A 142,161-nucleotide genomic window follows, 5' to 3' on the forward strand; every position below is an offset into this window, starting at 1 on the left:
TATTTACGAAAATGGTTTCAGGGATGAGGGACTTCAGTTGTGTGGGTGGACTGGAGAAGATTGCTTTCAGGAGGAGAGAGGATGAGAAGAGTTGCTAAGGGTGTTCAGAATAATGAAGGATCTGGCAGAGTAGATCGGGAGAAACTGTTCAGACTGGTGAGAGGGAACCAGAGGTCACACATTTAGTGATTGGCAGCAGAACAAAAGAAAATGTGAGGAATATTTTTTTTTACACAGTAAGTAGTTACAACCTGTAATGCACTGCTTGAGAGTGTCGTGGAGGTAGATTCAATCACTTTCAAAGGGGAACGTGATAAGCACCCGAAAGGGGGAATATTGCAGGCTTATTGGAAAAGGGTGAAAAGGAGATTCGCTGCCAAGAGGACATTTGCCCTTCTGGAGGAATCTGGACTAGGTTCAGTTTCCAAATAAGGGGCCTCCCATTTAAGGGGGTGACACAATGGTCAGCACTCCTCAGCGCCAGAGATCCGGGTTCAATACCAACCTTGGGGGACTGTGAAATTTGCACTTTCTCACCTTATCTGTATGGGCTTCCTCTAGTCCAAAGATGTGCAGGTTAGGTGGATTGGCCATCATAAAATTGCCCCTTTGAACGGTGGGAGGAAACTGGAGCACGTAGAAGAAACCCATGCAGACACAGGGCGAATGTGCAAACTCCACGGTCACCCAAGGCTGGATATGAACCCAGGGCTGTGAGGCAGCAGTGCTAACCATTGTGGAACCTGGAGTTAAGGCCACCACCAGTTCAGCCATGGTCTTATTAAATGGCAGAGGCAGGCTCGAGGGAACTCTCCTACCCCCGAGTTTTTAATCTATTCCGTCGCTCAGCTGCTCTCACTGAGCGTGCAGGTGCTGGACGGGCCGAATGGACTTTCTCCTGTGCTGTATACGCGTTCTGTGATTCCCGCTTTCACAGGCAGTCAGTGAGGTGACACGTTAACTCTCTGCATCGGAGACCGATGACTTTTTTTTTGTTGCAGCATTTCTCACCCTTGTTTCAGCCTGGGCGAACTAAACACTTGCTGGATGTTTGTGTTGGAGGGAGCGCCGACCCGGATCGACGTCCCGCCTCCTCATTCCGATTGGCTGGCCGTTTTGGATTGACAGCGGCGCCACCCGGGCTGGCGATTCCAATTGGCTGAGGCAACAAAGTCGGCTGACGTCACAATGGTTGCGGAAGGAGGCCGGGGTTTGGGACATTCCGATAGCCACAAGACAGGGTCCCACAGGAGGTAGAGTTCAGATCCAAGGGAAGCTGGTGCAGAAAGTTAACATGCATCCTGGAGCAAAGTAACGGTTCCTGCAAATCGGTGAGTTGCTTCTACATTTGGAGAGATAGCATTGCAGTGACGTTAGATTGCGCACATTTAAATTGCAAGTGTTTATTTAGCACTGATTGTGAAAGTTGAGCTAAGGTTGGTTCGTGAGATTGTGTTCAACGAACAGGCTGTGGACAGTGTTTTAATGTTTTCCCTTCCTTCCACCCCCTTTCTCATCTGATCCAACCTAGCAACACCTACTGCCCCTCGACTCTCTGCAGCTCGCCAGTTTTCGTTTTGAGAGAGAGAGCTGCTGCTGCCAAATGTGTTGGAGATGGTGCGAGTGTACAACTGTCACCCGTTTGCTTCCCAGCTGATCGTCCCCGTTCAACAGGAACCCAGCACTTTCTGCTGCGGGCGGGACACGCTCTTCGTTGTCTCCGCTGGCTGCAAAATCGAAGCGTTTAACATTACAGAGAGCGGATGTCAGCCTATCTGCACTTTCGTTACCCTTGGGGAAGTCCAGAAAATAACCTTCAGTGAAATAGGTAAATGTTTCTGTCTGTAATCGGTTCGCATAAAATAAATGGCATTCCTTTTGCATGTTGGACAGAAAGTTGCCAATTCCCAGGCTTTTCCCCAGGGTAGAGGGGTCAATTACTTGGGGGCATAGGTTTAAGGTGCGAGGGGCAAGGTTTAGAGGGGATGTACGAGGCAAGTTTTTTTACACAGAGGGTAGTGGGTGCCTGGAACTCGCTACGGGAGGAGGACCAGCAGGGACGATAGTGACATTTAAGGGGCATCTCGACAAATACAGGAATAGGATGGGAATAGAGCGATACGGACCCAGGAAGTAGACGGGCAGCATTGCCGGCATGGGCTTGGATGGCCGAAGGGCATGTTCCTGTTCTGTACTTTTCTGTGTTATTTGTAAACACAGAACACTGATTCCATTTCAAGACCAGTTTGAATAAGTTTTACCTTAATTTCCAGGTTTCACTTTTCTTTCCTCTTGGGTAACCCCTGACTACCTCAGAAATGATCTAGTTGTATTAATTAAGTGATTTGCTTTGTCTTTCAGTTGCTTTATTCCCCATCTCTCTTGTTTGCAGGAGACTATCTTGCTACAGTTGAAGAGAAGGGCAAGGTTCTCTCCCTGCGTGTCTACTTGAACTGGAGGGGATGCCAGGCACGGGGGAAATCCCGAGTTGGCATCCGAATGGTGGGACATGTGTTGCAGGCTCCGTTTAAAGGGACACCCAAAGACCAGATGGAAATTGTGGAGGTGCCGCTCTCTGAGCCCCCGCTCTCCATTTCTTGTTGCCCCACGAAGGGAGACCTGGTGGTCGGGTGCCACAATAAGGTGGTGTTCTTCCGCTTGAAGGAGGAGAGGCTGGACGGCGGGAGTCTCGTGTTAGATTTTGAGCGTTTCCTGATCGTGCATGTCAGTCTGAACCTGCTGGAAGTCGCTTTTTGCAATGGCTGTTTAGCCTTGATAGCTGAACTGGAAGTACTGGTTCTAAAACTGGAGAGGACCCAACAAGTGGAGAGCAAGAACCAGCAACAGATCCTTCAGGAAGTGCCAGGCAACAAGGGCATTGAAAAAAAAGGCTCTGACCCGATGGAAGGTATGTGGCAAATTGATGATCGCTTATTGTCACAAGTAGGCTTCAATGAAATTACTGCTAAAAGCTCCTAGTCGCCACATTCGGCACCTGTTCGGGGAGACCGGCACGGGAATTGAACACGCGCTGCTGGCATTGTTCTGCATTGCAAGCCAGCTGTTTAGCCCACTGTGCTAAACCAGTATTATTCCTCCCCTGCCCCCATACAGGATAATATTCCATTCTGTGCAACTTAAATATTGGCACTGAGATCTACATAGATGGGTCATCTATGGTTCAGTGGGGCAGCACGGTGGCACAGTGGTTAGCATTGCTGCCTCACGGCGCCGAGGTCCCAGGTTCGATCCCGGCTCTGGGTCACTGTCCGTGTGGAGTTTGCACATTCTCCCCGTGTTAGTGTGGGTTTCACCCCCACAACCCAAAGATGTGCAGGGTAGGTGGATTGGCCATGCTAAATTGCCCCTTAATTGGAAAAAATGAATTGGGTACTCTAAATTTATAAAATAAAAAGAAAAAAAAAACTATGGTTCAGTGGGTAACACTCTACTTGCCTCCGAATCAGTAGGTTTCGACCATAAGGAACAGGCGTAGGCCACTCAACCCCTCAAGCCTGCTCCACCATTCATAGGATCGTGGCTGATCCGATATTTCCCCATAACCCTTGATTCCCTTTCTGATCAAGAATATATCTTGACCTTAAATATACACAAAGGCTCTGGCCCCAGCAGGTCTCCATGTCAAGGAGTTCCAAAGACTCTCAGCCCTCGGAGGAGAAATTCCCCCTCATCTTTAAATTTAAAGGTTGTGACTTCAAATTTCGCTCAAGGGATTTGAGCACACAATTCAGGCTGGCATGCCCAGTGCAGTAATAAGAGATTGCTTTGAGTTTTTCATCTTTTGGACGAGGTGTTAAATTGAGGTCCCGTCTTTCGAGTGGACAGTCCCCTGACAATATTTTTGAAGAAAAACAAGAGAGTCATCTACATTGTTGAACGAGATAACCTGGTCAGTGTCACATTGCTCCATGTGGGAGCTTGATGTGGACAATCTGACTGTGGTGATTCCTATATTAAAACATTTCATTGATTGCAAAGTGCTTCTAGACATGTTGCAGTTACCGAAGCTGCTATATAAATACAAGTATTTTCTCTCTTTCCCAAGTCTCTGGCTAGTTGGTGGAGCACCCTTGATTGGAGCAATGAGTTGGAAGTTGGCCATGTTGGCCACCAATTCTTGAGAAGTGTGCAGAGATAGATGTTGGGTGTGGCACAACTTTAATTTGGCCTAACCAGAATAAAGCCTGTGAATGCTCGAACTCTCAGATGACAAATAATAGGGTGGATAAGGGACAGGCTGGACAAGGCAACAATGTCTGTGGTAGTCTGTGCCAGTAAAAGGGTAGTCTGTATTTCAGGTGAGGGAAGAAACATTGTTGGGATGGATAGATCAACCCTGGCCTTCTATAACATTCTCATAGAATTGCTACAGTGCAGAGGGAGGCCGTTTGGTTCATCGAGTTGGCACTGACCCTCTGAAAGAACACCCTAACTAGGCCCACTTCCCCACCTTATTCCCATAACCCCACCTAACCTTTGGACACTAGGGGGCAATTTAGCATGGCCAATCACCTAACCTGCACATCTTTGCCCCGAACACCTGGAGGAGACCCACGCAGTCCCGAGGAGAATGTGCAAACTCCACGCAGTCACCTAAGGCCGGAACATAACCCAGGTCCCTGGCATTGTGAGGCAGTAGTGCTAACCACTGTGCCACAGTGCTGCCCTTCTGATTAGACAAGTCATATGGTGCACTGTAATAGTCCATCCCAAGTCTTGCAAATATCAAGAGGTACCTGATGCTGAGAACTCATAGTTTTGTATTAAGTTATATTTGAGACAATAACATGCTAGTTCATTAGCAATAGCAAATCATTTGCCAGAAGCAATATGCTTCACTTGAACAATATGGGGCTGAGATGGGTATCTTTCAATTTGTATGAAGTCTTGCCTCGCTGGTAGATGTAAAAGCTCCCATGACACTATAAAGAGCAAGGGTGTCCTCTCTGTTGTCCTGGTCTATATATTTATCTCAGCCAGCCAACACGTGAAACAGGTCACCTGGCCATTATCACATTGCTCCTTGTGGCTTTGTGGAAATTGTCTGTCTGACACATTTTCTATGTTTCATTGGCTGTGAAGCCCTGAGGTCATGAAAGGTGCTATATAAATTCAAGACTTCTGAATTGAAAGGAAAATTGGGTGGGGTGTATATTGTACTACTGAAAATCAGCCCCTGTTGAAGTTGAAAATTACGTCTCATAATGCCAGGAGTGTTGCGTGGACCCACACGCTACAGGATGTCTATTCACAGCCCGCCTCAATGTAACGGTTCTAAAGCATTTGTGCAATTCTTCAAGCAGCATCTCTGAGCCAAGGACAGGATGAATTTGTCCTCTTTCAAAGCCCTTTGGAATTGGTTGGAGAAGACACCTGGGGATCAGGAGTGTTGGTCAGTTTGGAGTGGACAGGCGTGGAGGGTTTGACAACTGAGCCGCAGAATAATCTACACCTACACCAGATTCTGTACAGGTGAGGCAGTGTCAATTTTTGCGATCTGTAGCCTACCACTCTGTGGGCTAGTGTATAAAATTCATTTTGTAAATACTCTGCAGGTGCTCTTAGGTTTGTCTATTGGATTTAAACTGCTAAATGGGGACATCATTTTGCAATAATGTGTACTTTCATATAACCAGTCACTCTTGGTTCTTCACACGTGTGAAATGCAATGTATTCTGGTGATCTGGTCAAACTGACAATGGGTGGGATTTTCCACAACCCGCCCGTGGCGTGTTTCACAGTGGTGGAGGTGGCCCACCATTGATTCATTCCACTGCCGTCAATGGGATTTCCCGTACTATGCACCCCCTCCCCTCCCCCTGCCACCAGGAAACCCATGGCGGTGTTTGCCGTCGGCGGGACTAGGAGATCCTGCTGGCAGAATGGCCAGAGTTTTCCAGCCCATGTTTCTCCCTGGGCCTGCTCCTGGGAATTTAACCAATTGTTCAATGCTCAACAGCATGCGTCGCCAACTTCAGGTTTTATTTTAATTCCTGTTACCTCTCCAACCCCTTTTGATGGTAAGACTGAAATAAGTAACTTGCTGAATGCAGAGCATTGAACCTCTAGTAAATTATGTCTTAAAGTGGTAGGACATGGGTTCTCACCTGTGGTATGCCACATGATGCAGTATATCTTTAAGAATGTGAGCATGCCTCTGTATACACCATTAGAAGGGAAATGATATGTGTATTGTGGCATCCCAGTGCAGTTTCACTCAACAGTTTACATTGCTGTAAAGCTTCTCATAAGCCTAATCTTAACAAATGAGCCCAAAATGTGTTTACCCAATCCCTTATGAGTGATTGGTGCCTTGTGCCTTATAAGCTCCACGATTGTATCGTTTATTTAGAACACTACGCCACATGAGTCCTGAACTTGGCCATGCTGCCATGTAGAAATGTTCAGGACAGAAGCTGCCTAGCTTCCTTGTACCAACCTCACTGTTGGTAAAGGCCTCCAGGCTGGTCTGGGGCTATTTTTTGTCTTTTAATAGTTCATAGCAGAGACAATCTCCCAGCTGAAAGAAGGCCCAAAGTTCATATGCTTTATGGGCAAGCGCACTTAATACTATGACATGACTCATCAATGACCAGGACTATAATTGATGCAGATGTGTCTATTATAACCTCTCATCATTTATTTGCACTGGCACAGATCATGAAGGCTGCATAAATTCTTCCAGGTAATGTGAGAATAGGATTTTAATTAAACAAAATGCTAGGTTTCTACATAAACCTTTTCCACAGACATGGGGCTCAGTAACCAGAGACGGGAGATTTAATATAGTTGGTAAAAGAACCAGAGGGAGGTGAGTTTTTTCTTCAGTGCCACCAGTTCTGATGATCTGGAATGTACTACCTGAAGCTGGTGGAAGCAGATTTAATAGCAGCTTTCGAAAGGAAGTTGGACGGTGACTCGAAGGGAACATTTGCAAGATTACGGGGATAGGATAGCTCTAACAAAGAGTTAGCACAGGCCGATGGGCAGAATGGCCTCCAACCATGCTGCATCATTTTGTACTTTTTCTCTTTTGAAAGAACGGTATTTGGCTATCTTCCTCCCACCACCCCCCCCCCCCCCCCAAAAAACATTTTCCTAAGTTCTCACCTCCCTAACTCATTAGTTTCATACATAACCTGTTCCTAGGGTTGCTGCAGCATAGCTCAACCCCTGAGCAAAGCAGCACTATCACTAGTGGCCCTTCCAATTGATTTCTGAAAGTATTTGTTAAATGATGAACCGGCGTAACTATGAATGATAAGTTGTAACTGTGTTGTTTTTCTATTCCAAGGCGTTTTGCTCCAGATCTATCCCACATTTACTCAGTTGAAGATACAGCTCTGCATTCCCTTCAGTTACTCCCAATGTACTCTGCAGGTACTGTGGCAGCAAAACAGCCTTGACTTGTGCGCATAAATATTTTAGAGCTTTACTTATTTTAGGGCAGCAGGGAGGTTTGATGTAGAACCTTTCCCCCTAGCCTAGCTTGTGTGCTCTAAGTCTGGGCATGCGTGGGCAGGGGTATGTGACTTTTATATGTTTGGGGGGGGGGTGTATTTTTTTGCATGCTGTAATGAATGGTATTTAACAGAACGAGCCACCCAGACTCTCTCGATCTCTCCCTCTCCCAGGAGATTACATAATCAATCACCTTTCTGCAATTTTACTTTCTGCCTATATTTCCTGTTATTTTCGCCTAATGTTCCTAGTTTCCTTCAGCTTTCTACTTCTCTTTCTTCCTTGTCGCAGTTGCCCTTCCCTCTCTTGTAGCCAGGAGCTTCCAAGTTAAGCCTCCTCTCACTCCCCAAACCTGGAATTAAACTCCATTCCTAGGCTCTAGCTTTTCCTAGCTCTCTCCTCTGAGGACAGCCCTTCCTTTCAAACGAGTCCAGACCTTTTCATTGCATCCAGTCTCCCAGAGCCAATCCATTACATGTTTCCCATCTAGCCACGGGGCCAGGACTGAGCAAACCATCTTCTTGAGTTCCCTGCCTGAAGGCAGGTCTTAGCCACAGCATCTTTGAAATCCTGCCTGTGAATTCAAAGGCATCTTGGATTTCATTCACTTCCGAATGTACCATGGAATCCAGACAATGCAGAAGAAGGCCATTCGGCCCATCAAGTCTGCACCAACCGTCTAAAAGAGCACCTTGGCCTACACCTGTAATCTATATCCGTAACCCAACCTAACCTGCACATCTCTGGACTGTGGGAGGAAACCGGAGCACCTGGGGGAAACCCACGCACACACGGGGAGAATATGCAAACTCCACACATTCACCCAAAGTCTGAATCGAACCCGGGACCTGGCGCTATTGAGCAACAGTGTTGAGCACTGTGCCACAATGCCGCCTCTACCCATTCCGAACAAATTGATTTGTGGTCTTCTTGTAAACCTAGTACTTCCATGTAAACCTTAGCAACAGAATACTTTTTAATCATTGATAAGATGTGGGCGTTGCTGGCTTGGCTGGCATTTATCACTCATCCCTATTTGCCCTTGAACTGAGTGGCTTGCTAGGCCATTTCTAGGTGCACAGCGGCTAGCACTGCTGCCTCACAGCACCAGGGACGGGAATTCAATTCCAGCCTCGGGTGACTGTGTGGAATTTGCACGTTGTCCCCTTGTCCGGGTGGGTTTCCTCCGGATGCACCGGTTTCCTCCCACAGTCCAAAGATGTGCAAATTTAGCCATGCTAAATTCCTCCTTTAGTATCCAAAAGATTAGGTGGGGTTACTGGGTTACGAGGATAGGATGGAGGGATGGGCCGAGGCAGGGTGCTCTTTCTATTCTGTGATTTCTTTTTAAAATTTAAAATTTTTTTTATAAATTTAGAGTACCCAATTCATTTTTCCAATTAAGGGGCAATTTAGCATGGCCAATCCACCTAGCTTGCACATCTTTGGGTTGTGGGGGCGAAACCCACGCAAACACGGGGAGAATGTGCAAACTCTATTCTGTGATTTCTGCAGGCATTTAAAAGTCAACCACATTGCTGGAGTCACATGCAGGTAAGGATGGCAAATTTCTTTCCCTAAAGGACAGTAGTGAACCAGATAGGTTTTCATGACAATCAAGAATGGTTTAATGGGCACCATTAGACTTTTCATTCCAGATATTTATAGAATTCAAATTTCACCATCTGCCATGGTGGGATTCAAACCCGGGTCCCTAGACCTTTACTCTGGGTCTCTGGATTACTAGTCCAGTAACAAGACCACCACACCATTGTCTCCCTGTGAGAGCTCCTGTCCTTGCAAATCTGTGCACCATCCAACTTGTCACAAGCACTGCAATGGGAGATTCACTAGCAATGTTTGAATTGTTATCTGTGCATTAACTGTAGACTGCTGCGTTAAAGGAGATGTTTGTCCTTCAAAGCAAAAGTGACCCATGATCATTATCTGAGGTGCCCAGTCGGGTGTCCATGGGCATATAGGTGACTGTCCGGAGGATCCTGCTGAAAATGAGGAGGAGATCGCAGATAGAATTCCTGCAGTGCAGAAGGAGGCCATTCAGCCCATTGAGTCTGCACTAACCCTCTGAAAGAGCACACTATCTCTCTATCTCTCTCTTTCCCTCCCTGCCCATCTAACCTAAGCATCTTTTGGACACTAAGGGGCAATTTAGCACGGCCAATTCACCTAACCTGCACATCTTTGGACTGTGGCAGCATCCAGAGGAAACCCATGCAGACAGGGGGAGAACGTCACCCAAGGTCAGACTTAAACACGGGTCCCTGGTGCCGTGAGGCAGCAGTGCCAACTGTGCCACCATGCCGCCCTAAGATGATTGAGTGATTTGTGTTTTGGATGAGTTGCTTGTTCAGGATTTCTTCAGAAATATGAGAATGACTAGAGCGAGGGTAGGTCCGATTAAGGACAGTAGCGGGAGATTGTGTATTGAGTCTGAAGAGATAGGAGAGGTCTTGAACAAGTATTTTTCTTCAGTATTTACAAACGAGAGGGGCCATATTGTTGGAGAGGACAGCGTGAAGCAGACTGATAAGCTTGAGGAGATACTTGTCAGGAAGGAAGATGTGTTGCGCGTTTTGAAAAACTTGAGGATAGACAAGTCCCCCGGGCCTGACGGGATATATCCAAGGATTCTATGGGAAGCAAGAAATGAAATTGCAGAGCCGTTGGCAATGATCTTTTCGTCTTCGCTGTCAACAGGGGTGGTACCAGAGGATTGGAGAGTGGCGAATGTTGTGCCCCTGTTCAAAAAAGGGAATAGGGATAACCCTGGGAATTACAGGCCAGTTAGTCTTACTTCGGTGGTAGGCAAAGTAATGGAAAGGGTACTGAGGGATAGGATTTCTGAGCATCTGGAAAGGCATTGCTTGATTAGGGATAGTCAGCACGGATTTGTGAGGGGTAGGTCTTGCCTTACAAGTCTTATTGACTTCTTTGAGGAGGTGACAAAGCATGTGGATGAAGGTAAAGCAGTGGATGTAGTGTACATGGATTTTAGTAAGGCATTTGATAAGGTTCCCCATGGTAGGCTTATGCAGAAAGTAAGGAGGCATGGGATAGTGGGAAATTTGGCCAGTTGGATAACAAACTGGCTAACTGATAGAAGACAGAGAGTGGTAGTGGATGGCAAATATTCAGCCTGGAGCCCAGTTATCAGTGGCGTACCGCAGGGATCAGTTCTGGGTCCTCTGCTGTTTGTGATTTTCATTAACGACTTGGGTGAGGGAGTTGAAGGGTGGGTCAGTAAATTTGCAGATGATACGAAGATTGGTGGAGTTGTGGATAGTGAGGAGGGCTGTTGTCGGCTTCAAAGAGACATAGATAGAATGCAGAGCTGGGCTGAGAAGTGGCAGATGGAGTTTAACCCTGACAAGTGTGAGGTTGTCCATTTTGGAAAGACAGATATGAATGCGGAATACAGGGTTAATGGTAGGGTTCTTGGCAATGTGGAGGAGCAGAGAGATCCTGGGGTCTATGTTCATAGATCTTTGAAAGTTGCCACTCAAGTGGAAAGAGCTGTGAAGAAGGCCTATGGTGTGCTAGCGTTCATTAGCAGAGGGATTGAATTTAAGAGCCGTGAGGTGATGATGCAGCTGTACAAAACCTTGGTGAGGCCACATTTGGAGTACTGTGTGTAGTTCTGGTCACCTCATTTTAGGAAGGATGTGGAAGCTGTGGAAAAGGTGCAAAGGAGATTTACCAGGATGTTGCCTGGAATGGAGAGTAGGTCATACGAGGAAAGGTTGAGGGTGCTAGGCCTTTTCTCATTAGAACGGAGAAGGATGAGGGGCGACTTGATAGAGGTTTATAAGATGATTAGGGGAATAGATAGAGTAGACAGTCAGAGACTTTTTCCCCGGGTGGAACACACCATTACAAGGGGACATAAATTTAAGATAAATGGTGGAAGATATAGAGGGGATGTCAGAGGTAGGTTCTTTACCCAGAGAGTAGTGGGGGCATGGAATGCACTGCCTGTGGAAGTAGTTGAGTCGGAAAAGTTAGGGACCTTCAAGCGGCTATTGGATAGGTACATGGATTAGGGTAGAATAATGGAGTGTAGGTTAACTTCTTAAGGGCAGCACGGTAGCATTGTGGATAGCACAATTGCTTCACAGCTCCAGGGTCCGAAGTTCGATTTCGACTTGGGTCGCTGTCTGTGTGGAGTCTGCACATCCTCCCCGTGACTGCGTGGGTTTCCTCCGGGTACTCCGGTTTCCTCCCACAGTCCAAAGATGTGCAGGATGAGTGGATTGGCCATGAACAATTGTCCAAAATTCTATGATTAACCTAGGACAAAAGTTCGGCGCAACATCGTGGGCCGAAGGGCCTGTTCTGTGCTGTATTTCTCTATCTATCTATCTATCAAACACTGGCATCTACACTGGGGCAGCACGGTGGCATGGTGGTTAGCATAAATGCTTCGCGGCTCAGGGGGTCCCAGGTTCGGTTCCCGGCTGGGTCGCTGTCTGTGTGGGGTCTGCGCGTCCTCCCCGTGTCTGCGTGGGTTTCCTCCGGGTGCTCCGGTTTCCTCCCGCATTCCAGGGATGTGCGGGTTAGGTGGATTGGCCATGCTAAATTGCCCATAGTGTCCTAAAAAGTAAGGTTAAGGTGGGGGGGGGGGGTTGTTGGGTTACGGGTATAGGGTGGATACGTGGGTTTGAGTAGGGTAATCATTGCTCGGCACAACATCGAGGGCCGAAGGGCCTGTTCTGTGCTGTACTGTTCTATGTTCTATGTTCAGTAATCAGTCGATCAAAACTCGTAAGCAAAGCCCGAATGTCCTGGTAGCGCATTCACTGACCACTGTTAAACTCAAAAAAGTAGACCAGGATCAGGCGTGATGAATTCTGTTGATGGGCTTTGTTCCGAGATCTCGAGGTGCTGGGAGATGAGACATGCCCTGTCTTCCATGTAAGAAGTTAGATCAAATCTATCTTGGCTTACAGACACCGGAGCACAGGTTATATACAATTTTTAAATGGTCTTATCACTTCACTTTGCTCCTCCTTATTCTGTAGCCTGGCCTTTCCCTAACAAGTAATGTTTCTTCCAGACCCTCAAGATCTCCATGGTGACACTATTATCCTTAATATCCGTGGAGTCTCCCGTGACCTTTAGAATCGATAATAGGTTACGCTTCTAGCTGTCTATTAGCCAGAGGCTCCTTCACCCTCTAGGGGAGGAATTTATGGCTGCCAATTCCTTCCCTCCGATAACGGCTGATGCCAGCAGTCGGGATTCTTATGAATACAAAAGGGCCAGTCTCTCTCTTATCACCTATCTGACCATGAGGCCCCACTAGCTTCATACTACGAACCTAGAAGCTGCCCAAGCCATTTTACTTTTAATATGAAGGATAATATGGCCACCATCTGTACTTCACAGAGCATTTTATCATGCTTTGTGTAAGATTATAATATGCATTCTACTTGAAGATGCGTTCTTAATATAAGTGTGTATTCATGATCACAGTCCTCTACCAATTACTGGTTCTGCTGACAGCAAAACCAGAATAGTCCTGATGCCTTGACAGATTAACACTCCTGTGATAATTGTCTGTCCTTCATTGGCCTGGTCTCAGGCCTTGAACCAATGGAAGTCAGAAACAGCCTTTTGGTTTAATGAAAGCCACATTCAGCTAAGCCACTCAGATAACACGTTTCCTGCAAAGCCTACAAGTTCTGTTATCTCAAGCGGAGGTCCCTGTCTATCTGTCTATAGTTATCTCGACTGGCCGACGGACAGATGTTGCTGAGGCAAAAGTTAATGAAGTTTCTGTCAGAAAGCCATAAAAGTTATTTCTGAAGGCAAATAGAACAACTGTTAATGAGCAGGAATGTCAACTGGCCATGAGCTACTCCCGGGAGTGAACATAACAGATAAGAAGGGCCAGCCTCCTTAGGTTATGTCTGGTTTGCATGACGTTCGGCTGAATGAACAGTGAATCTGTTCTGTTTTGACCAACACAAAATGGAGGAACAATCCAAAATGGAGGAAAACCCAAATTCCAAATCCTTCACCACCATGATAGTGCACCTCAGTCTCGAGCTGTCCATAGAAAATTCCAGTCAGCGAGTGTCAGGCATTCTGCCCACATGATCAGCACCCAATTCCTTTGTAAAAATCGCAATGTGGTGTGGACACTTGGCATGCCAGTTCGGGTATGCACGTCAGTGTTTGATTGATGTCCTGCCACCTGACCTTTAGACTGCTGCATAATACCCGGACAAAAGCTGGGCTTTCACATCTGCGCATTCTGTCCTTAGCTCTCAAGAGAAGTAAACTGTACCATATGGCTCTAACTGTGATTATACTTTTATATCAGAAATAAAATAGCTGACATCTCATCTTATTTTGTATTTTGCCTCAGGAGACCTGGAGTCAGGCGCTGGATCTAGGAGGAAGGAGAAGCAGCTGCTCAGTCTCTTCTGTTTCTTTTCGTTGCCACACGTGGGCTTCCTGTACGCTGTTGGCAACATGGTACAGCAGCTGTCCACCTATAATTACCCAGAAACGGCCAAGCAAGCAGTGCTTAGCCCTCAGTTCCTGCACGTCATTACCAGGTAGAAAGAAATTTGGAAGGGACCATTGTGCTCCTGCCATCAGAGCTCAAGTGTGCGGGAAACCCTTGTAGTATCCTCTACGAAACTCCACTCCACATTCCTCCCTACCCCTGATAACTCTTCTCTGTCTGAAAAATGTTAAGACTCTGCTTCCACTGCCTCATGAGGAGGAATCGAGTTCTAAAGATTCACTACCATCTGAGAGAAAATAATTCTCATCTGCCTTAAATGACCGACCCTATGGGTGCGATTCTCCGCTGCCCACGACGGGTCGGAGAATAGCGGGAGGGCCTTCCCGACAATTTTCAGGGCCTCCCGCTATTCTCCGCCCCCCCCCCCCCTCCGGCCGCCCCCCGACACGAATCGCTGCTCACCATTTCGTGAACAGCGATTCTCCGCAGGCCGATGGGCCGAATACCGCGGAGTTTACGGCCGTTTTCACGGCCGCGATCACACCTGCTTTCAGCGTTCGTGAAAACGGCCGCAAAGTGCCCGTCCTGGACAACCATGGCACCGATTGGCACGGCCGTGCCAAGGGTGGCATGGGCCTGCGATCGGTGGGCACCGATCGCGGGCAGCGGGTCCGATACCCGCGCACTATTTGTTCTTCCGCCGCCCCGCAGGATCAGTCCGCGGGGCGGCTGAGGGGCATGACGGCCCGCGCATGCGCGGGTTTGACGCGTCTGCGTGATGATGTCATCCACGCATGCGCGGGTTGGAGCCGTCCAACCCGCGCATGTGCGGCTGACGTCATCGTGCGCGTCAGCCGCCGTGACTCTTGGCGGGTGGAGTTAGCGACGTTCGCTAACTCCGCGTCGCCGTGATTCTCTGGGCCCCGATACTATCCCCGCCCGGAGGGGAGAATCGGGTCCCTGGACGGAGCTCCGAGACTGGCGTGAAACACGGCCAGTTTCACGCCAGCCTTCACGGCACGCCGGATTTGTGGAGAATCGGGCCCTATATTTTTACACTGTGAACCCCTAGTTCTAGATTCTCCCTCAAGAGCAAACATCCTCTCCACGTCCACCGTGACAACACCCCTCAGGATCTTGGGTTTCAATCAAGTCACTTTCTAAACTCCGGTGGATACAAACCTCGCCTGTCCAACCTTTCCTCACCAGATCCGTACGTGGTAAACGGGTCAATTCATACTAACTGCAACCTGATGAGAACCAGGAGAATGTGGATACATTTCACTGGATCACCTTAATGATCGTCATCTGATCAATGAGAGTCAACTTTCCCAACATCAAAATGTATCTAGCATTTTAAATTAGTGAATGGGAGTTCCACACAATCTTACAAACAGCTCTACTTGTCAGTGGGACATTACTTTGGGCTGTATTCAAATTTACAAGTCCAGCAGTGAACATGAGAGTGAACGTAGGCCGGAACTCAAGCCTCCTCGACTATTCAATAAAATCGACTGATCTTTGACCCAAACTCCCTTTTCCCGCTCTAACACCACATCCCTCGATTCCTTTAGTGCCCCAAAATCTTATCAATCCAGCTTTGAATATGCTTAAAGACTAAATATTCCCAGCTCTCTGGAGTAGTGAATTTAAAAGATTGACAATTCTGAGAGACGAAATTTCTCCTTTTTCTCCATCTTAAAAGGTAACTCCTAGTTCTAGACACGAAAGAAATGGGAAACGGGCTTTGAGCATCAACTCTGCCCAATGTTTCAATTAGATCATCTCTCATTCTTCTAAACTCCAGGCAATATTGGCCCATTCTATTTAATCTCTCCTCTTGTAAAACAATCAATCTCGTGAATTTTTCATTGCAGACATGCTACAATAACGCTTCATATGCCTTTCCACTGTGAGCAGAGAAGCACAATTCTGAATTCTGTGCACCGTTTTGGGTTCTTTACCTCTGGTTTGTAAGCCGGCTCATTTTAGTTTGATGCTGTACAGTTAGATTCTGCTTACAAAGTGCCAGCTCCACAGAAATGACATGACTTGACTTAATATGAACAAGTAGACACAGAGCGAGGGTGACTTGAAATGGCAATTAGGCAACAACGAGAAATGTAAACAAGCTCCCTGAAGAGAAACTGAGCAGCCATCAGACTATTTACCTCAACATATCATGTTAGCCTCGAGGTGATGCAAACTGTTCGATTGGGTTCTAGGCATTTCTCACCATTGCAATGGAATATTTTGAATTCAACACCCTGACAGGGCCCTTGCCTGAGTACACATCCTGGTGCTGTAAGAAAGAGAAAATGCTCAGCAGAGCGACGGGTCTCTGACTTTCCATCAGAACTGGGAGAAGTTTGAAATGTAATTGTTTTTGAGCAAGTGAAAGGTTGGTGGGGAGGGAGGAGAGAGTTGGTTGAAAAAGGGAAGTTCCACAATAGTGTAGAGAGCAGGAGAGACTAATGCTATGGGCCAGGGTTTAGAGAACCCCAAAGTGTACCATGGAGTTCACCTGACCCACAACTTTTACTAGTTTGTGGTATGGGGAGCACACGGCCCACTCAACAGGTGTGGTAGAGCAGAAATAGAAAACTATTTTTTAAAGCAAAACAATGTTTATTCTATGAACTCAAGTTAACCTTTTTAAAATATAGTGACCATCTTAGCAACCATTAATTCAAATACAACCCCCAAAGACTACAACATTGAGTAATGCTTACGCTGTCCTTTTAACATCCAGAAGACTTACAAAAGAAGCACCTTTTAACAGAAGCACATCAGGTTAAAGTCACTACTGAAAACATTTAAAAATCTGAATTCGCCAAATGATCAAGAGATAGTCTTTTCATGGCAGAGAGATCAACAGTACAGATGCTCTGTCTGACTTCAGCTCCCACACTGAAAATGAAACTAAAACACACCCTGCAGCAAACAGCCTAAAATGAAAGTAAAAAGCTGACAGACAGCCCAGCTCCACCCACTCTCTGACATCACTGCAGTAATAAACACCCATTTCTTAAAGGTACACTCACTACAGATATTTATATACACACCCATTCATAAACACCCATTTCTTAAAGGTACTCTCACATGACACTAAACACACCAAGGTTTCGTGATGCAGGACCAAAGGGCGTGATAATGGGGCAAGTAAAGAAACAAAAGGTGCGTCTGCAGAAGGTATGGATGGCTGAATAGCTGCCAACAGAATGGAAAGTGAAAGAAATTAGAAAGAAACGAGGGAGAGGAGGAAGAAAAACAAACCAGCGAAGAAATACAAACTGGGGGGAAAGGTTACAAGGTTATGATCTGAAATTGTGCTGTAACTCAAATTTGTGTTGAACTTATCTTGAACATTGTAGCAGACCGAGGGGTCAGAGTGGGAATCAAGGTAGAAAAGTAAAACGACAAGCGACAGGAAACTCTGGGTCAAGATGTGGACTGAACTGCGATGATCGCTTTGCGAACAATCGGTCTCTTCCCCCCCTGCCCCTCCCAGTTTGGAGGAGATTGCGTTGGGAGCAGAAAAGTAGACAAAATTTAAAAACTTACTGTAAGTGGCTGTTTCACTTGGAAGTAGTGTTTGCGACTTGGATTGTGAAAAAGGAAGAGCTAAAAGGGCAGGTGTTGCATCGCCTGCGATTGCATGGAAAGTTGCTCCAAAGGTATTGCATTTCTAACAATTTCAATAAAGGTCGCAGATTGGGGCGTGATTTAATGGAGCGCGTTTAGCCGCGTTCAGCTGGCAGAACCGAGAACTACCCCGGTGTTAAGCGGGACTTTGCTTCATTTCAGGGCCTCGGTGAGGAATGTCCTGCCGAGGCTACGCTTAGTCCCATTTCCTGCACAACGGACTCCGCTCGCCAGTGCAGGAAGCGATTAGGAATGGTGCCTGATCTCCAGACCCCCCTCCCCCCCCCCCAAAATCCCAATGCCCCAACTCACCAATAAGCGAGGCTATCAAGCCCCCATCTCCCCCCCCCCCCCCCCCCCCCGCCCCCCGCACACACCACCATGCACCCACCTCAGGACAGGGCACCCTGATCCCACAATGGGCATGATGCTATCTGGGCACCAGTAGCTGGGGACCCTGGCAGTACCCCTGCCAGCCTGCCAGTGCCCAGCTGGTAGTGATGCCAGGGTTGCATCACCAGGGTACCCACCCTGCCCAGAGACCGCCCCTCCCCGCAAGTGTCCATCGTTTGGTCCACATTTGTGGAAGCCAGTGCTAAAAACCAGTGCCCCCACCTTTGGTCTCCAAGGCTGTTGGGTCCCGGGCACTGGGTAGATCTGGCGTCGATATATTCAAGTGAGACTAACTGCTCACTTGCGTATACAAATCTGGGTCTCGACCTCAAATGGGCGGGATCCAGATTGAGACGCCTCATGAGATCTCATTAGATTTCGCGAGGTGTGACGAGGCTGTTGAATCTTGCAAGAGGCCTCTCGCGAGATTTACCAAACTTCATTGTGTCCTGAGTCGGCCGCAACGTTAGTTCCTGGTTATAATACTTGTTGTCTTGCTGTTCTCTGACAGGAATAATTTGCTATGTTACACAGTCAGGTGCAGTGCAGTAGCTGCTAGAGATAAGGACCCAGAGATGGACACAAACAACAAGGTACTGGTACTTTACTCATGAATGTGATCATTCACGTTACTCAGCGTTTTAAAAATTAGAATGTTTTAATTAGAACATTATCACCGTATAGTGACAATCATTTGCCTGTGCAAATGTAGCAATTATTCTGTTGCTGGTGAAACAAAGCGTTCAGTGATTAAGTTCTTCACTATTAAGGGAAGATTGTTGACCAAGAAATGTGAGAATTACAAATTCTCTCTGAATACAGCCGTAGAGATTTCAGCATCCTCGGAATCAGAGAATTGTTATGGCACAGGAGGAGGTCATTTGGCCCGTCGTCTGCCGCTGGCTTTTCATAGGAACAATTTATTGAGTGCCACTCCTCTGCCTTCTCCCATCGCCCTGCATGTTGTTCCCTTTGAGATAACAATCCAATTCGCTTTTCAAAGCCTCAATTGACCCTGCTGCTATCGCGCACTCATTGCATTGCAGCTCCACTCACTCCATGAAATAGTTTCCCCTCAAATTGTCGTTGCTTCTTTTGCCAATTACCTTAAATCTGTGTCCTCTTTGTTTTTGACCTTCCATAGGTAGGAACAGTTTTTCCCCATCTGCACTGTCCAGACCCCTCATAATTTTGTGATCAAATCTTCTCTCCTCCAAGGAAAATAGTCCCAACTTCTCCAGTCTATCTATGTAACAAGTCCCTCACCTCTGAGGCCATTCTTTCTGCAACCCGTCTCATGCGTTCACATCCTTCCTAAAGTTTGGTGCCCAGAACTCGATGCAATATTCCAATGGAGGCCAATCCAGTGTTCGATACAAGATTGACATAACCTCCTTGCTTTTATACCTACCCTGCCCCTATTAATAAAAGCCTTGGATGCTGTATGCTCTATTAACTGCTCTCAGCTCTCACTTTCCATGATTTAGCCACATGTACATCGTAAGAACTAGGAGGTAAGAGCTTGGCCATCTGGCCCCTGGAGACTGCTCCACCATTCAATAAGATCATGGCTCATCTTTTTGTGAATTCAGCTCCAGTTACCCGCCCTCTCACCGTAACCTTTTATTCCTTTAATATTTAAAAATCTATCTACCTTTGCCTTAAAAACATTTAACGAGGTAGCTCAACTGCTTCACTGGGCAGGGAATTCCACAGATTCGCAACCCTTTGAGTGAAGAAGTTCCTCCTCAACTCGGTCCTAAATCTGCTCCCCTTATTTTTGAGGCTATGCCCCATAGTTCTAGTTTCACCCGTCAGTGGAAACAACCTCCCTGCTTCTAACCTATCTATTCCCTCCATAATTTTATATGTTTCAATAAGATCCCCCCCCCTCTCATTCTTCTGAATTCAAATGAATATAGACCCAGTCTACTTAGTCTCTCCTCATAAGCCAATCTCTCAACTCCGGAATCAACCTAGAGAATCAGATTGAATCATCTCACTGTTCCTGCAACGCCTTTAGAATTGTACCCTTTATTTTGTCGTCTCACCTTCCCCGTACCAAATGACCACTTCACACTTTCCTGCATTAGATTTCATCTGCAACTTGTCTGCGCATTCCTCCAAACTACATATGTCCCTTTTGAAGTTGTACATTATCCTCCTCACTGTTCATACTTGTATATATATTCTGTATAATAATCTTTATTATCACAAGTAAGCTTACATTGCAATGAAGTTACTATGAAAAGTCCCTAGTCGCCACATTCCGGCGTCTGTTCGGGTACACGGAGGGAGAATTCAGACTGTCCAAATTACCTAACAGTACGTCTTTCGGGACTAGTGGGAGGAATCCGGAGCACCCGGAGGAAACCCGCGCAGTCACGGGGTGAACGTGCAGACTCCACACAGCCAGTGACGCAGCCGGGAAACGAACCTGGGACCCAGGAGCTATGACGCCACAGTGCTAACCACTGTGCTACCGTGCTGCCCTATCCCTATGTCTTGGAGAGGCAGATTAACAATGCATCTGAAATACGCTGTCTTGGAAAAGTAGCATTCCAATACTCCACTGAAATGTCAACTATCATCCCGAGAGTGCAGTGATGGTGGAGAGAATTGAACCATGGCCACCTCGCTCATAAGAGTCTTGCCAAATGAGCTTAGCTGACATAGCAGTATTCTATATGAATTATCAATCTAGATTGTGTCAAAAAACATGTGGTGGTGGGGAGAAAATACCTCGAGCATTAAATCTCATGTATGTGTCTGTTGAATCTCCACTTGTGTCATTGTTTTTCTTGTTGGTATTTCTCTTTGGGTAGGCCTGTCCACTGTTTTTCATGCCAGTAAGTGCCTTGCGTATGCAGCTCTTTATTGGACTAAGAGCAGTGTGCCTTTCCAGAAACCACTTAATTCTGCTGGCCAAGGCAGAGGGCCATGACGCACCCAGACAAAGCGAGTCAAAGAAAGGATTGTGAGTACTCCACTCTGCCATTTCACAACAATTTAATGTCAGATTACTCCTTGGAGGTTTTGTTCTGAAGGGCAACATGCAAACTGAATGCAAAACAAAATCTCAACATTCGCTGATGGTTGGGTCCATAATCAGACTGTTATTCATTTCCTTGTCTATCTTTAATGCTGCAGTCATAATATTTAAGATCAATGATTGAAGTTCCCACTATGGTTGAATCCACTTGTGATCATTAAAATATAAGGCTGTAATTTCTAATTGTCAAAATCAATTGGTGGGAAGGCATTGAGCAGTGAGTGATGGCCTGGGTGAGAGTCTCGGCAGAATATCTGCCTTGCTGGGCGTTGTGACACGGTATCAAGCTGGCCCTGGTGACCTGGGACAGTCCAGCTCTCAGATGGGAATGGCCGAGGAGCTGCGGAGCTTGTCCCAGTTGCAGGTGAGGAGCATTGCTGAGGGCATTAACATGATGATGCGGATCATGGGGAACCGCCAGGACTGGAAGAGCCAGGGTGAACCCCAGGCCCTATGGCACCGACTGGGAGGAGGGGGCGCTGAGTGCCAACCTGGACCTGTCCCATGGAATGGCGACAGTGGCCATCAGCTCCCCCAGGTTCCACCCCTCTAATGAGGACACGTCTCACAGCCAGCACACGGGACAGGGTGGCAAGGCTGTGCATGTGCCGCTGTTAAGTGAGCCGGGGCCTTCTTGCCCCCAGATGACGCCCACCAGGGGCATGGAAGGGCACAGGACGGGTTAAGCAGCTGGCTGCCTCCACCTGAGATGTGCATCCTCTGGACATACTTAGATGTAATGGTAGAGCTAGGAGGGCAAAGCACATCAAGGGTCACTGAGGGCACCGGGGTAGGGGCTGGAGGCTTAGGTAGGGGGTAAGGGGGGTGGGGAAGGGGTAGCACCATCGGGACGGTGGGAATTCTCAAACACCATAAACACCCTTGTGCACAGCCAGTGATAACGCCTCTGTTACCTTCTTCCGCAATCTGGACCAACCCCTGGACCCTTGCCCAGCTCTCTAGGCATCACCCACTCCCCATGGGCTCATCGACCCTCCAGCCATGGACATGTTCCTGGAGCTGTGTCCTATCCCCTGAGTGTTCGGCTGTTGGCTGCTGTGTGTGGGGTATTGCCTCCCGCTGTGCGCAGACACAGTGTCCAGGCATCAAGGTGTGATTGAGATGCTAGGCAATGACTCCCACATGCTACATGGCCCGCCTACCCACAGGAATCCACTTGGGTTGTGTGAAGTGCTCACTGTACCACGATTGACAATTCCCTATCAGCAATAACTGCGAAGCCAGAGGCCTCAGCAGTCGATGAGGGTTATGGGTGGTTGGTGGGGACGACAGGCAGGGACAAGGATTGTCCCAGGATCTAGTATCGCTTCTCAGCCTTTTGACTAAGATGAGCGTGAGGTCAGGTGTAATGCCTGGATCTGGTATGTCTCTCCTGTGGGGACCATGAATTGGATTCAATTTGAATTTGTTTTTGGAGCAGACAAAGGGCTGGATTAGGCGTTTGCCCCTGTCCACACTCTGAGCTCTGGCTTTGTAACTTGGATAAAGAAATTTTAAAAATATTTCAAAGAGCACGATATAGGGTTGGTATGGTGGTGCTGTGAGCAGTTGTCCCCCCCGTAGCCAAACCCCCACCCCCCCCCCCCTCCGAGCATTGGGGTGGCAAGCCCAGTGGCCCCGGTCTCTTTGCCTGTGAGCAAAGATGGCTACTCACCTCCTACACTCTCCACAGACCCGCTTCCACCAAGCGTGAGCACTTGCTGGGGAGGCCGATGAATAATGTGAGGCCATTGCATCAGGGGTCACTCTCGTTAAATGTATGGAAATGGGGCTTAAGTGGTGATAATTGGTTTCTCTCCACACTATGGCGAGATCCTGATATCACCTATCGGAGCGGGCCGGTTGCTTCACAAACTGTTTGACGCCTGGCGCGGTTCTCACTTTTGGCCTCTCCCACTATTCACTGGCCACGTTACGCTTGAGCAAGAGCATAACGAGGCTGGAGAATTGCGCCCTGAGATTTTTTTTTATGCAGTGGGGAGCTAAAGTCGCCGACAGAACCGGCTCTTCAGAAATTGAGCCGCCACCTTTAAAGGGTGCCAAAATCTCAAATTAAAGTTGAGGATCCCCCATAACCCTCATCCACGGACATCGAGACCTCCCTACAGACATGAGCAACGTCCCGACCCCTTGACCTGGGAAGGGTGGCCTCTTTCTCTTCTCCGTCCCGCCCCCACCCCACCCACCACCGCCTTTACCAAAACTCCTGATGCCGTCCACCACCCAGGCATAAAGGTGAGCAGACCCTGCTATGGGACACCTCTCCATCCTTCATAACTCCCCTTCATACCCCCTCTTTCATGGGAATGGTCCACTCAGGCTTTGCCCCTTGGCTATGTCAACCTGGCACCCTGGCAGTGCCAAGCTGGCACCAAGGGACTGCCTCTGGATCCTAACAGTGCAAACCTGGCACCCATGAAGTGCCAGGTTGGCACTGCCAAGGTGCCAGGTTGGCACTTCCCTTCCCTGTTTTAAACCACCCGGGGGCTCCACTGGCCTCCAAGCTCCCTGGCATGCCCATCACATCTCCGTTTTTTGAGACCAGTACTAATTCGCACTGGTGTGAGGCTTGGTCTATACGGCCGGCGACTACCAGGAGCTGGGGGAATGCGGCCTCAAACTGGCTGCCCATATTTAATTGAGCCTTATAGCTGATTATCTGGATCACACCCTCGCCAGGTGTATCTCACTCGGCTCGCCACCTGCTTTGGGCTTCTCCCGCTATGCACCGGGATTGGCGCCAGATGCAGCATGGTGGGAAATTTACACCCAATATGGTCCCATCCCAGACTACTGTCCTGAATAGAATACTGCTCAGCACTAACTGACAATTTAGCTCAGTTAATGTGCTGACCTCGGGGACTGCAATACAAATGGGAAATTACTATAATCGACATTTATAGTGAAGTACTGGCCAGATCCAATTTGATTCTGCAGTGTAAAGTTGGCCTTAAATTGATTTAAAGCTTTTCTCCAATTCCGAGCCACCAGGCTCATCTCGTTTAGTCTGGTATTAAATAATCAACAAATCTTTTGTATGTTTTTGTAGATCTCAAACGTTCAAGGCTAAAACTAAAATGCCATCGGTTGCTAATGAGCCCGGGTGGAATTTATACTGCCTTCAGATGATCTCGACTGTTCAGTTATGCAGGGAAATGGTGAGTAGTTTGCATTTGCCGTTGGCACTGATGTGATAATTGGATGCTGCACTGAGCTTCAACATTTGAACTGTGTCGCAGGTTGACTACAGCAAGAAGTACCAGGCCTTCAGTCCACAGAGTTACGTTCACCTGCTGAGTGAAGCGCACCTGATGTTAAAGGCAGCTCTCCTGGACCCTGATCTATGCAACCAAACGGGCAGCGAAGATTTAGTGTTTGCTTTCAAAGAGAACTGCGCCCAGCTGGGGGACTGTTACAGCCAGTAGGTGCTACTTGCTTTTCCCAGAAGATGTTATTTCCAATGTGGTGTATCGACTTAACTTCACCGGGCACCAATCGTTTCCAATTGCATTCTAGAAGTTGAGTCACATGGTGTCCAAACATGTAACGTCTCTAAATGTTTACCTTGTAGAGATTGGGTCCACATCTGGAGTACGGTTTATAATTCTGGGCTCTACATCTTGGGATAGGAGGGCAGAGCACGAAAATCCGAACCAGACCATTCGGATGAGAAGTCGGGAAACATGTTCATACAGAACATGGTGGAAGTGTGGAATTCTTCCCCAAAAAACACTAGATACAAGCTCAAATTATCATCTAAGTCTGAGATCAGTTGATCTTTGGTACTCCAAGGGTGTTGAGGGATATAGAGACAAGGATAGTGGAGTTAGGATACATTTCAGCTATTGTTTCATTGGGGCTGAATGGCCTTTTCCTGCTCCTATTTCCCCTGTAACTGAATATCTTTGTTCCTGGTTTTGCACCCCTTGTAGATGAGATGGGAAACCCAGGCCTGTAGGTGAGTCTGGGGAGAGGCCAGTTTCTAAGTGGGGGGGACTGATGAGCAGTCACAGACCTGAAACGATGGGTGGGATTTTCCGGCCGTTCCCGCCAGCGGGATTGTCCGGTCCCAGCGGCAGCCAACCCCCGCCGCAGGCTCCCCGGCAACAGAGGGTACGAACAGCGGGAAACCCCGTTGGCAGCGGCGAGACTGGAAGATCCCATCGCCAGCAATTAGAGGGCCATCTTTGCTACCGCACAATGCCGGGGTAGGGCGCGGGGAGATCAAAAACCCTGCCCCTTGGCTATGGTTGTCTCTTCACTGTTACTGCCAAATTTGCTGTGTAGTTGCAGAATTGTCACTTGCAATACAATACCTCACTGGTACTGTTCAAAACCAATATACTTACTGGCTGCACTGTCTGGGAGATGTGTGACCTGTTCCGAGGAACACCCAGACAATTCTGGCAGGTTGACAACTCTAGAGAAATCCCGAAAGTGATATGGTGGGGGTGGTTAAGATTTTAATATAGTAAGTTCACCTGTGCACTAGCTACTGGGAAAATCCTGGCCGTGCCAAGGTGCCAGCCGGGCAATGCCAAGGCACCTGCGTTCCAGGGGAGGGCAGGGAACCAGCCTGCACTGTCCCTGACCAGCCAGGGGTCTCCTGACCAGCCAGGGGTCTCCGAAGACCCCGGAGACATTCTGGGTGCCGTTCGGCCTGGTCCATGTTTGTGTGGTCCAGTGTTGAACGTTGCCCAGCGGCCTCGCTGGGGACGCCGGAGAATCGAGGAAGGCCGGTGGATGCTGGGTAAGTTTGCTTGAGTCGGTTTAAAACTGGCTTCCGCACGCCTTTTGGTCCCGCCCCTCGTAGGCTGGGTTCCTGACTCAGATGCCTTACGGGACTTGGGTAAACCCTGCGAGGTATGAAGACTTCCGGGAAGCCCGCGAGAGAGGGCTCTCCCGGCATTCACCGGCTGCACCGCACTCTAGCGAGAGCGCAACGCGGCCGGTAGATCGCGTCCGTAACTCTGCAGCTAAGGGGAGACAAAATCTACCCTGTCGGTACAAATGCCAGCGAGATTGCCTCTACGTCCCGAGAATATAGGGCCATTTGACTCAATCTCTTCATAGGACAGTCTTCTCACCCCAGGAATCAATCGAGTGAAATTTCTTGCCCAACATCTCTGACAAGTTCATCTTTTCTTGGGTAAATTGGCCAAAACTGGGCACAGCACTCTAGCTTTGTTCTCTCCAAAGCCCGATATAATTGCAGCAAGACTTCCTTATTCTCTTAATCTAACCATTTGCTATTGAGGCTAACACATCATTTACTTAATAATAATAATAATCTTTATTAATAGTCACAAGTAGGCTTACATTAACACTGCAATAAAGTTACTATGAAAATCCCCTAATCGTCACACTCCAGTGCCTGTTCGGGTACACAGAGGGAGAATTCAGAATGTCCCACGTCTTTCGGGACTTGTGGAGGAAACCAGAGCACCAGGAGTTGCTTCCTATTCCTACAGGAATATTCCTATATTCCTATGCCATCTTTCGATTTGACTTGTGTAAAAGGACACCCAGGTCTATTCTTCCTGCCAGAGGGAGTAATTTTTCAATTCGCCACATAAAATTCACATCTTTGGACTGTGGGAGGAAACTGGAGCACCCGGAGGAAACTCGCGCAGACACTGGGATGAACGTGCAGACTCTGCACAGACAGTGGCCCAAGCGGGAATTGAACCTGGGACTCTGGAGCTGTGACACAACAATGCTAACCACTGTGTTACCCTGCTGCCCCCCTATGCTACCGTGCCGCCTGTCATGACTTAACTTAAAGAAAACCTTTCTGTACTATTGGGGATGAGTAGGACAAACTCTTTCAAAAAGCCAACGCAGGGACGATGGGCCGACAAGCCAGCACAGCGATGATGGGCTGAATGGTCTCTCTATGTTGTATGATTCTTTGACATTTTTTTAAATTTAGAGTACCCAATTATTTTTTTCCAGTTAAGGGGCAATTTGGCATTACTAGTCCACCTACTGCACATCTTTGGGTTGTGGGGGTGAGACCCACGCAGACACAAGGAGAATGTGCAAACTCCACACGGACAGTGACCCGGGGCCGGGATCGAACCCGGGTCCTCAGTGCCATGTGATTCTATGACTATTGATTTGATGTTTCCCCAAGGACTCTCATGAAATTTCTCTCGAGCTGTGTAACTGCTCCCATTTCATGCAAGATTCCCTGGCACCTCCTGCTTATGGAGTCAGTAGATTAGTTGATCACCGCTCCTTGGCGTTCTACTAACCAGCTGTAACTCCAGGTGAGCACCAAGTTAAGGCATTGACCAATTGCAACTTTGTAATCTGTGCTGAAGGCTGTTTTGACTAATGGGTGCTTACTTTGGCAATAGATACGAGATGGATGATTTTCACCTCGCTCTCCCCTACTACAAGATGTCAGGCTTGTCACTGAGCGACCTAATCAGCAGAAGGTTTTCATGGGAAAATGAAGCTCAGAAATTTGGAAAAGGATTTATGTATTACTTGAAGCATTCTGTCTATGAGGAGATTGAAGAGCCACTGAGTGAAGTAAGCGGTTTAAAATATAGCCTTGGAATATCTAACCCAACACAATGCACAATGTTCCATAATGAACGCAGTCAATGGTCTGGAGAGAGAAACGGAGATAGTGTTAACTACAGTTCTGAAGAAAGGTCCTTTACCTGAAACAACTTTGCTTCTGGCTCCACAGATGCTTCCAGACCTGCTGAGTACTACATTCTGATATTTTCAGGTTTTTTTCCAGATCTACAGCATGCGCTATTGGTTTTTGTGCCAGAGCATTTAATGCTGTGCTGCCTAACTTTGTCTGGCAGGTGTTGTTTCAACTTAGTCCAGGATTTAACACTCAACTAATTAGTTCTGTAAATGAAATAATTCAGATGATGTCGCTCATGGGCGCAATTGTTGAATTCTAGACCAAGAAATGGAGAGTAGAGGCGCATGAGGAAACCAGTTGACCCATGCATCCAGAAAGGCAGAATGATTCCCCCTCTTCTTACAATCCCTTCCCTGCCCCACTTCCCAACCTTCACATCTAACGGTTTGGGTGTTCTTTCCATGTCACTTTGCTCGCAGGAGAATCGCCCGGGGCCGGCGTAAATCCCGCCCCCGCCGTGGCCAGAATTCTCCGCCACCCGGGAATTGGCGGGGGTGGGAATCGCGCCGTGCCGATCGGCGTGCCCCCCGTGGCGATTCTCCGACCCGCGATGGGCCGAAGTCCCGCTGCTGAGGGGCCAATCCCGCCGCCGTGGTTTCAACCGCCTCTGGTGGCGGCGGGATTGGCGGCGCGAGCAGGTCCCTGGGGGGGCGCCGGGCGATCGGACACCAGGGGGTGTCCCCACGGTGGCCAGGCCCGCGGTCGGGGCCCACCGATCGGCGGGCGGGCCAGTGTCGTGGGGGCACTTTTTTTCTTCCGCCATGGCCTCCACCATGGTGGAGGCGGAAGAGAACCCAACTACCGCGCATGCGCCGGTGGTGACGTCAGTGGCCGCTGACGCTCCGGCACATGCGCGAACCAGCGAAGGCCTTTCGGCCAGCCCCGACGCCGGGCGGCGGGCGTCAAAGGCCGTTGGCGGCGGTTTTGGCGCCAGTCGGCGTGGCACCTTTGGGGAGGCCCGACGCCGGAGTGGTTGGCGCCACTCCGCTACGCTGGGACCCCCCGCCCCGCCGGGTAGGGGAGAATCCCGGCCCTGATCTATCCAGAGGACTGGACAGTTTTTGTATAACCTTGTGCTTAATCGCACTCCAGACCTACTCCCCCATCACTCCTGTGCTCGCTGGCCAATGTTGGTTCTGGTAACTCCTCGATTTTAAAATTCTCATCCTTTAAAATTGAATTCCCTTCAAGTTCTTCACCCTTCCCTATCCCTGTGACTTCCTTCACCTCTTAGATATGTGTTTTTCCAATTATGGCCTCGTGCAGCCTAGATTTCTTTTCATGCCCGTGCCTTCAGCTGCCTCACTGTACGTTCTATAGTTCCCCAGCTAAACCTGTTCAGCTTCCTGCCCTCCTCGCCCCTCCCTCCCCCCCCCCCTCCGAGTTACTCCTCAACTCTCTGACCAAACTTTTGATCACCTGACCATTGGCCAAATAGTGGCTCAGTGTCACATTTGTCTGATGCTTCTGTGAAGTATCTTAGGACATTTTATTATGTTAAAAATATTATATGTTCAATATTCTGCTGACTCGATTTGAATTAAAGTAATGGTTGAATTTCAGTGATCCAATGAAATTTGGAGCTGACGGCTGTTGGATGGGATATTCTTTTAATCGAGTGCTTTTATTTGCTTTTTGAAAGTGCAGTATTATTTTTTATGTTCCATAGGAGGCAGCGAACCAGGTGCTGCATGTATTCAAGTTGGCCGAACCAACACAAATTCCTCATGCCTTGTGCAGCCCATGTATGAGAAACGTGTGCCTGAGGACTGCATGGGACCATTTGGAGAGGCTGTCGGCAATCAGCCCCTCCCCCCTGGTGATGCTGACCAAAGCAACAGTGGCGCTGAGACTCCAAGACCTGCAGAAGTACCAGATGGCCATGGAGCGATACACAGAGGTGAAGTTGAGGTTGATGGATTTGTGCCAATTAACACTCCTACTCTTAGCAAGCCTTTCGGGGTCCCAATACTGGCACCACCTAAATACTGGTCAACTGGTTTATTGATTAGCGCAGCGCAGTGTTGGTTCAAAGGGAGTTGACTTCGCAGCAAACACTAAATGAAAATTGTAGTGGGAATTCAAGTTGAAGATCTCAATACCCTGGCCTGACAGTCTGAAAACAAGTTTTGTGCATCTGTGATTAATTTTTGAATGCAAGACCAGGCCGAAAAAAGCCTCGAAATCTGCGTTGTGTGTGTGTCAGTATGTCACTTGTTCCCACTTGGCTCTAAGAATAATTGGTTCATGGTTTAAAAGTGTCACCCGGGTGGCTTTGCTGGTTTTCACTGGAGATTCGGAGCAAAATAGACAAAGTTGTGCCTGAGCTCAGTGTCTCCACTCTGAGGTAAAATTGGAAAACCTTTCCACTTTTAACACTGCTAATGTTTCCCCTTCGTACGTGCATAGAATTTATAGTACATGAACAGGCCATTCCGCCCAACTGGTGAGCTCTAGTGATTATTAATCACTATTGTAATCCAGGATCCATGCAGCCAATTTGCCCACAAGTTTTCACAACCAGCAATGTGATAGTTACGTTAGTGATGTTTGTGAAGGGATAAATATTTGATTTATTGTCACGCGTACCGAGTGAAAGGTATTGGGCGCGATTCTCCGCGCACCCCCCCCCCCCCCCCCCCCCAAAATGGCGTGTCCGGTTTTTCGATTCTTCGGCCTGGATGGGCCGAGCAGCCTGCCATTCCCGACCTGTTCACGACGGCGGCAACCACACCTGGTCGCTGCCGTCGTGAACATGGTGCGCCAGGTAAGTGTGGGGCCTGTGGGGGGCGGATCGGGAATCGAGCACCACGACCGTGCTCGGGAGGGGACGGGCCCGCGATCGGTGCCCACCGATCATCGGGCCGGCGTCTCAAGGGGACGCACTCTTTCCCCTCCGCCGCCCCGCATCTTGCGGGGCGGCTGAGGGGAAAGACGGCAACCGCGCATGCGCGGGTTTGAGCTGCCCAACCCGCGCATGCGCGGCTGACGTCATTCAACGCCGCTGCCGTGTCATTCTTGGCGCGCCGGGCCTTGAAGCCAGGGACAAGGCCCGGCGGCCGAGTTCCTGGCACGGCCCTGCTATCCCCCGGGGAGGGGAGAATAGGGGGCCGGGAGGGGCTTCCGACGCCGTCGTGAACCTCTCCGGGTTTCACGACGGCGTCGGGCTTTTCAGAGAATTCCGCCCATTGTTCTGCATAGTCTCGACAGATCATTCCATACATGAAAAAAACATAGGACGTACATAAACACACATACATAAATACACAATGTAAATACAAAGATATTGGACAAGACACTGGGCTAACTCCCCTGCTTTTCTTCAAAATAGCACCATGGAATCTTATATATCCACCTGAGAGAGCAGACAGATTCTCAGTTGAACGTCTTGTCAGTACCTCCAACAATTCGGTGCTGCACTAAAGATTTTTCTGCCCAAGTGTGGCTTGAATGCACAAATGTCAACACAAAGTCAAAACCGTAGACAAGTGAACCATGGCTGATGGTTGACGTGGTTTGTCTTCTAATCTTCTCGCCCTTCATGATTTCCTCCACCATGGACATCAGTCAACTGGAATTCTAAAGTTTAAACACCGAGGAGAGGAAATGTATCTGGGGTTTGAATAAAAGTGTTTTTTCTGGTGCAGTTCAATAAATGAGCCTTGGCTAAGTAAGAGCGAGTTACATTCACGAGCGCTTGCGAGATCAGTGATGGCCGCATTCCATTAAATTGCCTGCTTTGATATTTTTCTTTTCGCAGACGAGGTTGGTTTGTGGTTTGGTGCTGGAACCGAATCTCCTGCGACATCACGGCTTTGAGCCAACGGAGTTAGCTTGTGAGCTGAAGAGGACCCAGCCTGGCCTCCTGGTAGCTGCATTTGTAGCTTTACTGGATAGTAACAAAATTGAACTCGAAGAGGCTGAATTGTTCTTTAAGGTCGGTTTCCAATCCTCCTCCCTTGTTTTTTCATGGAAGTTACTTTGGAACCTTCTTGCACCAACGACATGTTTCCCGTTGGAAGAGAGCAAAGTGCTGTTTTTGGTGAAGCTAACCAATAAGTCTTTCACCAAGCCATGCAAATTTTCCTTTTTCAAGCAACCCAGTTCCCTGTTGAAAGTTACTCTAGTATCTGCTTCACTGCCCCTTTTTCAGGCAGTGCATACTCAATCATAACTCAAAGCTTTTTTTAAAAAAAATGCCAACTTCCACCATCCCCTGCTCCCCAATCTTTTAATTGAATTATTTTCATAGAATTTACAGTGCAGAAGGAGGCAATTCGGCCCATCAAATCTTCACCGGCCTTTGGGAAGAGCACCCTACTTAAGCCCACTCCTCCACCCTCTCCTAATCTTTTTTGGACACCTAAGGGTAATTTTATTATGACCAATCCACCTAACCTGCCCACATTTGGACTGTGGGGGGAAACCGGAGAACCCGGAAGAAACCCATGCAGACACGGGGAGAATGTACAGACTCCACACAGACAGGGACACAAGCCAGGAATCGAACCTGGGACCCTGGAGCTGTGAAGCAACAGTGCTAACCACTGTGCTATTGTGCAGCCAGTTCTTTAACCCATTATTTTATATCTGTGATCTCTTATCAACCCTGCTGCCAATGGAAGAAATTTCTACTTATATTTGCTTTCTAAACCCATCACTTTATACACAACTAATAAACCCAATCCCTGCTCTAAGGAAAGAATCCTCACTTCTCTAGTCTCCCCACTTGGAAGTCCCTCATCACTGGTACCTTTGCAGTCGTTCTCATCTGACACCGTACTCCATCTGAAGTCTAACCAGTGACTTGTGAAGATTCTGAGGAGCCATCCACAAACATTCACTTGGGGTTCAGGAAGGAAGCAGTTCTAGACATGAAACTAGTTGGGAAATATTTAAATTTGTACAGCGCTTCCAAAATTTGAGGAAAAGGATGTGGAAGCATTCTTTATTTCTTTTGAAAAGGTAGCTGAGCAGATGAAATGGCCCAAAGAAATTTGGGCATTACTTTTACAAGCTAGTACAAGTAGAGCTAATGTGATGTATTCATCATTGGTGGGAGAGGTATTTGTAGATTATGATGTAGTAAAGAAAGCTATTCTTGGTGCGTACAGTTGGTACTGGAGGCGTAGAAGAAAATAGCCTGGACAAACTCATAGTGAGTTCAAGAGGGTGAAGCTAAATAGTTTTGACCATTGTATACAGGTGTTAAAGGTAGGAAAAAATATGAGGCCCTTAGAGAGATGATTCTTTTAGAAGAATTTAAAGATGAACCTCCTTTAGGGAAGGAAATCTGTCATCCTTACCTGGTCTGGCCTACACATGACTCCAACCCCACATGGTTGACCCTTAAATGCCCTCAGGGATGGGGAACAAATGCTGACCCAGCCAGCGACGCCCAGATGCCGTGAACGCATGGAGAAAAAAAAATTGAAAAGTGGGGTTGAGAATAGAACAGTGCTTACAAGTGATGAAGAGGACAATTGCACTGTGGACTTCAATGAAAGGTTCTTTTCTGAGTTGAAAACTAGAAATCAGAAGGAAAAGAGTTATAATATTGTCATCTATAGATTCTGATGATACCGTTGATGTTATTGTCTTTGTTTTGGTTAAATCATGGCAATTAATTAATATGGTATGTAGTAATGAAGTAAGAACTGTACTTGTATGATGTAATTTATGTGGGTAGATATTTGATATGTTGAGTTTGTACAAGTGAACGTAACTAGTGTAAAGAAATCTTCATGATTATATCATTTCTTTCAAAGGGAGAGTTGTTAGGAAATCAAAAGTAGTTTTAAGAAATTTATATTTGCATTGGTAATTATAAATAAAGCATAGTTTTAAATGAGTTTAATTTAATTTTTCCATGCCCGGAAGGATAAAACCTGAGATTCATGCTGGACAAAGGTGTTTGCATGTGTGAGGGTTGGTTTCAATTCCAACTGTAATTCTGTTGTGCTTAGAGAGAGTTATGGCCTGAAGAATAAATAGATCTAGCATGGGGTTGCTCAGCAACTAGAAGCCCTTGTAAGTATAAAGAAAGCTTTTTAAGTTGTAGCTGAATTTATTGGCAGTTGGAGACTGGACCTCCTGGGAGTGAACATCACTCAACTCTGCCAGAAGAAAGAATGGACAGGACGGGAGCTGCAAAGAGGCAGGGCAGGCTTCCTAAAGTCCAAGTTACAGTCCAGGGGTGAAATTCTCCGACCCCAGCAGGATCAGAGAATCGGCTGGGGCCGCCAAAAATCCGGCCCCCGCCGTGGCAGAGATTCTCCGCCACCCGGGAAGTGGCGCCAGCAGGAATCACGCCACTCCAATCGGCGAGGCACCTGCGGCGATTCTCCGGCCCGCGATGGGCCGAATTCCCGCCGCTGGGAGGCCTCTCCCGCCGCCGAGGTTTGAACCACCTTTGGTGGCGGCGGCATAAGCGGGCCCCCAGGGTCCTGGGGGGGGCAGGGGGGCGATCGGACCCTGGGGGGTGCCCCCACGGTGGCCCGGCCCGCGATCGGGGCCCCCCCGCTCAGACTCCAGGCCAGTGCCCTGGATGCACTCTTTCTCCTCCGCCACGGCCTCCGCCATGGCGGAAGCGGAAGAGAAACCCACATCGCGCATGCGCCGGTGACGTCAGTGGCAGCTGGCCGCTGACGTCACTGCTGGCGCATGCGCCGACCGGCGAAAGCCTTTCGGCCAGCCCCGCTGCCGGGGGCGCCGGTTTTTTGTGCCAGTCTTCTGGTGCCAACCGCTCCGGTGCGGGGCTAGCCCCCAAAGGTGCGGAGAATTCCCCATCTTTGGGTAGGCCCGACCCCTGAGTGGTTGGCGCCACTCCCCTACGCCGGGACCCCTCGTCACGCCGGGTAGGGGAGAATCCCGCCCCAGATACCCAGGGATTTGGGACAGAGAGAATGTTTAAGATGGCTGACGTTAAGTGAATGGAGATCAAGGCATTGTTCTGAAGAATTCAAGGAAGAGTAGAGACAATTGCAGTAACTAGATTCAAAGTTGGCCAGCAATCTTCAAAAGTAAATCAAACATCTGATTCCATTTTAATAAAATCTGGGAATCATGAATTAAAGCAATTGCGAGCAGTTTGCACAGCAGTCAAGACAAAGAAATCCTAAAGGGGTTGGTGTAAAATCCTGGACTGAATTCTCTGTTAAAAGTCGAGCAAGAGCTGTTTAAAAGTGTCATTTGGAAAATCTGGTCAGGAACTCAGAATGCAAACCACGAAGGAACCACCTAATTATGAGAGATGTGTGTTTTTTGGGAGTGGAGTTTGGAAACCGGGGGGTGGGGCGGGGGGGAATTCTGGGCGACATCCACAAACATTCATTTGGGGTTCTAAGTGGAGAGTGTATTTACCCATGGTCATCTTGTGTGCTGAAAAGAGACTTTGTGTAAATGAAACCATTGTAGATTTAAGGTGGATTTTGTAATCCATGTTAATCCTAAAACCCGTGAGTAACTGTTATACCGGGGGGGGTGGGGGGGAAGTAAAGACGTATTGTACCCTGATCCAATTTTTTCACGTAAAAATGTTTTCCTTGTTCAAACTAATGAGTGATCCAGTGACTCTGTTCCTCTATATATAAAAAAAATAATAGATACAACCTTTTGAGCCAGCGTTCTATTCTGGGATCCTCCTGTCTAGTTATAACATTGACAGGGATCATAAGATGGAAAAATCTGCATTTACAGACAGACCATATTAAATGCTGTTCAACCGCATTGATTTGGATAGTTGCAGATATTTCACATTTGGCTGGTTGGAGATTCTTTTTGTGATTCCAACTGAAAAAATAAATGCGGCCACTGCTTCAACCTATTTCATCAAATCATTCCGAGCTTGATTTGATCCTACATTCCTAAAATGATTGGGACTATGTTGTAGCTCCACACCCCATTCCACAGCAGGCCAACTGCTTTATAGTCTAGCAATAGCAATCTCTTTGTCCAGCCTAGCAAGTGGAACTTTGCTACATCAGCAATGGCAGTTCAACATTTCCACTGTGAAAAATGATTGATTAGGCTTCTTTTTTTTTTTAAAGCCTGCCATAATCATAGCTATTCACTGTTACAGTGGCTCAGTTCTCCGAGTGAGTGTGTACCTGTTCACTTGCACTGTACGCTGGCTGGGAATGTTGAGAATGTTGTGTTTTAAAGGCTGCATGCTGTAAATATATGTGCAACCAGCAGAGAGAGGTAGTGCTCTTCATTTGATCAACACCTGGCTGGGGATGAAGGAAGAAGCTGAATAGAATTGTGCAGCACTAAAGGAGACCATTCAGTCCATCACGCCTTTGAAAGTGCCATCCGACAAGGCGGACTTCCCTCCACTCTCCGTATTCCCTGCAAATTTTGCCTCTGTGCATATTCATTCAGTTCAGTAGCAATTGAAAGCCGGGCCGGCCACTCGCTGCCCTACATTTAACAAGTAAATTTGAGTTCAACCCCTCCTTGTGAATTCGATCCTGTCATCGGTCCTAAATTTGACTTTACCAGGCCCCCTGTATTGTTGCGCTTTAGTTTGGGGCAGCACGGTAGCATTGTGGATAGCACAATCGCTTCACAGCTCCAGGGTCCCAGGTTTGATTCCGGCTTGGGTCACTGTCTGTGCGGAGTCTATACATCCTCCCCGTGTGTGCGTGGGTTCCCTCCGGGTGCTCCGGTTTCCTCCCACAGTCCAAAGATGTGCAGGTTAGGAGTATTGGCCAAGATAAATTGCCCTTAGTGTCCAAAATTTCCCTTAGTGTTGGGTGGGGTTAGTGGGTTATGGGGATAGGGTGGAGGTGTGGGCTTGGGTAGGGTGCTCTTTCCAAGAGCCGGTGCAGACTCGATGGGCTGAATGGCCTCCTTCTGCACTGTAAATTCTATGAAATCATTCTACAATTTACCTTTTTTCCATTCTGTTTTCTAACTCTAGCTGTTTAAATATTTCGCATTTTCAATTCATGCTTTTTGTGATGATTAATGTGAGAAGTAAAATTGGGAGTGGGAGTCTGGGGTAGGGAATGGAGAGGGAACTGTTGACACAATGACCTGTTGTTGTTGGCAGGCACTCTGTGCAAAAGGTGCTGAAGAAGAAAGTGAAGCGGCGACTCCACAGCTTCTGGTTGATTTCTGGGAAGCCATGTTGATAGCCTGCACTCAGGAGGCGATGGTCCAGGTACTGCTCATGAAGCTGGTGTCGGTATATATCTGGAGAACAGCCCGGAAACAGCAGCCTGATAGCAGACCACTCAAAACAGTCGAGGACCTGGTATGTCCCTGCTTCCATACTATTTCCGACATGACAACATTGACTCCACTTTGGAAGTGCTTAATTGGCTCTAAAATGCTTTGAGTAATTGTGAAAGGCACTATATAAATGCATGTCTTGTTAGTGCACCACCTGTGGCATTGCTCATGTTGCCAGAGAATACAGGGGTGGAACTTCCATACCACCTAATGGCTGTGGCCTGCAACTACACCACTGTGATCTGTTGACATAGAAAAATTCAATTATAATTGATTGTATAGCATTAAAAAAGTGTTCTTGAGAGTTCAAATTGAAATTCATATTTCACAAATGAGCAAAAAGCCACATTGCCACTGATGTCTTGCAACAATGAACATTGGGATTCAGGACCAAGGTTAGCCCTCAGGGCAGGAAATAATGGGGCCACAGTGCGTCGACACAACTCCGTCCTCATTTCCAATTAAATTCTTATTTCCACTCTTAACAGTAGATCTACTCATGTAAAATTATCTTAGTGATATTACCCTCCTACTACAGGTTAGGTGGATTGGCCATGCTAAATTGCCCATCGTGTTCAAAATTGCCCTTAGCGTTGGGTGGGGTTACTGGGTTATGGGGGTAGGGTGGAGGTGTGGGCTTGGGTGCTCTTTCAAAGAGCCAGTGCAGGCTCGATGGGCCTTCTGCACTGTAAATTCTATGGGCGCGATTCTCCCAAACAGGGAGAAATCGTAAGGCTGGCGTCAAAAACGGGCGGGTTTGACGCCAGCCTCCCCCCCCCCCCCCCCCCCCCCCCCCCCCCCTCCCCCCGACCGGGAACCGATTCTGGTCCCCGGTCGGGGCTAGCATGCCGCGGCCGTGAACTCCGGCATCGCGGGTTTAACGAATTTCGTTAAGCCCGCTTGCCAGAGTTTGCGACGGCTGACGCGTCACATGGCGTCAGCCGCGCATGCGCGGATTGGAAGACTCCAACCCGCGCATGCGCGGATGACGTCATCGCGCATTTGCGCAAAACCCGCGCATGCGCGGGCCGGGATGCCCCTCAGCCGCCCCGCGAATGGATACAGCGGGGCGGCGGAAGGACAAAGAGTGCGCAGGAATCGGACCCGCTGCCCGCAATCGGTGCCCACCGATCGCGGGCCCATGGCACCCTTGGCACGGCCGTGGTACTGCCGTGCCAGTCGGTGCCATGGTTGCCAAGATCCGAACTTTACGCCCGTTTTTACGAACGGTCAGACCAGGTGTGTTTGCCGTTTGTAAAAACGGCCGTAAAGGGCTTGGACTTCGGCCCATCGGCCAGCTGAGAATCGCTGCTCGCCGTAAAAAAACGGCGGCAGCGATTCGTGTCGGGAGTTGGGGGGGGGGGAGAATAGTGGGAGGGCGTCAGACTAGTGTGGCCGTAAAAATTTACGACCCCCGCTATTCTCCGCACCGTCGTGAGTGCGGAGAATTGCGCCCTATGTTTCTATGATACTAGTGCCTCCACTGATGAGAAGATGTAATAACAGTGAGTTATGTTTGCAACGGTAATTTCCTTTATAAATGTAAGTTAGAAGGTGGACAATCAGAACAATCAGACATGTTTCAAGTGAAGAGAGGAGTATTACCACAAAAATGATTTTTGTGGGGTTGCACAGTGATATTGTCACTGGACTAGTAGCCCAGAGACCTAGGGTAGAGTTGCACTGTGATATTGTCACTGGACTAGTAGCCCAGAGACCTAGGGTAATGTTCTGGGGAGTCAGGTTTGAATCCCATCGTGGCAGATGGTGAAATCTGAAATTTAAACAGTCTAATGATGACCACGAGTCCATTTGGTTCGCTAATGTCCTTTTGGGAAGGAAATCTGCCATGCTTACCCGGCCTAGTCTACAGGTAACAAATACCCTTTGAATTTGTCAAGCGAGCCAAGGGTTGGGCAATAAATGCTGTCCCAGCCAACGATGCCCATATCCCATGAGTTAATTTTTTAAAAACACACAGAACCAATATTCGGAGAATAGGATGCACTTCCAGGGGTAGAAATTGGCGGCAAGAACATAAATGTCCGATATGCTGCCGACATGCCCCTACTCGCCGAATCAGCAGAGGCCTTGCAAAATGCAAGTAAGCTCTAGAAATTTAGAATATGGATTGAATATACACTGCAAAAGCAATTGGAAGATGCAAATGAAGATTGTAGTGGACGGTGTCACACTGGAACAAGATTGTATCTTTCGGACAAATGATAACAAAAGATGGGAGATGTGATGCCACAATTAGAAGGGTCGAGATAACCAGAAGTAACAAGAAAACCCAGGCTTGTAACAAGGGAAAAAACACATGACATGCTACATTCTAGCCACTTTGCTGACTGTCTCAGAAACCTGGACAATAGGTCTGTGGAAGAAAATGGAGGCTTTTGAAAGGTGGATGCTAAGATGTATGTTTAAATAAAAATCCGTAAACAAACCATAAGATTGGATGAAGCCGGAATTGAAATTGTCAACAGTGAAAGGAACTCAGGAAAATGACTTCCGGAAAAGAAAATGCCAGTATTTTGGCCACTTGATCAGAGCTGAGAAGCTCTTCCAGAGGACAAGGCAGAGGGCAGCCGAAAGAGGGGTCGACCTCGGCGTAAATGGGTGGGGAAATCACAGAGTTGTTGCAGACGGGCTACGGTTCATGTGGGAGAATAGCACAAGACGGACAAGCAGAATATACCAGGGCAGCAGATATGGAAAGAACAACTACAAGCAGCAACAGGAGACTGTGTCAGAAGTGCATTCAGATCTACGTTTTTTTTAATGTATTAGAATATAATCTACGAGCACTTCCGGTAGCGGCAATGACCAGCTGAGCCGCACGTTCGGAGGCTCCCGAAAAAAACGGACTTCGGGGCTTTTTTAAAGGCCCCCAATGGAGCTTAAGAGGCAAATCCCGACGGGGGAAGAGGCCAGGAGTTTCCCCAGAGGTCCCATGGTGCAGACCAGGAGCGGAGCAGGGAGAGAATCGGGAGGAAAAACTTTTGAAAAAAATCGGGACCCGCAGGACAAAATGGCGGCCGGCGAAAGTTTTGAAGAACTGAAGAAGTGGGTCCAGACGACTCTGCTGAGCCTCTTCCAGGATCTGAAAGTGGAGCTGCTGGAGTCCATCAAGGTAACCAACAGGGAACTGATGGAGACCCAGACAGCCCAGGGGGCTGCGATCCGGGAGCTGCAGCAGCAAGCCGCCGAGAGGGAGGACGAGGTCGTGGCCGTGGTGGGGAAGGTGGAGGTGCATGAGGCGCTCCATAAAAGATGGCAGGAGCGGTTCGAGGAGTTGGACAACCGGTCGAGGAGGAAGAATTTACGGATCCTGGGCCTCACGGAGGGGCTGGAGGGGTCGGACCTAGCGGCCTATGTGGTGATGATGCTGAACACGCTGATGGGGGCTAGGTCCTTCCAGGGGCCCCTGGAGTTGGAGGAGGCCCACAGAATTCTGGCTAGGAGGCCCAAGCCGAACGAGCCGCCGCGGGCGGTGTTGGTAAGGTTCCACCGGTTTGTGGATCGTGAGTGTGTGCTCCGGTGGGCCAAGAAGGGGCGGAGCAGCAAATGGGAGAACACGGAGGTGCGGATCTTCCAGGACTGGAGTGCGGAGGTGGCGAGGCGGAGGGCCGGGTTTAACCGGACGAAGGCGGTGCTCCACAGATGGAAGGTGAAGTTTGGAATGCTGCAGCCGGCACGTCTGTGGGTCACCTACCAGGATCGGCACCACTATTTTGAGTCCCCGGAGGAGGCGTGGGCCTTCGTGCAAGCCGAGAAACTGGACACAAACTGAGGGTCCCCCGGATGGGGGATGCTGTAGAATACTGTATTTATTTATACTGTATGTGTATTTGTGGGGTTTAGGGTATGATGTGGGGTGGCCGTAGGGTGGGTGGGGTGATGCCGTACGGGTGTTTTCTTTATGGGTTTTCTAGCAGGAGTTGGGTGGACGGGTTTGGACTGAGGGGTAAACGGGGTGTTTGGGGAGCTGGTATGGGGGACTGACAATGGGAGTGGTCCTGGAGGAGGCGGGGCCCGGCAGGGCGAAAGCGCGGGCTTTCTGCGGGGTCCCCGTGCTGGGAGAGGGAGGGGGCGGGGTTTTCTTTTCCCACGCAGGAGCGGGGAAGGGTGGACTGGTTGATGGGCAGAGTAAAGGGGTGGCGATCCTGGTGGGGAAGAAGGTGTCGTTTGAGGCGTTGAAGGTGGTGGCTGACAGTGGCGGGAGGTACGTGATGGTGAGTGGCAAGCTGCAGGGGGAGCGGGTAGTGTTGGTGAATGTTTATGCCCCAAATTGGGACGATGCGGGGTTCATGCGGCGTATGTTGGGCCGCATTCCGGACCTGGAGGTGGGGGGCCTGATCATGGGGGGAGACTTTAACACTGTGCTGGATCCCCCATTGGATCGATCCAAGTCCCGGATGGGTAGGAGGTCGGCGGCGGCTAAGGTGCTGAGGGGATTTATGGACCAGATGGGGGGGGTGGACCCTTGGAGGTTTGAGAGGCCAAGGGCCAGGGAATACTCGTTTTTCTCCCATGTACATAAGGCCTACTCGAGGATTGACTTTTTTGTCCTGAGCAGGGGGCTGGTGCCGAGGGTGGAGGAAGTGGAATACTCCGCCATTGCCATTTCGGACCATGCCCCGCACTGGATGGACCTCGGGCTGAGGGAAGAGAGGGACCAACGTCCGCTCTGGCGCATGGAGGTGGGGCTGCTGGCAGAGGAGGAGGTGGCCGGGAGGGTCCGGGGGTGTATTGAGAGATACCTCGAGGCCAATGATAACGGGGAGGTTCGGGTGGGGACGGTCTGGGAGGCATTGAAGGCGGTGATGAGGGGGGAATTGATCTCCATTCGAGCCCATAGGGAGAGGGGGGAGCAGAGGGAAAGGGAAAGACTGATAGGGGAGATGGTGCAGGTGGATAGGAGATATGCGGAGGCCCCGGAGGAGGGATTGCTGGGGGAGAGGCGTAGCCTACAGGCCAGATTTGACCTACTGACGACCAGAAAGGCGGAAGCCCAGTGGAGGAAAGCACAGGTGTATGAACACGGGGAGAAGGCGAGCAGGATGCTGGCGCACCAGCTCCGGAAGCGAGACGCGGCCAGGGAGATTGGGGGAAGTGAGGGATAGTGCTGGGAAGGTGGTGCGGGGGGGGGGGGGGGAGAGGTCAATGGGGTCTTCAGGGACTTTTATGGGGAACTGTACCGCTCTAAGCCCCCGGTGGAGGAGGGTGGAATGGGGCGCTTCCTGGACAGGTTGCGTTTCCCGAGGGTGGAAGAGGAGCGGGTGGAGGGACTAGGGGCACCGATCGAGTTGGAGGAGGTTGTCAAAGGGATAGGGAGCATGCAGTCGGGGAAGGCGCCGGGGCCGGACGGGTTTCCGGCGGAATTTTATAAAAAGTATTTGGACCTGTTGGTTCGGACCTTTAACGAGGCATGGGAGGGGGGAGCTTTGCCCCCAACTATGTCGCGGGCGCTGATTTCCTTGATCCTGAAGCGGGACAAGGACCCTCTGCAGTGTGGATCCTATAGGCCGATTTCGTTGCTGAACGCCGATGCCAAGCTGCTGGCAAAGATCCTGGCCACTAGAATAGAGGATTGTGTGCCGGGGGTCATACATGAGGACCAGACGGGGTTTGTGAAGGGAAGGCAGCTGAACACAAATGTGCGAAGACTCCTCAATGTCATTATGATGCCGGCGGTGGAAGGGGAGGCGGAGATAGTGGTGGCGTTGGACGCGGAGAAGGCCTTCGATAGGGTGGAGTGGGAGTACTTGTGGGAGGTGTTGGAGAGGTTTGGGTTTGGGGAGGGGTTTATTCGGTGGGTGAGGCTGCTCTACGAGGCCCCGATGGCAAGTGTAGCCACGAATAGGAGGAGGTCGGAGTACTTTCGGCTGTACCGGGGGATGAGACAGGGGTGCCCCCTGTCCCCCTTGCTCTTCGCGTTGGCAATTGAGCCCCTGGCCATGGCATTGAGGGAGTCAGGGAACTGGAGGGGCCTGGTGCGGGGTGGGGAGGAGCATCGAGTGTCACTCTACGCGGACGACCTGCTGCTGTATGTGGCGGACCCGGTGGGGGGGATGCTGGAGGTGATGAGGATCCTTGGGGAATTCGGGGGTTTCTCGGGGTATAAGCTGAACCTGGGCAAGAGCGAGGTGTTTGTGGTGCATCCGGGGGATCAAGAGGAGGGGATTGGTAGGCTCCCACTGAAGCAGGCAGGGAAGAGCTTCAGGTACCTAGGGGTCCAGGTGGCTGGGAGTTGGGGGGCCCTGCACAAGCTCAACCTCACAAGGTTGGTGGAGCAGATGGAGAAGGAGTTTAAGAGGTGGGATATGTTACCGCTATCACTGGCGGGGAGGGTGCAGTCCGTTAAGATGACGGTGCTCCCGAGGTTTTTGTTCTTGTTCCAGTGCCTCCCCATCTTTATCCCAAAGGTCTTTTTCAGGAGGGTCAGCAGCAGTATCACGGGTTTTGTGTGGGCGCATGGGACTCCAAGGGTTCGAAGAGTGTTCCTGGAACGAGGCAGGAATAGGGGGGGGCTGGCGTTGCCCAGCCTCTATGGGTACTACTGGGCGGCCAACGCAGCGATGGTGCGTAAGTGGGTAATGGACGAGGAGTGGGCAGCGTGGAAGAGGATGGAGGCGGCGTCTTGTGTGGGCACGAGCCTGGAAGCGCTAGTATCGGCGCTGTTGCCGCTCCCTCCAACGAGGTATATCACGAGCCCGGTGGTGGCGGCTACCCTCAAAATTTGGGGGCAATGGAGACGGCACAGGGGAGAAATGGGGGGCTCGATGGAGGCCCCGATACGGGGGAACCATCGGTTTGCCCCAGGGAGCATTGATGGCGGATTTGTGGGCTGGCACAGGGCAGGGGTTAGGAGGTTGAGGGACCTGTTTGTGGAGGGGAGGTTCGCGAGCTTGGGGGAGTTAGAGGTGAAGTTTGGGCTCCCCCCGGGGAACATGCTTAGGTACATCCAGGTGAGGGCATTTGCCAGGCAGCAGGTGGAGGGGTTCCCCTTGCTGCCCCCACGAGGGGTGCGGGATAGGGTGCTCTCGGGGGTGTGGGTCGGAGGAGGGAGGATCTCTGACATATACCGGGTAATGCAGGAGGTAGACGAGGCCTCGGTGGAGGAACTGAAGGGGAAGTGGGAAGAGGAGCTGGGGGACGAGATTGAGGAGGGGACGTGGACGGATGCCCTGGAGAGAGTGAATTCCTCCTCTTCCTGTGCGAGGCTTAGCCTCATACAGTTCAAGGTGCTGCATAGGGCCCACATGACTGGGACAAGGATGAGTAGGTTTTTCGGGGGCAGGAACAGGTGTGCTCAGGGAGCCCAGCGAACCACGCCCATATGTTTTGGGCATGCCCAGCGTTGGGGGAGTTTTGGAAGGGGGTAGCAAAGACGGTGTCGAGGGTGGTGGGATCCCGGGTCGAGCCAGGCTGGGGACTCGCAATTTTTGGGGTTGCAGTGGAGCTGGGAGTGCAGGAGGCGATAGAGGCCAGGGTCCTGGCCTTTGCGTCCCTAGTAGCCCGGCGGAGGATCTTGCTCCAATGGAAGGATGCGAGGCCCCCAAGCATGGAGGCCAGGATCTCAGATATGGCGGGGTTCATTAAATTGGAGAGGGTGAAATTGGCCCTGAGGGGATCAGTACAAGGGTTTTTCAGGCGGTGGCAGCCCTTTCTGGACTTCCTGGCGGAACAGTAGGGAAACAGGCCGACAGCAGCAGCAACCCGGGGGGGGTGGGGTGGGGGGGGGGGAAGGATTGGGGGGAGGAAGAACTGTGCACAAGGGTTTGTGGAGGGTGCTATCTCTCTCCTTTGTTTGTTTTTTTTTCTTTTCTCTTTTTCTTTGTTTTTGTTTCTTCCTTTTGTTTGAAGTTGCTCTTGAAGCTGGGGGGGGCATTGTTTATGGGGTGTTACCGCGGTTGTACGTTAATAGAGTTAAGATGTTTATATTTTGTATTTTGTAAAAATTTCAATAAAAATTATTTATTAAAAAAAATAATATAATCTACATAGTCCTTAATCTCAATTTGACTCAGTGGTGGCACTTTCTCCTTGTGTAAACTCCACCAGAATTTGAGCATGTCTTCCAGCCTTCCATTGTGTTGTGATGCAGAGGGAGCAATGCAGCAGTGGGAGTAATGCAGTGTCAAAGTTGCCACATATTTGCTGTATTTGGATGTTAAATTAGATCCCCATCTGTCTGTTCAGCTGCATATAAAAGGCCCAAGGTCCATTAATGGAAGAACACAAGGAAATTATTTTTCCCTCCCCATTATCACCTCCCTCCACCCCACTGGGGCCATCAGCTCCCTCTCCCTAGTTGTCCTTTGACACATTTATTAAACATTAAGCTACAGCTTTCACCTCCATGTTTCATGGGTAGGATTATCATCAGCAGGACATACTTACTTCTATGAACCCTGTCTCCCTCTGATCCTGCAGCCCTGATGCTGTAACCTTCCAGAGTTCCTTTTGAACTGAGAACCAATAACATCCTGGTTCACAGTTTGGCCACTTCTGGGAAAACACTCAACTCTTTAGTGTCTCCAAGCTATTCACAAGGATATCCAGGTTTCAGACCTTATTTTATCCAGCTTGCACAGTACATCCAAGACCTCCTGCCTCCTTTTCTGTTAAATGAGAAAACTGACCTCTTCCTGAGAGTGATTTTCTTCTACTCCTCACAAGAATTATGCTTCTCTTCCTGTCTCTGTTTGCTCTGTGTCTCAGTCTGTGCCTTCGCCCTCCAGCTCCTCTGCTCATAGCTGTCCTTTGTGTCTGCAACTCTTCTTTATGTCTCGCCATAAGGCGGTGGCAGGAGGGCCTCGAGCAAGGTATGCATTGGGTTCAGGCCTTGGGAAAGGAATGGAGGGAATGTCTGTCTGTGTGTGTCTGCTCTGTACAATTGCAGCAGGACCTCTTTACGCCTATACTCAAATCTTCTTGCATAAAAGGGCAACTTGCCATTGCTTTTCTAATTGCTTTTTGCACCTTCACAGGTTTCAGTGACTTGTGAGCGAGGACACCAAGGCCCATTTGGACATCATCACTTCCTAATCGATCACCATTATAAATTTCTGTTTTTCTTACCAAATTGAATAACTTTTGCCACATTTTTAAACCATCTGCCATGTTGCTGCCCATTCACGTCCCCTATCTAAATCCCCTTGAAGCTGCCTTGTGTTCTCCTTGCAATTCACATTCCCACCCAGATTTGCGTCATCAGCAGATTTGGAAATATTACAATTGATCCCCACATCCAAATCATTGATACAGATTGTGAATAGCTTGGGCCCAAGCACTGATCCTTGTGGTACCCCACTAGTCACAGCCTACCAACCTGAGAATTGCCCATTTAAAATGAATTCCATAGTTCGTAATTGAACGGCGGTAGTGCCAATTTAATCTGTATTCACTTTTTTTCCCTCTTGAACAGATGAACTCGTGTGATCAATTTGGTAAAATTTTTTCATGGATCTACACCATCAATGCATCGTATTCGCATCCACAAGATACTTCGGAGGATCTTCCAAAGTTACAGGTTTGTGCTGACTTTTTTTGAGAGGTGTAACTTAAAGGCCAAAGTGCAGGACTATAACCCAAGTGTGGAATGATTTGGAGAGAAGACAAGATAATACATGCTGAAAACAGGAAGCAATCTCGAGCTTCCGTTTCAGAGCTGGAAAATCACCGGAGGTTAGGGAGACCTAAAGATAGTGAAGCGAGGGCAGCATGGTGGCCTAGTGGTTAGCACAGCTGCCACACGGTGCTGAGGTCCCAGGTTCGATCCCGGCTCTGGGTCACTGTCCATGTGGAGTTTTACACTACTCCCCGTGTCTGCGTGGGTTTCGCCCTCACAACCCAAAAATGTGCAGAGTAGGTGGATTGGCCACACTAAATTGCCCCTTAATTGGAAAATATAATTGGGTAATCTAAAAATTTTTTAAAAGACAAAAAAAGAGATAGTGAAGCAGTCCCTGTTTTGAGCTGCAGGGGGAAGAAGGGGCTCACCACCATCTTCTTCAGGGCAATTGGGGATGGGCAAGCTGTTGCTCTCTCCCCAGACCCACACAAGGAGGGAATGGCAATAAATGTTAACCTAGACAGCAGCACCCCCCATATACCACATGAAAGAACTTTTAAAAAATGAAAGCTCAGGGTGGCATGGTCGCGCAGTGGTTATCACTGCTGCCTTATGGCACTGCGAAACCGGGTTCGATCCCAGCCCCGGGTCACTGTCCATGTGCAGTCTCACCCCCACAACCCAAAGATGTGAAGGATAGGTGGATTGACCACGCTAAATTGCTCCTTGATGGAAAAAGTTTTAAAATGACAGCTCTCTTACAGTTGGAAGTCATGAGGTGAGGTTTATTGACTGTACCACAGCAGGCTAGTATTCATAGTGGGAATGAGGGACAGATGAATTTTTGCTCGATATATCTGTCAATAAGTGAATATTATGAATTACTTTTGTCTGTGGAAAAAGAAGTAGGGTTGGGTAACCTCCTGAGGCTAGATTCTGCATCATATGTGGCTGGATGGAATGAATAGCCTATTTTCATTTTGCAATGTCTTGCATTATTATGACATATCAGTAATGTGTGTTAATACCCCAGTTGATGTTGGAACAGGGCGGGAAGATCCCGGAGTAGAACCGTGGCTCAGAAGACAGTAACTTTTACTTTTCTTTTATAAAACATGGAGGAACAGAGTCACAGGACCTCTAATTATTTTTAACAAGGAAAAAACATTTATTAAACATTTAAAAATTTGATTATGATACAATATATTTTTACTCCCTCACTGGCTTAACAGTTCCACCCAGGTTTTAGGATTAACGCAGATTACAACGTATATCCTACTCTACAATGCTCTCATTAACACAAAGTCTCTTTGATGCGCACAAGATGACCATGGGTAAATAACACTGTCCACTTAGAACGACAAGTGAATGTTTGTGGTTGTCGCCTCAGTATCTCTTCCCCCCCCCCCCCGCCCCCCAATCCCCACCCAGATGATTGACATATGAGAGTTTTCAAACTCAACTCCCAAAAACGCGCTTTAAAATCTCCCTTAATTAGGCTTTCTTTGGCTGTTTGCATTCCAGAATCCAGATCAGGGTTTTCTTATGACACTTTTAACAGTGAATCCAGTACAGGATTTTACACCAACCCATTTTGGATTTATTGATCTTGACCACTATGCAAACTATTCACAATTGCTTTAACTCTCAATTCGCAGGCTGCATTTCAGTGCCGTCAGACGTTTGTTTTGCCTTTTGAAGGCTGCTATTCCGCTTTAAATCTGGTTACTGCAATTGTCTCTTTAACTTAGAACACTTTGTTTACTCTTCCTTGAATTCTTCCGAACCATATCTTGGCCTCTGTTCGCTTAACTCAGACTGCTTGGACATTTCTCTTTTCACTAGTTTTCTTAACTAGCTGTACTTTGGATTTACAGCATCTGTTTTCTTAACCATTACACCATTGTATGACTTTTCTTCTATCAAGGCTGAGGCAGATATTTCCCACTTTAACCTTCTAAAAGCACCTGCTTCTAGCAGAGCTGTTGAGGGTTTCCTTCTTTCTCACTACCTTTCTACAACTGCAATCAAATTAGCTAAACTATAACTGAATACTTCTCTACCCAAGGCCCCAGTTGCTAAGAAACCAATATAGCTCCCTTTAAGCACAATAGAAACACAATTGGCACTTAACCAACCCACACATACAAAACACCTTTGTGCAGCATGAATCTAACTATAGGTTATTCAGGTACAGAAACATTAAATTCAACGCACTTCAACTATACCCTATGTCCAATGTTTAGAAATACAAATATAAATTCCTTAAACTACCTTTGTTTTCCTAATATATGATGCTTCAATTAAGATGATTCTGAATTAAGTCATAAGAGATTTAGTCTGAATGGGTTACCGTCAACATCTGGTGGAAAGGTAATGAACTGGATTTGCTATCTTTGGCACGTCATAGAATCATAGAATTTACAGTGCAGAAGGCGGCCATTCGGCCCATCGAGTCTGCACTGGCCCTTGGAAAGAGCACCCTACCTAAGTCCACAACTCAACCCTATCCTCATAACCCAGCAACCTCACCCAATCTTTCTGGACACCGACACTAAGGGCAATTTAGCGTGGCCAATCCACCTAAGCTGCACATCTTTGGACTGTGGAGGAAACCGGAGCACCCGGAGGAAAACCCCACACACAGGGAGAACATGCAGACGCCGCACAGTCACCCAAGCCGGGAATCGAACCTGGGACCCTGGAGCTGTGCTACCGTGCTGCTCATTGTGCTACCGTGCTTGCCACTGGCCTATCCAGAAATGCCCACTTCCTGTAAAAGATTTTTTTTTCACCTCCCTCATCTCCACCTTTGACCCTAGTAAAACCTTTACTTCTTTACCCCTTCTGGGTTACAGAACAAACATTCTCATGCTTTAGAGCTCAAGAGGCACAGAGTTGACCGCACTTGTCTGTGCAACTGTTCCGCAGCAGATCTGGCAGAACCATGGTGAGCACCGTTGGGCCATGCTCCCCGCTGCCAAATCCATCCAGTACCCCAGGGACATCTGTTTCCTTCAAAGCTTTCTCGCCTTCTCCCACCTTCAGCAATAAATGTGCAAATCTCATAAAGACCACTCGAGTGTTCAGATAAACTAGAACTTTTCGTACAGACTGGAATCGTCCTAGCTTTTCTTTCATTTTATCCATAGTCCATTTTGTGTGGTTCGTCAATCGATGTGAAATCTGTTCTTCCTCTTCTACATCAACTCCCTGAAGATGATGCCCCTGGCCTGAGTATCCATGTGCTGTGTTCCACAAGGCTGGGTGAATGTGAGCGTGTAACTGACCAACTCCTTGACCGATGTCCTGAGGCTGTTGTACCATTTGCCAATTGTGAGATGCAGCAGGAAAGACAGGTTTGCCTCCAATAATTCCTTTTTGTGATGCATTTTATTTGATCATATTTCGGCGGGGGGGCGGGGGGTTGGGAGAAAATATATTGGATTGGAAACTGAAGATGCCTTGGAACGTGCCAACTTTGGTTCAGACAGTAGAAATCTCACCATCTTAAACTCCAATTGTTGGCAAGTTCCACGGTGGTATTTAAGCATGTTCCCAATGGCATTCAGCATTTGGGATCCATTGTGTCATCCTTCAGATGAGTTAGGGTCCCATCTTTCTATTGACGTGGACTCTCCAAATTCCCTGGCACACAGTGAAGAGAAAGAGGGAATTCTCCTGGGAGTTTGGCCAACATTCATCCCTGCAACAGGATCTCTAAAACCAAATGAATTCATTGTTGAGTATTGGTGGTACAGAATGGCCATTGCCAGGCACTAGGCTCCGTACCTCTTTCTGTGAGGAAAATGATTTTGTTTATTGGAATGCTATTGTAACAATTAGACTTAAAACAATTAGATTTAAGAAAATGGTCCATTTTTCTTCTTAAAAAAAATAATGGAAGATTGTAATCCAGCGGAACATCTTCTCCTTCTATTTGGCACTAGAATTGCGGGGCTTCATTTTTACGTCTCCTTCTCTCCTCCTCCTGTACACTGGAGACTTCCTCCCAAGGGTTCTAACAAAAGGTTTATCAGCAAATAACCTCAGTTGCTAAGCATTGCACGGTAGTGGGGCTGGTCTAAATGCATGTTCTTCCCCTGTTCGCCCCTCCCGGTGGAGCAATGGCTGACCGGCCCCATTCCTGAGAGACACCTGCTACAGACTGGATTCACCCCCAGTCCTGGGTGGCAGTAGTCCTCCTATAGACTACGGCCCTGTTGTTCACAATTCTCCTCCACTTCGGCATCAATCTTGGCCTCGGCAAGGTTTCCGCCATCGCAACTGTGCCCTCGCTTCACTGACGTGACACTGGTGTCTTGCTCCTTTCAGCCCCTGTGGTGGAAAAAACTGTTGCCTGAACTTTGTAGGAGGACAAAAGGAGCTGGCGGAGGAAACAGAATCTTGGTTTCTTCACTGAAAGGTATTTTATTGGTGTTTCTTATCCTTTTGCAATAGATATTGTACCTGCTGTGCTGCAGTTGTGATGACATTTGAGAAATGCTTTATTGGCTGCAAAGTGCTTGGGGTTGTGAAAAGGTTGTGAAAGCCAGCAAATAAATAAAAGTCCTTTCTTTAAATAAATAAAAGCTTCTTTGATGCACAAACATGGGCCAAATAGAGAATGTTTAGTTTTCTAAAGTACTGATAATTTGATTTTTCTTTTCCCCAAATACACTAAATTTAGTTTTCTTCTGTTTTGCTGCCCTTACCCCTTGAGAAAGTGCTTGGATAGGGTTCCAGACTGGAAGTGCGCCCCCCCCCCCCCTCCCCCCCTCCTCAGGCCACACACACCCCTATGAGTTTTGACAATCAATGTAAGTGGGATGCTTGACCATGGAAGCCCCTCACAGTTCAAGCTCCCTTATCGTCGATCAAACCCAACAACAACTTGTCTTTGTGTAGCACCCTTAATATAATAAAACATTTTGAGGCATTTCAAAGGGGCGTTACCAAACAAAATTTGGTATCAAGTCACATCAGGAGATATTAGAGTAGGTGGCCAAAGGTTTGGTCAACAAAACATTGTATCTTAGAAGGAGTGCCTCAAAAGAAGAGAGAGAGAGAGGTGAAGGGAGGGAATTGTAGAGCCTAAAGCTGTCAACAGGGGAGCAATAAAAATCGGGGCTGTAGATAGATCTCCGTGACCTCGGAAGATTGTAGGACTAAAGAGTTTACAGAAAGGATGAAGCAACAAAGGAATTTGCAAACCGGGGTTAAAGTATCAAGCACTCATCAATTCAAAGACGTTTACAGCTCAGGAGGAAGTCACTTGGCCCATTGTTTCCACACCTGTCAACAAAGATCTGACTACACTAATCCCATGTTCTAGCCCTTGGCCCATAGCCCTGGAGGTTATCACAGCGCAAGTTAATATCTAAATAATTTTTGAATATTACGAAGGCCTCTGGCTCCATTTTCAGGCAGTGAGTTCGAGACACTCCCATCACGATGGGTGAAAAGTTTTCCTCTTGGCATCCTGCCTCTTACCTTCAATCTATGCCCCTGGTTATTGACGACTCTGCTAATGGAAAAAGTGCCTTCCTATCCACCCTATCTCTGCCAATCACAATCTTATACACATCTATCGGGTCCCCTCTCAACCTTCGCTGCTCCAAGGGAAACAGCCCCAGCCTATCCAATCTCTTCTCATAGCTCAGACCCTCCATCCCAGGCAGCATATCCTGGTAAATCTCCTCTGCACCACCTCCGGTACAATCACATCCTTCCTATAATGTGGTGACCAGAACTGCACCCAGCACGGTAGCATTGTGGATAGTACAATCGCTTCACAGCTCCAGGGTCCCAGGTTCGATTCCGGCTTGGGTCACTGTCTGTGCGGAACCTGCACATCCTCCCCGTGTGTGCGTGGGTTTCCTCCGGGTGCTCCGGTTTCCTCCCACAGTCCAAAGATGTGCAAGTTAGGTGGATTGGACATGATAAATTGCCCTTAGTGTCCAAAATTGCCCTTAGTGTTGGGTGGGGTTACTGGGTTATGGGGATAGGGTGGAGGTGTTGACCTTGGGTAGGGTGCTCTTTCCAGGAGCCGGTGCAGACTCGATGGGCTGAATGGCCTCCTTCTGCACTGTAAATTCTATGAATTCTATGAATACTCCAGTTGTGGCCTAACCAGTGTTTTATACAGTTCGAGCAAGACCTCCCTGCTTTGTATTCCACACCTTAGCTGATAAAGGCATGTATCCCATGATAAGTTATTTTTTTAAGTAGTTCCATTGCTACAAATGGAAGGTTACTTGCAGCAATCAGTTGACCAGACGTGATCAGTTTAACTGCAAATGTAGTCACTGGGGAGTGGAGAAATGGCTGTTGCTGCATACATAAAAACAATAGCAGGAAAATGCCTGATGATATGACTTTGGAGTGTGCCTTTGCCTTGGTGCAGTTGGTATCGCTTTCTTTAATGTGAGAGGTTACTTCATGCAATTGAAGGGTTTGTAGTTGCTGATTCCAGTACTTCTCCCGCAGAAACCTTGGCAACGGTGGCCACCGCACTACAGCCTCTGGATTTTCTGAGTATCTTGCCAGACGATGGTGTTGCTTCATTTTTCCTACCCCATCTCCTGGAATGCAGCAGGAAGAATTCCATAACCTGACCTAGAGAGGTAAGGAGTTGTGCCGCACCGGGAGACGAGGTGTTCCGGGGTTTCCAGGAGCCCCAAACGGAAAATATAATTGAGCTTTTATTCTGATGCAGAATGGAACACTTTGCCGTGTGTCTGCCTCGATTCTGGTGCAGAGTAGAACTGCAAAGAGCAATCGAACTCTAACTGGAAAATAGAAATCCCACTGGAAAGCTGGCTGATTTAAACTGTTCAAGATCCTCTGCCTAAGAACACAGACGTGGAAATTCACGACGTGAAAAACTTTACTCCGAGATGATTACACATTCTTACCTCACTCCTGGCTATTAGTTCTATGCAAAGAGAAATAATTGCTCAAGACCTGCATCCCAGCGTCCAATACAGGCCGACTAAGGTTCATATACACTGGAATCTTTTACTTTTTTAATCCATTCACACATAGCGTCCGAATGATCAGCACATCTATTTCAACTTGGAAGTTATTCTTTTACTCTAATTTGCTGCTGTTGCACTTTCCTATCTTAAAAATGATATCCATACTAACGAACATACCCAATATCAGAGCATGACTCTGACCTAGACTACTGTGCTCGAGAGATGCAGCTGGGGAGCTGCTGCGGTACCATTCTGCTGTGTGATACCATTCTGCTGTGTGCTGTGTGATACCATTCTGCTGTGTGGTGTTTGATACCATTCTGCTGTGTGGTGTTTGATACCATTCTGCTGTGTGGTGTGTGATACCATTCTGCTGTGTGGTGTGTGATACCATTCTGCTGTACAGTGTGTGATGTGTGATACCATTCTGCTGTGTGATACCATTCTGCTGTGTGGTGTGTGGTGTGTGATACCATTCTGCTGTGTGGTGTGTGATACCATTCTGCTATGTGGTGCGTGATACCATTCTGCTGTGTGGTGTGTGATACCATTCTGCTGTGTGGTGTGTGATACCATTCTGCTGTGTGGTGTGTGATACCATTCTGCTGTGTGGTGTGTGATACCATTCTGCTGTGTGCTGTGTGATACCATTCTGCTGTATGGTGTGTGCTGTGTGATACCATTCTGCTGTACAGTGTGTGCTGTGTGATACCATTCTGCTGTACGGTGTGTGCTGTGTGATACCATTCTGCTGTACGGTGTGTGCTGTGTGATACCATTCTGCTGTACAGTGTGTGCTGTGTGATACCATTCTGCTGTGTGCTGTGTGATACCATTGTGCTGTACAGTGTGTGGTGTGTGATACCATTCTGCTGTACATTGTGCTGTGTGATACCATTCTGCTGTGTGCTGTGTGATACCATTGTGCTGTACAGTGTGTGGTGTGTGATACCATTCTACTGTACGGTGTGTGCTGTGTGATTCTTTGTGCTGTACAGTGTGTGCTGTGTGATACCATTGTGCTGTACAGTGTGTGGTGTGTGATACCATTCTGCTGTACGGTGTGTGCTGTGTGATACCATTCTGCTGTACGGTGTGTGGTGTGTGATACCATTGTGCTGTACAGTGTGTGCGGTGTGATACCATTCTGCTGTACAGTGTGTGCTGTGTGATACCATTCTGCTGTACGGTGTGTGCTGTGTGATACCATTGTGCCGTACAGTGTGCTGTGTGATTCATTGTGCTGTACAGTGTGTGCTGTGTGATACCATTCTGCTGTACGGTGTGTGGTGTGTGATACCATTCTGCTGTACAGTGTGTGCTGTGTGATACCATTCTGCTGTACAGTGTGTGCTGTGTGATACCATTGTGCTGTACAGTGTGTGGTGTGTGATACCATTGTGCTGTACAGTGTGTGCGGTGTGATACCATTCTGCTGTGTGGTGTGTGATACCATTCTGCTGTACGGTGTGTGCTGTGTGATACCATTCTGCTGTACAGTGTGTGGTGTGTGATACCATTGTGCTGTACAGTGTGTGGTGTGTGATACCATTGTGCTGTACAGTGTGTGCGGTGTGATACCATTCTGCTGTACGGTGTGTGCTGTGTGATTCATTGTGCCGTACAGTGTGTGCTGTGTGATACCATTCTGCTGTACGGTGTGTGCTGTGTGATTCATTGTGCTGTACGGTGTGTGCTGTGTGATTCATTCTGCTGTACGGTGTGTGCTGTGTGATTCATTGTGCTGTACGGTGTGTGCTGTGTGATACCATTGTGCTGTACAGTGTGTGCTGTGTGATTCATTGTGCTGTACAGTGTGTGCGGTGTGATACCATTGTGCGGTGTTGAATGCACCACGTTGTATTGCAATCTCTCTCCATCTACCACACCTCACAACATGTACAAAAAAATGTATTCTGTTGATTTTTGGATTAACTGTCCTGATTAATCCTCTGAATTATTTATGTTTTCACCAGTATGTTCTTTTAACCAATTATTTATTTAAGTTGTTGATATTTCACTTAACGTTTGCATGCCTCCCAAGGGGAAGTCTGGTCCACTCCCACTTAACCCGACATCTTGGACCTCCCTTAAGAGTCGGAAAATGCAAATTGCTGATTATTTTATTGAAGTTCCACTTTGCTGACTATGCAAATAGTGCTCATCCAATCGAGGTGGACAAATTAGTTCACAAACATATTGCGGGACAGAGGTGCCCTTTTTCCTTTGGAATGGTCTTGATGAGAGAAGTGTGAAATAAAATCCAATAACCTAACTCTGGTCATTCAAGTTTACTGACTTTTCATTACCATGGTATTCAATTAAGTTTGGGAACTGACACAGCCTGTAACCACAAGTGCAATGCGTGCCTTTTACGATCACTGAATAATATGATCACTAAATAATTCAGTTTTCTAAATGACAACTGGGGGAGGATGTGTTGTGTTGAGGGATGGATGTGTTGCCTGGGACAGTGTGTGGCCGGGTGTTTGAAATGAATGCGGAGTGTTCACAATGGAAGTACAAATAAACAGGGTGTGAAATCAGCCTTTGGCTGACGGTAAGGAATCAGCTGCCCGCCTTAAGTGCTGGTATTTTATATTGAAGCATTACTGGCGTGTTCAACTCTCTGCAGGAAGCTCTTAAAATGCAACTGCTAGAGGTAGCTATCATTAATCCAACTGTTGCATAAACCCTCAGCTGGTGGGTTATTTCTCTGTGACTAGCGCAATATGCCTTCCAGGCCACTTCTTTTTATCCCGAGCTAATTCCCTGAATAAAGGTAGAGGATTAGCAGCTCAATGTCCGACTGTAACTGGGAGCGGTTACACGGCAACCCGTTGACTCGCCCTCCTCCAACCCTTTACCTCACACACACGGAAACACCTCCCCAAGGCCTGGAAGGCCAACTTTGTATTTGCAATTGTTAAGCAATAAGGCCGCATCCTAAATGTTATCTAAACATTGTGACATTCCTCTACCCCTGTCTTGCGATCTCTTTTTTTGACCTGCAGTTGTTAGCACTCTAGCAGAACATTAGTGCCCGTGACCACATTTCAGAATTAGACTTCGTTTAGCTAAATGCAGTTTGGGATGCCTTGATGCGTGAAAGACACTGTGTAAATGTGAGTTTTGTTTGTTGTTTTTTTTTTCTCCTTCTTGTTAATGGCTGACTGCTTTTTGGATAAAATGTCATTTGTTGACTTTTTCTCCATTTGGTCAAGTACAGTAGAGGAGATTTGAAAAGAAATTGTGGGTTTTTTTGTCGCACAGCCGCACAATCATGGGAACTAACATCCATCTGAACAAGAGATGTCTATCTGTGTAACTCTATTACAAAACACAAGTTGATCCATACAACTAAATGACAAACTGAACTGTGTGCATGAGTGCTTTAACTGCGAACACCAGAATTTAAGATGTGCAGTCTATGCTCTCTTACTCACCAGGTCGGTTTAGCTCAGTTGACTGGACAGCTGGTTTGTGATGCAGAGCAAGGCTAACAGTATGGGTTCAATTTCCGTACCAGTCGAGGTTATTCACGAAGGCCTGACCTTCTCAACCTTGCCCCTCGCCTGAGGTGTGGTGATTCTCAGGTTAAATCAGCTTTCCCCCCCCCCCCCCCCCCCCCCCCTTCCCCCAAAAGACGAAAGCAGCCTATGGTCATCTGGGACTATGGTGACTTTTACCTGATGAGCGGTCTCCTGTTACCCCTCCCTGCAAAGTGGGATTTTGCAAACTCTTTCTCCATTGGATTATCTTCCTTCCTTACCTCCCCAGTCGAATGCAGTGACACGCTTTGGTATCATTCCAAGTTGGCTTTTGGTACCTCACACTGCTACTCAGTCTTCATACATGAGGCCCGGGCAGTGAATGTGCGATGCACATTTGTATTTTTTTGATCATGGCAATGAATGGAAAACATTTATTGCAAACAAGCTTTTATTAGCCACCGAGAAAAGGGCCATGTCAGAACTAATGCCATCTTTATTATTACAATTAAGCAAATCTTCGCAAGACTCCGCACCAGTTGAAGGCATCTTAAGCAGGAAGAGTTTGAGTCACCGTGCAAACGACATTTATATAATCTTCCTTCGGTTGGGTATAATCAGCTAATACCTCCACCAAACATTCTTCCAAAAATACTGGTTTCTTCTGCGTGGGAGGAGGGAAGAGAGAGAATAAGCTTCAGAGAATAAATTTCAGAGAAAGTTCCCACTCAGCAATAATGAAAAACCACGGTGTAAAAGAGTGCATGCTAACAGGCGCTGATAAATACACCGCCTGTAGATTTTATGAGTGATAGGCTGCAGCATGGTTTGATTTACAGGTGCTGTCACTTTTAAGGCTACAGCTTAGGTATTTCCCTAGGTAAGCCTAAGTAATCATAGCAATTGTCTCCAGAGAATTCAAGGTAGGTGAACTGTAACTTCAGCATCTCGCTCAAGTAGCTCTGACTTTTTAAATATAGTTTTGCATGTGGAATGAACGGAAGTAGCGGATGACACAAACACGAGCTGTAAATGCATGGCTTTAAAACTCAATGAAAAAATTAATATCCTCATAGCCTCTCACTGTTTTAGTCTATTGAAGTTTGGGAAAGGCTTTTCAACCCAAACCCAAATCACACAAAGATTCACCAATGCGTTGAAACAACAACTGAGTGTCTTGAGTCGGGGAGATGGGCAGAACATCGATGCACATGTTAGAATGTTTGAACTTGTTCACTGTTGTGGCGCCGTAAAGTCAAAACCGACATTGCAAATTCAAAATGGTGTCAATTTATAAACGTTGTAAGTGCCAGTGGCCTTAACTCGAGCATCTTAAAGTGGAGGACTGCCTGGACAGTCCCTTTTTATTTTCCAGACAAGACTGACATTTATTGCCCATAGCTTGGTGTTAGCTAGGCAGAGAAGCTAAATAGACTCCCAACTGTTTGCATTAGAACGACGGAGGCTGAGGGGTGGCCTGATGGAGGTCTACAAGATTATGAGGGGCATGGATAGAGTGGTTGGGCAGGTACGCTTTCCCAGGGTGGAGGGATCAGTCACCAGGGGGCATTGGTTTAAGGTCCATGGGGCAAAATTTAGAGGAGATGTGAGAGGCAGGTTTTTTTACACAGAGGGTGATGAGTGCCTGAAACTTGTTGCCAGGGGATGTTGTGGAAGCAGATACATTCTAAAGGCATCTCGACAAATACATAGATAGGATGGTTACAGAGGGATTCGGCACTAGGAAGTGCTGAGGGTTTTGGCCAAGGGTGGTATCATGACCGGTATAGGCTTGTAGATCCGGGGGGGGGGGGTTCTTCCTCTGCTGTATTGTTCTTTGTATGGTTAGTTGCCCTGAGAAAATGCTGGTGGACTCTTTCAGCAGAGACAGCAGTGGTTAGACACAACTGAATGGCATGGTAGACTACTTCAGAAGATAGTCCAGAATGCTGGTGTAGGACTGGAGTCATGTGGAGGCCAGAACAGGTAAGGATGGCAGGTTTCCTTCCCTAAAGAGAAAATTCAACAGCTCCGTGGTCATTTTTATGCTTTTACTGGTACCGTCATTTCCAGGGTTTTTTAAAAATTGGTTTCAAATTCTCAAATTGCCATGGTGAGATTTGAGTTTCTATTCTCTGGATTATTTGTCCAGGCCTCTGGATTACCATAACTACTACACTACCATACTCGATTCATGTCGTTCATGAACACCACGAAAATATGGAAAAAATAAACATACATTTTGGGGAATATCTTGCCTTCTCTCAGCACTTTGGCAACCCTACACTGTGATGGAGAGGAGAGAATTTCATTTTAGCTACGGAATATAACTCCGATTTAAATACAAATGATCTTGAGGTATCTGATAGTTCAGTGGGCATTGGTTGATATGGTCCAAATGGCATGTAGCAGTGGTGGGCAACCTGCAGTCCGCGGGCTACGTGCGGCCTGTCCAAGATCTGAATGCAGCCCCTTGATGGTGCAGGGGAACCACGTCGCTACCGTTCATTCTGGGCCTGGGATTACACTGCCGCAGGTTGATGCCAGGATCCCGATGCTGCAGTTCTTGCCATTTAAACAACACTCCCAGTGCATTCTGGGTGCTAAAGGAAACCGTCATGTTCAGTGCCAAGGAGCACACATGGGAAGTTGATCTTGATTTTTTTTTTTGGTGTTGTCCACTTTGCTGCTGCCTAAAGAATCGTTTCATGTTGAAGTGGCACGGTGAGGAAGGAAAATAAAGTTGCAAAATCCAGAAATTCAGAGGCAGAAGAAGCAGCACAAAAGATTTTAAAAATTGGCGAGGGCCGAACGGTAAAAGAGAGTTGGGAGCTGGATTAGTTTGTTACTCAACAGAAAGGGAGACCATTGTGCTTAATTTGCAATGAGGTGATGCCATTGGTTTTTTTTTTTGAAGTGCTAACTGACATGTCCATCTCCCTCTCGGGGCGAGATGTCCAGTAGGTTCTGCCCAATGTGCTGGACAACTTTCAAATCTGAAGAAAGCCTTGAAAATACGGAGCAGATATTTAGACAAGAACAAACAACAGTACAGCACAGGAACAGGCCCTTCGGCCCTCCAAGCCTGCGCCGACCATGATGCCCATCTAAACTAAAATCTTCTGCACAATCGGGATCCGTATCCCTCTTCCCATCCTATTCACGTACTCGTCAAAATGCCTCTTAAACGGCACTATTGTATCAGCTTCCACCTCCTGCCTCAGCAGCACGTTGCAGGCACTCGCCACCCACTGTGTGAAAAAAAACTTGTCTTGCACATCTCCTCTAATCTTTCCCTCTCGCGCCTTAAACCTATGCCCCCCAGTAATTGATTTTTCCACCTTGGGAAAAAGTGACTGACTATCCACTCTGTCTATGCACCTCATAATTTTGTAAACATCTATTGGGTCGCCCCTCAACTTCCTTTGTTCCAGTGAAAATAATCCGAGTTTATCTGATCTTTCCACATAGCTAATTCCGTCCAGACGAGGCAACATCCTGGTAAACCCTTCCGTACCCTCTCCAAAGCATCAACATCATTCTGGTAGTGTGGCGACCAGAATTGTAGACAATATTCAAAATGTGGCCTAGTTCTATACAGCTGCAGCATGATTTGCCAATTTTTAGACTCCGTGCCCTGACCAATGGAGGTGAGAATGCATATGCCTTCTTGACTAACTTATCCAACTATGTTGCCACTTTCAGTGATCTGTGGACCTGTACACCCAGATCTCTCTGCCTGTTAATACTCTTAAGGGTTTTGTCATATAATTCCCACCTGTATTAGACCTTCCAAAATGCATTACTTCACATTTGAGGGCAGCACGGTAGCACAAGTGGATAGCACTGTGGCTTCACAGTGTCAGGGTCCCAGGTTCGTTTCCCGGCTTGGGTCACTGTCTGTGCGGAGTCTGCACATCCTCCCCGTGTCTGCGTGGGTTTCCTCCGGGTGCTCCGGTTTCCTCCCACAGTCCAAAGACGTGCTTGTTAGGTGGATTGGCCATGCTAAATTGCCCTTAGTGACCAAAAAGGTTAGGAGGGGTTATTGGGTTACGGGGATAGGGTGGAAGTGAGGGCTTAAGTGGGTCGGTGCAGACTCAATCAGCAAAATGGCCTCCTTCTGCACTGTATGCAGTACGTATTTGTCCGGATTAAACTCCCAACTCCAACCGATCTATATCCTGCAGTAGCCTCTGACAACCTCTTCACTATCCACAACTGCACCAACCTTTGTGTCATCTGCAAACTTACTAATCAGACCAGCTACATTTTCCTCCTTATCATTTTTATATATTATATCGAGGAACACCACTCGTCACAGCATTAAGTGGCAATGATGCAGTGACTTTGGCTAGCTTTTGCATTGCTTGCTTACTTGCAAAAAATAGAAAGCCATTCTCAGATGGCGCATTCGTGAAAGAATGCATCATTGACTCTGCAGATGTTTCATTTGCTGTGTTTAAAACCAAGAGGAGATGATCAAACCTTCCGAATTGCAAAGCGCCTGCACATTGCTGAGTCCCAATCTGAGAGAAATTGGAGACGACAGATCCAACCAGAAGTCACATTAATAATGTAAGCGTAAATATTACATGTGCTTTTGCCATTTGAAGTTGGTGACAATTCGATTACTGCATGAATGTTTATTCCAGCATTTTCTGTAACTGGTTTTGAAATATTTGGTGTGTGTTAAATGTATTTCGTCTTATTCATGGGCTGTGATTAATGTCCAATTTCACTCATGCGTCCCACTCACTAGCCTAGATTGCCCATTGCTGGCTATTAATAAGGTGCCAATCATTCATAGCAAGCATGTTGCAAGCTTCACTATATATCATTAAACTGCCTCTGCTCCCACAAAATGGATGAGCACATGTCCAAAGAATCTCGATGACCAGGGGATAGCTTTAGAAAGCAACTAAGAAGTATTAATTTGGGATACAGCACCCTGATAAATACTTTGCTGTTAGAGCTATCCCATGATGCACACGTTTGCATGGTGTATTGCAAATGTTGTGTGCTATTGACTTTCGGAACAAGGGACAATGCTAGATTTGTATCAGAGCATTTGCAATGTCTCTAAAATCAATTGAGTTTCAGACAGGCTTTGCAGCCAAGTTTGTATGTTACCTGGTTTCTTGTGGACTGTGTAGGTTGTTTCCATACCAGCGTGGATGTGATCTGTTACATGGCAATGAAGAAGCCAGATACCAGGATGCAGTGCAGTCATTTCCACAGTTTGGAAGGTTCCTGGGAAGAGATCGTACACATCTCCACGGTAGCGTCCATTCATCTATTTAGAAACACCAACAAATATATTCAGGCATGCCTTTCAACACTTTGACACAGTAACTTCAGAGGATTATTAAAGTGAGAGCCACCGGTTTTGGAATGCGAATTCCAATCCCAAGACCATGCAGTTCAGCTCATTATACAATAGCCAAGAGGTTTGAATATAGACAACTCTCCTTATCTCGGTGTGCCAGCTAAGATGCCACATAACCATGTCGCTAAGATTCAGTTTGAAGCCTGAGATAGAAACATAGAAAATAGGAGCAGGCAGAGGCCTTTTGGCCCTTCCAACCTGCTCTGCCATTCATTATGATCATGGCTGATCACGCTTCCCCCCCCCCATATCCTTTGATCCCCTCCGCCCAAGTGCTACATCTAACTGCTTCTTGAAAACATACAGGGCGCGATTCTCCCGAGTCACGAAGACTCGGGAAGCTGGCGTCAAAAACGGGCGGGTTTGACGCCAGCCTCCGCCCCCCGACCGGGAACCGATTCAGCTCCCCGGTCGGGGCTAGCATCGCGCGGCCGTGAACTCCAGCATCGCGGGCTTAACGAATTTTGTTAAGCCCGCTAGCCAGAGTTAGCGACGGCTGACGCGTCAGATGACGTCAGCCGCGCATGCGCGGATTGGACGACTCCAACCCACGTACGCGCGGTTGACGTCATCACGCATATGCGTGAAACCCGCACATGCGCGGGCCGGTATGCCCCTCAGCCGCCCCGTGAATGGATACAGCGGGGTGACGGAGGGAGAAAGAGTGCGCGGGGTAAGTACCCGCTGCCCGCGATCGGTGGGCACCGATCGCGGGCCCATGGCACCCTTGGCACGGGCGTGGTACTGCCGTGCCAATCAGTGCCATGGTTCCCGAGAACGGGACTTTACGGCCGTTTTTACGAACGGTCAGAGCAGGTGTGTTTTACGTTCATAAAAACGGCCGTAAAGGCCTTGGAAATCGGCCTATCGGCCAGGGGTGAATCGCTGCTCGTCGTAAAAAAATGGCGGGCAGCGATTCGTGTCGGGAGGCGGGCGTGGGGGGGGGGGGAGAATAGCGGGAGGGCGTCAGACCAGCGTGGCCGTAAAAATTTACGCCGCCCGCTATTCTCCGCCCCGTCGTGAGTGCGGAGAATCGCACCCACAATGTTTTGGCTTCAACTACTTCATGTGGTAGCAAATTCTACAGGTCGACCACACTCTAGTTAAGAAATTTCTCCTCATCTGTCCCTGTATCCTCAGATTGTAACCTCTGATCCTGGACACCATCACCATCGGGAACGTCCTTCTTGCCTCTACCCTGTCTAATCCTGTTCGAATTTGATAGGTTTCTATGAGATTCCTCCCTCATTCTTCTGAACCCCAGCGAATACAATCCTAACCAACTCAATCTCCCCTCATACATCTGTCGAGCCAGCCCAGGAATCAGTCTGGTAAACCTTCGCTACACTCCACGAGAGCAACAACATCCTTCCTCAGATAAGGAGACAAAATCTGCACACAATATTCCAGGTGTGGCCTCACCAAGGCCCTTAATTGCAGCAAGCCATCCCTGATCCTTTATTCAAATCCTCTCGCAATGAAGGCCAACATGCCATTTGCCTTCTTTTCCCCCTGCTGTACCTGCCTGCTTACCTTCAGGTGTACGAGGGGACCCGGGTCTTGTTGCACGTTCCCCTCTCCTAATTTATGGCCAATCAGATAATAATCTGCCTTCCCATTTTTCCTACCAAAATGGATAACCTCGCATTTGTGCAAATGAATGCATCTGCCATTCATTTGCCTATTCACTCAACTTGTCCAGACCTCAGCCATACTGGTAATGGAAAGAGTAAACCGAAGACCACGGCCGGGATTCTCCAACCCTGCGCCTCGTCAGGCGTGTGCGGGGGCCGTCCTGGGGGGGGGGGGATCCGATCCAGGGGGGGCCCCCACGGTGGCCTGGCCCGCGATCGGGGCCTACCGATTTCCATGGGGGACTTCTTTCCTCCGCGCCGGGCCCCTGTAGGGCTCCGCCATATTGCCCAGGAGCCGGCGCAGAGAGGGAAACCCCGCACATGTGCGGAAATACGCCGGGTGTTCCGTGCAGGCTCGGGAATACGCCAGCCCTTCAGCGTAGGCTGAAGCTGCGGGAACCACTCCGGTGCCAACCTAGCCCCCGAGAAAATGGAGAATTCCTCACTTTCGGGGGCAGTTGACGCTGGTGTGGTTGGCGCCGGTTTTCACACCGTAGCCCCATTATTGGAGAATCCCACCCCACGTGTTTCAGAAGGGAACGCAGAGTAAATTGCACCTAATTGCCAAAAGTCAAATTAATTCCTAACGCCCAATTTTGGCATTGTATGAAGTACACATTCCTACCCTGAAACATATGCTTCTATTCCTTTTTCCCCCCCTCATGTGCTTTTCTAGTTCCCCTTTAAATGCATCCATCCAAATTATTGCCTCAACTACTCCATGGGGCTGAACTCAAGGGTGTTTGTCGTTTTGATCCGTCATTGAATTATTTTTCTCCTCTGTTTTGTCTAAGATTGGAATGAAAGAGTTTAAGAAGTAAAGCAATTGCAACAATGATGCAGACTGTGCTCATTTGTCCGGCATGATAATCTAAATGATTTGGAGAAACAGAGAGGGATCAGTAAAACCAGCACTGATCTCGCAGCAGAGGGGCACCTGAAGGAGGATGATTGTGGGGAAACTCCAGACAGATTTAGGATTTTAAAAATGTATTAATTTAAAAGGTGGGGTGTCACTGGAAAGGCCGACCTTTAATGTCCCTCCCTGAATGCCCTTGAAAATGTCTCGATGAACCACTTTATTGAACTGCCGGTACATATTTTTTGGAACAACTGGATGATTTGCTCGGCCATTTCAGAGGGCAGTCCACATTACAGTGAGTTTGGAGTTGGGTATCGGGCAAACCAGCAAGCTTTCTTCCCTGGAGAACATTAGTGCCCGGGATGGATTTTTATGACAAATAGTCGCTTTGTGGTCACCTTTGCTGCTGACTAGCTTTCTATTCCAGATTTATTGAACTAACTGAATTCAAAATCATAAACCCGCCATGATGGAATTTGAACTCTGGTCTCTGGGTTATTAATTCAGGCTTCAGATTTACTAGTCCAGTAACGTCATCAATGTGCCACTGTACGTCAATTCATATTTAGTACTAATATGTTGTTCTTAAACTCCCAATCAGTTTGCAGATCTCACTCGTGTGAACACCAGAGTTGGTGAAGGGGGATCTGGTAGTTCTGACGTAGGGACGGGGAGGGAAAAAGTGGATGGAGTTTCCTAGCTGGCCTCTCATTGTTCATTTCTAGATTTTTGCCGGAATTTTCCGTCCTTTCTCGCAGGCGGGGGATCCTCCTGTCTGCCGACGTGCACCCCCGCCGTGGGTTTCCTGGAGACGAGAGGTGTATTCAACGGGAAAGCCTGTTGACAACGGCAGGACCAGAAGATGCCACTGCTAGCCAATGGAGGGCCACCCCCAGCTGTTGATGGTGTGGAAAATCACACCCTTTTTCATTGTATCAAAATAATTCATTGCGTAGGAAATAGTTTGAAATCTCCTCAAAGAAGTGGTTGTATAAATTAAGTTTCTTTTACATGCCACACAAATCGCAAAGTGAATGCTTGTTTTTTTTTTGTTTAGGCCCACTTTCCTTCCAGGTGAAAACAAATTTTCTAGGTGAAACCAAATGAAATAATAAAATCCACCCTACCTTATAATTAAAGCTGTGTCCATGGAAATGAACTGAGTGCAAGTCGACTTCATTACCCATTCCAGTCAGATACCAAAACACCTTCTCACCAACTTGCATATCCAGTCCGTGCAAGTTTCCGAAGAGCTTCCCATTTATAGCTGGAAAAGGATAATGGATTTAAAAATAAGAGTCATACGTACTCAAAACGTCAATTCTCTTTTTCTCTCCCTACAGATGCTGCCAGACCTGCTGAGTTTTTCCAGCATTCTCTGTTTTTGTTAAAAATAGGACAGCTGGTAACGCTTGTGCGAGGCACGCTTTTCCAGTAGGTTGTTCATAAAATATAGGAGCAGGATTAGGCCATTCGGCCCATTAAGTCTGCTCTGCCATTCCTTTTTTTAAAAACATTTTATTAAGGCATTTGTAATTTTTTAACAATTTCAAAAACAAACATAGCACAGTAAATAACGCCCCCCCCCCCCCAACCAACATTGCTTACACACCCTCATCTCATCTTTCATTCTCTCACCTAGTATACCACATTATAAATATTTCCCACTTTCTAAGTCTTTTAGCTTTGACAAAGGGTCATATGGACTCCACGTTAGCTCTTTTCCCTCCCTACAGATGCTGCCAGACCTGCTGAGATTTTCCAACATTTTCTCTTTGACTTACACACCCAGTTCCCCTCCGCCCCCCCCCCCCTCCACTCACTGATCCCGCCTCAACTATCTCCCCCTAACCCCCATCCTCCCCTCATTGTATCTGCTGACAGCTTAATTTCCTCCAAAGAAGTCAATAAACGGCTGCCACCTCTGGGCGAACCCTAACATTGACCCCCTCAGATCGAACTTGATGTTCTCAAGCCTGAGAAACCCGGCCATCTCACTGACCTATACCCCCGATTTCGGGGTCTCCTAGTCCCTCCACGCCAATAAGATCCATCTCCGGGCTAACAAGGAGGCAACGGCCAAAGCAACAGCTTCTCTCGCCCCCTGGACTCCTGGCTGCTCTGCCATTCTATCATGGCTGATTATGTTCCTCATCTGTTACCTACGATGTTACAGGCCAAGAGCTGGATTGCAAAAACAGCCAGAGCATCTCCTCCCTGGAACACATGACCTAGGGGCTGGAGTTGGCAATTTAGCCTCCCGAGCCTAACACCCTCAATGTGATCATGGCTGATCCCTTCCTGGCCTCAATTCCACCATCCTGACCGTTCTCCATAACCCTTCAACCCATTACCAATTAAAAATCTGTCCAACTCCTCAAATTTACTCACTGTCCCTGCATCCACCGCACTCTGGGGGAGCGAATTCCACAGATTCGCAACCGTTTGGAAGAAGTATAATTTCCTCAAATCTGTTTTAAATTTGAGACTATGACCTCTCGTTTTAGAATGCCCCGCAAGAGAAAGCATCAGCTCCTTCTACTTCATCCATGCCTTTTAGATTGTGTAATAGTGTTACCTGGTCATATGGGTTGTAGGACGCAAACTAATACCCAAAACAAATCATTCTATGGCAGACATATTCCAGATCTTTTGTGTATAATTTTGCACTGATAAATTAGTGGGAAAATAGATCATTTAACATCTTTCTGTGAGCCTAGCAGATAGAAGTTCAAAAGTTTAAAAGCCCATGCACGCAATGATTTCATGAAACACTGTGAAATTATTGCAGGCTATGAATTTGGCTGTGGTCAGTGTTTGGTCAGAAAAGCCTGCAGAAGTTTTTTTAACATCCCTGATTTGTGCTGCTGGTTTGTAAAACCTCACTGCAAAAATGACCTCCCAAGTTTTTATTGAGTTCCCCCTTCAAATACTTGTATTTCCAAAGACTATTTCAGAATATATAAGCCTAAACTGAAATAATACCAATTACAGGTCAGGTTGTTATAGTCATGATTGGTGCATTCTCAGCACATTGGTACAACTGTGTAGTGTAGTATAAGGGTTCGGCAAACAGAGGGTTAATGTGGGACTGAGTACAGTACCACCCATACACTTGAGGGAAGAGAATACATGACCCAGACACAGGGGTGGCCCAGTGGTGGACAGAGCCATGTGTGCCTGCTTGAATGGAGACAGATCTCAGTTTTTACCCTTTACTGTATATTATTCAATGGTCCTAAAAAGTCAGTACAAAGGCTTCTTCAGACCTATCGAACTCCACCCAGCACCTTACAACATGGTGCCAGTTTGTGAAAAAAAAACAAATCTTGTAGAAAATGTAGAGAAAAGCTAAAACGTGTGTGACTGAGAAAAATGGAATGAAGCACGCTGAACTGAAAAGAAGTCCCAGAAGCAGGAGAAACGTTGTCTGGAAAAAGCATCAAAGAAAGGCTTGGAAGCTGAAGGAAGAGATTTAAAAATCTTTGCTACATCTGGGAGACTCCGTTGAATCTCCTTTGGAAGTCTAGCTTCAAATACCAGAGCAGAATCAGCAGACCTAGCAAGGATGAGCTAAATCTTCTAAAATTCTAGGCTGCAGTAAGTTCTGAGAAACCTTTATAAACTTGAGTCAGACGGCAGTTCAAAAAAACCTGGGGTATTCTCTGACCCCCCCCCCCCCTTTCGGCCAGCCGTTCGCGCCGGTCGGCGGGACGCCAACCACTCCGGCGCGGGCCTAGCTTCTAAAGGTGCGGAGAATTCCGCACCTTTGGGGAGGCCCGACGCGGGAGTGGTTCTCGCCACTCCTGTACGCCGGGACCTCCCGTCCCGCCGGGTAGGGGAGAATCCCGGCCCTAATCTCCGAGTCAGTGACTTAACACGTGGCATGTGAGTTTACTCAAAAAATAAATTCTAAATGACTAATTGAATATTCTGGGAGAATTGGGTTTTTTTTAAGCCCAGCTGCAGGCAGCTATTTGTGGCAGCCATTGTTGAGAGAATTTATTTTTCAAGCTGAGCATGAATACCAGAACCCACCAAAACTGGCAAGCATAGGCAATCCCTCTGTGTCCATGTGATCGTGACACCGCCCTGAAATTCAGAAATCTGCAGCATCAAATCCAGCATCATAAGATGGCTGAGCTCGACTGAAAGGGGGAAAAAAGTTTCAAAACTGAAGAGTTTAAAAATCACCTTTGGGTATATTTTCTTTGATTTAGATCAGGGGTGGGCAAACTACGGCCCACGGGCTGCATGCGGCCCGACAAAGGTTTTTATTGAATAAGCTCATTTACTTCAGCGGCTTTTCCCCGGCGGCTTTTCAAAAGTGCCGGTTATGATTCTAGGCACCTCATTGGCGGGCCGCATAAAAACGCGCGTAGTGGGGTGGATGAGTGGGGCTGTCTCATTGGTCGGTTTAGTTGGGTGTGCGACCAATAGGAGTCCAGGTTACAAACAATAAGCCTTATTATTGTTTGTAACCTGGACTCCTATTGGTCGCACACCCAACTAAACCGACCAATAAGGCAGCCCCACTCATCCACCCCACTACGCGCGTTTTTATCGTTGACTCGGCTAGGCTGTGCTTCTCTCAGTGTTAAGGATCAGCACAAGCAACTTGACACCTGATTTCAACAAACTGGTAAATGACTGCAGTCAGATGCATCATTCTCATTGACATTGTTCTGTTACTTACTGAGTTACTTTGTTTTTCAAATAAATGTGCTTTTTTTCTTTAAAGACCTTTTATTTTGGCTATTTAAAATATTAATTATTTTACTTAATATACTATACGGCCCTTTAAAATTGTGAATTTCTGAATGTGGCCCTTGCACGGAAAAGTTTGCCCACCCATGATTTAGATCATAGATCATAGAATTTACAGTGCAGAAGGAGGCCATTCGGCCCATCGAGTCTGCACCGGCTCTTGGAAAGAGCACCTGACCCAAGCCCACGCCTCCACCCTATCCCCATAACCCAGTAACCCTACCCAACACTAAGGGAAATTTTGGACACTAAGGGCAATGGCCAATCCACCTAACCTGCACATCTTTGGACTGTGGGAGGAAACCGGAGCACCCGGAGGAAACCCACGCACACACGGGGAGAACATGCAGGCTCCGCACAGACAGTGACCCAAGCCGGGAATCGAACCTGGGACCCCGGAGCTGTGAAGCAATTTTGTGCCAACCACTATGCTACCGTGCTGCCCAAAACATTTAATAATTTCGTGCAGGATGAATAAGTTTTTTGAAAATCACATCAGCGCAACAGGAGCTGGCTGAAACCTGACCAGTGCGAGAAGGAGAGGGTAAAGGTTACTGCAGAGCCACCTGTTATTTGGAGTATTGCGTACAGTTCTGGTCGCCTCATTATAGGAAGGACGTGGAAGCTTTGGAACGGGTGCAGAGGAGATTTACCAGAATGTTGCCTGGTATGGAGGGAAAATCTTATGAGGAAAGGCTGATGGACTTGAGGTTGTTTTCGTTAGAGAGAAGAAGGTTAAGAGGTGACTTAATAGAGGCATACAAAATGATCAGAGGGTTAGATAGGGTGGACAGCGAGAGCCTTCTCCCGCGGATGGAGGTGGCTAGCACGAGGGGACATAGCCTTAAATTGAGGGGTAATAGATATAGGACAGAGGTCAGAGGTGGGTTTTTTACGCAAAGAGTGGTGAGGCCGTGGAATGCCCTACCTGCAACAGTAGTGAACTCGCCAACATTGAGGGCATTTAAAAATTTATTGGATAAGCATATGGATGATAAGGGCATAGTGTAGTTAGATGGCCTTTAGTTTTTTTTTTCCATGTCGGTGCAACATCGAGGGCCGAAGGGCCTGTACTGCGCTGTATCGTTCTATGTTCTATGTTATGAAAAATGGCCATGCATCTTAAATACTGAATCCTGATGTATGCAGCAAAGGTGCAAAATGATATTTTAGATTGCCATTTGTCACCTGAATCCATCAGGTCCATAAGTAGTGAACATAACAACTCTGAACCTACCATGTTTTTTGTTGCTCTCAATAAAATCTTCATTTGTTTTATCGACTTGGTTCGGTTTGAGGCAATAGGTTTTGATATTTTCGTCCAGGTACCAGGACTCATTCTCATCAAAAACTAAGAACAGAAGGGCAAACTCGCGGAGCTCGTTTTTCTTCAAACCAATTGTCTCGAGAAAGTTTTTGCGACAGGTCACCAGAGTCCCTATCAGACCACTGTACAGATCCTGCAGCAGAGGGGAAAAGGAATTATAGAATCATAGACCGTTACTGCACCGGAGGCCATTTGGCCCATCAAGTCTATGCCAGCTCGTTGGCAGCACTTTTCAATTACTCTACTCCAGTAGCCTTGTAAATAACCCCCCTCTCGTACTGATCCAATTTCCTTTTGTAAGTTACCATTAATCTTCTTCCACCTAGCGCATTCCAGATCACAACAACTTGCTGCGTAATAAAAATGTTTCTTCATGTCGCCTCGGGTTCTTTTCCCAGTTGGGTTAAAGGAAGCGTGAGAACACTACATATTTCATTGAGTTTCGATATAAGAATTTATCAACGATAGATGCAAAGGCTGCAAAACACATTGTGTGTAGAATCATGGAATTTGCAGTACAGAAGGAGGCCATTTGGTCCTTTGAGTCTGCACCTCCCCTTGGAAAGAGCATCCCACCCAAGCCATGCCTCCACCCCGTAATCCAGTAACCCCACCTAACATTTTAGACACGAAGGGCAATTTATCATGGCCAATCTACCTAACCTGCACATCTTTTGACTGTGGGAGGAAACCAGAGCACCCGGAGGAAACCCAAGCAGACACAGGGAGAACATGCTGACACCGTACAGACCCTGGAGCTGTGAAGCAAATGTGTTAACCACTGTGCTACCATGTAGAATGAGCATTAATATATAAGTAGCAGTAATAAACCAAAAATTCAATTGACGTGTTTGGAAAGTGTCGTAGACTAGGAGTTTTGTTAGACAAAGATATGAAGGGATATGGGACAAAGACAGATATGTGGGCCGGGATTCTCCAGTATCCGGCGGGCGGGCCATGTGGTGCCGAGGAGTGCCGTGAACCACTCCGGCGTCAGGTCGCCCGGAATGTATGGAATCCTCCGCACCTGGTGCATGGGCAGAACCGCTGGCGTGATCCCAGCTCATACGCAGGGGGTTTCTTCTCCGCGCTGGTCATGGCAGAGCCTTATACAGGCCGGCGCAGAGGGAAAGAGTGCCCCTACGGCACAGGCCCGGCCACAGATCGGTGGGCCCCAATCGCGAACCAGGCCAACATGGGGGCCCCCCTCCCCAGGGCCAGATCCCTCCGCACCCCCCGAGGACTCCGCAGAGCCAGGTCCCGCCGGTAAGGACCTTGTGTAATTTACGCCGACGGGACTGGCTGAAACGGGCGGCCGCTCGGCCCATCGCGGAACGGAGAATCGCCGGGGGGGGGGGGGGGGGGGGGGGCGCTACCATCAGCCCCCGACCAGCGCGGTGCAATTCCCGCCCCCGCCAAAAAACCGCCGCCAGAGAATTCGGCAGCTGGCGTCGGGGTGGGATTCACCCCCCCCCGGGCGATTCTCCGGCCCGGCAGTGGGTTTTGGTCACAATTCAGCCATGATTTCACTGAATGTCAGAATAAGCTCTAAAGGCAAAATTCCTTTTCCAGTCTTGGTATATTCCTAATAAAGGGGCAGACATTCTGTATTTACGTGTTCATAGATTTTGTTTTAGACAATTGTGGTTTGACCCAAAAGCATGTTTAAGCGTCTCTAAAACTAGCTACTGAGAAAACTGGAACCTGGCACAATTTCTATTTGCCTGAAATTAATCTACACTCTTCCTTCCATCGGGATGAGCCCCACTTGCCAATCCTTTGTAGATCGTCGAGCCAAACCAAGCTTGCCCACAGAAAGTTAAGCCATAACTAAAGCCAGTGTACAGCATGGGGAAATTTCCCATTGTTTGTACAGGCAGGGCCACCCTACTATTAGGACATTGGCTTTCCTGTTGGCTGGAGTTAAGTGGGAAAGAGCTTAGCTCCTACTTACAGCTCAACCCCTCCAGGTACAATCAATGAGGCAGGCTTGTCACATCATTGACAATGTTCTGAAATACTACAGAACTGAATGACTCTGGGCTTAGCCAACTCAGTCCGTCACAACGGGTTGTCTCGGGTTAATTTCCCTCCACCAGTCAACTCAGAGAATCAGTATTAATTGGTCAATGGACATGTATCGGGAGGGAAGTCGGCATTAGGAACGTCTCATGGTAACAGCGTGAAAACCAACACAGCTCATCATAAAATATGTCTACTTCCGGCAGCAACCTGGCGTCACCATGGGCACACACCATATCATATCCAGTAGAGGCTTATTAGTTAACGGTGCAGCATTTCAAGTATTTGCCATTGAATCAAGATAGGTATTAATCCCCAGATATATGAATGAATGTTTTCATGGTTGGCCTCCACCAGCTGGTGTCCAAAGTCTCAGATTTCCTTCTCATCAATATGGCAGACTTCCTTTGGTGCAATGGGATGTTCTATTTCGGGTAGATTGCAAAGTCCCGGGAAGATTGCAAAGCCCTAGGCAGCTTACCTTAATGGTCTGGATATCCCTGCCCAGTTTCCTATACCAGGCACTGATTAGAGATAGACTTGATCTTATACTTTATGAAAGGATTATGAACCAGGTAATACCACATCACTTTAAGTACGATGTTACAGTACAGTTAGAGTAACAATCAAGACGTTAAGCTGTGGTTGCCTACACTATCCTTTGCAAATTCTCCCGACAACCAGATTCTCTGTCATTATAACTAGAAACATTTTAGTGCCCATATTTGACAAATTTTATATAACATTAATTGAAATTGCATGATTTTGCATTTGGGGAATTGAACCCAAATGCAGCAATCAAGTGAATTAGGGTTTGTGGAATGGGTAGGTGCAGCTGGGGTAATTAGACTCATGCAGGGGATAGGGAATGTGGAGAGGGAGAATGAAAGTAGAAGAGGCGGGGGGGGGGGGGGGGGACAAAGGATGGAGAGGGAACAGGAGGAGGGTAGGAGGATGTGGAGGTGGGGGAGTGAACGGATGAGAAAGCGGAGGGAGAAGGATTGAGGAGCCATCGTCCAAACATCACCACTGCTGAAAACAGTAAGAGAGGAGATGTGATGTGATCTGAACTGCTACGTTCAACAGTTGCTAACTCTGGGTTCTAAAAGCCTTTATCAATTATAGAAGGAAAGAAAATTTAAAAAGTAAGAAACCCCAGCATTTCAGGTCCTGAGAAAGATTGAATAGGAAATGCAGCCATAGGTTGTCCCCACAACACATATAATAATCTGTTTTTATCATATTTATTAGTGTCACAAGTAGGCTCACATTACCACTGCAATGAAGTTACTGTGAAAGTCCCCTCATTGCCACACTTCGGCGCCTGTTTGGGTACACAGAGGGAGAATTCAGAATGTTCAAATTACCTAACAGCACATCTTTAGGGACTTGTGGGAGGAAACCGGAGCATCCGGAGGAAACCCACGCAGACACGGGGAGAACATGCAGACTCCCCACAGACAATGACCCAAGCCAGGAATCGAACACAGATCCCTGGCGCTGTGAAGCAATAGTGCTAACCACTGTGCTACCCTGCCGCCCACGATTGAAGCAATAAGGACTAATGTGTAGAGCAATAGAGCAAAAGGAGAGCGGAAGGGGATAATCATAGAATTGGGAAGAGCACCCTACTTAAGTGACTGTAGACAAGTAGCGTTGGTCAGTTCAACTTAATAATGTACTTTTGCTATACCTTAATTGGATCTACAGTTGAGTAATATGTCCATGGAATGCAACGAGATTCCTCGTCCTCAGGACCGGACCTATTGGGGATCTTCCAGTAATATGTTTCTGTCTCACCTGCAGATAATGTAATGGTGTTTAATTATGCACCACTCATTGTATGGTACAGATCTGCTCATGCTCTTATTTTTAAAAGAATTGCATAGTTCCAGTAGTTTCTTTGTCAGTAAAACCCTCTGCCAATCCCTGCTTTTGCTGTGTAACTTTCCCCCCACCAGACCAGTGCCATAACTTCTCTTTTCTGCAATGTCCTTAGGGGAGTACAAGGTCACTAATGCTGACTCGCACTCCACAAGGATGTTTTTGTGAGGCACCAATCCTGATGGCGAGGTTGGGTTGCAGACCCAGCTCTGTGTTGTGATGTCCTGGTATACATTGTCACTGGTACACATTGTAACAGCTACTTGCAACAGGAAGCAAGAATCTGGAATGCAAACAGCTGGAGACCATGTTTACATTCTGGTCAGGAATCTATAGATTGGGGTGAACCCTGAATACTGATCCACCTTCAACTTTGGGGACATTACTCTCGAGTTCCAACCGCAAACAATCCCAGATCGCATATATTTGGTGAGTAAAAGGAAACTTTACCGTGCCAGAAATCAGGTTCACGCCACAGAAATTTAAATGATATTCAGGTTTTCTACATAAATCATGTCGCTGCCTTGTGCACTTCAGTATAATTGTGAATACATGAAATATTCACCGTATACATTCAATGTGAGTCATATAGCCTGAGGGGTTCTATACAATTCCCCTCCCATTGGTGCACCATAGCTGAAAGGTCTGCGACCAGATTTGTATTTATTGTATTTCTTTCCCAGAATTACAAAGCCAATGCGCAGAGCCCTTAATCCATCTCCTTGCTTTTTCTGAAAACCATTTCAAATTCAAATTGAATCCAATTCACGGACCCCACAAGAGAGACACACTAGATCCAAGCTGACAAGGACAGCATCACACCTGGGGCGGAATTCTCCAACCACCCACAGTGTCGGGGAATCGCCCGTGGCCGGCGTAAATCCCGCCTCCGCCATGGCCGGAATTCTCCACCACCCGGGAATCGATGGGAGCGGGAATCACGCCCCGCCGATCGGCGTGCCCACCGCGCCGATCGGCGTGCCCCCCGCGGCGATTCTCCGGCCCGCAATGGGCCGAAGTCCCGCCGCTGACAGGCCTCTCCCGCCGGCGGGAATTGGAGCACCTCTGGTGCCGGTGGGATTGGCGGCGCGAGCAGGCCCCCGGGGTCCTGGGGGGGGGCGTGGGGCGATCGGACCCTGGGGGGTGCCCCCACGTGGCCTGGCCCGTGATCGGGGCTTACCGATCGGTGGGCGGGCCAGTGCCAAGGGGGCACTCTTTTTCTTCCGCCGCCGCCACGGCCTCCACCATGACGGAGGCGGAAGAGACTCCACCTACCGCGCATGCGCCGGTGGTGACGTCAGCGGCCGCTGATGCACCGGCGCATGCATGGACCGGTGAAGGCCTTTTGGGCAGCCCCGACACCGGGCGGCGGGTGCTAAAGGCCGTTGCCGCCGGTTTTGGCACTGGCCGGCGGAGCCGAAACCACTCCGGCGCGGGCCTAGCCCCTAAAGGTGCAGAGAATTCCACACCTTTGGGGAGGCCCGACGCTGGAGTGGTTGGCGCCACTCCGCTACGCCGGGACCCCCCCCCCCCCCCCCCCCCCCCCGCCCCACCGGGTAGGGGAGAATCCCGGCCCTGATCTCAGTCTTGATCCTACCGTTGATCTGAGCCAAAAGGGATTCAGAGGGCACTATTGTAGAATAGGCTATTGCGGGAGGGCAGGGACATCAGCTTGCTTTACCTGGAAGAGTATATTTTATTGTTGGACTGTCTGTCTTCACTCCTTGTGCGTGAATAGAATAGGGCCTTGAAGCCAGATTTTTGAATACAATTTTGAGCATATCACCAACTTTTGCATGAAGCAGTGGGCCTGCGGGAGGAGGGAACAAAGAAAACAAATAAAGATTCTGCGAAAAATAACTAAATTAATGATGTTAAAAAGATTAATTAAGCAAATGATATGCTAACATGACGCTGAATTTTAGCATTTGAATAGATGGGAGCCATTAACGATGCAGAATGGTTGCAATGTTAACTCACATCATATCAATCATTTCACTTAGAGCACCACATTGAAATAAGCCATATAAAATGTAAGTATCATAATGATAAAGAAAATTGTAGATAATAATATATTAACAATGACACAACAACGTTTATTGATCAACCATGCAAAGTACCTTGAATTTCCAGATGTTTTTCATTTGTGGTTCGGTTCTTCTGTTTAGTAAATGTTTTATCAGTATATTCCCGATAGACAACTTTCTTGTATTTGGGACCAATGGTCAGGTTTCCTCGCACTACGAAAGGCTCTCCAGGACTACAGTTGAAAGCAGAGAAATTCCCAATTTAATCCAAGTAAATAATGCACTTCTAAGTGACGTAACTTTGGTAGAATTAGGTCTAATTCTGGGGTACGTAGGGGCATCCACTGTTGTCTGATGGACAAGAGATCACTGGAGGCCGTGACTAAAGGTTCATCATCAGTCAGTGGAATGGAGTGTGAGAGTAAATGAGAGGAGTTAAACTCATCCAGATCTGTATTGCATGCATCGTATGTTGTACCCAGACTCACTTGCATTGGTTCCAACATCCTGCAGCACCTTAAATTAAAAACTTTCATCCTTGTGCACAGACCCCCTTCATGACCTCATCCCTCCCTGTACCATAGAACTATAGAATTCCCCCAGTGCAGAAGGTGCCATTTGGCCCATCAAGTCTGCATCGACCTTCTGAAAGAGCACCCTACCTAGGCCCATTTGCCTGCCCTACCCCTGTAAACCCACCTAATCTACACATCCGTGGGCACTAAGTGGCAATTTAGCATGGCCAATCCACCTAACCTGCGCATCTTTGCACTATGGGAGGAAACTGGAGCACCCGGCGGGAATCCACACATATACGGGGAGAAAGTGCAAACTCCACACAGTTATCCAAGGCCAGAATTGAACCCGGGTTCCTGGTGCTGTGAGGCAGCAATGCTAACCACTGTGCCACCGTGCCACCCCTAAATTCAAGAACTCAATGTTCCTCTGGATGTGGCCTCCGTTCCTTCTCCACCCACTCCAACCCACCAATGGCAGCTAAGCCTTCAACCATCCAAAGTGTAGGCTCTTGAATCCCCTCCCGAAACATTTGTGTCCCTTTACCTCCCATTCTTACTTTAACCCCCTTGTTAAATGCCACGTCACTGACCAAGTTTTTAGACATGCCTCCTAAGATCAACTTCCTTGCCTCACCATGAGGTGTAATTTTCTACAATGAAGCAATAAAAATATGTTGGCCGGGAATTTGCACCCGCATTCGCAATGGGCCCGTCACTGCTTTACGTTGATCTCATGCCATACTCATCCAATGCTGCACCAATTGTGTTTTTGTGCGAAGATTCAAAAGATAAGTTATAATAATGTCATGATGCAACAGATGTTTCACATCAAACAGAAGGAGACCCTTTGGCTCATTTTACTGACTCTATGGAAGAGCTGTCCAGTTAGTCTCACTCCTCTGCTCTTTCCCCATAGCCCTGTAAATGTTTCCATCTCAAATATATATGTAATCCTATTTTGAAAGTTATTATTGAATCTGCTTCCACACTTTCAGCCTGCGCATTCCAGATCGCAACAACTTGCGGCATAAAAGAAATATCACCTCATCTGTCCCTTGTTCTTGTGACAATCCCACGTCCTCTCCTGCCCACAGCAGGCACCCCACTTAACCACTTCAGTGGCTTGTCCTGCATTTCCTTATTCAGTGATTAGGGAATACCTTTCTTCATGAATGTGGTGCCTTTCCAGTTCCCATTTTCTTGAAGGTGAATAATCCCATTCAATTTCGACAGCTGCAATGTAGTATGTCTTTTCATGGTAAAACAGATCAGGTAAATGAAACACGGAACATTTATTCACTTTGTAAAACTGCTTCATTCCTCCAGCGTAGTGATCTGTTGTCCTGCAGACCACTTCAAATACTCCTGCACAAAAAGGCAAATGGTCAAACGATTCCAAGGATGCTTTAAAAGGGAGTAACAAAACAGGACGCAGTATTGACAGCGTGATCTGACTGGAACACTTTCAGGAGTTCCTTTGACTTTCATTGATGAATAATCCCCCCCCCCCCCCCCCCCATTGCTCCCTAAGTTATTTACAGGTTTTGCCTCTGTCAGTCTATGTGGGAATCTAGTCAATATAGACAGCTACTTGACCTTAATTGCCGTTGGCTTTGAGTGATAATGTAAAACTATCAATAACATGAAGAAAGAAAATGATTAATGAAGACATGAAGGCTTAGTACGAAGAGAAGGATGTTGAGGATAAATAAGAACAGGAGGGGAGTTATCAAGAGGGGTTGGAAACCTAGAGGGATTGTGTTGTAAATAATTTAAAAATTAGTAGGGGTAAATGTTTGTATGGAAAAACTCTTTCAATAAAAATTATTTAAAAAAAAAAAAAGAGGGGTTGGAAAGATAGGAGGACAGTATGGAAGATAATAGGAGCAAAGAATTGTAGAAAAGGCAAAATGGACTTGGGAAAGTGAGAGGGAGTGTGAAGGCAGACCTTGCAGTCTACAACCAGACCTTGCCCTACATTTGCCACCAAAAACTACGACCTACAAGTGTTGGTATTCATCCTCCTACATCCTAAAGAAGGGGAGAGAATAAATAGATGCAGAAAACAATGTGTGAAGCAATTAGAAAGCAAATAATGAGAATGGCAGAGAAAAATCAAAAACACAATCACAGCTGAGAGGTAAGAGATAGATCATATCGTCCAATTTACCACGAGTAATACTATTGGGGAATCTGCAGGTTTATTACGATATATATATAGATCAATAGCTGACAAGGTGGCCACGGTAGTATTCCACCTTGGATATCATGACTCAATTGCACTGCGTTCTTGCGTGCAGTTGTTAGGAGTAGTAGGTTGAATTACAAACTTAGAAATTAGAAATATTATGCAGGGCATGACCAAGGTTAAATAGTCATGTGCAAGAAGGCCTAATGATTCAAGAGCAGTGACTAAATATCTAAAATTCAGGAGAGAAGTGAAGGCAAAACGAGAGAAGAATAGATATTAATTCAAAAAAGACGACAAATTGTCGGAAAAAAAGGGAGGAGTGTTGGGAAGTAATGTTATGGGAAGAGATGATGTTGTAGGGGTAATGCCTCTGAACTAGTAATCCAGAGGCCCAGGCTGATACATAAAACATAGAACATAGAACGATACAGCGCAGTACAGGCCCTTCGGCCCTCGATGTTGCACTGACATGGGAAGTCCAAAAACTAAATGCCATCTAACCTACACTATCCCATTATCATCCATATGCTTATCCAATAAACTTTTAAATGCCCTCAATGTTGGCGAGTTCACTACTGTTGCAAGTAGGGCATTCCACGGCCTCACCACTTTTTGCGTAAAAAACCCACCTCTGACCTCTGTCCTATATCTATTACCCCTCAATTTAAGGCTATGTCCCCTCGTGCTAGCCACCTCCATCCGCGGGAGAAGGTTCTCACTGTCCACCCGATCTAACCCTCTGATCATTTTGTATGCCTCTATTAAGTCACCTCTTAACCTTCTTCTCTCTAACAAAAACAACCTCACGTCCATCAGCCTTTCCTCATAAGATTTTCCCTCCATACCAGGCAACATCCTGGTAAATCTCCTCTGCACTCGCTCCAAAGCTTCCACGTCCTTCCTATAATGAGGCGACCAGAACTGTACGCAATACTCCAAATGCGGCCGTACAAGAGTTTTGTACAACTGCAACATGACCTCATGGCTCCGGAACTCAATCCCTCTACCAATAAAGGCCAACACACCATAGGCCTTCTTCACAACCCTATCAACCTGGGTGGCAACTTTCAGGGATCTATATACATGGACACCGAGATCCCTCTGCTCATCCACACTACCAAAAATTTTACCATTAGCCAAATATTCTGCATTCCTGTTATTCTTTCCAAAGTGAATCACCTCACACTTCTCCACATTAAACTCCATTTGCCACCTCTCAGCCCAGCTCTGCAGCTTATCTATGTCCCTCTGTAACCTGCAACATCCTTCCGCACTGTCTACAACTCCACCGACTTTAGTGTCGTCTGCAAATTTACTCACCCATCCTTCTGCGCCCTCCTCTAGGTCATTTATAAAAATAACAAACAGCAACGGCCCCAGAACAGATCCTTGTGGTACGCCACTCGTAACTTAACTCCATTCTGAACATTTCCCATCAACCACCACTCTCTGTCTTCTTTCAACTAGCCAATTTCTGATCCACATCTCTAAATCACCCTCAATCCCCAGCCTCCGTATTTTCTGCAATAGCCGACCATGGGGAACCTTATCAAACGCTTTACTGAAATCCATATACACCACATCAACTGCTCTACCCTCGTCTACCTGTTGAGTCACCTTCTCAAAGAACTGGATAAGGTTTGTGAGGCATGACCTACCCTTCACAAAACCATGCTGACTATCCCAAATCATATTATTCCTATCTAGATGATTATAAATCGTATATTTTATAATCCTCTCCAAGACTTTACCCACAACAGACGTTAGGCTCACCGACCTATAGTTACCGGGGTTATCTCTACTCCCCTTCTTGAACAAAGGGACCACATTTTCTATCCTTGGGGTCATGGGTTCAAATCCACCCCAACAGACGGAATTTAGGTTTAATTAATAAAACAAAGTCTGGAATGGAAATCTAATCTCGGTAACAATAGCCGATTGTTGTAAAAACCCATCAGGTTGACTAATGCCCATTAAGGAAGGAAATCTCCCATCCTTACCTAGTTTGGCCTATGTATGACTCCAAACCCACAGCAATGTGGTCAACTCCTAGCTGCCCTCTGAAATGGCTGTGTAAGCCACTCAGTCCAAAGGTAATTAGGGATAGGCAGCAAATGGGATATTCACATCCCATGAAAGAATAAAGGGGGAAAAAAGTTAACCAAATTTAAAATACTGAAAAAGAACAAATTTGTGGAGAAATCTTATCACACAGTGAAGATGTCCAAAGGACGAGGAACATCCAAGGAAGCATAATCCAAGTGTACAGATGAGCAACCAAAACGTTTAAAACATTTTGGTTCATGGGATGTGGTCTTCGCTGGCTAAGCCAGCATTGAATGCCATCCCTCACTGCCTTTGAGAAGGTGGCGGTGAGCTGCATTTTGGAACTGCTCCAGACCACATGGCGTACGTACACGGACAGCACTGTGAAGGACTCAGTTCCCAGATGTTGACATCTGTGAAGGAACTGAAGAAGCAGTGATTAAAGCAGACACAATAAAGGGGACAGAGACAAAAAAGGTTATGATAGTGAGGTAGCTGCATTGATATACTTGGGGTTTTCTCTACTTTAGAAAGAGAATTAGACCTTTCCAATATCAGGTATAATTTCTTTCTAGTTTCTTAAAGAGTGATTTATGTACACCCTTACTAAAAGTGCAATCGACAAAATCACTATAATCCATTGGTCACAAATACAATATATTCCGAACATATTGTTCTACCTAGACTGTCAGGTTTCATGATAGTTGTGAGTGAGATGTGTGGGAACAGATTAACAACGTCTCTTCTGGTTCCTTGGCTCAGGAATGTGTTGCCCTGGAAAGAAATCCCGTGGATATCGACTTCTGATCCAAGACCAATCATATGCCAGGACACTGTATTTCCTTTGCACATCTCCAAGCCTGGCTGGTTTCCGTACATGTATCCATTGATTGCTAAAATCACATTCCAAAGAAGAAAATGAGAAAGCTTCCATAAAAAGGGCAATGCTGTTCAGCCCATTTTAATATCTAAACCATTACAACAAAACACATCTTACCATCAGAATGAATTATTTTGTTAGTTTGAATGGACAGTGTCCTCTGTCAACTGTTGGATTGGACAATGTAACAAAAGTTACATTGGAGGATAAAGTGCAAGGATATTTATTTGCTTATATCGAGTTATTGGTCACATTTTCTTCCTATTCCATGTTGAATACGCTACTCAGAATCCAAGAGGATGAACATTTGGCATGTTTCTAACAACACAGAATTAACTTTCTGTTTAATCTCCCCGCTGGTGGGTAGGTGCCAGATTGATTTTTTTGTTTTGCTTAGTGAGGTGATACGATCTGGAATGCACTGCCTGAAAGTAAGATGGAAGCAGATTCAAACTGACAAAATTGCGCATATTCTTAAAACCGAAACATTTTGCAGAGCTACCGGGGAACAAATGGCGGGGGGGGGGGGGTTGTGTGTGTGGGGTGGGGGGGGTGTGGGGGGGGGGGGGGGGGGCGGGGTTGGCATCGGCAGGGCCGGCCGTAAAAATCCAGCCTTTTGATCACGGACTATACATCAAGCCAAAATGAGCATCCAGATAATGAAATTAATTATTTTTTAAATGAATATATGTTTAAATAAATTATAACTATAAATTCTAAGGCTGCGATTCTCAACTTTGCAGACTAAGTGCTCCTGCCAGCGGGAAAAATGGCATCATTCCTGCTGGCGCTAGGAGGGACAGTGATGTGTCATTTCACATGATCGGGCTTTATGTTGGCCCTGAGAAGGGCTGGCCTGTCTGCTGACAGTTCCCACTCCTCCGAGATCAGAGCGGTGCCCCCCCCCCCCCCCCAATCACTGGCATGTGCCATACCCTCAGTCTCCCCTTCAGGTCCCGCCCCTTGGCAGTACCAACATTTTACTTCAAGGGCGAGCAACAGGGTGAGCACCCACCCTCCACTTTCTTCCAGGGTGTTATGGGGGATCCCTCAGGGAAGGTGGGTGTCAGGGGGCTTGAGAAAGGTTGGAGGGGCTCAGGTCGGGGGTCTTTTCTGGGATGGGGGCTATTTGGCTGATCTTATTTGCAGCCTTGAAACCCTTTAAACTGTCTGGTAGCAGGACAAATTGAAAGATCTGTGAGAATAAGTGACAGTCTTCCCTTTAATGTGGTGGAAACCTTTGAAGTGTCTTTTCATAGTCAATTTCATAGCACTTTATCTTTTTCAAGCTTATGTGCATGCCTAGAAGCCTGGAAGCTTTGAACTGCAATGTTTACATTCAATTTCATGGCGCAATGCCTTTTAAAAGCCTCTTGATTGACAGGTCCAGTCTGTTTCAAATGGAGAATTACCATTTTTATATAGCTCTCCAGGGATTCCTTAACTCTGAAGTACTTCCTCTTTTGAGCAGCTGTTCCTTCTAACCATAGTTTATTTTAAAAGAGGCTGTCTCTGTCCTGAAGAGATTCCTGGAATGACCAAGTGCTCTGTCTTAGTGCTGCCCTCTACCTCCTCTTTCTATGAAACTCACCCCCTTTGCCCTTCTTCAGAGTGCAAAACACCAGTTCCCCATTTCTCAGGACTTACACCAATTCACGCCAGTGAAACCCCCGGCGGAGGGGGGGGGGGGGGGGCAGGAGCCTCACAACAGGCCATTGAATTGGACATCTAACTCGATAATTGCATTCAAATGAATGCAGATGAGGGCTTTGCATTTTCCCGTTGGGTCTGGGCGGGAAACCCGCTGTGTCTGACGGGGTGGACCGGGAGACTCGCAATAGGCTTAAAACCTGTTTTTTGCCCAATTCAACCATCGCAAATCCTGCAGCTGGCCAGTGGACCCAGAGAATCCCCCGCCAAATCTTTAAATTAAGTTCTAACTGAACTAGTAACTCATTTTCTAGCATTATTTTACACATGGGAATTTCAAATTATAACCAAAATATTCCGTTCCTTGGGAGGCATGTTACTGGCCATTTCTATGGCACTCGTCTGATCAAAGACTTACAATGCATTTTGTTTGACTCTTGGAAATCCTCATCTTCTTTATCTACAGCTTTGGGTTTAGTGGTAAACATCTTGATATTGTCGTCTAAATACCAACTGAGATTCTCATCAAACACAGTCGCCAGCATATAGAATTCGCTCTTCACATTTCTCTGTGTCAGGGTCAACGAAAATACATAGCATTTAACGTCAGATCAATGAAACGAAAAGTATTTTGTTATGGCTATTGCTGTGTATTAAAAGTTACACTTTCCATCGAACTCTCAACACCAGCTTCTCTATCCTTTAGTTTGCATCCTTGATTTGAGGGTTGCCTTATTTTATGTTGGGGCCAGGGTGAGCGGTCCTATCTCTACCTCATGTGGAACAGGGATCTAACCCCCATAGTGGCGGCATTATTTTTAACCACGTGCCAGCTATCTAGCCAACTGAGCTAACAAAGCCCCCAACACCAAGCTAATATAGTCATCAAAACCTGCATAGAGTGAGGCCTCACACAATAGACATTGTAATAGATTGATGAATTCAGGTTTCTGGATGGCGAGGTGCAGATTCCCCTCTTCCTCGCCTTGGGTACCTATTTTCATTTGCATAGTGTGACAAGATGCCGAGTGACACACAGGCTGCTGGGTGGTGCAGGGAACAGGGGATGGGGCAATCCTTCCATCTTACTTTTTAAAATTCTATGTACAAAGTACCAGAAAGAAAGCCTTGCATTTATAGTGACTTTCACTACCATGGGACCTCTCAAATTTATTTACAACCGATGAACCGTTTTTAACGTGTAGGTACGGTTGCACCAATTTGCATGCAGAAATGTCCCGTAAATAGTTATGTGATAATGGAAAGATCTGCTGGCTGTGGGGTGGGGTATGGTAATGTTTGTTGAGGGATAACTATTGGTTAGTACACAAGGGAAACCTCCATTGCGGATCTTTTTTACATCCATATGAAAGATGGAGCCTTGGTTTAAGAGCATAGGGTGAATTTTACAGGTCGCCTATGGGCATAGGAAATAGGTGACTGGATCTGTAAATTATGGTGCTGTGCCCCACCACAGGCCCAACCACCCCGCTCCGCCCTGCCATGATTTTAGGAGCGTTGGGGAGGTATTGAGTGGGGTGTCTGACTGTGCCCCAATTGCTGGAAATGTAATTAATTCTCACCTCCCCACTGCTCTGATTCACGCCAATGTATAGCCTGGAAGAATTAACCCTGCCTGCTGCTGGTTGGGGAAAGGGGATGTTTCTCTCCCACTATCAACGATGAACAGTGGCAGCTGTGTGTACCATCTACAAGATACATTGGAGGAACTCTTCAAGGCTCCTTAGACACCCCATGACTGGTGCCATCTGGCAGGGCAAGGGCAGCAGGCACATGGGAACACCACCACCTGGACATTCCCTTCCAAGTCACTCATCATTCTGACTTGGAACTATATCACCATTCCTTCACCACCGCTGGGTCAAAATCCTGGAAGTCCCTCTCTAACAGCGTGTGAATATAACTAAACTACATGGACTGCAGCAGTTCACGAAGGCTGCTCACCATCAATTTATCAAGGGCAATTAAGGATCGGCAATAATTGCTGGCCTAGGGCGCCATGGTGGCGCAATGGTTAGCACACTGCTGCCTCACAGCGCTGAGGACCCGGGTTCAATCCCGGCCCCGGGTCGCTGTCTGTGTGGAGTTTGCATATTCTCCCCATGTGAAATGAAAAAATGAAAATGAAAATCGCTTATTATCACGAGTAGGCTTCAATGAAGTTACTGTGAAAAGCCCCTAGTCGCCACATTCCCGGCGCCTGTCCGGGGAGGCTGGTACGGGAATCGAACTGTGCTGCTGACCTGCTTGGTCTGCTTTAAAAGCCAGCGATTTAGCCCAGTGAGCTAAACCAGCCCCAGCTGTCTACGTGGATTTCACCCCTAAAACCCAAAGATGCGCAGGGTTCGTGGATAGACCATGCTAAATTGCCCTTTAATTTGAAAAAAATAATTGGGTACTCTAAATTTAGTAAAAATAAATAAATAAATAAAAATAATTGCTGGCCTAGCCAGTAAAGACCACATCCGTACATGAATTAAAATAACTAATTGGAGCAACACTGTCACAGATTAAGAATGAAACATGTTGTACACATTAATTCAACACTAGTTATTGTCGTTCTGAGTCGACTTCAACTGTGTTGTTGGTATTTTCCAAGTGTAGGAGTTCATGGAGGATCATTACTGAAATTCATGTACCTGTTTCCCTTGAGAGTTAAGGGTGTTCTTTTTGCACACAATGAGGGGCCCAACCAGACCAGAGCTACTGTCTTTAATGGAATCCACTGCGGAGGAATAGAGCCAAGTCAGGCAGTCTGGTTCATTCGTTCCAGGGCCAAAGTTCTCTGGAATGTTCCATTCATAAATAAATGTATGACCAGGATAGACATGAGGGGATCGAGCCGGTTGGGCCACAAATTCTGTTGAATACATTTAAATTTCAAAACCATAAACATCTTTACATTCTTTTTAAATCAGTAGACATTTAAAATGTGTTCATTGACGAGAGCAACAAGGACTTGTATTTATGTGGAGCCTTGAATGTAGAAACAATCCCAATCAAGCAAAGGTAGTTACCAAGCCAACAGACTGGGAAGAGCCACGGTTTTTTCTAAAGTCTCAAAAGTGAAGGAGTTTAGGGAGAAGGTTTTAGGACCTAGAGGCCTGGACTCATGAAAGAATGGCCACCGAACGCGAGGGAGATACACAGGAATCTAGAGGCAGAGGAACAGAGAGTTCAGGGCTGTCAGAGACTACAGAGATAGTAACAGTGAGGATAAGAATGTTTAATCGGAGGAGCTGGGGGACTAGGAGTCAATCCAAATCAGCAAGGAGAGAGGAAATGGGATAAGATATCGGCAGCAGCGTTTTACATTAGCCGGTTTACAGAGGGTGAAAGATGAGACGAGCCAAGAGTGCATTGGAACAGTCAAGTCTGGGGTTACAAAGGTATGGATGAGGGATGCAGCTGATGCATTTAGACAGGGACAGAGAAGGGAGTTATTACTAAAGTTATGCAGTGTAAATGAAGTCATGATGTTCCGCTGTGGATCAATAGGAGACTGCTTTTGAGGACCGTCTTAATCAGCTTGAGACAGTAACCAAAGAGGGGCTTTAAATGGATGTTAAGGGTACAAGAAGGTACTAACAGAAGAAAACAGCATTAGTCTTCCCAAAGGTTAGCCATGTCTTTGAATTTTGTTGCCAAGGGTTACTACGTAGATGAGTGAGAGTGGGAAGCTAAGATAAATCCTGGTGGATTCTCAGAGTAACACTGCAAAGATGGGAAGAGAAGCCTTTGCTATAGATGTGCTTGTTATGATATGATATGTAAGAGTGAACCCCGCTAAAGGCATTCCCATGGAGTGGACAATGGATGAAAGATTTTGCAGGTGGGTGGTGTGGTGGTTCCGCTGCAGAAAAGGCAAACGCTGCAGAAAGGTCAAAGAGGAGGAAAATGAATAATGCAACTCTTTCACAATGCTTCAAAATCATGACTGAATCCTGTACTATAGACTGCAGTCAATCCTCACTTAAAGTTGTAGTCGCATTCCTGAAAATCACAACTTTAAGTGAAACAACTTTGAGCGAATCGTGTTTTCCCATTGGAATCAATGTTAAAACTGGAGTTAGGTTCCATCGGACATTTTGGGCCCGGTAGAATCAAATATACAGACTGAATTACCACACCATACATGTGCTGTACTACATATTCCTAGCTAAAATAACTTAAAATTAAATAACTGACCAAATATTTAAAAATACTGTAAAGTTAGATACTTTAGGACTTTCACCGCAGAACAAAACATTTAAACATGATAAGTTGAAATGCTGCACCTTCCTAAATGCCTACACCCATAAGTGAAATAATGTTTGAAATAAAATTAATTCAAAAAAATAAATAAATACAGCAATTGCACTCATCTTGCTTTGGATTAACTTGACTCCATCTCGTGACATAAATTGGTCAGTGTAGGTAGCGGGTGAAATTCCAGGAATTTAGTCTGAGCTCAGAGTGGGAACGGGAACATGGAAAAGACCTCAGTGCTGGCAGCAGATACCAGGGACTTCAAAGGTAAGAGAAGAGGGTGGGAATGGGGGCAAGAGGAAGAGGCACTTCAAGACTTGATGGGGGGGGGGGGGGGGGGGAAACGAGGGTGGGAGCTGGAGCAATGCCGGGGGCAAGGCCGGGAATGATGGGAAGGGTGGCTTCAGCACACAAGGGCAGGAGTAGGAATGTCGGCAACAGAGGGGAGGAAAAGGAGAAGCTAAAGTCATGCTCGGTGGTTGGAACAGACACCATGGACCTTAACAGTAAGAATGGAAAGTGGGAACAGGGGCCAGAAAAATCATGGTACAGGTAACTATTTTGGGACACTTTTGGGACTGATTTGACCTGACCTAGCTCAGAAATGCTTTGGACAGATTTGGGCTTTGAAGTTTATTTCCCCAGCTTTAACTTATCTATCTTTTTTTTCTATTTGGTTATATTTAAATACTACACTTGTCCATTTCCCCATGGTATTGATCAATTATACAGTGGTAATGTCCTTAATGTCAAAACGCATCAAATAATTTTGGCATGTGGTGTATTCTAAGGCTCCCCTGATCATGAAGACATGCATAGAACATAAGTGTATGGTTGTAACATATATTTATTCATAACACATGGGGAGGTAACCAACAAACTTATGTACAGACAATTATATCTAAGTTACTGTGGATCTAAGGTGAGATGGGACTGTCTTGTCCGTCCTGCCCTTGCGTTGTCTGTCCCCTGATATATGTATGTGGCTCCAGGTGTGTCTGGTGCCATCTACTGGCAGGAGGTCATAACTGTCACTACGTGTTTTGATCATCAGTATTGTTATGTACAGTTATATACATTGGTGCAACTATGTCCAGTTATATACAAATATGCATATCACCACAACATGTAAATGTTTACAGGCTGAATTACCTGTTGTGTTAGTTTGATAATTGGCCCCCTCACTCGCTTTCTCATAGGAGACTCCATGAGGATGCATGCTGTATATTTGGCTTGCATTGTTCCAAAATGTCACCTTGATCCTATCTCCAACTTCTGCTTTAATGACAGGTCCTATAGACATAAAAGTGATCACAGTCAGCATTTTCTTCATGTAGATTACATTATATAACTGCCGAGTGCAAGGTACCTCACTAACTTAAACCTGCAGGTGGCTGAGAACGCGGGCGGGTCTCGATGAAATTCTGCTTTTTCACACAAAGGCTGAAATCTCGATCAAGGACAATGGGCAAACACTTTGCTTTTGTCTGTCGCAACTCTTCAGCAAACTAATTCATAAAAAGACTGGGATCGAGCTCATCCTCCAGCCCAGTGAAGCTTCAAAATCAAGAGTTGGGTTTAAGTCACCATTTAATAGTTTCCTGCAACGCACCATCCCAGATGGTTTAAATGTTTTTTTTAAACCCAGGGAAAAGCCAAAACAAGTTTAAAGTAACAAAGAAGGATATCCAAACGGAATTTCCAAGTGGCTTGAAGTAAGGGCTAATGCACTGAGCTAGATTCCTATGTGTGAGTATTAACTGTACATTACTGCACTCTATGGAAAGTCAGCAACCTGATTCTGTTTTTCTTTCCCTGCAGAAGCTCTCTGTTTCAAAGCTCCTTTGCAGAATTTACCAGCGCAAAGTGAATCAAACAGCACAAGAGCTCGGAGATCATTTGCACGGGCTATTAGGTGTCAGCAGCTGATAAAGGGCTTAAAGATATCCAGATTTGTTTGAAGTGCCGGAGAATGTTGTTCGCTCGTCACAAAGTAGCCTTCCTGTTTTTTTTAACAACCTTCCCTTCAAGTGATTCTCGAGCGTAATGACACTGAGCAACTGGATTCCTGTCAGAGGTTCCAGGTGCAACATGAGGTTGAAACAATGGAGGTTTTTATTCCTTGTTTGTCTGGTACCCAATCTGTGTGCCACTCGGGCCATGCTGTGCCTGAAAAGCAGCGCACCACGTCCCAACGGGGTTGGTAAATGACGGGAGACTCCACTCCATCCGGCTCGCCACGCCTCGCGAGATCTCGTGAGGCTTCAAGCATGCCCATTGTGGGCGGGATCACTTTTTGGCAATTCTGCATATTAGAGTGAGACAGCTAGTCTCACTTTGGGGACCTTGGGCAAGTGCCGTTCAGTACTGGTCTCCAAAAACGGGGACCAGATGGAATTGTACCGGTGGGAGTCTCCCAGGGATTGGAGGCCACCAGGGGCTTGACTCCTGGGCCCCTGCTGGTGCCACCTGGGCACCTTGGCAATGCCAGCCTGACACCCTGGCAGTGCCACCTGAGTGCCAGCCTTGACTGCCTAGGTGCCCAGCTGGCACTGCCAGGGTGCCAGGCTGCCATTTGTTTGCACGGTGGGGTGATTATGTGGGAGGGTTTGGGGGGTGAGGGGGGGCCTGGGGACCATCTTATACTGAGTGGTAGATGGGGGGGGGGGGTCGTGTCGGGGATTCCATTTAAAAATGTGTTGACTTCAATAAAGTTAAAAGTCACACGCAATATAAAACAAGCTGCTAATTTGCTATTGCCTGTTTTTATACTGTTACAAAGATCAACCCCGCAAATACATGAAAAATAATAGATGGCAAGTGTTGTGTGATAAAATGCATCACTTTTCACAATGGAAGATAAAACTAAAGCAATCTCCCAATTTATTCTTCACCGAGTATTCCAAGATGCTGTTCTTCTGGTGTCCTCGCCTTGTGTTTTTTAAAAGTGTCGTCTGTGTATTCTCTGTAAAGAGCCTTTTTGTATTTTCCTCCGATTCTTGTCTCTCCTTTTTCAAAAAATACCACGGCATCTCTGCAGGCACAGGAACGTCCGGCAATTAGTTACATTACTTAATCCAAATTTTTAAAAATATTGTTCATTGCTCTGCTCCCTTTTCTGCCAGGTCAATTTCCACCTTCCAAGTGACAAGCCTGGCAGCATCTGAGGTCATTAGTTCCTTAGAGAAGTGGATCCTCAGCCTACAGTGATTATGGAGCTTTCAAACTTCTCCTCATGCAGAAGCAACTCTTACGTATACTATGGCTACCATTAAGGGGGCAAATGGGGTCCCTACAAAATGAGCATGTCATTCTTCAGGATCCTTGGCATGAAACAGGGAAAGCATTGCTGTCACATTTAAGACCAGTGTAAAATTTGCCAGCACATGGTAACAGTGGTGATGGCCGATGTGCTTTTGGGAAAAAACAAAATAACATGTTTTATGTTGGGGTGATGGTCCATTTAAGAACTAGTCTGCTCTGGAAGAGTTCTGACAAAAAGCAGCTTTATTGTCAGGAAATGATCATGTGACCAATCTGCCCAGGGGATTAAAAAGTTGCAAAACCATGGTCAACAGAAATGAAGTCCCAATTTAAATCCCTGGATGTGCTTCCATGATCAAACAGTTGTGAGTTTAATTTCACACAAGGTTGCATGGTGAGGACATTTCATTCAAGAAGGATTCAGTTGTGGCAGCACGGTGGCGCAGTGGTTAGCACTGCGGCCTCACGGCGCTGAGGTCCCAGATTCTATCCCGGCTCTGGGTCACTGTCTGTGTGGAGTTTGCACATTCTCCCCGTGTTTGCGTGGGTTTCGCCCCCACAACCCAAAAATGTGCAAGTTAGGTTGATTGGCAACGCTAAATTGCCCCTTAATTGGATAAAATTAATTGGATACTCTAAAAAATATTTTTTTAAAGATTCAATTGAAATCCTGAGTGATGGTTAACTGAAGGGCTCCTAAAGTGAGTTTGATTTCTGGGATAGCCATGCTGAGAGGAGAGAGAGATTGGAATGCAAGATTCTAGTGTTAAAGATTAAAGACCCAATGTAGCTATGCGTAAGGTGGTATCTGGGCCTGTGTTAATTGGGGACTCCACAACACAACCATGGGGCTGTTGGAGGAGGTTTGAAGGGAAACTCTTGCTGGAAATAAATGGAAGGTCCAAGAAATCTCAGCCCTTATATGAATGTTTGAAACAGAACTCACACCAATGGATTAATCTTTCACTTTCAGATAAATATCTGACTTGAATTTATTGTGGGTAAACGTCTAATTGGTGTGGAAGGAAAGTTGAGTTAAGTTTGGTTTAAAGTCTGAGCATCTGTGTTCATTGTGTTTTCTTTCATGTAATTAGTACATATTAGTATTCATATTCTTTGATTTTTATGTCACAAAATTATTTTGATTTAAACCATGAACCTTGTGGCTTCATTCTTCTAGTCTATATCTGGGGTTTTGGGCTTTAAAACAAATAAGCACGTTACTGGTCTCTACCAAGATCATAACAAATGCCGTTCATAACTGAAAGTGGCAAATGCTTTTTGTCATAACTCGCACGGGACGTACGAAGTGGCGACGATCAAACGTCCAATGCACCTCGTTGAATACGAGCTCCCCCTAAACCATGTTAGCTAAACTACCACATCAAGTTGGCCAGTTTGTGTACCGACAGAGAGGAGAGGCGCAGCTGGCATCCCTTGTGCTGTGTAGATAATAGTTATTGCAATAAAACTTTATTTCTTTTTACAACTCAGCGTGGACCCTCTTCGTAGTCGACTAAACTTTTCCTCTGCCTCCCCCACCTCCCCCTATTCTGCCTGCATTGAAATCCTGGGGCAAATATCCTGATCATGGAGCAACAGTCGGGAGATCATACTTCTCAAAACTCTTTTAAATTAATTTAAATTGCAGGAAAAATACTTTTTTGGTCGAAGCTTTTCGTCTTGCACTCATCAGGATATTTGTAAGAATACAATGTGTGGGAAATCAGCAATTATATACTCTGCAAATTCATGCATCATTATATTGTATTCATACAGCATACATTTGTTGAGTTCCTGCACATTACATTGCTGCAAATGTCCTGATCAGTGAAAGATGACGCATTGACAGAAAATGTCAAGTTCTATACTACCAAGAGATTATTCAGCTTAAACTGTGGAAGATCACAGGCCTACACAAGCCAGTTTCTGTTTCCCAATTGAAGAACTGCCAGCAGGTGGCTCTGCGCTGGGTGGGCCACTGGATCATTTGAATGACCCAGCCTACCATACTTGGGCAATCAGAGACCTTCGGCTGCTTCCCCAGGGAGCACTGGGCTGATTATCTCTGAGAAACGTATCCAAATGCCTTCAACCTACTATCATAGCACACGTCTGGAAATTTATCCACAGTTCCTTTCTCTGGCCTTTACTCTAGGCCTTACTATATTTCCTACATGTCCATACACAACGGCTCAGTGAGACGTACCCATGCTGACTGGCTAAAGGCTTTGCTGTGAATTGGTCCAAACCAGAAGGTCCATAGTCCCAAATGACCTCCTCCGCAGCAATGTAATAGCGTCTTTCATGCCCTTTCCTGGTGATCTTTTTGGTTTTCTTCTCATGGTCCAAAACTTTAAACAAGGCCTGCATTCCAGCTGTAACCGTAAAAATAATCATGGTTTATTATCAAGTACTGTATCAGAGTGGTGAGTCTTTGGCTTAATAGATGCACACCTAAATCTCAATCAGAAGGTGAAGGTTTGAGCCCTGTACTAAACAGCCTCAGCAAGGGTTGACTACAAATGTAGCCTCGATTTATTTGGGATGTAGGGTATTCACAGCCAGGTGGAGTATGCATTGGCTCTACGGCAGTATTTTGTGCATTGGGAGAAAGGTGTTGGACTCGGGGCCCCACTCTAGAAACCTCTAAGAGAGCAGAGACTGGAGTGCTGGCTCTGCATACTGACATCCTGCTGGTTACTTCTGTCCGATAGGTGTGGGTTCCCCAAACCCCATTGCAACGTCGAGGTAAGGCTCTTTCACAGAGATCTTTAAATCCGTGAGGTCACCAGCTCATGCTGTGTCTTCACCCTTGACCATCAGACCCAGGCCAAGTACTTGCAAATTTAATTTGAACTCAGAAGAAGACATTGTTACAAAGGAAAATGCTGACGGCAGAAGTGAAAGTGATGACCCAATGCAGAGATCCTTCAAGTGGGCAAGCAAAAACAAAGCAGTTGCGATGGAGCAGTTAAACGTTCAAACCTTCGACGTGGTCATTGACTTGACAGCTGAGCAGCCATGTTCCTGGATTCTTGGGCACCATCACAGCAGTGACAAATGTAGCAGGGAATAAGCTGATCGTATCAACATGGTGATGCCTATCGATCAGAACCTGTCCATGGAAATATGCAGAATGTATATCCACCTCATTTCCCATTCCAAATAGATACCAAACCACTTTGTCACCAGTGAACATGGAAATGTCAGGCAGGTTTCCGTAGACATATCCATTAATGGCTGAAAAATAGAAATAGGGTGCAAAGCCTTTACAAAATTTGATTTGAAAATTGGTCCATTTTTAGCATTAAGCAAATCTGATCATTTGTCAAACTTCCATCAGCTCCAACCCCCAACAGCAGCCTCCCCCCCCCCCCCCCCCACCTCACACATCTCAAACCACCCTTGTCAACATCTTGTTGTATCCCTCTTTGTTTTGGTTATCCCAACACATGAAACATTCTTCCCAATCCAACTCCAACCTCAATGAAAAATGGTAAGCAGCTTCTCTCAGCCTCTGCCAAAGAGGTGTTTAAAAGTACGTCTGGCGGCATAAACCAGTGGCATTCCTCTCTTTTTTTGGTGACACTGCCTTGTGTATCCCCACCATTACTGGGACAGCTGAGCTACTGAGCCGTTGGGATTTGTGTTCACTCAAAAGCTTATCTGTTTTAATAAATAAGAATGAAGATACGTATTGTCCTGAGACTGTCACAGTATTGATTGCAAGTCACTTCCTGATGGAACAATGATCTATTGGTTCCATATGTTATATAGGGAGAACCACAAGTGTTTTAGAACTAAGAGATGAAGCTGTTGGTTACTAATCAATCTTGCAAGGTCTACTTATTCTCACTCACTATTCCTTCTTTTCTATATATGTTGACCTAGTCAGCGACGCCAGCATCTCATGGATAAATGATAAGAAAAAGCTACAACTTGCACTTCAAATAGTTCTCCAATCTAGCAATATGGAGTTATTTGTTTCTGTTTTGGATTTTTACATTTGTACACGCTGCATTATTAGAGGCGTCTCACATGCAGAAGCTACCTGCTGTCAAAGGTAGCATCATTTTTTGTTGGTTGGGGGGGGGGGGGGGGGGGGGTGTACGCTTCAGAGCATTTGAGCAGCAAGATTTTGGTGTCATTTACATTAAAATGATAATATAAAGTTCAATTCCCAACAGCTTCTCGAAAATGTCCAGCATTTCTTTAAATGGCCACTGCTCCCAGTGATGCTGATCAAACTACCTGGCTAATCAGGAAGTTGGAGAAAGCACATAATAGGATTCCTTCTGTATGTTGTGGGATAGAGAATCTTTGGAGCTTGACAGGCATGATACAAGGCTTTGTGTAAAAGAGAACATGAGTTGCAGGGTGCTGTGGAAATCAAACAATTACAATCAAGGAGATTGTAAATAGTATCTTACAGTGCATTTTGTTACTTTCCGTAAAATCTTCATCTTTGACATCCACTCTATTCGGGGTAGTGCAATAAGTTTGAATATTCTCATCCAGATACCAGCTCAAGTTTTCATCCATCACTGAGAACATTAGGGCAAACTCTTCATTGGCTTCCTTGCCCTGCTTTTTCTTACCGGTTAAAACACCTAGAAATCAAACAGGGAAGTGGGAGTAATTTAGTAATTCAGTAACGCCAATACGAGCTTCCTTTGAACCAAGTAAATGTTTGGTGGGTAAAATGGGAAAGGTCAAAGGGCAGCTTGCACCATAACACATAAATTCTCCGGCCGTTGGGATTCTCGTTTTGCCCTGGCAGCGCCACCCCCCTGCCACCGCCGCCCACGGACCTCCTGGAAGCATGGGGTGGCTTCGATGGGAAAACCACACTAACCAATGGCAGGAAGAGAGAATCCCGCTGCCAGCAACAGTGCGCCACTGAGAAACACACGGCTGGGGGAACTGAAGAATCCCGCCATTTTTATCCATTAATCACATTTAACTTTACAGCCAATGGATTAATTTTGAAACGATTGTTGTGCGGACAAACACAGACCGCCAATTTGTGCCCAAGAAAGTCCCATAAGCAACAAATGTCTGAACGATCAGATAATCTGCTTGTGGTGAATGAGGAATAGGACACCAGATAAACGTCCTACTCTTGGTTGAGTAATGTCATGGAATCTATTAACTTTGCCGAAGCAAAAAGACATAGAACATAGAACAGTACAGCACAGAACAGGCCCTTCGGCCCTCAATGTTGTGCCGAGCCATGATCACCCTACTCAAACCCACGTATCCACCCTATACCCGTAACCCAACAACCCCCCACCTTAACCTTACTTTTATTAGGACATTACGGGCAATTTAGCATGGCCAATCCACCTAACCCGCACATCTTTGGACTGTGGGAGGAAACCGGAGCACCCGGAGGAAACCCACGCACACAGGGGGAGGACTTGCAGACTCCACACAGACAGTGACCCAGCCGGGAATTGAACCTGGGACCCTGGAGCTGTGAAGCATTTATGCTAACCACCATGCTACCCTGCTGCCCCATGTCTCACTTTATTGTCTCACCTGAAAAGTAGCACCCAGAGCAATGCTACACTCCTTCAGTACTGCACAGAACAGTCAGTCTAGAATATGTACTCAAGTCTGCAATGGACCTTCAGTAATCCAACTTCCTGCTTCAGGGCTGAGAGTGGTTGAGGATAGATATCAGTGCTAGAGTCAGCTTGTTCAATTTTCATAGCCTAAGGGCTGGATTCTCCGATATTGCGGCTTAGTGCCGATGCCGGGGTGGGAACTGTGGTGTTTTATGACGACAGAATCGGTGCCGAACCCTCAGCTATCCTGGGATTGGCGAGGGGCTAGCAGCGGCGCCGGGTACAACACCCGTCTCCCATGCCAAAAACGGCTGTAGAATGGCTATGTCCATGGCCGCACATGTGCCCAGCGATGACCTGCAGCGGTCACGCCGTACTACATGGCGCCGGCCAAATACTGCTCCATATGCCAACCCCTGGCCACCCCCCACCAGTCCCCCTTGCGGAAGCCCCCCCTCCCCCCCCCCCCCCCCCCCCACCAGAACACTATAGCAATGATGCACACTTTTTGTACTTCCTCTTTCTCCCTCAGCAGCCATGGCACCTGTTTCCCAATTTTTGAAACCACAGGTGAAACTCGCCATTGGTAATTCCTCCCGGCGGAGAGTCGTGGAATCCCTGGAGAATGCTGAGGTGATACCGCTAACGATATGCGGCTGCCATTTATTCTACGTGCGGAGTAGAACGCATTTACACCACTGGTGAGGCACCGGAGCATGGCATTCTGGCGGGTGCCTGACGCCGGCCACGATTTTGGCTTCATGACCGATTCTCTGCCCAGGCGCCTTTCCCGATTTCGGTGTTGGCCAACGGAGAATCACACCCATAGCCTGTGACCCTTTTAATTGATAGCTCCCAGCCACTTCCTCTCTTACCCAATGCTGTTTCATTACTTTACTTATCTGCTGCCAAGACAGAAAAGGCATTACAAAAAAGCATTGTGACAGCAACGTAGCATACCATTCAGTGGACAGAAATAAAATAAAAAATGCTGGAAATATCCAGCAGATCAGAGAGCCTCTGCGGAGACAAAGATTTAACGTTTCTTCAAAAATTCTGATGACAGGTCATCTCGACATGAAATGTGAACTGTTTCTCTTTCCACAGATGCTGCCTGACCGGCTGAGTGTTTCAAGTTTCCAGCATCCACAGTATTTTGCTTTATACCCGATGGGCAGGCTCGGGACAGATCTCTGATTTCCTTAAATCCCTGATACCTGCTGCATTTTGCTGCCTGTGGTAGTTAAGTCCTGTCTCTGGAACTCACACCAATCTCTGGCATCCGAGGCCTCACTCTGAATCACAGCTTTCCAGCTGAAGTGGTGAACATGATGCACAGGATGGGGCCATGTTTGAGGGCATTGTTGAGTTCGAAGAGATTTAGTTCACTTTGGCTGATATTTGACTACACACTATGTAGAATGCCTGACGGATACGTCTAAAGTAGAGACACAGGTAGACATAGATCATGCTCCCTCCGGGAGGTTATAGTAACTTCTGAGTCTGAAGTTTGATTGAGTCCGCGACAAGATGTGAGTGCCTTTATACGCAATAATGAAAGAATTCTCAGAACAAACCCCCTGTCAGATTTGCTTATCAATGACAATGAACACTCTGCAAAAGTGATTAATCGCTAATAAAGTGAATTGCAAGCACTCAGTGCATTCCAATCACTCAAGCGTGTGATTTCACCGTACTTACCTCTCTTTGATGTGGTCAATGTTTACAAACATTAAGGTTTCACCACTTTGGCCACTGAGCCCTGAATCGATATAGAACATAGAACATAGAACAGTACAGCACAGAACAGGCCCTTCGGCCCTCAATGTTGTGCCGAGCCATGATCACCCTACTCAAACCCACGTATCCACCCTATACCCGTAACCCAACAACCCCCCCCCCCCTTAACCTTACTTTAATTAGGACACTACGGGCAATTTAGCATGGCCAATCCACCTAACCCGCACATCTTTGGATATGAATGGCAACACCAGGTTAAAGTCCGACAGGTTTGTTTCAAACACTAGCTTTCAGAGCACTGGTCCTTTCTCAGGCGAAGGAGCAGTGCTCCAAAAGGTAGTGTTTGAAACAAACCTGTAAGACTTCTTACTGTGCTCACCCCAGTCCAACGAGCGTGGGCAGGGAACCTATAGGCACGGGGGCGCAGGGCGTGGGGGTTTGGGTGGGGCATAGTGTGAGGGGTACCTCGGCGGTGGTGGAGGTGGTGGTGGATCCTGCAGGCGCCAGGTCCCGGAGGGAAACGGTGTCCTGACGGCCATCGGGGTACTCAATGAAGGCGTATAGCGGATCTGTTTTGCGTGCCCGGACGTGCTTCCGGAGGAGAACCGGGCCCGGTGTCCTCAACCAGGATGGGAGCGAAGCCCCCGTGGTAGTGCCCCTAGAGAAAACAAATAGTCGTTCGTGAGGGGTCTGGTTGGTGGCGGTGCATAGGAGGGACCTAATTGCATGGAGCGCGTCGGGGAGGACCTCCTGCCAGTGGGAGGTCGGGAGGTGCCTGGACCGGAGGTTCAGTAGGACGGTCTTCCAGACCGTCGCATTCTCCCTCTCCACCTACCCGTTCCCCCTGGGGTTGTAGCTGGTAGTCCTGCTCGAGGCGATGCCGTTGTCAAGCAGGTACTGACGCAGCTCGTCGCTCATAAAGGACGAACCCCTGTCGCTGTGTACGTAGCTGGGGAAACCGAACAGGGTGAAGACACTGTGCAGGGCTCTGATGACTGTGTGGGAGGTCATATCGGGGCACGGGATGGCAAACGGGAAGCGGGTGAATTCGTCGATGACATTCAGAAAGTACACATTTCGATTGGTCGAGGGGAGTGGCCCTTTGAAATAGATGCTCAAGCGTTCAAAGGGCCGGGAGGCCTTTACCAGGTGGCCTTGTCTGGTCTATAGAAGTGCGGTTTGCACGCCGCGCAGATCGGGCAATCCTGGTGATGGCTTTTACCTCCTCGGTGGAGAAAGGCAGATTTCGGGCTTTGACGTAGTGGGCGAGCCGGGTGACCCCCGGGTGGCAGAGGTCATTGTGGATAGCCTTCAGGCGGTCGTATTGCGCGCTGGCGCACGTGCCACGGGACGGGGCATCTAGGGGCTCGTTGAGCTTCCCCGGTTGATACATAATATCGTAATTGTAGGTGGAGAGTTTGATCCTCCACCGCAGGATTTTATCATTTTTAATTTTGCCCCTTTGCGAGTTGTCAAACATGAAGGCAACCGATCTTTGGTCGGTGATGAGGGTAAATCTCCTACCTGCGAGGTAGTGCCTCCGGTGTCGTATGGCTTCCACAATGGCTTGAGCTTCTTTTTCGACCGAGGAGTGTCGAAGTTCCGAAGCGGACAGGGTTCGGGAGAAGAAGGCGACTGGTCTCCCTCCCTGATTCAGAGTGGCTGCGAGAGCGACCGCTGAGGCGCGCTTTCCACCTGGAAGGGGACGGATTCATCTACCGCGTGGCAGCTTTGGTGATGTCCTCCTTGATGCAGTTGAAGGCCTGGCGGGCCTCAGCTGACAGAGGAAAGAGTGTGGCCTTAAATAGTGGGCGGTCTTTGTCTGCATACTGAGGGACCCACTGGGCATAATAAGAGTAAACTCCCAGGCACCTCTTGAGGGCCCTGGGACAATGAGGGAGAGGGAGTTGTAAGAGGGGGCGCATACGGTCCAGGTCGGAGCCCAGGACTCCGTTTTCCACAACATAGCCGAGGATGGCTAGCCTGGTAGTGCGGAAAACGCGTTTCCCCATATTATAAGTGAGATTAAGTTTCTGGGCAGTTTGGAGAAATCGGTGGAGGTTGGCGTCGTGGTCCTGCTGATCATGGCCGCAGATGGTGACATTATCCAAACGTGGCCCACAGCCCATACTGGTCCACCATTCGGTCCATTACTCGTTGGAACACCGAGACCCCATTCGCAGGGCCGGCTCAAGGCACCGGCAACTCGGGCAGTCGCCCGGGGCGCCATGTGCTAGGGGGCGCCAGAGACTCGGGTCCCGCGCATGTGCAGTTGGGCCGGTTCCAACCAGCGCATGCGCGGTGGCCGCCCTCCCCAGGGCGGCCCCCCCCTCGGTCCGCCCCGCCCCCGGTCCGCCCCCTCGGTACGCTCCCCCCCGCCCCCCCCCTCAGGTCCATTCCCCTGCCCCCCCCTCAGGTCCGCCCCCCCTCGGGTCCCCCTCTCGGCCCCGCCCCCCCCCTCTCGGTCCTGCCCCCCCTCTCTCGGCCCCGCCCCCCCCTCTCTCGGCCCGGCCACCCCCTCTCTCGGCCCCCCCCCTCTCTCGCCCCCCCCCTCTCTCGGCCCCGCCCCCCCTCTCTCAGCCCCGCCCCCCCTCTCTCGGCCCCCTCTCAGCCCCGCCCCCCCTCTCGGCACCGCCCCCCCCCTCTCGCCCCCCCCCCTCCCCAAGGGCGCCGAAGTTCAGCTTGCCCGGGGCGCCAGCAACCCTAGGGCCGGCGCTGCCCATTCGTGACGCCAAAGGGGACCCGGAGGAAATGAAGAGGCGGCCATCTGCCTCGAATGCCGTGTAGTGGCGGTTCTCTGGGCGGATTGGGAGCTGGTGGTTTCCAGACTTCAGATCCACCGTGGAGAATATGCGGTACTGGCCGATCTGATTAACCATGTCTGCAATCCTGGGGAGGGGGTACGCATCGAGGAGCGTGAACCAGTTAATGGTTTGGCTATAGTCCACTACCATTCAGAACTTTTCCCCGGTGTTGATGACCACCACCTGAGCTCTCCAGGGGCTGTTACAGGCCTCTATGATTCCCTCATGTAGGAGCCGCTGGACCTCAGCTCTAATAAATACCCTGTCCTGCAGGCTATACCGCCTGCTGCGAGTGGCTACTGGTTTGCAGTTCGGAGTGAGGTTAGCAAAGAGTGGAGGGGGGCCGATTTTTAGCGTCGCTAGACTGGACTGCAGATAGTGAGCGGCGGTAGGGGTCCGCCGAAGCTGAGTGTGAGGCTCTTGAGATTACATTGTAGTCGAGTCCAAGTAAGAGTGAGGCGCAGAGTTCGTACAGCTGGAAATTAGAGTAGCTGGCGCACTGAATCGTTAGGGTCCCGACGGTGCGCCCTTGTATGTGGACAGAATGTGAGCCCGAGGCGAGGGAGATAGTTTGCCGTGCAGGGAAGACAGGAAGCGAACAGCGTCTTACCAGGTCAGGATGTACGAAGCTCTCGGTGCTCCCGGAGTCGAAGAGGCACGGTGTCCTGTACGCGTTGATTTTTACAGACATCATCAGCTCTGGAGGTGTTTCGGACACGACTGGTCCAACGTGACTGCATTGAGTCGCGGATAGTCGGCGGCTTGATCAGCTGTGCTGGAGTGGCCCCGTGATGACTGTCCGTTGAGGTCGTAGTCATCGAGATGAGATTTGGAGGCTGGAGAAGATGGCGTCCAAGATGGCTGCCCCCGTGGATTGCACGTGGCGGAAGGCGAGGAAGATGGTGTCCAAGATGGCGGCTCCCATGAGTCGCACATGTCGGGTGTGGGCGGAGCTGGCAGACATGACTGGCATTATGGGGCCTGTGGGTCTGTGAATTTGGGAGGCGAGTGCTCTGGACTGCGGTGGAGTTTGGAGTTTTCGACTTGGCTAGGCATACTCGGGCATAGTGTCCTTTGCGACCGCAGCTGCTGCAGGTCGCGTTGCAGGCTGGGCAGTGCTGCCGTGGGTGTTGGGGCTGTCCACAAAAATGGCACGCTGATGCTGGGTGGGTGGCCGCGCGGCGCAGGCCTGGGGGCAGTCGCTGGTCGGGGGCCCACGATGGGGTCGCCTGGTCCGCGGGGAATGAGTTCAAACTGAGGAACACGACCTCCATAGTTGTAGCTAACTCTACAGTGTCCTCCAAGTTCTGGGCCCCTTTCTCAAGCAATCAATAATTGGACCTGAGCCCTGCAACGTATACATCACGGACAGCGAGTTCCATACGCTGGGCGGCTGTTACAGCCTGAAAATTGCAGTCCCGAGCAAGGGCTTTTAAATCGCACAGAAAGTCTTCCAGCGACTCCGCGGGGCGCTGGCGGCGGGTCGTGAAAATGTGCCGCGCGTAGACCTCGTTGATGGGCCGCACGTACATTCGGTCGAGCGTGGCCAGTGCCTCCGTATATGAGGTGGAGAAGCCGGCGTTGGACTGGGGTGAGCACAGTAAGAAGTCTTACAACACCAGGTTAAAGTCCAACAGGTTTGTTTCAAACACGAGCTTTCGGAGCGCGGCTCCTTCTTCAGGTGAATGGAAAGGCTTGTTCCAGAAATGTTTGTTCCGTATATGAGGTGGTACAATTAAGTTGCGTAGATACGATGGCTCACCCTTGCGTGCAGTAGGCTGAGTTTCTGCTCCTCTGTAGTCTCGGAAGTGCTTGCTTCAGCCAGGTAGGCCCTGAAACATCGAATCCAGTGTAGGAAGATTTTCTTCACCTCTGCAGCCTGCGGGTCGAGTTCTAGTCGATCAGGTTTGAGGGCTGATTCCATAGTAGTTTTCTAAGACTATTAAATTGATGTGACCATCAATTCACTAGACACACGATTGGAAGTAAACTGTGGTTTTAATAGTCTTACAACTGAGCCAGCCTGTGACCAGAGGAACTGAGAGCAGGCTTACGGCTGCAGCACATTATACTTCCGGTTAGTGGGAGGAGCCATGGGCAGAGCCCTGGGCGGAGTCAAGGGTGGAGCCCAGTACAAACTCCTCATCTCCCCCTATGGGCAGAGCCGCACAACGGCTCACATACAGAGCCCACAAGGACACAATACAACGCAAGGCAATACAATGTGAATTACAATGCAGTATAATTCACCACAGTTACAACGTCAAGCTTGGTGTTGGGACGAGGTCTTTGAATCTCACAAGATGTCTTTCATGAGATTTGCGATGCTCGAAGCGACTTGTGAGATTTAACAGGTCTGATCCAGATCTGCACATTAGGCTAATTTAAATATGCGTTTGTGGGATTCTCCCGGCGCCAGGGACCTAACGTCCACACCTGGGGATCCACGCCAGAGCTCCATTTAGTGCTGGTTTCCATCAATGTGGATCAGTCGTAATTGCACCTGGGGTCTCCTAGTGCCTTGGCACTCCCTCTGGCACCCGTACACCTTAGCACTGCCAGCCCAGTGCCCTGACAGTGCCACCTCGGCACCTTGCACTGCCAGAGTGACAGAACCTGGGTACCAAAGTGCCAGGTTGGCAGTGCCAGGGATCAGGCCCGGAGGAGGGTTCACCAGGTCGGGAGGGGGTGAGGGGGTGTTCCTGGGGCCCTCACCAACTTTGGTGGGGGGGGGGGGTTGTAAACGAGGGAGGGGGTGGGGTGAAAGGGGCAGAAAGATTGGGACAGCCTTCCAAAATGGCGCCCCAATCTGCGAGGAGTCTTACCCTCTGAGCTCGCCAGCAAGAAATGACTCAAGTGCAACCTTGGCGGAGAGAGACTCCCAAAGCCAAGAAAAACAGCAAAGTGCCGTTGAATGGCGCGATTTTTCACGGCGCTGCAGGCGTTGAGAAACACCCTCCGAAACCCATCCAAAACCGGACATAGATTTTTTTTATCCGATGAATTGGGCCCGTTACCTCCAACAGTTCGGTCAATCATTACCTTTTTTGCAAATGATCAACGGGCCAATAAGACCGGCTGAAATATCTCGGGGTGCATCAATATGCGAGTGATAGATTCTTGTCAAACAATCGATATCCGCGTCAGCTGGGCTTTGGTCTTCCGTCAGGTCCCACTTGTAAGTGTAGTTTGTTCCTGGATTGATACTGTCATCCTGTTTCTCCCGGACTGTGGAGTTATCGGGATAAAGCGCACCTAGGAAAGCAATGGACAGGATTGATCGTGCATTCTGTTACAATAACATCCCTTTCATACTTGCAAGTTGTACAGTGTGAAATAAATACTTGTTTGCTTTGAGAAACCGAAAGGCAAAGGCAATAATACAGGACTCAGCAAAGATTGAAAACAGTGGGGCAAAAGAGGGAACAAAATGATGACGCTGTCAGATGGTGCTCTTTATTACTATTAATGGTAAGTTCAAATTCATGATGAGTTTTTTTACTTTTACCTTTTTTTAAGCTTGGGTGAACTCACGAGGGATGTAGGGAATCTAGGAGAACCGGGAGAGGATGTATAGCCAGAGGAAGCACTGTGCGGACTATGGTGTTTGGAAGCACAGGGAATGTGCTGGGGTGAATTTATTTGCTACAATGACAATGGGGTGAGACGGAATGGAGGTCCGAAGGATGTAGCAGCTAATTCGTGCACAGCAAGCTCCCACAAACAGCAACGAGATAAATGACCACTTGAGCTGTTTTAGTGTTGTTGGTTGAGGAAAGATGTTGTCCAGGACACCAAGGGGATTTCAGCTGTTCTTTAAATTATTGCCATGGGATCTTTAATGTCCACCTCAGAGTGCAGTGGCTTTGCTGTCCTACTCTGAATAGAGGCACTGCTGACACATGTGCAGGAGCCTACGATCTTTCTTGGAGGTGAGCCAGTGTTAAGGATAAAGTGGTTTACTCTAATTGGGGGAGGTGTGAGCGATAGGGAATGGAGGAGAGAGCAGGAGCATTGGTAGATGCTCAAGTCTGGATAGATCCGATAAGGAATTCGGGGGGGAATTATGAAGGATAATGCAACAGCCAAAGATGTGAAGTTCGGTGGATTGGCCAATTCTTTTTTCTCCAATTTAAGAGGTAATTTAGCGTGGCTAATCCACCTAACCTGCACATACGGGCAGCACGGTAGCATGGTGGTTAGCATAAATGCTTCACAGCTCCAGGATCCCAGGTTCGATTCCCGGCTGGGTCACTGTCTGTGCGGAGTCTGCACGTCCTCCCCGTGTGTGCGTGGGTTTCCTCCGGGTGCTCCGGTTTCCTCCCACAGTCCAAAGATGTGCGGGTTAGGTGGATTGGCCATGCTAAATTGCCCGTAGTGTCCTAAAAAGTAAGGTTAAGGAGGGGGTTGTTGGGTTACGGGTTTAGGGTGGATATGTGGGTTTGAGTAGGGTGATCATTGCTTGGCACAACATCGAGGGCCGGAGGGCCTGTTCTGTGCTGTACTGTTCTATTTCTATCTCTATCTATCTTTGGGTTGTGGAGGTGAGACCCACGCAAACATGGGGAGAATGTGCAAACTCCACACGGACAGTGACCCAGAGCCGGGATCGAACCTGGGTCCTCGGCGCCGTGAGGCAGCAGTGCTAACCACTGTGCCAACATGCCGTCTCCTCGGTGGATTGGCCACTCTTGTGAGGTCCACCAACAAAATAGAAGAAAGTAAACAAACTTAGGGACAAAGCCAAAAAGGGCCGCTCCTGTTGGGTGCGCTGCCCGAACAAGGGCCGAAGGGCCTGTTCTGTGCTGTACTGTTCTATGTTCTATAACAAACATCAACGGAAACTTAAAAACATCAAGTAAGAGTGCAGTTAAAGGGGGCAATAAAGCACCCCAACCCCTGCGGTGCCCACCAGGCACGGAAGGCCTCAGGACACCGCATGCTCCCTTTCTAGGGACACCCGACCGCGAATGTAGCCGTGGAAGAGAGGTGGACAGTCTGTCAGTGGATTGGCCATGCTAAATTGCCCCTTAGTGTCCAAAGATGTGCAGGTTGGGTGGATTAGCCTTGATTAATTGGCCCTTAGTGTCCAAAGATATGCAGGTTAGTTGCATTGGCCATGCTAAATTGGCCCTTAGTGTCCAAAGATATGCAGGTTAGATGGGGTTAAAGAGATAGGGCGGGGCAAGAGGGTCTGGGTGCGTACTTGGAGGATCGGTGCAGGCTCAATGGGCTGAATGGCCTACTTCTGCACTGTAGGGATTCAATGGATTCTGTGAAACATGATCATAGTTAGAGAGAATCTTGGTTTGACCTTGGTTAGAGTTATTTGATGCTGTGAGGAAAGGCATGAAGCTGATTGGAGGGGGTAGAACCCGGACAGCAAGCATAGATCTAAGATGGATCTTGTGTAGCCTTGTGAAAATAGAGAGGATGTTGTGTTTGTGATACATTGTACCAATGGTGGTAACAACGTGTGGGTTAATGCTCACTATTTTTCACACAGAGCAAGCACGATTGTGGCTATTCTTTCAAAGCAAGGAAAAGCAAAGCAATTCTCTGTGGGGCAGATTGATGGTGTAACTCATTATGGACTGGTTATAATCCAGCACTGTATCTCTAAGCAGACAACTAAGAACAAAGGGAGAAAATAACAAACATCAGCCAAGAAAAACATTTACCTTCATTTTCTTTTGTGTAGGTGAAACCATGTGAATGGAGTGAATAGGGTCGGGAAGCAAAATTCTTCAGGTGAATGATGACGGTATCACCTTGTTCAGCTTTTATAATTGGTCCTAGAAAACCCAACCATTTGGGTTTCACAATCTCCTTGGTATAATTGCCATCTGTATACTCCAGATACACAGCTTTCTTATACACACTTCCTATCCTGGTCGGACCCCGTTTCAGGAATACAGATGCATGCCTGTATAACATAAAATACAACTAACATTAATGGAGAAAGGACTTGTAGTGTGTGGTGTCTCTCATGGGCTGAACGTGTCCCAAAGCACTTCATAACTGATTAAGTTCTTTTGAAGTGAAGACACTGACGCTGAGATCCCACAAAGAGGAATTTGTTAAGTGACTGAATAATCTGACTTTTGTTAGTGTTGGTTACACAATAATTGTTTGCCACAAGACTGGGAGAAACAGCTCTGCTGATTTTTAATTGGTCAAATTAATTGCATAATTAGCATTCCATTAACAAACAATTTGTATTGCACCACTGAGGCCAGCCTGATCTCGTGCACAAAGGTGGCCATTGTCCCAGAAGACCAAAGGGGTGGGCTGACTGGTGGCGGTTTAACCTGAGGATCGCCACACCTCAGGCAAGAGACAAGATTGAGAAGGCGGGGCCTTCATGAATGACCTCAGCTGGTACAGGAATTAAACCTGGCCACACTCTACATCATGAATCAGCTGTCCAGTCAACTGAGCTAAACTAGCCACCCAACACCAGCCACACATAGAGGAGTAGGGCACGGAGCTGTGTCCCAAGATGTTAAAAATACATTAAGATGACATCATTGATGTGAATGGGCTGATGCAATGATACGTTAGGATATTAGTTCACCTGAGGAAGGAGCAGTGCTCCGAAGGCTAGTGTTTGAAACAAACCTGTTGGACTTTAACCTGGTGTTGTAAGACTTCTTACTGTGCTCACCCCAGTCCAACGCCGGCATCTCCACATCACGTTAGGATATGTTTAAGTTGTGGGCAGCCCAGTGGATAGCACTACTGCCTCACGGCGCTGAGGTCCCAGGTTCGATCCTGGCTCTGGGTCACTGTCCGTATGGAGTTTGCACATTCTCCCTATGTTTGCTTGGGTTTCGCCCCCACAACCCAAAGATGTGCAGGGTAGGTGGATTGGCAACGCTAAATTGCCCTTTAATTGGAAAAAATGAATTGGGTACTATAAATTTTAAAAAAGGATATGTTTAAGTTTATTGCAAAAGGACAGTGGAAATTAGCTGACAATTCTCGGAAACATGTTATAATTCTCGGAAACAGTTGCAGCACGCAAACCTATCCTTTCAATGGACAACCTTTTACTGCAAATAACACTTCATAATTTGGGCGCAGTTGCACATTCACCAGTGAGATGGTTGAACTAGGAGGAGACAAAAGGTAAGTTGACAAGAAGCCCTGTGTTTAAATGATTACGTGCAGGAGGTATATGTGGAGAAGAGTGACATCGTGCGATATTTGAGATATTTTGCTCATGATGTGAACCAGTCAGAGACTCCACAAACCAATAAAGGGGCACTGAAGGATCAACACCAGGACAGTAGGTATGCAACCAAGGGATAAAGAGGCGAAGAACCTTCATCAGAATGCCACCAATGGAGCGAGGATACTGATTGCAGTCAACCTTGACTGACTACCTAGAGGGCGCGTTTCAAAGCGTTATTGTTCTTTAACTCATTGGCCACAATTTTACGCTATTCCTCCAGAAGGTTTTTAGGCAGGGGTGTGCGTGAAATTAAAGAGCCAGGATATCCTCTGGGTTCCCACCCACCCGATCACACAGCAATTTTTACATCGGGGCTCGCAAGGCCTCAGATAGGAAGCCTGGCCTTGTCCCAATTGAGGCCATTTAAGAGCAGTTACACCCCCCCCCCCCCCCCCCCCCCCATTCCCCCTCCCCACCAGCCGCAACTTTTAGGCAGAAGGATTGAACTTGCATGGAGGAAGGCTGAAAATCAATTAGAGTTACATCTTGGGTGTGAAGGTCGGGGGTGGGGGAGTTTGTTGTGAGAGGGAGGGGTTGGGGAGAAGGGGGGATGCGTCTATCAAAAACCCCCTTCTGAACATTGTACTCCTTAAGATCAATCAGATTGGCCGTCAGCTCTCTAAGATGGGAGCATCCTCCTGTAGCATCCTGGGAAATCTCCTCTGTACTTTCTCCATGTCCTTGACATTTTCCGAAAGAGTGGTGTCCAGAACAGGATCCAATACTACAGCAGAGCTCTAACCAGTGATTCAAAAATAATGACTATAACCTCCTGTACTCTGTGCATCTATTTATAAACCATGTGCTTTTTCTTTTAAACAGTCTTGTTGACATTTCCTGGTACCTTTGAACATTTGAGTATGTGAACCCCCAGGTATCTCTCCCTGCGTCCTCTTTAAAACTGCTGTTGCTCTTTCCATAGCTAATGGTGCCCTAAGGCAGACTTTCGTCTTTTTCCATAGCTAGTTTTCCCTGGACAGGTGGCTAGCCTGTCACCAGAGGCTGAGAGCTTGAGGGGCGCCACTCTGCAACAAGTATGGCTGACCAGGAGCCTCCCTCGCTCTTACCACCAGCCATTGGCATGTTGGAAGGATTTTGCATTGATTCCCCTGTCTGACTGCTGTTATGAACTATACTGCAGTGGGTCAGTCTCAAACACAGTTATTCTGCTCCTTTAACAATTCCAACTAATGCTGGCAGAAGGGTCTGTCCATAAGGTTTGTACCCTCTCTTGGTCACTAACGCCACTGAGCCTGGCTCCTTTCACAGGAGTGTGGAAGAGAGCTACATGCTCCTACAGATCAAACTTTTCTCCAATGAGATTCAGTTTGACAAGACCATGCTTGGAAAATACTTTCTAAAGTTGTCCATCAATCATGATGAGATCTTCGTAGAGACTCTTCAAATAGGGGTTCTGTCCCGTGATCTCCTCTTTGGGCAATTCTCTGTTGCTTTTTCAAGAACATCCACCCCATCCAACAGGCCCTTGCAAAAACTTTGAATGCCATACAACTCCGCTTCTTAGACCAATTTTGGCCATCAAGGTCTGGGGCAGGACTTTAATCCAGAGTTTCTGGCATGGGCAGCACTGTAGCATTGTGGTTAGCACTGTTTCTAGAGACCCAAGTCTCCACATTCTCCTCGTGCCTGCATGGGTTTTCTCCGGGTGCTCCCACAAGCCCCGAAAGACGTGCTTGTTACGTGAATTGGGCATTCTGAATTCTCCCTCTGTGTAACCGAACAGGCGCCGGAATGTGGCGACTAGGGGCTTTTCACAGCAACTTCATTGCAGTGTTCATGTAAGCCTACTTGTGACAATAAAGATTATTATTAATATGCCCACTGCACCACAAAACCTTTGTTTTAAAACTGGCATTTAATTTATATTGCCGATCTTCATTTTATTCCTGTCAAAATGTATCAGTTCACGCTTCTAACCAAATGAAAAAAATGCAAATATGTTCCGGAGAGCCTCAACAAAGGATTTTCTTGTAGCCCAGGCAGTAAAGACAAAAATCTATCCCAATGTATCATGAAAAAGCCCTTTTTTGATGTCGTTCAGGAACAGTAAATTCACTCGTAGTGTATCTACTGTCAGTCTATATGATCTTACCTAGTGTTACATTGTACGTACAACATAGAAACCAAACAGTTGGCACAACAGGCCCATACTGCTGCTTATGCGCCGATCATTCTCCTTCTTCTAACCCCATCAACATATTCTGTGAGTCCATCCTTCGGCATGTATTTACCAAGCTTCCTAGGTCGTAGGTCAGCTCAGTTAGCTGGATGGCTTGTTTGTGATGTGGAGTGACGTCAACTGTGCAGGTTCAATTCCTGTACCGGCTGAGATTATCCATGAAGGCCCCGCTTCCTCAGCCTTGCCCCTCTCGCCTGAGGTGTGGTGACCTTCAGGTAACCACCTGAATTGAGAGCAGCCTATGGTCCTAGGGGCTGAGGTGACATTTATGTCTCTATTTGTGCTAAATTCCCATTTGGATTTATAGATGACACTCTTATATTCATTTTCTTTAAGTTCTATTATTTTTTTTAACGTTTTTTTTTAAATTTCCAATTAAGAGGCAATTTACCATGGCCAATTCACCTGCCCTGCATGTCTTTGGGTTGTGGGGGTGAGACCCATGCAGACACGGGGAAAATGTGCAAACATTACACGGAAAGTGACCCAGAGCCGGGATTGAACGCCAGTCCTTGGCGCCGTGAGGCCACTGCCCCACCATGCCACCAACAATCTTACATTAATGGCCTCTAGTTCAGATCTCACCTGCACATGGGAAAAACTCTACTTTCACTCTATCAAATAATGTTATAATCTTAGAGACCTCTCATGGTCCCAGCACCGATCCTTATGGAGTGTCACTTTCCATTTTTTGCCATGTTAAAATGATAGAGCTAAATATTGAACAAGAGAATTACAATGCTTGCCAGTGGGAGGCTTATTCAGTAATTTGAGGGTTAATGATACACAACCCCGTGATCTACCTTCAGAAAAATCTTTCATGGGATATGGGTGTTGCTGGCTAGGCCAGCATTTATTAATGACCAAGAACTTATTCATTAATAAAAAAGTATGGAAGCTACCAGACAGGACGATGTGATAGAGGAACTATGCCAGTTTATCGAAATTTTAAAACCAGCTGAGACCCAGTGATTCTTTGAAAACTGGGGATAAAACAATAATACATCTTCTGGGCTGCACGGCTCATTGTTCACTGTAGCCTTTGTACTTAGCCACTGGGAAAATGATAGAATCCATTGTAAAGGATGTTATGGCAGTGCATTTAGAAATACATAATATAATCAAGCATGGCTTCATAAATGGGAAATCATGCCCAGTAAATTAGTTAGAATTACTTGGGGTAGTAAGGATAGATAAAGGGGAACCAGAAGATACAATATTCCTGGATTTCCATAAATGGTTTGATAAAGTATCGCACAAAAGGCTACTTAATCAGATGAGAGCCCATGGTTTTATTGGTAGTATATTAGCATGGATACAGGATTGGATACCCTAATAGAAGACAGAGAGTTGCGGTAAGGGGGGTATTTTCATGATGGCAACCTGTAATTAGTGGAGTACCACAGGGATCAATGATGGGGCCACAATTATTTACAATATATTTATGACTAGACCAGGGGAAGTGAATGTACTATTACCAAGTTTGTGAATGACACAAAAATAGGTGGGAACGCAAGTGGGGAGGATGGCAACAAAGAGTCTGCAGAGGGATAGCGACAGGTAAAGTGAGTGGGTAAAAACTTGACACATGGAATATAATGGAAGAAAATGTGAAGTTATGTACTTTCGAAGAATAAAGGAACTGAATATTATTTCAATGGAGAAAGATTTCAGAAAGGTGCAGCACGGAGAGATTTGAGGGTCCTCGTGCACAAACCACAAAAAGCTGGCATGAAAGTTCAGCAGGCAATTGAGAAGGCAAATAGAAAGTTGGCCTTTATTTCAAAGGGAATGGGGTATCAAAATAGGGAAGTGTTGCTAAAACGATACAAGGCATTACTTAGACCACACCTGAGATACTGTGAACAATTTTGGCCCCCTTATCTAAGGAAAGATATACTGGCATCGGAGGCAGTCCAGAGAAGGTTCACTACGTTGATCCCAGGTTTGGAGGGATTTTCGTACGAGGAGAGGTTGAGTAGGTTGGGCCTATACTCATTGGAGTCTTAGAAGAATCAGAGGTGACCTATTGAGACATAAAGGATTCATAGGGGTCTTGACAGGGTAGATGCCGAGAGGCTCTTTCCTCTTGTGGCAAGGTCTAGGACTGGTGCATAATTTCAGACTAAGGGGCACCCATTTAAGACAGAGGAAATGAGACGGAATTTCTTCTCTTGGAGCGTAGTGAATACTTTATCGCAGTGCGCTGTAGAGGCTGGGTCGTTAAGGATGTTTGGTTGAGATAGACAGATTTTTAATGAGTAAGGGAATCAAGGGTAATGGGGTTAAGGCGGGAAAGTGAAGTTGAGGATTATCACATCGGATCAGTCATGATCTCATTGAATGGTGGAACAGCCTTGATGGGCCGAATGGCCTACTTCTGCTCCTTTGTCTTATGTTCTTTTATTAATGGGACGACAGCAAGCCAATCTCACCCAGCCTGTTGACATCACCCCTGTCTGTACCTTTTAACAACTTGCAAGTTTGTTCTTGGCTTTGCTCGCTATTACTAGCAGTAACTCTCAGCACCAATGCTAGGGTCAGTGACCCCTCCAGCCACACCTAACTAAAGCTCTTTAGTGTTACCAGTATCAATTATTAACAACTACTGAGTTGAATAAAACAAACTGTCCTGAACACCAAACTAAACATTTCAAAATGAGCAAACAATGGAAAACAAATACTATCAATTGAAACTTTGTCTTTTGGGGGAGGGCCTCTAAAATGAAACATTTTAGAGCACGGTAGCATAGTGGTTAGCACAGTTGATTCTCAGCTCCAGGGTCCCAGGATCGATTCCCGGCTTGGGTCACTGCCTGTGCAGAGTCTGCATGTTCTCCCCGTGTGTGCGTGGGTTTCCTCCAGTATCCTCACAGTCCAAAGATGTGCAGGTTAGGTGAATTGGCTGTGCAAAATTGCCCTTAGTGTCCAAAAAAGGTTAGTTGGGGTTACGGGGATAGGGTGGAGGTGTAGGGATAGGGTGGAGGTATAGGCTTAGGTAGGTAGGCCAAGGGCCGGTGTAGACTCGATGGGCCGAATGGCCTCCTTCTGCACATAAATTCTATGATTCTATGATTTTCATTTTCTGGTCGTGCTGATGAGGGAGATGGCACATGATATACACGGAGGCTCTTGTTGCTCTTGGCTTTTTAAGGGTTATGACTATCTCTGTTGTAGAAGATAAGAAATGGGGACCCAAGTAGGTCGTTTGACCCATCGTGCTTGCTCTCTCATTCAGTGAGATAATGGTTTACCTCCAGGGGCTGTTTAGCACAGGGCTAAATCGCTGGCTTTGAAAGCAGACCAAGCAGTCCAGCAGCACGGTTCAATTCCCGTAACAGCCTCCCTGAACAGGCACCGGAATGTGGCGACTAGGGGCTTTTCACAGTAACTTCATTTGAAGCCTACTCGTGACAATAAGCGATTTTCATTTCATTTCATTTCATTCCTAACTGAACTCCGCTCACTCACCTTTCCCTGTATCCCTTGATTCTCTCAAGATCCAGAAACCCATCGATCCCAGCCTTGAATACAATTAAGGACTAACCATGCACTGTTCTCTGGAATAGAGAATTCCAAATAATTCCAAAGCTGCTGACTGAGGAAATGTCTCCTTATCTCGGTCTGAAATGACCAACCTTTTGCAATGAGTCTATGACCCCGGATTCTGTACTATCTAGCTAGGGTAAACAGTCACTCTGATCTGTCGGAGGCTGAATTTTTTATTTGCCAAAGAGATCACCTCTCATTCTTCCAAACTCCTAAGTTCAAATAAATCATTTCCAATTAATTTTTTTTTCATAAATTTAGAGGACCCAATTCTTTTTTTCCCAAGTAAGGAACACTTTAGCGCGGCCAGTCCACCTACACTGCACATCTTTTTGTGGTGTGGGAATGAGACCCACGCAGACACGGGGAGAATGTGCAAGCCACACGGACAGTAACCCAGGGCCCGGATTGACCCGGGTCCTCAGCGCCATGAGACAGCAGTGCTAACCACTGCACAACCCTATTTCCAATTCTAACTATCTTAATTAATAATAATAATAATAATTTAGGATTTAATAATCTTTATTATCCCAAGTAGGCTTACATTAACACTGCAATGAAGTTACTGTGAAAAGTCCCCTCGTCGCCACACTCCGGTGCCTCTCCGATGCAGAGGGAGAATTCAGAATGTCCAATTCACCGGACAAGCACGTCTTTCAAGACTTGTGGGAGGAAACCGGAGCACCTGAAGGAAACCCACATAGCCACGGGGAGAACGTGCAGACTCTGCACAAACAATGACCCAAGCTGGTAATCGAACCCAGCACCCTGGCGCTGTGAAGCAACAGTGCCAACCACTGTGCTACCGGGTCGCCCTTCTCCAAATAAATTGTCTGCACATGCATAAAATCGCAGAGTACTGTAAGAGAAAGACAGATTGTAGGCTTGTTTACCCAGTTCTGTCAAACCCAAATTGTTAGCCTGCTTTTCCCTTTCTAATGAAATGAAATGAAAATTACTTATTGTCACAAGTAAGCTTCAAATGAAGTTACTGTGAAAAGCCCCTAGTCACCACTTTCCGACGCCTATTCGGGGAGGCTGGTATGGGAATTGAACTGTGCTGCTGGCCTGCCTTAGCCTGCTTTCAAAGCCAGCAATTTAGCATTGTGCTAAACCAGCCCCTAATGCTGACCAGCCTCCAGTATTTCCACCATCTTCAGCTTTCCTAATTCAGATTTCAAGCAATTGCAGATTTTCTTTCTGTCTTGATATTCATTTACATATATATGTATATATATATATATACTCACTCATCCTTGTCAATTGTTGTGCCTGCAATTATATTTCTGCCACTTGGAGCATAATTCCATTGTATTTCCCTGATACCGAAATAGTACTCCCGGGTTAGGGTACTCGATACAGCACTGAAGTATACCAAGAAGAAGCAAATAGCTGGCACAGTCTTCATCTTATCATTGAACTCTTCAGCAGGGAGAGAAGGACTTGGAATTCTCAGATTTATAAGTTAGGGGAGGAACCATCAGCTGTACTTGATCTACACAGCCAATGAGAAAAGGGAGAGTTGCAAAATAAGGCTGGTTTTGTAATTTAGATAAATAGGCATTGTTCCTCCAATGCACGTCCATTCTGGTAAGTCCCACAGTTTCACTAATGATTTTTTTTTTTGCTCCAGGTCAACAGGAGGTTACAGGTGTTGTTTCTGACTGCTAAACAGTCGGCAAACAAAATAAATCTCTTGTGCAACATTCAGTTCCACAGTTGTATCTTGATAGAGTCATGAAGCACAGGAACCATTCAATTTTCAATTTCACTTTATTGTCTACATGGACATTCATTTTGGGTACATTGCGACCCCCGTGACCGTCTAGGTGCCAATCACACAGGAGCGCACGAACCCCGGTCAATAGGACATTTGCACCAGGCCCTGGGAGCAGGACCCCTGGCAGAGTGGACCCCGGAGCTGAAGTGATTAGACCTGCTATATTGTGTACTGCGCCTGTAACCTATCTGCCTTTGCCTTTCATTAATAAACCCTTTGTAAACTATTGGAAGCTTCAATGTATGTCTAGATCCACCGCGGAAAACTACATATAAATGGACAACACCAACAGAAATAGAATTACAGAGATTTAGCTTCAATTAAAATATGTATTACAATTATCCAATGCATTAAAATAATCAGTGTGTGTCCCACCCTGACTGCCCACCGTTGCCCTTTTATTATCCTTCTATTATCAATATGGTTGACTCTGGACTGCCCTCAGTTCAAGGGTAATTAGCGATGGCCAATAAATGCTGGCAATGTCCATCTCCCATCAATTAAGTTGTTTTTAAATTAGAAGGTCTTACGGAGAAGGATGCACACGAGTTTAAGAGTCAAGTTTCCCTGCATTGAAGAATTGAATACATCCAACAGGAAAACTGGGATGGGGTGTGGGGGTGACCCTCATTGGTCACGACATTCTTTACTCTCATGAAAATTCTTTGAGAGCATATTTTGTTGAGAAAGATCCACTCAACAAACGCTCTTTCTGCCAGGTTCAGTAATCTCTTAAAGGATCTCCTCAGACGACAGTACCAGGCAAGACATCCAAAAGGGTAAAAGTAAAGCTGCCATAGTCCCAGATGACTATAGGCTGTTTCCCCTTTGAGGGGGACAGCTGACTGGTGATGATTTAACCTGAGGATCACCACACCTCAGACGACGGGCAATGTTGAGAAGGTAGGGCCTTCATGAATAACCTTGTGAATAACAATTAATTGAATGTACAATATAACAGGAGATCTTCTATATTGCAATTGTTTTTGCTGATCATTGCAGATTTTCTATCTCCTTGGGCGCGATTCTCCGCTGCCCACGACGGGTCGGAGAATAGCGGGAGGGCGTCCCCGACATTTTTCACGCCCTCCCACTATTCTCCCCCCCCACGGCCGCCCCACGACACGAATCGCTGCTCGCCGTTTTTTACGGCGAACAGCAATTCTCCCCAGGCCGATGGGCCGAGTTCCCAGGCCTTTACGGCCATTTTTATGGCAGCAAACACACCTGCTTGCTGCCGTCGTAAAAACGGCCGCAACATGCCCGTTCTGGGCATCCAGGTCCCTGATTGGCACGGCAGTACCACGGCCGTGCCAAGGGGGGCATGGGCCCGCGATCGGTGCCCACCGATCACGGGCAGTGCGTCCGTAACGGATGCACTCTTTCTCCCTCTGCCGCCCCGCAGGATCAGTCCGCGGGGCGGCCGAGGGAGATGACGGCCCCGCGCATGCGCGGGTTGGAGCCGTCCAATCCGCGCGTGCGCGGCTGACGTCATTGTGCGCGTCGGTCACTAAGGCCGCGATGCCGTGGTTCACGGGGCCCCGCTGCTAGCCCCGCCCGGGGGGGGAGAATCGGGTCCCGGGAGGGGGCGCGGAGGCTGCCGTGAAACACGGCCAGTTTCACGGCAGCCTTTACGACTTGCCGCATTTGCGGAGAATCACGTCCCCTGGTTTTCCATTTGATCAATTCTTATCTCTCCATAGAGCCCAAAATCTGTCCAGGACTTTACAATTGTCCAGGACGTTTACAATTCATTTTTGATACAGATGATAGCTGACATTTGACACTTGGATTGTTACAGATAAAACAGGAGAGAGAGTAGGTTTATGATTTACAGGAAGGGCCTGCTATCTACAAGAAATTTAATATTATAAATGGACTGCTACTGTTGAAGAGTTAGAATAATAGCATGGGCCCATGCAGTGAAGGGCCTATTCCTGTACAATTAATTTATCTGACTATATGGAAAATCTGAATTTATAGAAAAACTGTAACACCTAATCTCTCCACCCTTCTCCTCCCCTCCTCTCCTCTTACATTTGTTTCCTTCCATCACCAAAACCCAGCTAAGTCTCTCACCAACATAACCTTCCTCCTTTCCTCCCTCAAGCTCTCCACTGAGCAATTGCTCATAATGAGTGATTTCAACACAGCTCTCTCTCTGATTACACTGTCCTCCTGTCCTTCCTAAATCTTTTCCCAGATAAATTCGCCGACCCATATTCATGGACAACCCTTTGAACTTGCTACCTCCAATGCTCTCTCTGTCATCATCACCTCAATCAGAGACACCACTCCTTTATATTTCTTACTTTCAATGTAAGCCTACCCTTCATACAATCCACAGATTCCCTACAGTGCAGAAGGAGGCCATTCAGCCCATCAGGTCTGCAGCAACCATTCGAAAGAGAACTTTACCTAGGCCCACTCCTCCCAGCCTATCCCCATAATCTTGCACATTGATCACGGCCAATCCACCTCACCTGCACATCTTTGGACCGTGATAGGAAACTGGAGCACTCGGAGGAAACCCACGCAGACTCGAGGAGAATGAACAAATTTCGTACAGACAGTCCCAAGGCCAGAATCGAACCTGGATCTCTGGCACTGTAATGCAGCAGTGCTAACCACTCTGCCACCGTGCTGCCCTCTTTCAACTTCCTTCCCCATCAGTCCTTAGAAAACAACTCTTCCTCCTAGTCACTTACAATTGCACTTTAAAGCAGCTATGGGCAGAGTCTTTGACCCTCCATTTTCCATGATAGCTCCACCTTACGTGCAATCTTCATTGAATCTTTACTCTTTCCCTCTGTTCTCTGGTATGGACTCAGCCTGCGTTCCTTGAAGTTTGAGTTGTGCAGGTTCATTTGACCATCCAGCACCAGATTGGCACTCTAGCATAGTGGTTAGCACTGTTGCTTCACAGCGCCAGGGACCCGGGTTCAATTCCCGGCTTGGGTCACTGTCTGTATGTCTGCGCGGGTTTCCTCCAGGTGTTCCGGGTTCCTCCCACAAGTCCTGAAAGACGTGCTGTTAGGTCATTTGGACATTCTGAATTCTCCCTCTGTGTACCCGAACAGGCGCCGGAATGTGGCGACGAGGGGATTTTCACAGTAACGTCATTGCAGTGTTAATGTAAGCCTACTTGTGACACTAATAAAGAGGATTATAGATCAGACTGGACCACATTGTATGACTGGATCTTACCATTTTCTGCCAGAAGTGTCCACTGTCTCAGGATCAATTTGGAATGCAAAGCTAATAACATTGTTTATTTTTTCTTCTGCGAATCATCTTTTTAAACCCTCTCCCGTTTCCCCCTAAGTGCAAGGAACTCATAGACCATGTGTTCAACTGATTCTGCCCTTCCTCTGGCCAAGCAGGCTAATCTGACCCTCAGCTCCTGTCCACACTAACCCTGAACCCACGCCTTTGTTCAGTTTCACAACCATCTCACGTCATGCTGTCTGGGAACTCATCCTACCTGTTGACTCAGCTGCTCCCATGAACCGTCCCACTAAACTGTTGACCGGCTAACTTCCCTTCCCTTTCCTGCTCTTATATGTGAGCTGACCTGGTAAATGGCCATCCCATTTTAATTAATCACATTTACCCTCTCTCTCCTTTCAAACGGACAGCCTATCCCTGACCTCCACTTTTTACCCTAAAGCACTTCAGTCTCTTGTCACCTCCAAGTCCGTGTCCATTTTGTGCTCATTTCTAACCAGGTTTCTGCCACTTGCTAAATTAGCGGCAACTAAAGTTACAAAATGGCACTGATTGAGGCCACGGCGAAATATCCGTCCTTATTGTAGAAGTCAATATTTTTCCTGCTTCTGGACTGTGGTAGAAAGATGGAAAAATAACAAGACTTTATTTACGAACAGACTGCATGCAGTAATGGCTGAAACTTGAGGTCAGAGAGCAGTTAGTATTACTGCTGATTCCTTCCTCAGTTCGCGCTTTCACAGAGAATCAGCTCAGTATTTATATATTATCAGAATCAGGATTACGTGACTACAGCTTAGTCAGGAATTCGATCAGAAGTATAAACATAAGCAATATCATAAAACAAGCATCACCTTGCTTACCTTCCAGGACTCTTTGTCTCATCACTCATACCATTATCTTGTCCTTTGAGGGAACATTAAAAGGTCGGAGGAGACTTGTTCCTTCCTGACCTTATCTCATCTTATTTAGACTGCCTTGGATTATGACGAGTTAGTCTGATCAGAAGCTGCGGAGGTCAGGCATTTCTGAACGGCTTGACCTTCTCCAATCTTATTCAGGCTTTAAGTCATGCGAAGTCAGCTTTTCTTACATTGTACCAAGTAGTTGACCAGTTTTCCCATCATGCCATTACTTATTTCGTACAACATCACATTATCATGTTTAAGCTTTTGTTGTATAGCATTGATTACTGGTCAGTGGTCCTCAACAAAGTCTTCATGGTCTTAAGATAAAAGCAAATTACTGCGGATGCTGGAATCTAAAACAAAAACGGAAAATACTGGACATTCTCAGCACGCCTGACAGCATCTGTGGAGAGAGAAGGGAGATAATGTTTTGAGTCTGGATGACTTTGCTTTGACAGCTTTGCCCAGCTTTGACAAAGCGTCGTCCAGACTCGAAACGTTAGCTCCCTTTTCTCTTTGTAGTCTTACACAGGTTAACTGTATGTATTTAACTTCAAGAATTATGGGGGCGATCTTTCACCCATGTCTGCCATCAGTGAGAATGAGGAAGTGGGCGCAAAATCTCCCGAGAAACGAGATTCTCGCAGCCGAGATCTCATTTTTCCCGCCCCCCCCCCGAAAGTGATGTCACGAGATTCACACCCACAAAGGGTGAGAACCTCATTTTCATGCTTACACATACATTTTAATATCATGAACAGGCCCCCCCCTCCCCTCCCCCCCCCCCCACCGCATGATGCCCCTCAAATGAATATTCAAATTTTGCCGTGTGATGCCACGTGGGTGAGGTTTGCTTTTTAAAAACGTGATTCTTTCAAGGGGATCCCTCCAGGAGTGCAGAGGTAAGTATAGCCCTCGGGTGGGAGAGGGACATGCCAAGGCAGTGCCCTTGAACTGCCATTGGCACTGCCCCTGACACTGACTCCTGGCATTGCCCCCAGCACAGACTGGCATTACCAGATCAGCACCCTAACCAGTGTCAGGAGGCAGGGGTAGTGCCATTGGGGGCAAGGTTCACATTACGTTTGTTGGAGGGAAGCCCTGTTGATGATGCTGTGTAGCAACAATGCTAACCACTGTGCTACCGTGCCGCCCACATTGGGTTCCCCTACTCACAATCATCGAATCCTGGCCTATGCTGGTACTTAACGCTGATTCTTCAGCTATAATTCCTCTAACTTAATTGATTAAATTTTTCACCCCTATTCAGAGCGAGCACGGACATATATGTTCAGGCGCTCACTCAGGTTTCTCTGGAGTTTTTAAACAGCAATATCTAGCTATTGAAATATTTAAATGTTCCTCAGGACTTGTTTTAGTCTGTAATTTACAACTTTAGCTCACCCAAGATGCGGGTCATGTGTTCTCTTTTTTCATTGTGTGAGCCATACTGTACTCACTCCCACATTAACCCTATATGTGCCAGACCGTTATACTGCACCTTTAACATAGTTGATCATGCCGTCCTCCTTTGATACATCCCCTCCATTCCCCAGTTCAGCAAGTTTAACCTCTCATCTGATTGTAACCGAAGCTTCTCCATCAATGGCTTATCTCCCTAACCCACCTGCTGTGATGTCTGGAGTTCCCCATGAATCTATCCTTGAGCCTTCCTCTCCACCCTTGTCCTTGAACAGGTTGCTTGGTGGCGTTGCCCACAGACATAGGGTCAGCTTCAATGGTAAAATGGTAAACTCAACTTTGCCTTAGCTAGCACCTCGCTTGGATTCGTCACCGCTCACAACGGCAGAAATGTTAAATTAGGTTTTTACAGTCAAGGAGGCAATACAAGTTATAATTGTTGTCCGTTATATTAAACATTTTGGGATAATTTCCTTTGGTTATTAGATCTAGGAATGTCAGAAAGCCCAGCCTGGATATTCTGGGATTTAGGAGAAGAAAAAGGACAGAAATTTGAGATAAAATCCATTTCCTCCTTTTTCACTTTTTTCTGATCATGATTACACATCACATTCTCATAATTTCTTCTCCATCATTGGTTTAGCACAGTGGGCTAAACAGCTGGCTTGTAATGCAGAACAATGACAGCAGCGTGGGTTAAATTCCCGTACCGGCCTCCCCGAACAGGCGCCGGAATGTGGCGACTAGGGGCTTTTCATAGTAACTTCATTGAAGCCTACTTGTGACAATAAGCGATTATTATGATATTATTGTTATTTTTAGGATGGTGGGTTGGGGTCCATATTCTACTTGCAGCATGAAGCTAGCTTAGCTGCTAACGGTTTACACAAAGGCACTGGAACGTTGCACTCTAATAGCAAATGCTTTATAAGACCATAAGACATAGAGCAGAATTAGACCACTTGGCCCATTGAGTCTGCTCCGCCATTCAATCATGGCTGATATTTTCTCATCCCCATTCTCCTGCCTTCTCCCCATAACTCCTGGTCCCCATATTAATCAAAAACCTATCTATCTCTGTCTTAAAAACACTCAGTGAATTGGCCTCCACAGTCTTCTGTGGCAAAGAGTTCCACAGATTCACCACCCTCTGGCTGAAGAAATTCCTCCTCATCTCCTCATTTGAGAGAAATGAATTGCTGTTTGTGCCAAGCATGGTGGGAAGATAGTGAGGGAGATAGCCCACCTACAGGTGGGTCAAGTAGCCTGTTACTCTGCTGTGCATTCTAGGTAATGCTATGTCTTGCTTTCGCTCCAAAATTCACTCTGAGGCCTATGCCAATACCAGGGGTGCAACAGGAGTATTTACCTCTATTCTGTACCAGCTGTTTACACATGCGTCAATGATCTTCAACCATTTCAGGCCATTGGAATTTGCTTCTGAGCAACGTTTGCAGTGTAGTTGTGGCCAAACATGCACTTCAGATACCAGTCTGCATTGTGCAACCTCGGGAATTATCCCACGCGATAAAGGTACACAATCTATTTCAGCAGGCAGGTTTAGTTGCTTTTAAAGTATAACTTGTAGCTCGAACAGAAGAATGATATAAAGCCATAAGTCCATAAGACAGAGGAGCAGAATTAGGCCACTCGGCCCATCAAGTCTGCTCCACCGTTCAATCATGGCTGATATTTTTCTCATTCCATTCTCCTGTCTTCACCCCATAACCCCTGATCCCCATATTAATCGAGAACCTATCTATCTCTGTTTTAAAGACATTCCGTGATTTGGCCTCCACAGTCTTCTGCGGCAAGGAGTTCCACAGATTCACCACCCTGTGGCTGAAGAAATTCCTCCTCATCTGTTTTAGAGGATTGTCCCTTCAGTCTGAGGCTGTGCCCTCTGGTTCTAGTTTTTCCTACAAGTGGAAACATCCTCGCCAGGCCCACTCTATTAAGGCCTCGCAGTATCCTGGAAGTTCCATTGCGATCCCTCCTCACCCTTCTAAACTCCAATGAGTACAGACCCAGAATCCTCAACCGCACCTCATATGACAAGTCCTTCATTCCAGGGATCATTCTTGTGAATCTCCTCTGGACCCTTTCCAAGGCCAGCACATCCTTCCTTAGATACGGGGCCCAAAACTGCTCACAATATTCAAAATGGGGTCTGACCAGAGCCTTATACAGCCTCAGAAGTACATCCTTGCTCTTCTATTCTAGCCCTCTCGATATGAATGCTAACACTGTATTTGCCGAATCTTGAACTCGGACTCCTGAGTCCCTTTGTGCTTCTGATTTCCTAAGCATTTTCCCATTTAGAAAATGGTCCATGCCTCCATTTCTCCTTCCAAAGTGCATAGCCTCACACTTTTCCACATTGTATTCCATCTGCCACTTCTTTGCCCACTCCCCTAGCCTGTCCAAGTCTTTCTGCAGCACCCCTGCTTCCTCAATATTACCTGTCCCACTGCATATCTTTGTATCATCTGCAAACCTAGTAACAGTACCCTCAGTTCCTATTTCCAGATCTTTAATGTATATTATGAAAACATGTGGTGCCAACACCGACCCTTGAGACATACCACTGGTCACCGATATGTTCTAGTCATTTTAACAGCTTTTGATAAATGTGACTTCAGTGATACAAATCACTGGCAAATGGTCTGTGAAAGGAATCTTGTGTAGCAGATCAGTATTAAACAGACTGGGGAATAGACTAAAGTGACCTTTCATAGAACCACTACAGTGCAGCAGGAGGCCATTTGGTCCATCAAGTCTGCACCAATCCTCGAAAGAACACCCTACCCTTGCCCACTCCCCCGCCCCCCCATGGTTGGGAGGCCGAATAATCTTGCCCATTATACTAATGATCTTTTTTTTAAATTCTCCACAAGGGGAAACATTTATTCAATATCTACCCTATAAAAACCCTTCATTCTGTTGAAGATGTCTGTCAGCGAGGGGTTTGAACAGTGGCAAAATTTGAGCAAAGGGTGACATGTGGGCACAATAGAGTACAATAAGCAGATGGTAACGAAGGAATGGAAAATTTAGGCATGGAAAATATTGGGGTCACGCCCAGAAATCTTTGTAAATTACACATGTTTTCAAAAAAGCAGTGAAATTGACACCACCTAACAAAAGTCAGTGAATAAATCATTAATTAAATTGGTCATTTCTAATCTGATATTTGTTCAACTAAAATTACCCAATTGGAAAACGGTTGATCACACCGATGCCGGGAAATGGACTGACTGGATTTCAAAGGCGTTTTACAGGTAGTGATGTTTCAGAGATTCCAGTCATCGGCAAGTTACTAGAGATAAACTTGTGGATTGCTGATTTACCACTGTACAAACAGCCTCTTCCCCAACCAGACAACGCATCAAATTCAGTGCTACTGAGCAAGTGCTAGCAGCTAGTTACATAGAATTTACAGTGCAGAAGGAGGCCATTCAACCCATCGAGTCTGCACCGGCTCCTGGAAAGAGCACCCAAGGTTAACACCTCCACCCTATCCCATAACCCAGTAACCCCACCCAACACTAAGGGCAATTTTGGACACTAAGGGCAATTTATCATGGCCAATCCACCTACAGTCACCCTATTGGTAGTCTGCGTTGAACTACACACATTTTATGTGTGCAGTGAAACAGGTCCTTCAGGATTTTGTGTACACCGAAGAACTTACATTCATAAAACACTAATGATAATCTCACAATGTCCCAGAGGACAAAGGAATGGAGTACTTTAATTGTGGAATTAATTTAGGAAACTGTGACAGGCAATTTGCACACAGTAAGGTTGCATAAAGAGCAACAAAGTAAATAGCCCGATCATTTATTTTTGATGGTGTTTCTTCAGAGATAAATATTGACATAGACATTGCTGTTCTCTTTCCAGTCGTGTACCCTGGAATTGAAGAGCATTGGAATAGTCCACTCCAGAGGTAAAAAAAAAGCAATGGTTAAGGGTTTCATCATCAGACGCACGTAGGTAGCATGGTGATGGAGAGGGTGTGAAGTCAAACTCAAATAGAATGCCAAGATTGTCAACCCTCAGGCAGCAGCCTGGGCAGGGGGATAGAACGAGGAACAAAGTTCATGGACTGGAGAAAAGTAAATGGGAATAATCTTTGCGGTATTTAAACGGAAGAAATTTCTGCCCATCTAATACTGGATGTTGGGCAAATCAGAGGCAGTGGAAGGGTTGGGTTGCGGGAGGTTAAGTAGAGATGGGTGGCATCAGTGTGCGTGTCGATGTTGTACTTGGAGATGATGTTGCCGAGGGGAAAAATATAGATGGAAAATAGCAGGGGGTAAAGGATAGATCCTTGGGTAATGGTAGAGGACCAGGAAGAGAACCCATTGCAAGTGATTCTCTGGCAATTACTGGACATAACAAGGATGGAACCAGATCAAGACAATCTACTGAGCTGGAGAATGGGGAAATCGTGTTGGAGGAGGATTGTGTCATCAATCTACCATGTCAAAGGCTGTAGAAAAGTCAAGAAGGATGAGGATATATGGTGTACTATTGTCACAGTTACATCATGGTAATGAAATCAACCCAATTTCTTTTGAGTTACTTACAGCAGTGATGGGGTTGTTCATTTTTAAATCCTGAAGAGTCTGAGACCATCCTGAAGGGTTGACAACCTAAGACATAACCAGGGTCGCAAACCCTCCAGCAGTGAACTGGCGTTTCCAGGAATTGAAGATTATTGGAGAAAAATAATAGAGACATTTAGAAAGATTTTTTTTTCATTTTCTATTAACAATTCTCTTTCCGAGATATAGAAAAATATTGTGAATGGGGGATAAAGGCTGTTTTGTTGACCGTCATGAGTGCTTTGGCTTTCCAAATACCATGGGGGACAGTGCGTCACAGGGATGGATGTGTTGGCCGACAAATGGCTGAAGCGTGGGAGCAAGTGTTGTGATGAAACCTCCAGAAATGCATGTACCTCAAGGTGTTTCATTGATCAAACTAACATAATAACCTCACCGTTATTTCCAACTCAAAATCTGTGATTAGTACTCACCGTTATTATGGTGTAAATTGAACAATACCGTACAGTAACTACACATTTAAATATGGAAATCATTCTCCTCCTGCAGCTTCGGGAAATTTAGCTTTACGACATGTGAAACAGCATGCGTTTACGATACAATAAAGCTTGTCCGTTTCAATGTAAGTGATTCTAATGCCTAAATTAGTGCCCAGCCATCTTCCCAGCAAACCCACACAGACATGGGGAGAAAGAGCAAAGTGCACACAGTCAGTCATCTGAGGCCGGAATTGAACCCGGGTCCCTGGGGCTGTGAGGCAACAGTGCTAACCGCTGTGCCACCCTTATTCCTCCAGTTTTTAGTTATTGTTGAAGTTTCAAAAAACAAACTTTTCTTGCTCTTTCATCTCTGTCTCTATCAAACTCCCCTCGTTCTTTCCCTCTCTTTATTTACTCTGTGTCTGCTTTGATGTTGAGTTATCTGTTCTTACGGACACTTCCTTGTTCAGACTCTGTGGGCGCGATTCTCCGCTGCCCACGACGGGTCGGAGAATAGCGGGAGGGTCTTCCCAACAATTTTCACGGCCTCCCGCTATTCTCCCCCCCACTCCGGCCGCCCCCCGACACGAATCGCTGCTCGCCGTTTTTTACGGCGAACAGCGATTCTCCGCAGGCCGATGGGCCGAATACCGCGGAGTTTACGGCCGTTTTAACGGCCGCGATCACACCAGCTTTCAGCGTTCGTGAAAACGGCCGCAAAGTGCCCGTCCCGGACAACCATGGCACCGATTAGCACGGCCGCACCACGGCCGTGCCAAGGGTGGCATGGGCCTGCAATCGGTGGGCACCGATCGCGGGCAGCGGGTCCGATACCCGCACACTATTTGTTCTTCCGCCGTCCCGCAGGATCAGTCCGCGGGGCGACTGAGAGGCATGACAGCCCGCGCATGCGCGCGTTTGACGCGTCTGCGTGATGACGTCATCCGCGCACGTGCGGCTGACGTCACCGTGTGCGTCAGCCGTCGTGACGCTTGGCGTGCGGACTTAGCGACGGTCGCTAAGGCCGCGATGCCGTGCTTCACGGGGCCCCGCTGCTAGCCCCGCCCGGGGGGGGAGAATCGGGTCCTGGGAGGGGGCACGGAGGCTGCCGTGAAACACGGCCAGTTTCACGGCAGCCTTTACGACTCGCCGCATTTGCGGAGAATCGCGCCCTGTGTCTCCCAATGATAACACTTCATTCGGATTTGTTAAAGAGATACACAGTTGCTTCACCTGTTCACACGGATCCCAGATCCCCTGGAGAGGGTTTTGAGACAAAATGGATGAGAAACGAAGCGAGTTCCAGTGCAAAAACCTATAGAAGGTTTCTGGGCAAGTGTAATTGTAATGAGCGCTTGCTGCTATTTGTTTGCCACAGAGTACAAAACATAAGCTAAAGATGAGTCTGGTAATGTTGCAGGGAAGGCATGGTATAAGGATCCAGGGAGCGATATTGCACTGGATAATCAATGCACCTGAATAACCTGCATTAAGGGTAGTATCTCACATTGATACTTAGAGGAGAAGGCGGGAGAAAGAGGGTAGGAAAGAAAGATATGTTTATATTGCACTTTAACATGTTTCAAAAATGAATTGCTTTGAGGTGATGTTACAGTAGTCAAATACACATGAAGCAAAAGTAAATAGAAACTAAAATGGATAGGTCTCTAACATTGATATTAGGGGCTGGTTTAGCACAGTGGGATAAACAGCTGGCTTGTAATGCAGAACAATGCCGGCAGCGCGGGTTCAATTCCCGTACTAGCCTCCCCGAACAGGCGCTGGAATGTGGTGACTCGGGTTTTTTCGCAGTAACTTCATTTGAAGCGATTATTATATCAACTTTATAACCCTTGCAGGTCACATGAGTATCATCGCCTGGAGATCCCCGACCCTTAGGAATCAACATAGCCCTGCTTTAAAGGATGATTTTTTAACCTATGGGATCAAACCTTCCTGGTCCCACAATAATACCTTCAGCATCCCCTGCAATGGGAATTTCCTCCTGTGGGCATCTCCTCCCAGAGGGCACCCACTCCGTCTGACCACTCACCCACCTCTACAGCTTCTCCTTGGGAAAGCCCCTCCCACTGGGCAGTTCTACCCTCCCACAACCCAGGCAGTCCCACCGCACAGGCATCCCCTCCTTCTGGGCAGCTTCCCCCTGAGCAGCCAATCGTGAGGGTATCCCCTCCCCGAGCATCCACGCCATTACCCGTGACCACACGCTTGCTGACTCCCCAACCCACAATTTCTAATTCACCCGACCAGAGGTGGCAGGCTACCCACCATCAATCCCCCCCCCCCCCTCATCTGTCCAAACTCTCTGCCCTGCTTCCAAGCCTATGTTCATTGCCGGGCGACATTGGAAAGTGAGCACATAGTGTCTGCCACCCATGTCTTTCGTGCCCAGTGGGCGCCATGAGGACTGCGATGTTTTATCGACCCCTAACCTGGAAGTGATTATAAGGCTGTGATCTCCAGTGACAGGTTCTGCCAAACGTTCAAAACCACTTAAGCTTTTCACTCCTCAACAGAACCTGATCATCCCTGGGTATCCATTATTGTATTTTGATATTATCTCACATGAGGTGGCATGGTAGCACAGGGGTTAGCACTGTTGCTTCACAGCTCCAGGGTCTCAGGTTCGATACCCGGCTTGGGTCACTGTCAATGCGGTGTCTGCACGTTCTTCCCGTGTCTGCGTGGGTTTCCTCCGGGTGCTCCGGTTTCCACCCACATTCCAAAGGTGGGCAGGTTAGGTGGGTTGGCCATGATAAATTGCCCTTAGTGTACAAAAAGGTTAGGTGGGGTTACGGGGATAGCGTGGAGGTGTGGGCTTAAGTAGGGTACTCTTTGCAAGGGCTGGTGCATACTTGATGGGCTGAATGGCCTCCTTCCACACTGTAATTTGTATGATTCTATGATGTAGCGCATATACATAAATATATTTAACACATGAGACTGGGACAAGAATAAGAACTAATCAATTATTATACAGCCTCTGAATTTCCTTGGACATCCTGTGGATGATCTGCCACAATGTGGGGCTGGTTTAGCACAGTGGTCTAAATCGCTGACTTGTAGTACAGAACAATGCCGGCAGGGCGGTTCAATTCCCGTACCAACCTCCCCGAACAGGCGCCGGAATGTGGCGACTAGGGGCTTTTCACAGTAACTTCAATGAAGCCTACTCGTGACAATAAGTGATGATTATTATGTCAGTGGAAGTTGCTAGAAACCCGGCTTTGATGCGACGCCATGGTAACCTGCTGGGCGGAAAGTCCAAGGGAATTCACAGCCACGATTCCATCCAAGCTAACAAAGCAGTGAGGGCCACCAGCAAGGAGGGGCACTACAGGACAAACAAGAATCTCAAACCCTCTTCCAATCCGGCACACGTCATTTGTGCCTTAGACTCTTTCATCATTCTGCAAGAGAGAGCAGACCAATGTTTGCAAAAGGTGATTAGAACATTGCCCTCACAACTTGACCAACCTAATCAGTGCTCGATAGTGCAATGCCACTTGGAACAGGTGGTAAGGCAATCCATTGCTAAATAGTGTACAAACCTAATGGTTCTCATTATGGTCAAATTTAGCAAGGCAAGGCTCCGAGTACAGATTGCCCACTAGATGGGAGAGCAGGACATATTGTTGGGGCATTACAACTTAATCTGCAACCCATAATCTTCTCTAACAGGGTTCTATCACAAGTGTATTTCCACAAATGTTCCCTGATCTCAGGTAAATCTCTCCCCGGCCTGCATTTTGCCTGGCCGCACGCTTACCCTGCCTTCACTATCACAGTCTGTATCCAAAACTAAAAGCTGCAAGACCCCAATCTTCACTCCAACCACAAACAGTTCTCCCACTAATCCAGACTCTAGCTACAATTCCACCACGTCACCACCCTACCCAAGGGCTCTCAAATCCCAGGACATACAATTTAGAGGTCTCTTTCCCTTGTCCAAAATCCCCTGAGTACATCTAGATCCTAGGTAGTAGAGGAGGTTTCAACACTCCTCCTCCCTGCAGCCAATCCCTAGACTCTTTCCTGCTCCACTCTTATACCTACGCCCAGTCTCAACCTCCCTCTCAACTAGCCCCAACTTCTTCCCCACCACTCCTAGAATTGCTCCCATCCCTCACTATCCCACCCCCCCCCCCAACCAAAACCCATCTCATCATGCAGAAAGCCTCCCCTGACAATCTTGGTGCTTACCTTTGACCTTTTGCCTTGGCGTGCATAGATGTCAATCTCGCTGCAACCCCTGGACTTGTTAGAAAATGTAAGAGTTAGGGCTTAGTTTGTCTGGAAAGGAGCAGGGAGACTGGGAGATGCGCCGGAGAATGAGGTCAATACAGGAAAACACATGAAGAAAGAGGGAAGAGGAAAAACATTGGAGACAAACAGAGAGACAGAAGTAAATACGAAGGAAGAACTAGAAAGTGAAGAGGAAGCCAAAATAATTGAAGGAAGAAAGGACAGGCTATTTTTTTGTCCATAAACCAAATCACAGGAAAACAAGGTGGGAGATTCAATGGACCTGGTTTTCTTGCAATATTTTCTACCAATTACTTTGGGCGTGGAAAAATAAAATGTTTCCTCATAAGGATGGTGAATCAAAGAGGATTAGTCAGCACAGTACACATTCTACTTTCCAGAGGCACAGTGAGAGTGACTGCCCTTGACATCAAGGCTGCATTTGACTATTCTGGCATCAAGGAGCTCCAGCAACAGTGGCAATCAGGGGAAAACTCTCCACTGGTTGGAGTCATACCTGGCACAAAGGAAGGTGGTTGTGGTGGTTGAGGATCAATCATCTCAGCTCCAGGACATCACTGCAGGAGTTCCTCAGGGTAGTGTCATAGGCTTCTGTGTCACTGTCTTCAGCTGCTTCATCAATGACCTTCCTTCAATCATAAGGTCAGAAGTGGGGATGTTCACAGATGACTGCACAATGTTCAGCAACATCTGTGACTCCGCAGATAATGAAGCAGTCCATGTCCAAATGCAGCAAGACCTGGACAATATCCAGGCTTGGGCTGACAAGTGGCAAGCTACATTCGCACCGCACAATGCCAGGCAATGACCATCTCCTACAGGAGAGGATCTAACCACCGCCCCTATTACCACTCTGTGTACCTAAACAGGCGCCGGAATGTGGCGACTAGGGGCTTTTCACAGTAACTTCATTGCAGTGTTAATGTAAGCTTACTTGTGACAATAAAGATTATTATTAATATTATTATTATTGACGTTCAATGGCATTACCATCGCTGAATCATAGAATAGAATCATAGAATTTACAGTGCAGAAGGAGGCCATTCGACCTATCGAGTCTGCACCAGACCTTGTCAGAAACTGAACTGCTCTAGCCATATAAATATTTGGCTTCAAGAGCAGGTCAAAAGCTTGGAATCATGTGGTGAGTAACTCACCGCCTTATTCTCAAAGGTCTGTCTACAAGACGCAAATCAGGAGTGTAATGGAATACTCTCTAACTGCCTGGATGACCAGGCGTCCATAACACTGCATAGAATGTGCATTAAAACAGAGAGAGAGCTTAATGAGGCATCCAGGTTAACACTCAATCCTACACAGAACTGCTCTTAACAGCAGTGCCGACAGGTAGCAACTCAATCTTTTCCTTCTTCAACTTTTCAGATGTCCGGAATAGAGACCATTGTTCTGCCCATTGTGACCATGTTAGTGCTTTGAAAAGCTATCCAGTGAATCTCACTCCTTACCCTACTCTTTTGTTTTGTCCTTTTTTTTCAATGTTCAATTATATATTCAATGCAAGTATTGCTGAAAAAAGAAACATGCTGTTGAAGCTTTTCATCATGCACTCAGCAGGACACTTTGCAAGAATACCTAATATTAAAGAGAACAACAATTTATACTCCATGAATTCCCACTTGAAAGTTTACTGTTCAATCTGTTTGCGTGGCGCATTGGAATTTCAGATTATATCAATTAAAATCTAGCCCCTGCCCCAATTACCTCAAATCTTTGTCCTCTGCTTAAATAGTGAAATAAACAAATGCTGGAAATGCACAGCAGGTTTGGTTAGCATGTGAACAAGAAAGACAGACTAATCTATTAACCCAGCACCTTCAGAATCAATCCGATTAAGAGCCCTTCCCACCTGAAACATTAACCTTTCAATCCCTCTGCATCTTCTGATTTTGTAACATCCACTCTTAAAAATCTTTTCAGCTTGCTGTCATCTCTAAGACTAACAGTCTCTGGCTTCCGTCAAAGGCTTTCTTTGAAACATTAAAAAAATTAATTAATTTAGAGTACCCAATTATTTTTTTTCCAATTAAGGGGCAATTTAGCATGGCCAATCCACCTACCCTGCACATCTTTGGGATGTGGGGATGAAACCCATGCAGACACGGGGAGAATGTGCAAACTCCACATGGACAGTGACCCAGGGCCGGGATTCGAACCCGGGTCCTCAGCACCGTAGGCAGCCACTGTGCCACCGTGCTGCCCTTTCTTTGAAACATACCCACCAATATTCCAACTCCAATGATTTCCTCAAAAATCCACACCATCAGAGTGAGTTGTTTGATCTCTTCATATTCAATTTCTCCATTTGGGAGATAGAGCAAAAGATTAAGCATAATGCATAGAACAGCAAATTGCCAATGCACTGTGCATGTTTTCCAAAAGACACGCTGTTCCACTATTCTTCAACACCGGTTGTGGAGTTTTTCTCACGAGTAGTCAACTGGAGTTAACAAGTGACACTCCTGCAATGAGGAATTGTGTTTGTGTTGGCTTGCTCGCAGTTAAATACATATTGGTACTCAGGTGTGTCACTGCGAGAATAAACTTTTCAGATATGCCATTGAAAACAGTGACCCTAATGATGTAAAAGATTTCACAGTCCACTTTCTGCAAAGTTAAAGGGTTTGGGCACCCAACGAACTGACCAAGCAAAACGTAAAGGACCAAAATTTGTCCAATTAGATCTCTAAACAAAAACTCGACAACACACTTCCAACATCAACTGTATGTCACTTCCAACTTATATCCTTTGACGTCATTATACAGTTTGAATTCACTAGCTAGGAAAGACCCAAACCTGCAAATTAGATCAGAAAATGCGGCAAATGCTTTCAAATTACACCCAAGTACCAACCCAGTCTCATTGGAATGACCACATAGAAAGACAAGGGTAGCAGAAACATAAGGATAAAAACCACCTGCAATATCGCCTCCAAATAATGCACCATCCTGATTTGGAAATGTATCGCCCTTGCTTTACTGTTACTAGGTTAAAATCCTGGAACGTCTTTCCCAACAACACTGTGGGTGTTGCTACAGCATAGACTGCAGCAATTCAAGAAGGCAGCTCACAACTACCTTCTCAAGGGCAATTGGGGAAGGGTAACAAATGCTGGCCTTGTCAGTATCGCCCACATGATACGAAAGAATAAAAAACAAAAAAGGAATATGCCAGTAATTAAAATGAGCTTAAATCAACAAGCGTCAAAGCCCACATCTTCTTTATGTTGAGGAGGCATGGCTAGTTTTAGGAGCAAGTATTCAGGAACAAAGAAAAGTACAGCACAGGAACAGGCCCTTCGGCCCTCCAAGGCTGCGCCGACCATGCTGCCCGTCTAAACTAAAATCTTCTACACTTCCGGCATCCGTATCCCTCTATTCCCAGTCTATTCATGTATTTGTCAAGATGCCCCTTAAACGTCACTATCGTCCCTGCTTCCACCACCTCCTCCGGCAGCGGGTTCCAGGCACCAACTACCCTCTGTGTAAAAAAACTTGCCTCGTACATCTCCTCTAAACCTTTCCCCTCGCACCTTAAACCTATGCCCCCTAGTAATTGACCCCTCTACCCTGGGAAAAAGTCTCTGACTATCCACTCTGTCTCTGCCCCTCATAATTTTGTAGACCTCTATCAGGTCACCCCTCATCCTCCGTCATTCCAGTGAGAACAAACTGACTTTATTCAACCGCTCCTCATAGTTAATGCCCTCCATACCAGGCAACATCCTTCTGCACCCTCTCTAAGGCCTCCACATCCTTCTAGCTGTGTGGCGATCAGAATTGAACACTATACTCCAAGTGTGGCCTAACTAAGGTTCTATACAGCTGCAACATGACTTGCCAATTCTTATACTCAATGCCACGGCCAATGAAGACAAGCATGCCGTGCCTTCTTGACTACCTTCTCCACCTGTGTTGTCTGTTTCAGTGACCTGTGGACCTGTACACCTAGATCTCTCTGACTGTCAATACTCTTGAGGGTTCTACCATTCACTGTATATTCCCTACTTGTATCAAACTCTAGAACCTGGATTCATTCGAACAAAGGGTTTAAGGATGCCAATGATCCAGGAGATTTGGGTTTCTTGTGGTTCTTTGGGTAAGTCATCTGCCCAACATACTTTTGAGACACATATAAATTTGTGCTCAGATTATGGGTGTGTCTGGAGGCAAATACAGCGGAATCTCCAGGCATTATCATTTTCGGGGAGCACCTATATCATCCCATTCAAATTCTACCCCCCTTTCCCAAAATACTCGCCAGATATTTGTGTGTGAAGCCTCTGCCACAGCACGGGATATTTAATCCCAAATTGTGTTATTTGCACTGTACTTCTCTTGATGCTCAGGCTGATGAATGTGACGTTTCTGAAAGATCCTCTAATTCCTATCAGGGGCAGACCAGTTTCTCCCATGAGAATAGATGACGGTGACCCCATTGTACATACATGCATTATTTATTTTTAAGCAATTATTCAGCATAACTGCGTAACTGGAAAACCATTGGACAACCAACTCCAGCAAATGAAATGTCAAGTACTAAAGCGATCAAATTTCAGGGATGGCCGAAAAAGCAGAGGGGATTGGGACTAACTATATTGATGTTCTTGATAGACTTAAAAGCCTCCCTCTGTTTATACAATTATGAGTCAATGAAATATGTACAGTCGCAAACAAAGGAGGAACATGAATCAAAGAACTCATGATCTCTCCATCTTGTATTAAAGATACATTAAAATACGAATTGAAGTTATTTTCTCGTAACTACAGAGTATATTTTTCTGAGTGGTCAGATAGTTTGATGATAAAGCTCCCTTCTCACGTGTTTAGTCCAGGTACTGAGAGATTTAAAGTGCCTTGGACCACTTAGACACTTTAAAGACATTTAAAGCATCATCCTTACTCCGGAATTCTGCAAGCCCGAAGGTTCGCTTGGTGTGTTCTCTGCAAGAGTCTTTTAACTAAAAGTCTGACAGGGGAGCTCAGCCCCATGTTTTGCTTATCCTGCAGCATGTGGGAATTCCTAGATGCTCCTTGCAGTCCAGATGACCACATTTGTAGGAAGTGCCACCGGTTTGACCAGCTTGAGAGCCGGGTTTCGGAGCTTTAGTGTCAGCTGGAGACACAGCAGTTCCTCTGGGAGGCGAATGTGGATAGTACATTTTTAGCCGTGGTCACCCTACAGCTAAAGGAGGTGCAGTCAGAGGGGGAATGCGTGGCCAGCATTCAGAAGAGGCAGAACAGGCTGGTAGTCAGGAAAGCCCCAGAGCGCGTCTCATTCAAGAACCGTTATTCTGTATTGGAAAATGGTGAGAGTGACGGTTCTTTGGGTGGGCAGAGCCAAGTTCACGGCACTGTGGGTGGCTCAGCTGGACAAGGGGGTTGGAGGAAAAGTGGAAGAGCAATAGTGGCAAGAGACTCGATAGTGAAGGGTGCAGACAGGCATTTCTCTGGCTGCAGACGTGACTCCAGGATGGTGTGTTGCCTCCCTGATGCCAGGGTCGGGGATGTCACTGAATGGCTGCAGGGCTTTCTGAAGGGGAAGGTGAATAATCAGAGGTCATGGTTCACATTGGGGTACTGACTTAGGTAGAAAGAGGGATGAAGTCCTGTGACAAGAATTTAGGGAGCTAGGCAGCAGGATATTAATCATAGATTATCATAGAATTTACAGTGCAGAAGGAGGCCATTCAGCCCATCGAGTCTGCACCGGCTCTTGGAAAGAGCACCCTACCCAAGGTCAACACCTCCACCCCATCCCCATAACCTAGTAACCCCACCCAGCACTAAGGGCAATTTTGGACACTAAGGGCAATTTGTCATGGCCAATCCACCTAACCTACACATCTTTGGACTGTGGGAGGAAACCGGAGCACCCGGAGAAAACCCATGCACACACGGGGAGGATGTGCAGACTCCGCACAGACAGCGATCCAAGCCGGAATCGAACCTGGGAGCAATTGTGCTATCCGCAATGCTACCGTGCTGCCCTAAGGTTGAAATCTCCGGATAACTCCTGGTGCTGTGTGCTAATGAATATAGGAATAGGAGGGTAGACCAGTGTGACTGAAGAGATGGTGCAGGAGGAAAGGTTTAGTTTCCTGGATCACTGGATCCATTCATGGGGAAGGTGGGATCTGTATAAGTCGGATGGGTAGCACCTGAACTGGAATGGGATAAACATCCTTGCAGGGGGGTTTACTAGTGCTGTTGTGGGGGTTTTAATCTAATTTTGCAGGTGTGGGTTATTGAATGGAGGTACAATACGAGTTAATGCACAGCTAATTATAGAAGAGAACCCAAATCAGTCTGGAAGCAGTGCAAAGATAGACATGTTAAGGCATAAAGGAATATAGCAAGGCTGGGTGGTCTTTATTTTAATGCAAGGAGTCTTACAGGTAAGGCAGATGAACTGAGGGCATTGATTATGGGAATATGATATTAATGTTGACACAGAGACATGGTTGAGGGAGAGGTAGGATTGGCAGCTCAATATTCTGGGGGACAGAATCATCAAGTGAGACAATGGGGTTTAAAAGGGGTGGTGATGTTGCACTCTTGTTCAAGGAGACAATTACTACATTGAGGAGGGATGATATCTCAGCAGCCTCCTCAATTGAGGCCAGATGGGTGGAACTTAAAAACAAAAAGGGGGCAATAACATTGCTCAAAGAATACTGTGGGTGCGATTCTCCGCCCCCCCCCCCCCCCACGCCGGGTGGGAGAATAGCGGGAGGGCCTCCCGACATTTTTCCCGTTTCAATACGGCAGCAAACACACCTGCTCGCTGCCGTCGTGAAATGGGCGCCAGATGCCCGTTTGGGGAGTCTAGAGGCCCGATTAGCACGGGAACACGACGACTGTGCTCGGGAGGGGACAGGCCCGCGATCGATGCCCACCGATCGTTGGGCCAGCGTCCAAAACAGACGTACTCTTTCCCCTCCGCCGCCCGGCAAGATCAAGATGCCACGTCTTGCTGGGCGGCTGAGAAGACACCAACTGCGCATGCGCGGCTTGGCGTTGTCAAACCTGCGCATGCGCGACTGACGTCATCGACCGCGTCAGCAGCCGTGACGCTTGACGTGCGGCCTTGACGACCGCCGTCAAGGCTGCACTGCCATGACGCACGGGGCCGCACTCCTAGCCCCGCCCGGGGGGGGGGAGAATTTGCCCCGGAAGCGGCCGTGAAGGCTGCCGTGGGTCACGGCCTGTCCCACGGCAGCCTTTACGATTCTCCGCATTTGCGGAGAATCGCGCCCTGTAGGTCCGCAAGTAGCCAGGGAGAGATAGAAGAGCAGAGTGTCAATGGGGGAGCATTTTGGTGAAAGTGACCATAACTCGGTAAGATTTAAGGTAGTTATGGAAAAGGGCAAGGATGCACTGGAAATAAAGGCTTTAAATTGGGGGAAGACTGATTTTAATAGGATGAGACAGGATCTGACCAAAGTGAACTTGGAGAAGCTACTTTTGGAAAGTCCACGCCAGAGCAGTGGGAATTATTCAAAAAAGAAATAGAGAGAGCACAGGACTAACATGTTCCTGTCAAGATAAAGGGTGCGGAAGACTCAGCTGGCTGGGATTAAGGGGTCGGAGTACTCGGCAATTGCAATATCAGATCATGCTCCGCATTGAGTGGATATGGCACTGGAGAATAGGGTAATACAGAGGCCGGGGCGGAAATTAGATGTGGGACTGTTGGAGGATCGAGGGTTCTGTGACAAAATTGAAAAAGTAATTGAGGTATATCTAGGTTTCAACTGCATGGGGGAGGTGTCGAAGGCGGTTGCCTGGGAGGCTCTAAAAGCGGTGGTGAGGGGTGACGTGATCTCGTTTAAGGCTAAGGTGGACAAAGAGGAGAGGTTGGAGCATCAGAGGGTAATAGATGAGATATTGGAGGTAGATAGGAGTTATGCAGGCAGATGGGGACCCAGTGAAGTTGGAAAAGAGGAAGGAACTACAGGTGAGTTTTGACCGACTATCTACCAGGAAGGCAGTGCACGAATTGAGGCGAGCAAGGGGTGCAGTGTACGAGCATGGAGAGAAGGGCGTATGTTAGTGGGTCAGCTTCGGAGGGAGGCAGCGACAAGGGAAATTGTTCAGGTGCGGGACAGGGCAGGGAAGTTGGTGGTGGCTCCAGATAAGATTAACAAGGTCTTTAAGGAATTCTATGAGAGGTTGTACAGGTGAGAGCCACCTGGAGGAGGCTGGGAGATGCAGGAATTTCTAGATGGGCTGGAGTACCCGAGGTTAGGGGAGGAGGACAGGGCTACATTAGAAGGGGCGATAGTGGAGCAGGAGATTGGGAGGATGCGATTGGGAGGATGCAGTCAGGGAAGGTAGCAGGGCCGGATGGGTTTCCGGTGGAATATTATAAACAATTTAAGGATAAGCTGTCACTGCTGATGGTGGGGATGTTTGAGGAGGCGAGAGGGAAGGGGTGTTACCACAAACTTTGTGGCAGGCATTGGTTTCCCTGTTGCTTAGAAAAGACAAGGATCCGACGGATTGAGGGTCATATAGGCCCATATCACTTTTAAACGTGGATGCAAAGATATTGGCGAAGGTACTGGCAGGTATGCTGTAGGAGTGCCTCCCAAAGGTGATAGGTGAAGATCAGACGGGATTTGTGAGAGTGAGCCAACTCTTTTCGAACATTAGGAGGGTATTGAACGTGGTAATGGCACTGGCGGAGGGGAAGGAAACAGATGTGGTTGTGGTATTGGATGCCAAGAAAGCGTTTGACCGGGTAGGGTGGATGTTCTGGTGCCATTTGGGATTGGACCACGATTTGTGTACTGGGTAAAGCTACTGTATAAGGAGCCGAGGGCGAGTGCCCACACAAATAACAACAACTCGAATACTTTTCTCTCCACCTTGGGATTAGTGTCATGGGACTGTCCCTTTAAGAAATGTTTTTGTCTTATCACATGGCTTCAGTGATGTCATTGTGTAGGTGGAGCTGGGCTGTGACTCTGAGTTTTACTTTCGCATTGGTTTGGAGCTGGTTTGTGGCTCTGAGGTTTTACTTTCGTTTTTCACATTTGGCTGCTGCATTCAGACAGGGAAGTATCTTGGCCTGACTTTCTATTCTCAATTTAAAAGAGTTATTCCAAGGAAGAAAGCCTTTTTGGTAAAAATGGGTTTTTGGTTTGTGGGATCTTGTTATTAAATTGGAACAGTTAAAGGGGGAATTCATTAAGGGTTATACATACAGTACTGTAGCTGTGTGGGGTATTTATGTTCGTGGTTGATAAAATGTTAACTGTGTGTGTTTATAAAAACACGAACTAAATTTGTAGGATAAAGCTTGTTTTTCTTGATTAAAAGCGCCTAAGCACTCTGTTGAATAACATCTGAAAGGTAGGCTCATCATAACCAAAATCAATAAATAGTTGTTGGTCAGGTGAACTCCATGATATACTTTAGAGTTTTCTAAACCCTGGCCCATAACACTAGGCCGGGATGTCCTATGTCCCGCCTGCCATCGCGTTAAGATGTTTGGGGGTATGGAAAGGGATAGTGCAGAAGGGGCGGGGGGGGGGGGGGCGTTGGGTAGAGCATAGGATGTCCTTATATGCCGATGACTTATTGTTATACATGTCGGAACCGAGTGTGTCAATAAGGGGAATATTGGAGCTGCTTCAGGTGTTTGGGTCTTTCTCAGGGTACAAGTTAAATCTAAATAAGAGTGAGTATTGTGTGGTGTCTCGGCCTGGGGTGGTGACAGGGGTGTGGGGGGGGGGGGGGGGTCTGCCATTCTGTAGGGCAGGGACACACTTTAGATACCTGAAGGTGCAAGTTGCAAGTGGCTCGGGATTGGGGAGGGCTCCGTAGGTACAATATGTCTAGTTTGGTGGGGAGGGTGAAAGCTGATCTGGCAAGGTGGGATGGTCTCCCTCTGTCACTGGGGGGTTGGGTACAGGCGGTTAAAATGAATATGTTGCCGCGATTTTTGTTTATTTTCCAATGCCTGCCGATTTTCCTGCCAAAGGCATTTTTTTGAGAGGTTGAAGGAATGATTTCCTCGTTCATATGGGGAGGGAAGGTGGCCAGAATTAGAAAGGTGCTGCTACAGAGGGGAAGGCAGGCAGGGGGTTTGGGTCTTCCGAACCTGATGTATTATTACTGGGCGGGAGTAGTGTCGGCGGTTTACGGGGCTATTTTGGAAGAGGAGAAGGCGCCGTTGGAAGAGATCAAAGCAAAGCAGGAGGGAGAGTTGAGAGAGGTTATGGAGGAGGGGTTCTGGTGTGACGTGCTTCGGAGAGTGAACGCCTCAACCTCGTGCGTGAGGTTGGTGCTGATACAGCTGAAGGTGGTATGGAGAGCTCATCTGACAAGGGCGAGGATGAGCAGGCTCTTTGAGGGGGTAGAAGATGTATGTGAATGTTGCGGAGGCTGGGGGGGGGGGGGGGGGGGGGGGGGGCTAATCACATTCATATGTTTTGGTCCTGTCCAAACCTGGAGGATTACTGAAAGGAGGTTTTTAGAGTAATCTCTAAAGTGGTGCGTAAAACTGGACCCGGGCCCCCGGGAGGCCAAATTCGGGTTATCGGACCAGCCAGGGTTGGAAATGGGTGCGAAGGCA

General features: G+C 47.2%; 2 protein-coding genes across 2 annotated transcripts; one reads left to right on the top strand and one right to left on the bottom strand.

Annotated features, from left to right (window-relative positions):
- Positions 1-1,195: 1,195 nt before the first annotated feature.
- Positions 1,196-55,834, top strand: hps3 (HPS3 biogenesis of lysosomal organelles complex 2 subunit 1). The gene is made up of 18 exons (XM_038815543.1): positions 1,196-1,331; positions 1,532-1,828; positions 2,393-2,908; positions 5,325-5,493; positions 7,316-7,401; positions 13,874-14,066; positions 18,528-18,609; positions 20,842-20,993; positions 24,139-24,247; positions 24,329-24,510; positions 27,452-27,629; positions 29,429-29,659; positions 31,520-31,696; positions 36,815-37,018; positions 46,433-46,537; positions 49,732-49,938; positions 50,915-51,005; positions 53,069-55,834. The coding sequence occupies exons 2-18, from the start codon at positions 1,615-1,617 to the stop codon at positions 53,194-53,196; spliced, it is 3,024 nt and encodes a 1,007-aa protein (XP_038671471.1). The 5' UTR covers positions 1,196-1,331; positions 1,532-1,614; the 3' UTR covers positions 53,197-55,834.
- Positions 55,835-57,483: 1,649 nt separating this feature from the next.
- Positions 57,484-116,344, bottom strand: LOC119975718 (ceruloplasmin). The gene is made up of 19 exons (XM_038815542.1): positions 116,131-116,344; positions 107,576-107,820; positions 104,937-105,149; positions 96,211-96,390; positions 94,766-95,020; positions 93,987-94,155; positions 91,408-91,547; positions 89,666-89,806; positions 86,905-87,125; positions 84,663-84,813; positions 82,395-82,607; positions 78,638-78,842; positions 77,053-77,192; positions 76,614-76,742; positions 74,742-74,848; positions 70,937-71,159; positions 66,060-66,199; positions 62,181-62,343; positions 57,484-57,714 (listed from the first exon to the last, which is right to left on the bottom strand). Exons 1-19 carry the CDS (start codon positions 116,286-116,288, stop codon positions 57,668-57,670), a joined length of 3,240 nt encoding a protein of 1,079 aa, XP_038671470.1. The 5' UTR covers positions 116,289-116,344; the 3' UTR covers positions 57,484-57,667.
- Between the last annotated feature and the right edge of the window lie 25,817 nt (positions 116,345-142,161).

Source organism: Scyliorhinus canicula, chromosome 13, assembly GCF_902713615.1.
Source record: "Scyliorhinus canicula chromosome 13, sScyCan1.1, whole genome shotgun sequence".
NCBI classification, from domain to species: Eukaryota; Metazoa; Chordata; class Chondrichthyes; order Carcharhiniformes; family Scyliorhinidae; genus Scyliorhinus; species Scyliorhinus canicula.

Excerpts from the sequence above, each read along its gene's own strand:
- hps3 (XM_038815543.1), top strand. The coding sequence starts at position 1,615 with ATGGTGCGAGTGTACAACTGTCACCCGTTTGCTTCCCAGCTGATCGTC. Across the intron at positions 18,610-20,841 it reads AGATGGACACAAACAACAAG|GCCTGTCCACTGTTTTTCAT; the intron begins GTACTGGTACTT and ends CTCTTTGGGTAG. Across the intron at positions 31,697-36,814 it reads AGGCTGAATTGTTCTTTAAG|GCACTCTGTGCAAAAGGTGC; the intron begins GTCGGTTTCCAA and ends TGTTGTTGGCAG.
- LOC119975718 (XM_038815542.1), bottom strand. The coding sequence starts at position 116,288 with ATGAAGACTGTGCCAGCTATTTGCTTCTTCTTGGTATACTTCAGTGCT. Across the intron at positions 95,021-96,210 it reads GGAAAGTAACAAAATGCACT|CCATTAATGGATATGTCTAC; the intron begins GTAAGATACTAT and ends TCTATTTTTCAG. Across the intron at positions 66,200-70,936 it reads TGAGAGCAACAAAAAACATG|CTATAAATGGGAAGCTCTTC; the intron begins GTAGGTTCAGAG and ends ATCCTTTTCCAG.